The 144,179-nt window shown below is 49.9% G+C and overlaps 1 long non-coding RNA gene across 2 annotated transcripts in view; it reads left to right on the top strand.

Moving 5' to 3' along the window:
• Window positions 1-141,021: 141,021 nt before the first annotated feature.
• Window positions 141,022-144,179, top strand: part of LOC123097447 (uncharacterized) — a 4,243-nt gene continuing 1,085 nt past the window's right edge. Inside the window, exons 1-3 of one of the 2 annotated variants that reach the window (XR_006447210.1) lie at window positions 141,022-143,498; window positions 143,712-143,859; window positions 143,982-144,035. This is a non-coding gene — a long non-coding RNA (uncharacterized lncRNA). Of the gene's footprint in view, window positions 143,860-143,981; window positions 144,036-144,179 lie in introns of both variants that reach the window. The other variant, XR_006447209.1, reaches the window with a different exon arrangement.

Here is a 144,179-nt window from a genome sequence, read left to right on the forward strand (position 1 = left end):
GTACACATGGATGTGTAGGCCGACGGTTTCTTGCAGGGCGAGGCGCCTCGCGGCAAGCGCTACCTCCAGGTGGACATTCTTCGTGGCGTCGCCGGGCAGTCGCAGGGCCACCAGTGCTTCAAAGAGGTTCCGACCATTGTCGGGTGTTGGGTGCGACATATGCTAATGGATGGCTTATCATGGTGGGAGCGAGTAGAACGTCGCCGGTGCCAGGAAGCGGGATAAGGCGTAGACACGAACGCCTGCGCACTTTACACAGGTTCGGGGCTCTCCTAGGAGATAACACCCCTAGTCTTGCTCTGCGGGGTCTCCGCATGATCACTAAGGCACAAGTGAATACAATGGTGCTCCTCGAGCTGTATGCTAGAGGTAGGAGAAGGCAGGGCTAGCTCTCTCCTTTCTCTATTGGCTGGTCTAGTTCTAACAGGTTGGGAACCCTTTGCATGGGTGCCCTGGGGGGTTTATATAGGCCTACCCCCCAGGGGTACAATAGTAATCTGGCCAGGTGTAGGTCCCGGATGTCAGTCTCTCTAGTCGCCGGCTTCTCCGCCGACTGCTGGGGCCCGCCGCCTGGTCCGGTACGGGGCCGATCCGTCTCCGCCGCTCTCGGGTCTTGTCGGCTGCTGATCACTGTGGTTGTGATACTAATGACGCAGGCTTGGTCACGGGATCGTGGCTACAGCTCTGCCGCCTGGTGGGCGATTACTGTAGCCACACCGTGTCTCGTCTCGTTAATGGCGAGTGAGCCCCGAGGAAGGGGCGGGCCGACTGCTGGGTGCCGACCGCCCTCGGGTCCGACTGGTGGGGCTCTAGCCGTCTTCCGGGCTCTCGCTAATCGGTGGGGCCCGTCGTCCTTGGGCCGTACCGACAAGCCATCGTGCGAGCAGGGCTCTGCCTGCTTGTGGTGATGTCAGGGGTGGAGTGGCAACAGTGCCACGTGGGGTGGAGGTCCCCGCCTGTACGGTGCACTGTGGCCACGCCCATCCCTGGATTTGGGAGGGATGGGCTATACTGTAGCTACTCCCTGTCTTGTCTTTCTTGATGAGGGCGCAGGCTTCGTTGGCGCCACGGGCCGACTGCTAGGGGCCGGCTTCTCTAGAAACCACCAACTAGGAGTCGGCTTGTCTTGAAGTCGGTCTCTGTGACTCGGCCGTCTACGGGCAGCCGACTATTCCTCCAGCCGCCGACCAGAAGGCGGCGCTTCATCTTGGTGCCTTGAGGGGCGCAGCCAGTCCCGACGTCTTGAAAGGTTCTGGGCCTCGGGTTAGCCTACCCGTGGCTCATTACTCCGACAGTAGTCCCCGAAGCTGGTGAGGTGCCGCGGCTGATTAGCCGAGGAGCCTCAGCTGTTTCTTTCTCCGAGTGCTTGAGGTGGAGCTTTGTCCGGCTTCTCCCGGGCCGACTGGTAGGAGTCGGACTCGCCCAATCCGACTTATCCAAAATTCGAACGCATCGGCGGGAACCAAGTGGCGTGCTAGCTAAGCCTCCAGGCCGCAGCCCGTTATGGGCTTTTCAGGTGGCGACGAGCGGCCGGGCCAGTCTGCCAACCCACGCTCGCGATGGGACATGCCTGCTGGCGGGGCCCGCCACTACCACGCCTCGGCACGCGAGCGGATCCGCTGCGGCCGAGGTGGGCGGTTGAGTTTCCCGCGGAGTTACTACGCGCAGTAATTCGCGCGATAAACGTGGGGGCGTGTGGTCATGGGCGCAGTAAATCCCACGATCACCCCCTCGGCTTCGCAGCCCATAGGCCTATAAGTAGGGGGAGGAGGGGGAAGCGGCGGAGCACGCGCGTCTCTCCTCCCCACTCTTTCCTCCTTCTTCTTCCTCTCGTCGTTGCGCCTCCAAGCCACGCTGAGCGCTGCGGTGGTTCGTTCCCGATGAGCTCATCTTCCACCCCCACGCCCCCACGGCGCGCTCCGGAGCATGGGATGGCTCCGAAGTTCATGATGACCACGTTGATTTCCTCTGCCAGACGCGGTGGCTGCCAGGCAAGGATTACGTGAGGGTCCGCCTTGCGCCGAGGGGGGATATCTCGCTGGCGCCGGAGGAGGGCGAGCGGGTTGTCTTCCGCTCACACTGCCTGCGTGGCCTTGGCTTGCCGGCGAGCAGCTTCTTCCGGTCCTTCCTCGAGTTCTACGGTCTCCAGCCGCACCACCTCACCCCGAACACGGTGGTGCTGCTGTCCGCCTTCGTCACCTTGTGCGAAGGCTTCCTCGGCGTCCTCCCCACCATTGAGCTTTGGGGGGAGTTCTTCTACATCAAGCTCGGCACCCTCGTCGCAGGCGCCTGCCCAATGCGGCGCGTTCATCACAGTGCGGAGTTCGGCGGCCGACAATCCGTTTCCTCCCATCACGCCGATCAAGTCGGTGCAGATGTGCCAGCGGTCGTACTTCTACGTGAAGAGCGTCTTCGCGGAGGGAGACTGGGTCAACTTGCCGGCTTACAAAGCCGGCCCGCCTGCTAGGAGGCGGCCCAACTGGTCGTACCGGGCCAGGACGCTGTCGCCTTCTGGAGCCGCCGTCGTTGCGTGGCTCCGAGTGTTGACACAGACGGAGGGCCTGACCGGGCCTGACTTGCTGTCCGCCTTCGTGGCGCGCTGAGTGCTCCCGCTCCAGAGCCGCCCTCACATGATGTGCCAACTGAGCGGGCACCGGGACCCAAGCCGGTTGTGCACCAAGGAGATGCCTCACGCCGAGGTAGCTCTCATGGTGAACTATCTTGCGAACTGCGAGCTCACGGAGGAGTGGCGGTTCGGCAAGGAGCCGTATTCACGCGCCAAGCCCCCGCCTATGGTAAGTCATCTGTCTTTTTTCTCTGTCTCTTTGTTGCCAAGTTCGTCCTGCCCTAGCCTGACAAATCGGCCTTTGAACAGAGCCCCCTCCTCCAGCCAGCAGCCGGTGCCGCGGGGCCGGAGCGCCACTTCCTCCCCGACCGAGCGGAGAGCGACGTCAACGACCCGGACTTGGGGGCGGCGACCTTGGAGGACGACGCCGAGGGAGGAGGCGGCAACGCAGGTGGTTCGAGGCTTGGAGCCAGCCTCGAGGACTGGCCCGACGACGACGCGGGGGAAGTCGCCCCGCGCCACCAGCCAAGAGCAGGCCAGCCGGGCGCGAGCTCTTCTATCGCGCCGGATGCCCAAGGCGGCGCGAAGAAGCGCAGGGCCGCGTCGAGCATGTTCGGCAGCCGGCCGAAGAAGCCCAAGGGCTCGGCCACAGCGACCAAACGGGACGAGGCAGCCGCAAAGGCCATCCACTTCCGCAAGGAGGTGAAGAAGCCGCAGCTGGTTTCCGCGTAAGTTCGGCCTTTATCTCGCACCTTCATTTTTTCCTTGTTGATCTTGTCTGAGTTTCTTCACTTTGTTTCCCTTGATCTAGGGCTCCACTCTCTCTCGAGAAATCAGCCACCGCCTCCATCGTGGGGTCGGCGGAGACCTCCACCACCACACGGCGGATCGATCCGGCCGCTGACCACCGGGAGGCGAGGGAGCAGAATGCGCGGGAAGCGTGCGAGGAGGCGGAAGCCGCCCGCCTGGAGAAGGCGGAGGCCGCCGCCTTGAAGAAACTGGCGGAGGCCGATGCCGCCGACGCCGCGAAGAAGCAGGCTGCAGAAGCCGCGCACCGCCAGTCAGCAATTTTCATCACTCCCTTGAAGTCCGCGCCGCCACCTCCGGAGTTCGTTGCGCAGACTGGGGAGGCCGGCGACGAGCACCGGTCATGGAGAGGGAAGGCGGCGACGTCGCTATGCCGGACGTGATTGTGCCTCCACCGCCGCCGTCCGGGAGCGCGCAAGGCGAGCAGCCGGTGGACCCGCCGGTGCCGCCAACTGCAAATGAGGTGGCGACGGGCCTGACTCTTGAGGTCGGCACACCGAAGCGTCGCTGACTTGTGAAGGCGGCTTCGGCGCCACGCCCGCTGGAGACTGGCGCCGTGAGCTCCTCGATCCCGAACACCGAGGCGACCAGCGCCGTGGCCACTGGGTGGGTGCGGGTCGGCGGGAAGGGCCCTCTCAACAAGGCGATGCTGGATGTTCAAACCAAACTCCACGCCGAAGCCGACTCCATCAAGAATTGCAATAAAGCATATCTGGCGTCGCGAGAGGCCATCCGGGTATGTTTCTTGCTTCTTCATTTTTAACTCTTGTATTGCTTCGTGGGGGCGCGTCAGCGCACCCACTGGGTGTAGTCCCCGAGTTCCGGGCTGGCTGCTGAGCAGGCGGCGCGGAACTTTAACTAGTAGGCTCTGAGAGCTAATATCCTTGCTACAGGATTATCACAACCTTCGTGCTGCCGCCTTCAACTCCAAGATCCTGGAGTTGGATCAACGTGCTGTCGACTTGTCGGAGAGCCGGAGTAAGTCTTCTTCACATTCCGCGGGGGCGCGCTGGCGCACCCGTGGGCTATAGTCCCCGAGATTCGGGCCGACTGCTGAGCAGTCGGGCCGGATCTTCCCAGCGACTGTTCTTCTTTCTGTTGATTTTAATGACTCCTTTCTCCACGGGGGCACGCTGGCGCGCCCGCGGGCTGTAGTCCCCGAGATTCGGGCCGACTGCTGAGCAGTCGGGCCGGATCTCCCTGGCGATTGTTCTTCTTTGTTGGCAACTGACGCCTTCCTTTCTTCTTTTCTTCCGCGTGGGCCAACGCCACCTTGCAGCAGCTGGGCGAAGCCAACACTACGTTGCGCCCTAAGGAGGAGGAGCGCAGCAAGCTGGCTGAAGAACGCGACCGGCTTGTCGCGCAACTGGCGAAACAGGCGGAGCTTCTCATGAAGGCCTAGAAGGAAGCGGAGGACAAGGAGACCGACCTCCTTGCTGAGTTCGCGACCGAACGCTCCGCCTGGACCGACAGGGAGGCGATGCTGACTTTCGGCTTTTAAGAGATTGAGGACATAGTCGACGGTGAGCTTCCCTCTTTTTCCTTCTTTGAGCTGCCGGCTGTTGGTCGAGCTGGCTTCTCATCTCTAACTTTGGCTCTTTGCTTTCTGTCTTGGCAGACTTCTTCCCTGGTCACTCGGACGCCGCCAATCAGGCCATTGATGCCGATCGTGAAGGACAGAGGGCGGACGACGCACAGATCACCGCGGACGCCCCCCGAACCCTTAGCGAGCAGATCCTGAGTATCGAGGCCCGTCTTCGGCCGGCTCACCAGATGCTGCGCCGGCTTCAGCGTGTCGGCGCCCAGGCGATCGCCGCTCTGTGGCCGGACATGCCGGCACCGCGCACTCCCAGTCGGACTGCCGATTGGCTGGAGGTGGCGGCCAGCCATCTTAAGGCCTGGAAGGGCTCCTCGGCCTGGGCTGGAGCGCGCCGGGCCTTGGAATTCATCAAGGCATGGTACCCTGGGCTAAGTCTAGCCCAGCTAGCCACGTTCCGGCTGGAAGCTCGGGAGGAGTTGGCGGTCGTCGAAGATGACCAAGTCAAGCGTGCGGCGTCAATTGCCGAGTACACCGACACCAGCATCTTCGTCCCGGAGTGGGTTGAGAATGGCGCCGAGGCGCCACCAGAATGGTTCAGGCTGAACCCGGAAGACGGCGAGGACCCGGCGGAGATGATCGACTCCAGCGGCGAGGAAGAAGTCGAGGCGGTGGAGGAAGGCGAAGAGGATGCGCCAGAGGTCAGAGCGGACAGCCAGCCTCAGCTCGACCGCGCCTCCAGCAACGAGCCACGCCCAACCGAGCCGGCTACCACCGGAGGCGACCAAGCGGAGACTGACCAGTCGGCCGCTCCACCAACTGGCGCCGCCGACTCCTCCAATCCACCGAACCCGTCTGCCGCCCCCTAGGCCGCCAGTTTATCTTTTGCTTTACCTGTCTATCAGTCTCGATGAACTTGTTAATTTTTCACAATTCCACCCGCGGGGTGTATCTCAAACTTCTGTTGAATATTGGCCAAGGGACTTTGCTATGTAAAATATTTTGTCCGAGTTCTATCTTTTCTTGCTTGCTGCTCTTTGGCTTCTTTCCTTTGCAGCCTTTCCTTGGTTGCCGTCTTTCCAGCCGAACAGCCGCTCTGCGGACTGTGGCCGGGTCAAGTACTTAGCTACTTCCGGGAAGGCAAGTACTTAGCCGTTTTTAGAACATTTTAGCAAGTTAAGTAGAAGCCGGCCGGCCGGCTGCTCAACAGCCGGTCGTAGAAGGCGGGAAGCCGGCTTAAACTATGCACATGATTTGTGTCCTTAGCCATTTTTCATGTGGGCACCCTTTCTTCCTTGCTCCTGCCCACCAGACAGTTGCTCTGCGAGCTGCGGCTTCTGGTAGGAGACGGCTTAAGTGCCAACACATTACTTGTCCGGCTGCAGGAAGCATTTCATAGTACAAGGCGGCAAGTCCCCGGGCGGACTAGTCGGACCCGGTGCCAAGCGGCATAAAGAAAATGACATACTCATAGGCATAGTTCTTATCATATAGATAAAAGAGGGAAGTCCCCGAGCTCTTCTCGGGGGACCCGGAGTCTTCGTACTTTAATACAAAAGGTAGCGTGGTACATACTGCATCAACTGTAAAATCTTCGGAGGAGATTTGCATTCCATGGCCGCTCCGTCTCCTTGCCGGAGTCGTCCCTCTTGCGCGCTCGAGGCTTCTGAGCATCGATCAGGTAGTAGGAGTCATTGCCCAACACTTTGCTGATGATGAAGGGGCCTTCCCAAGGCGCTGAGAGCTTGTGCTGGCCGGCTGTTCGCTGGATCAGCCGGAGCACAAGGTCTCCCTCTTGGAAAGATCTCGGCTTGACCTTCCGATTGTAGTATCGGCGCAGGCTCTGTTGGTAGATGCTGGACCGGCTGAGTGCCAACAGCCGGCCCTCCTCCAGCAGATCGACGCCGTCTTGACGTGCTTCTTCTGCCTCCTCTTCGGTGTATATGGTGAGTCGAGGGGAGTCGAATTCTATGTCCGTTGGGATGACGGCTTCGGCACCGTAGACGAGGAAGAAAGGCGTGAAGCCGGTTGACTTGTTCGGAGTTGTGCGCAGGCTCCAGAGGACGGCTGGCAGCTCGTCGAGCCAGCAGCCGGCCGAACGCTCCAGAGGCTCGACCAGTCTAGGCTTGATGCCGGACAAGATGAGGCCGTTTGCTCGCTCTACTTGGCCGTTTGACTGCGGATGGGCAACGGACGCTAGGTCCAGTCGGATGCCCTGCGTCGCGCAGAAACGGGCCAAGGCGCCTTTGGCAAAGTTCGTGCCGTTGTCGGTGATGATGCTGTGTGGTATGCCATACCGGATGGTGATGTCGGAGATGAAAGTCACAGCAGTCGGACCATTCAGCTTCTTGATTGCTTTTGCTTCTATCCACTTGGTGAACTTGTCCACCGCGACAAGCAGATGAGTCATGCCACCTCGTGCTGTTTTGAATGGTCCCACCATGTCCAGGCCCCAGACAGCAAAGGGCCAGGCAATGGGGATAGTCTTGAGTGCAGAAGCCGGCTGATGTGGCTTGGAACGGAACTTCTGGCACCCTTTGCACTTCTGGACCAAGTCTGTGGCGTCTTCTAGAGCAGTCGGCCAGAAAAAACCATGGCAGAAAGCTTTGGCGACAAGTGCTCTTGAAGCCGCATGGTGGCCACATACGCCTTGATGGATGTCTTTGAGGATTGCTTGGCCTTGCTCCGGCTCCACGCAGCGCTGGTAGACACCAGTGACACTGCGCCTCACAAGCTCTCTGTTGACTATGGTGTATGCTACTGCCCGGCGTTGCACTTGCCGGGCCGAGATCTCATCAGTCGGCAGCTCTTTGTGCACCAGGAAGTTGAGGATGGGCTGGGCCCATGAAGGTGTTGTCATTCTTCGACTGCTAGGACTACTACTTGTACAAGGGTGGTTGGGCCGGGAGGCGGCAGGTTGGAGTCGGCTGCCGCTTGCTGGGTCGATGAAGTCCCCAGGCCGACTGCCGCAGTCCCCGGGCCGGGCTCTGAAGTCCCCGGGCTGGCTGCTACAGTCCCCGGGCCGGGTTCTGAAGTCCCCGGGCCGGGTGCGACTGCCGCGGCCCCCGGGCCACCTGCCGGAATTCCCGTGCCGGCTGCTGGAGCTCTCAAATCGGATCCGACTGCTTCAGGAGGAGTCGGCACGAAGATAGAATCTGACTCTAGCGATGGCTTGACAGATGGCTTGAGGAGGCGTTGTAGGGCGACGCCGGTCGGTATTGCTTGACGGGTTGAGCCGATTCATGCCAAGGCATCTGCTTGCTCATTGTCATTTCTTGGCACATGGAGAAACTCGCACCCTTCAAAATATCCACTGAGTTGCTGTACGAGGAAGCGGTAGCTCGCCATGTTTGCATCTTTGCCGTCCCAGTTGCCCGACGACTGCTGGACCACCAAGTCAGATTCGCCATAGCACAGGATCCGGAGAATGCCGAGCTCTTTGGCAAGCCGGAGCCCGTGAATGAGTGCCTCATATTCAGCGACGTTGTTGGAGGCGGCAAAATGGATTAGCAGCACATATCTGAGCTTGTCGCCTTCGGGAGAGGTGAGGACGATGCCGGCTCCCAAACTGGTGCGCATCTTGGAACCATCAAAATGCATCCGACAATGGGTGGAGTCGGGCGCTGGCGGCAGGTACTGAGTCTCGGCCCAATCGACGAGGAAGTCGGCCAGCGCTTGTAACTTGAGGGCGGTGTGAGGCTGGTAGTAGATGGTGTAGGGGGCCAAATCGATGGCCCATTTGGCCACTCGGCCTGAAGCATCCCGGCTTCCAATGATCTCGACAAGCGGAGCAGTGCAGACCACAGTGATTGGGTGCTCTTGAAATACGGCTTCAATTTCTTGGCGGCAAAGTGCACGCCGTAGCACATCTTCTGGTAGTGGGGGTAGTTTTGCTTGGAGGCTGACAGCACTTCACTCAGGTAATACACCGGTCTCTGCACTAGTAGTGCCTTTCCTTCCTCCTTCCGTTCTACCACTATGACTGTGCTGACCACTCGGCTGGTGGCGGCGATGTAGAGGAGCATGGGCTCCTTAGGAGTCGGAGCCGCCAGGACAGGTGGAGTAGTCAACATCTTCTTGAGCTAGAGAAAAGCTTCATCCGCATTGTCGTTCCACTCAAAAAAAGTGGTCTCCTTCATGAGCTGGTACAGGGGAAGAGCCTTCTTTCCCAGCCGACTGATGAAACGGCTGATGGACGCCAAACAGCCGGTGAATTTCTGCACAACCAGCAGTCAGGTGGGCACTTCCATCCTCTCGATGGCCTTGATCTTCACAGGGTTGCACTCTATGCCGCGCTCTGAGACCAGGAATCCAAGAAGCTGGCCGGCTGGTACTCCGAAGACGCATTTCTCCGGGTTGAGCTTGATTTGAAATCGGCGCAAGTTCTCAAAGGTCTCCTTGAGGTCTTCTAGCAGCGTTCCACGCTTCTCCGTCTTCACCACAACATCGTCCACATAAACGTGGGCGTTTCTGCCGAGTTGTTTGAGGAGGCACTTCTGCATGCAACGTTGAAACGTGGCGCCGGCATTCCTCAAGCCGAACATCATGGTCAAGTAGCAGAAGGCTCCAAATGGCGTGATGAAGGCGGTCTTCAGTCTGTCAGCTGGGTTCAGCTTGATCTGGTGATACCCTGAGTATGCATCCAAGAAACTCAAAAGCTCGCATCCGGCTGTGGAGTCTATCACTTGGTCAATTCTTGCAAAGCAAATGGGTCTTTGGGGCAGGCTTTGTTGAGGCTGGTGTAATCAATACACATGCGCCACTGCTTGTTTTTCTTCAGCACAAGGACTGGGTTGGCCAGCCACTCTGGAAAGAACACTTCCATGATGAAGCCGGCCGCCAGCAGCCGGGCTATCTCTTCTCCAATGACTCTTCTCTTCTCTTCTGATAGTCGGCGCAAGGGCTGCCTGACTGGCTTGGCATCAGACCGGACATGTAACTTGTGCTCGGCGAAATCCGTCGGAACACCCGGCATGTCTTTGGGTGACCATGCAAAGATGTCCCGATTCTCACGGAGGAAATCGACGAGCTCGCCTTCCTATTTGCTGTCAAGGTTTGCACCTATGACAGCGTACCTCTCCGGGTGCTCCGGGTCCAAGGGTATCTTCTTTGTCTCTTTGGCCGGCTTGAACGAGCCCTCGGCTTCCGACTCCTTGGGGTTGGGTGACATCTCCGGCTGCTTGCCTGCCATCGCCACAACTCGGTCAAGGAGCCGCTTCTCGGCCGCGATCACAAGGGACTCGGCCAGCCGGCTGCTATCTGCTGCGCAGGCGGACGACTTCTTGTAATCCCCTGCTATGGTCAGAATTCCCTTGGAACTCGGCATCTTCATCTTGAGGTAAGCATAGTGGGGGACCGCCATGAACTTGGCCAGAGCAGGCCGGCCAAGTAGTGCATGGTATGGGCTCTCGAGGTCCACCACCTCAAACCAGACTGGCTCTCGGCGGAAGTGATCCTTGTCTCCAAAGAGGACGTCTATCTGGATCTTGCCGATTGGTGAGCAGGAAAGGCCAGGAACTATGCCATGGAATACAGTCCGGCTGGACTGAAGCTGCCTTTGTTTGATTCCTAACTTCTCCATGGTATCTTTGTACAGGATGTTGATGCTGCTGCCGCCATCTTTCAGAACTCGGTAAAACCGAGCAGCTCGCCTATCAGTGGCAAAGGTGGCATCCAGAACTAGGGCGTAGGAGCCGGGATTGGGCATCACTTCCGGGTGGTCGGCTCTGCTCCAGCTAATGGGCTTCTCGGACCAATGCATGAACTCGGGGGTCTCTGATGCTACTGCATTTACTTCTTGCTGTCGTTGCCGTCTGCTGTGCTTATCGTCGGCCACGCTGGTGAACACGACATAAGCTCCGTGCTCTTCAGGGTACTCGTCTTGTATGGCTCCGACTGGTCGAACCGCCGGCTGCTGGGGGGAGGAGGAGGCGGCTGCCCAGCAGGCGGAGGAGGCAGAAGGCCGTCTCCCTTGGCGATCCTGGTGAGCCAATGGCATTTCCGAGTGGTATGGTTGGACGGCTTCGCACCACTATGGAACTTGCAGGGTGCGTCAAGAGTCTGCTCATACGAGAAAGCCGGCAGCCAATTGGGCTTGCCGCCCTTCTGGCGCTTGGATGGAGGCTGCCCTTCCGGCTGCTGGTCTTCGACTGTCGCCACCTGCCGGCTTGTGGAAGCCGGCTGCATGGCCTTGCGCTTGTTGTCGCTTGGTTGCTGGCGCCGACTGGTGTCGCCAGCCGGGGTTCGAGGAGCTTGAGGGGCCACTTTGCCAGACGCATCAACTTGGATATCTGCCTTCATGGAGGAGTCGGCCGTGGCGTATTTGTCTGCTATGATCAGTAGCTCATCAAGGGTCGTCGGCTCATCGCAGAGAAGTCGGTGCTTGAGGAGGGTGCCCTCTCGGCACCCAGCGGTGAAGTACTCGATGGCCTGCACCTCGTGCACGCCTTATCAAGAGTTGCGGAGCTCGGCCCAGCGCGTGAGGTAGTCGCGAGTCGACTCGTTGGGGCCTTGTACGCACAAGGAGAGCTGGCGGGGCTTGGGCGGCCACTTGTAAGTGCTAGTGAAGTTGCGGACGAAGGCTTCGGTGAAGTCAACCCAGCTGTTGATGCTGCGGGGGTTCAGGTTGTTCAGCCATGTCCAGGCCGTGCCCTGGAGCATGAGCGGAACGTACTTCACATCAATGCGCTTGTTGCCATTTGCTATGCTGACGGCTGTGGAGTAGTCGACCAGCCAGTCCTCCGGCTTCACGGAGCCGGTGTATTTGGGCGTGTCTCTCGGGAGCGTGAACCCTTTGGGGAAGGGCTCATCTCGAATGTGGGGGCCGAAACAAGGCGGACCCAACTCATCTTCCTCTTCTAGTGCGAGGGGTCGGTGGAGACGGTCGATCCGGTGGCGGGCATCGTTCTCTCCGACTCCTTCTCGGCGGCCAAGGCAGTCGTCGAGTGTCGGGTGTTCAATAGGCGGCGGGGTGACACGCCATTCCCGGCGAGGGGGAGGAGGCGGACAGTCATCCCGTCATTCTACTGCTCTCGGGCGGCCGTCTTGGTCGGGCTCAATGGTGATGCGAGTCCGGCTGCGGTTGGCAGCCGGCTCCTTGTCTCTTCTTCCACGGACGAAGCCAGTCGGCGTTCGGGATGTCGCGCCTTGATCTCGGCGAGGAGGCAAATCGTCATTTTGCCGGTGTGGCGCCTCAGTGCGGCAGCCGGCCTCGTGTCGCTCGGCAGCTGTGTCGAGGAGCCGCTGAACGTGCTCCGCCATCTGGCGACGTTCTTCGCCCTCGAACTTGTCCAGCTCTTCTGCTGCCGCCTGGGCAGCCCGAATATTTTTCGCGGGCGTGGCGTAGACGGGGCGATCTGCCCCGAACTGGTTGGCGATGGCCACGCCGCGCTGCTGAACCGTGCCAATGTGGATGGGCCCACCGGGAGCCGGCATGCCGCCCACAGCGCGGTTCATCTCGCGCTGGTAGGCCTCCGACAGGCGTCTCATGCTGGCCAGCTTCTTGGCACCCTCGACAAGCTGGATGCGGCGTGCTTCCAGCATCTCGGTGTCGGTGTCTTCTGGGATGGGCGCCGTCAGGTCTTGCAGTGCCGCGTCAAGCGGGTCATGAGCATCTCGACCGGAGTGCTCGCTGTGGCCAATGACAAGCACCTCCGTGACGGCGATTTTGCCGCTCTCCGCGCAAGGAGGCGGCTCGTCGTAGACCACCACGTTGGTGGGGAACGCGTCAAGCAACGCAATGTCGGAGTCGACAAGCATTGGGTCGGTGGAGCCAACGGATTCCAAGTCCGCAGCAGGCTCGCTGGTGACGTGGAGCTGATCGAGGAGGCTGACGAGGCGGCTCTCAGGGCCGTCGGTGCCCGCATCAGATGCAGGCTCGTCGGAGAGGCGAACCTCGCCGACAAGGTCGGCGAGGCAGCTTGCCGCGCAGGCGATCTCCGCGCCGTGCAGTGCGTCGGCGCAGACTCCGTCTGGCGTGCCGGGCTGGCTGCGCTTGCCAGGGAGGAAAAGGGTTCCCGTCCAGAACAGGGCTCCGGACGACGGTGCACCTCGCCCCACGGTGGGCGCCAAATGTCGGGGGTTGGGTGTGACATATGCCAATGGATGGCTTATCATGGTGGGAGCGAGTAGAACGTCGCCGGTGCCTGGAAGCGGGATGAGGCGTAGACACGAACGCCGGCGCACTTTACCCAGGTTCGGGGCTCTCCTAGGAGATAACACCCCTAGTCCTGCTTTGCGGGGTCTCCGCATGATCACTAAGGCACAAGTGAATACAATGGTGCTCCTCGAGCTGTATGCTAGAGGTAGGAGAAGGCAAGGCTAGCTCTCTCCTTTCTCTATGGGCTGGTCTAGTTCTAACAGGTTGGGAACCATTTGCATGGGTGCCCTGGGGGGTTTATATAGGCCTACCCCCCAGTGGTACAATAGTAATCTGGCTGGGTGTAGGTCCCGGCTGTCAGTTTCTCTGGTCGCCGGCTTCTTCGCCGACTGCTGGGGCCCGCCGACTGGTCCGGTACGGGGCCGACAGGCCGTCTCCGCCGCTCTCGGGTCTTGTCGGCTGCTGATCACTGTGGCCATGATACTAATGACGCAGGCTTGGTCAGGGGATCGTGGCTACAGCTCCGCCGCCTGGCGAGCGATTACTGTAGCCACACCGTGCCTCGTCTGGTTAATGGCGAGTGGGCCCCGAGGAAGGGGCGGGCCGACTGCTGGGGGCCGACCTCCCTCGGGTCCGACTGGTGGGGCTCTAGCCGTCTTCCGGGCTCTCGCTGATCGGTGGGGCCCGTCGTCCTTGGGCCTACCGACAGGCCATCGTGGGAGCAGGGCTCCGCCTGCTTGTGTGATGTCAGGGGTGGGTGCAACAGTGCCGCGCCGGCGGAGATCTCCGCCTGTACGGTGCACTGTGGCCATGCCCGTCCCTGGATGGGGGGGATGGGCTATACTGTAGCCACTCCCTGTCTTGTCTTTCTTGATGAGGGCGCAGGCTTCGTTGGCGCCACGGGCCGACTGCTAGGGGCCGGCTTCTCTAGAAGCTGCCAACTAGGAGTCGGCTTGTCTTGAAGTCGGTCTCTGGGGCTCGGCCGTCTACGGGCAGCCGACTATTCCTCTAGCCGGCCACCAGAAGGCGGCGCTTCATGTTGGTGCCTTGAGGGGCGCAGCCAGCCCCGATGTCATGAAAGGTTCTGGGCCTCGGGTTAGCCTACCCGTGGATCATTACTCCGACAACCATGGAGGCCGATTAGGGTGGCAGGCAATGAGGAGCCCGGGCGCGCAGGCTGGAGGAGTACGGCGATGTCATCGGCGAGCTTCTTGACGACGGTGATCCTGTTGGTGCTGCAAACGATCATCTGGTCCAACTAAGAGTCGTAGCTGGCATCAACGGCGGCCATCCACCAGCTGGTCGCCAACACTGTATGGAGACGATCCACGGTGCCATGGCGCAGGCCGATGTCGTGGACCATCTGGCACAGCCGCTGGCTGCACGCCCGCATCACCGCCATGGGTCTGGAGTGGGCACTTTTGCGCTTATTAGTGTAGGTGCTTAGGCAAATGCTTAAGTGCATACGATGTGGTAGATGCATTGGAATGGAGGGGCGCCTTTATATGAGTGCAGACTGCGTTGCATTCACATAGTGCTGCCTCTTTTCCGGGTCCTCCCATTACTCCCCTCATGCATTCACACGATGCTAATTGAAGGAGGATGCATCATTGGCCGTTCAACATTTTGGGAACCGCTACCCTCTCCATCGTCTACATTAAAGCCGTATCGGGAACTGCGCCGCCCGCTGTCACATCTAATAGTATTGCGCCGCCCTGCTAGTGATTGACACGGGTCATCCAAAAGAACTGTTTGTGTTCAAGAGATGCACAAATCCTGCTCTCACTTTGCATACGGGTGTTCTATCTGAAACCATCATGCTTGTTGTGAGAAGCTCTGGTTTGTGAGAAGCATATACCCAAACCTGCCCCAAATGGGACAAAAACTTTACCACAACATGTTGATGCCCCTCCATGCTAGCATGCCAAGTTTCATGAATTTCAGACGAGTTTTGGATTCACTAGAATTCAAAAACCAGGTATCTCAATGTTTGCGGCCGACTGACGGTGGTAGGGTGTTTGACATTCATTCCCATTTCTTGCATGGGACCTAAGCATGCACCCAAGGACAAATATTTGATTTTCAACATATATATATATGCATTGGAGCATGTCCATGTAGTTCAAATTTGAAATATGCACATAAATGCATTGAAAACTCACTTAATGCTTTAAAATGTCCAAACGAACCCCAAAAAATCACAAAAAATAACACAACACTCCTGTTGTTCTATGCTGACACGAGAAAAAAATTGAAAGCAATAAGAGGCAATGGATATCGTTTCGCCCCCAAAGTTGGGGCGTTCCCTACCGAAACCATCATGCTTGTTGTCAGAAGCTCTCGTTTGTGAGAAGCATATACCCAAACCTGCCCCAAATGGGACAAAAACTTTACAAAGGCATGTTGATGCCGCTCCATGATAGCATGCCAAGTTTCATGAATTTCAGACGAGTTTTGGATTTACTAGAATTTAAAAACAAGGTATCTCAATGTTTGTGGCCGAGTGACGGTGGCACGGTGCTTGACATTCATTCCCATTTCTTGCATCGAACCAAAGCATGCACCCAAGGACCAAAGATTTGATTTTCAACCAATTTATATGCACCGGAGCATGTGCATGTAGTTCAAATTTGAATTATGCACATAAATGCATTTAAAACTCACTTAATGCATAAAAATGTCCAAACGAACACCAAAAAATAAAAAAATAGCCAACACTGATGTTGTTGTATGTTGACACGAGAAAAAATTGAAAGAAATAAGAGGCAACGGATATCGTTTCGCCCCCAAAGTTGGGGCATTCCCTATCGAAACCATCATGCTTGTTGTGAGAAGCTCTGGTTTGTGAGAAACATATACCCAGACCTGTCCCAAACTGGGACAAAAAGTTTACCACGGCATATTGATGCCCCTCCATGATAGCATGCCAAGTTTCATGAATTTCAGACGAGTTTTGGATTTACTAGAATTTAAAAACCAGGTATCTCAATGTTTGCGGCCGAGTGACGGTGGCAGGGTGTTTGACATTCATTCCCATTTCTTGCATGGGACCTAAGCATGCACCCAAGGACAAAGATTTGATTTTTCAACCAATTTATATGCATTGGAGCATGTGCATGTAGTTCAAATTTTAATTATGCACATAAATGCTTTGAAAACTCACTTAATGCATAAAAATATCCAAACGAACCACGAAAAATCACAAAAAATAACACAACACTCTTGTTGTTCTATGTTGACACGAGAAAAACAATTGAAAGCAATAAGAGGCAATGGATATCGTTTCGCCCCCAAAGTTGGGGCGTTCCCTACCGAAACCATCATGCTTGTTGTGAGAAGCTCTGGTTTGTGAGAAGCATATACCCAAACCTGCCCCAAATGGGACAAAACTTTACCACGCCATGTTGATGCCGCTCCATGATAGCATGCCAAGTTTCATGAATTTCAGACGAGTTTTGGATTTACTAGAATTTAAAAACTAGGTATCTCAATGTTTGCGGCCGAGTGACGGTGGCAGGGTGCTTGACATTCATTCCCATTTCTTGCATGGGACCTAAGTATGCACCCAAGGACCAAAGATTTGATTTTCCAACCAATTTATATGCACCGGAGCATGTGCATGTAGTTCAAATTTAATTATGCACATAAATGCATTGAAAACTAACTTAATGCATAAAAATGTCCAAACAAACCCCGAAAAATCACAAAAAATAACACAACACTCTTGTTGTTCTATGATGACATGAGAAAAATTTGAAAGCAATTAGAGGCAATGGATATCGTTTCGTCCCCAAAGTTGGGGCGTACCCTACCGAAACCATCATGCTTGTTGTGAGAAGCTCTGGTTTGCGAGAAGCATATACCCAAACCTGCCCTAAATGGGACAAAAAATTTACCACGCCATGTTGATGCCGCTCCATGATAGCATGCCAAGTTTCATGAATTTCAGACAAGTTTTGGATTTACTAGAATTTAAAAACCAGGTATCTCAATGTTTGCGGCCGAGTGACGGTGGCAGGGTGTTTGACATTCATTCCCATTTCTAGCATGGGACCTAAGCATGCACCCAAGGACAAAGATTTGATTTTTCAACCAATTTATATGCATTGGAGCATGTGCATGTAGTTAGAACTTTAATTATGCACATAAATGCTTTGAAAACTCACTTAATGCATAAAAATATCCAAACGAACCCCGAATAATCACAAAAAATAACACAACACTCCTATTGTTCTATGTTGACAAGAGAAAAAAATTGAAAGCAATAAGAGGCAATGGATATTGTTTCGCCGCCAAAGTTGGGGCGTTCCCTACCGAAACCATCATGCTTGATGTGCGAAGCTCTGGTTTGTGAGAAGTATATACCCAAACCTGCCCCAAATGGGACAAAACTTTACCACGCCATGTTGATGCCGCTCCATTATAGAATGCCAAGTTTCATGAATTTCAGACGAGTTTTGGATTTACTAGAATTTAAAAACTAGGTATCTCAATGTTTGTGGCCGAGTGACGGTGGCAGGGTGCTTGACATTCTTTCCCATTTCTTGCGTGGGACCCAAGTATGCACCCAAGGACCAAAGATTTGATTTTTCAACCAATTTATATGCACCGGAGCATGTGCATGTAGTTCAAATTTTAATTATGCACATAAATGCATTGAAAACTCACTTAATGCATAAAAATGTCCAAACGAACCCCAAAAAATCAAAAAATAGCCAACACTGTTGTTGTTATATGTTGACACGAGAAAAAAATTGAAAGAAATAAGAGGCAATTGATATCGTTTCGCCCCCAAAGTTGGGGCATTCCCTACCGAAACCATCATGCTTGTTGTGAGAAGCTCTGGTTTGTGAGAAGCATATACCCAAACCTGCCCCAAATGGGACAAAACTTTACCACGCCATGTTGATGCCGCTCCATGATAGCATGCCAAGTTTCATGAATTTCAGACGAGTTTTGGATATACTAGAATTTAAATACCAGGTATCTCAATGTTTGCGACCGAGTGACGGTGGCACGGTGCTTGACATTCATTCCCATTTCTTGCATGGGACCTAAGCCTGCACCCGAGGACCAAAGATTTGATTTTCCAACCAATTTATATGCACCGGAGCATGTGCATGTAGTTCAAATTTTAATTATGCACATAAATGCATTGAAAACTAACTTAATGCATAAAAATGTCCAAACGAACCCCGAAAAATCAAAAAAAATAACACAACACTCTTGTTGTTCTATGATGACACGAGAAAAATTTGAAAGCAATTAGAGGCAATGGATATCGTTTCGTCCGTAAAGTTGGGGCGTACCCTACCGAAACCATCATGCTTGTTGTGAGAAGCTCTGGTTTGCGAGAAGCATATACCCAAACCTGCCCTAAATGGGTCAAAAAATTTACCACGCCATGTTGATGCCGCTCCATTATAGAATGCCAAGTTTCATGAATTTCAGACGAGTTTTGGATTTACTAGAATTTAAAAACCAGGTATCTCAATGTTTGCGGCCGAGTGACGGTGGCAGGGTGTTTGACATTCATTCCCATTTCTAGCATGGGACCTAAGCATGCACCCAAGGACAAAGATTTGATTTTTCAACCAATTTATATGCACGGGAGCATGTGCATGTAGTTCAAATTTGAATTATGCACATAAATGCATTGAAAACTAACTTAATGCATAAAAATGTCCAAACGAACCCCGAAAAATCACAAAAAATAACACAACACTCTTGTTGTTCTATGTTGACACGAGAAAATTTTGAAAGCAATTAGAGGCAATGGATATCGTTTCGTCCCCAAAGTTGGGGGGTACCCTACCGAAACCATCATGCTTGTTGTGAGAAGCTCTGGTTTGCGAGAAGCATATACCCAAACCTACCCTAAATGGGACAAAAAATTTACCACGCCATGTTGATGCCGCTCCATGATAGCATGCCAAGTTTCATGAATTACAGACGAGTTTTGGATTTACTAGAATTTAAAAACCAGGTATCTCAATGTTTGCGGCCGAGTGACGGTGGCAGGGTGTTTGACATTCATTCCCATTTCGAGCATGGGACCTAAGCATGCACCCAAGGACAAAGATTTTATTTTTCAAGCAATTTATATGCACCGAAGCATGTGCATGTAGTTCAAATTTTAATTATGCACATAAATGCATTGAAAACTCACTTAATGCATAAAAATGTCCAAACGAACCCCAAAAAATTAAAAAATAGCCAACACTGCTGTTGTTATATGTTGACACGAGAAAAAATTGAAAGAAATAAGAGGCAATGGATATCGTTTCGCCCCCAAAGTTGGGGCATTCCCTACCGAAACCATCATGCTTGTTGTGAGAAGCTCTGGTTTGTGAGAAGCATATACCCAAACCTGCCCCAAATGGGACAAAACTTTACCACGCCATGTTGATGCCGCTCCATGATAGCATGCCAAGTTTCATGAATTTCAAACGAGTTTTGGATTTACTAGAATTTAAAAACTAGGTATCTCAATGTTTGCGGCCGAGTGACAGTGGCAGGGTGCTTGACATTCATTCCCATTTCTTGCGTGGGACCTAAGTATGCACCCAAGGACCAAAGATTTGTTTTTTCAACCAATTTATATGCACCGGAGCATGTGCATGTAGTTCAAATTTGAATTATGCACATAAATGCATTGAAAACTAACTTAACACATAAAAATGTCCAAACGAACCCCGAAAAATCAGAAAAAATAACACAACACTCCTGTTGTTCTATGTTGACACGAGAAAATTTTGAAAGCAATTAGAGGCAATGGATATCGTTTCGTCCACAAAGTTGGGGTGTACCCTACCGAAACCATCATGCTTGTTGTGAGAAGCTCTGGTTTGCGAGAAGAATATACCCAAACCTGCCCTAAATGGGACAAAAAATTTACCACGCCATGTTGATGCCGCTCCATGATAGCATGCCAAGTTTCATGAATTACTGACGAGTTTTGGATTTACTAGAATTTAAAAACAAGGTATCTCAATGTTTGCGGCCGAGTGACGGTGGCAGGGTGTTTGACATTCATTCCCATTTCGAGCATGGGACGTAAGCATGCACCCAAGGACAAAGATTTGATTTTTCAACCAATTTATATCCACCGGAGCATGTGCATGTAGTTCAAATTTTAATTATGCACATAAATGCATTGAAAACTCACTTAATGCATAAAAATGTCCAAACGAACCCGAAAAATCACAAAAAATAACACAACACTCTTGTTGTTCTATGTTGACACGAGAAATTTTTGAAAGCAATTAGGGGCAATGGATATAATTTCGTCCCCAAAGTTGGGGCGTTCCCTACCGAAACCATCATGCTTGTTGTGAGAAGCTCTGGTTTGTGAGAATCATATACCCACGAAGATATCACGGCATGTTTGTCGGATTTCGAGTTCCGGCAAACCCTTGAGGTTCGAACACTGGGGTGCGCACGAACATATCTCTCTCCCTACATTGCTCTCACAACGGTCGCAAGGCCTAGCTCGACGAACCCAAAGAACGAGAGACACAAGAGTTTATACTGGTTCGGTCCACCGTTGTGGTGTAATACCCTACTCTAGTGTGGTGCGGTGGATTGCCTCTTCGGCTGAGGATGAACAGTTACAAGGGAAGAACAGCCTCCTGAGGAGAGGTGCTCTTGAGCTTGGTGAACTTGTGTGTGGCTATGGATGGAATGGCTCCGATCCAAGATGAGATGCCTCCTATGGTTATGGCTAGTTCTATTTTTGCGGCCCTGGTCCTCTCCCCAAATATTGAAAGCGAAGGGATCCAACAGCGGCCAAATTCGAAGGGAGACAACTAGTACAAGTTATCCTGACTAAAGGTGGTCTTCGCCTGCCAAAGGCTCTGGTGGTGACGCCGTCTTGGGATCCATGGTGATCTCCGTCCTGCCATCCTGCTAGTCTTGGTCTCGTAGCACCGATATGGAAACCTTTGCCTGAAGCCTCGGGACTCCTCGCCCGCGCTTGCCTCTTTAGCAGCAAAGAAGAAACGAGGACACTATGCGCTGGCGCCCGCCTGGCTCCAGTCGTCATGGCTTGCGTCACATGAACCTCGCGAGGTGCTCCTTGCCTTGAACTCTCTGCCCCTCGCGAGCCGGCCTGGCGAGGCCGCCCCCGAGGAGGTCTCGTGTGATCCGCCTCGCGAGGCTTGGCACCTCGCGAGGGTCTTGAGTGTTTTCTGGTGAAGATGGGTCGTACAGGGCCGCTGGTGGAGCCACGCCGTGGGCCGCAGGCAGGCAAGTCTGGGGACCCCCGTTCCCAGCACGCTGATAGTAGCCCCGGGCCAAAGGCGCGCTCGGACTTGGCTTTGAGGTGAAGCCAAAGGGCAAGTGCGAACCGCCGCGGGCCCCAACAGCCTGCGGCCCCGCTTGACGTGTGGCGATTGATTGGACGTGTGCGTCTCTGCTTCCTCATGCTGCCTTGGCAACTGCCTGACTTGACGAGTCCCTGCTGCATGCAGAGAAAAATCATCAATACATGTGATCGTGGGGATCGCCGGTTGGCCTTCTCCCGCTATAAATGAGGATGGGGCGGAGCCCCCGTCTCTCATCTCTTCCTGCTCCGCTCGCATCTTCTTCCTTGCTTCATTGCTTGTAGCGACTCCCATGGTGCCTACGAAGAGGTTCTCGGCTGCAGAGAAGGGGAAGGCCTGGCTATACGCCGCCCAAGTGGGGGCACGGCCATCCCCGCAAGCACACCGCGACCCCCGTCGCGGCCCCTCGCGGCCGCGACGGCGCCTCTTCGCATGGTGGGAGTCGCCCAGGTTGTGGCAGCCCCGTCGATGAAGGGAAGCACGCCATGGTCGCACGGCCTCCTCGGCTGTGTTTCCAATCGGCGGAGGTGCTGCCGGAGTTCGTGATGTGGTCGGAGAACCCGGCCGGCACCTGGCTTTAGCTCCCACGCTTCTTTGCCTGCGAGCTGCCGGCCACGGGTCCAGGCGGGCTCTGGCTACAGGTGGATGACTGCTGCAGCAAGGCTTCATGGGTCACGGTCGAGGTCTGTGTCGCGGGCAACGCGGCCCTGGCTCGCGGCTGGCAGACATTTGCCCGCTCGCGCGGCCTGGGTAGGCGGTGCACCCTCCACTTCAAGTACGACGGCAACGCGACCCTCTACGTGAGGATGTTCGGAGAAGACGGCCGCCGCGTCGGGTGCTGCCCCGAGGACAACGACGGCGGTGAGGTGCTTGGCCTTGGCGACGGTCGTGACGAGGGTGAGGATGGTCTTGCCTTCGGCGCTGGCCGCTGCTCGCCCAGCTACGGTGATTCTCCCTCCGGTGACAGCTCCATCAGCGGCGGCTACGACCAGCCGCCGCGCCCGCTTCGAGGGTGGCAGCGGGTCGTCTCGTCGTTGCGCCCCAGTGAAGCGCAAGGAGGGGTCCGGCTGAGCTCAGGACAGCGCCATGGGTCCACCCTCACAAGCTGCTATAGGGGCACGCACCACTTTTGTTTCGTTCTTTCTTTTCTTCCTCCATTAAGAGAGAGACAAGTATGGGGCCCCGTAGGGGCGTGCAACGAACCATGGTTTCCAAGTTGTTATGCTATGTTTATTGTTCTTGTGTTGCGTTGCAGCATCAACGGTTCATGTAGGCGCGTAGAAATAACTTAACTTGACACGCTCGAAGTAGTTTTCGCCTCGTGAGGCGCGCATTTCCCAGTACTTGGAGAGGCCTCCTTGGCCTGGGAGGCGTCTAGGAACTGCAAAAATTCGTTAGGAAACTCTTATTCTCCCGAGCCCTGGTCACAGGTACCGTTGGCCACAACCCAGCGCTTCGCATCGCGTACCCGAGGGGCACGGATTGAGAGATGTGCGCCAGCTTGCAAGCTCGAACGAGGGTGCCTCGCCAAAAATAGGGAAAACGCTCATGAGGGCACCTGTCCAGCCCACTCGCGAGGCATGCGAGAGAGAGTACAGGTCAAAACAAGGAACCGAAGGCAGAAACAGAGGGAAAAGGCGACGGAACCAAGCCGGCAAGGAACACCAGAAAGCAAATTTTCATTAAAGAGGGGCAAGCCAACTACGGAAAGCAAATGAAAAGCCGCGTCCGGCATCTAGTCTAGTCTTCTTGTCTTCTCACCAGTGCGGAGTTAAGTGCTTCCACTAGGACTTGGGAGGGAGCCCCCAAGGCCCGAGGGCGGCACTCCTGAGACTCCGGGGCGTGTACAGCCCCACTCATTATTACGTGAGAGTGTCACGAGCGGAGACCTTCATAGGCACTGGGCCGTGCTTCACAGGCGTCGGGCCTTTCTTCATGGGTAGAACTTCCGGAGGTGCTGGATGTTCTAGGCGTTCTGGATAGGGACCCCGTCCTGCGTCTCCAGGCGCACGGCGGCGGGCCTGGAGACGTGGGCGACCCTAAACGGGCCCTCCCACATGGGCGAGATCTTGTGCAGCCCTTCCCTGGAGAGCACCCGCCTTAGGACGAGGTCGCCCACTTCGAGCGTCCTAGAGCGGATGCTGCAACAGTGATACCGCCGCAGCGCCTGCTGGTATCTTGCCGCCCGGAGCGTGGCTTCACAGCGGCAATCCTCCCCTAGCATTAGGTCTGTCAGTGGAAATGACTCCTATGGGATCACTGGGATCCCTTCTACGGTTGGCGGACGCGGGGTTGTGCAAAGACCGGGTCTGACAGGAAGCACAAAGATCGTTTACCCAGGTTCGGGCCGCGAGGATGCGTAAAACCCTAGTCTTGCTTTGGTGTATGTATTCGAGTGTTCTTAAGTTCTTGAGCTAGCTACGGGGTGTGACTTGCCCAAAAGATCTGAATCCCTCTCCTGGTCGCCTCGGGCCTCCTTTTATAGGAAAAGGGGTTGCCACAGTGGCGCACGGGAGGTGGAAAGGTGTAAAGTGGATGAGTCTATCCTCTGGCACAGTCGGACAAACACATTTAATGCGCTGCCCACGTGCCCCTCTCGCTTTATCGGGGATGGCAAGGAAGCTTGTCCCAGCTGTTGTCGCCTCGCCTGGCTTCGACACGCGTCCGACCTGACGAGGCGTCATGGCGCCACGTTGGCTGGCTCCTGGGATGGCGCGATGATGGAGCCTTCACAAAGATCTGCATGTCACCACGCAGGTGCTTGCTAAGTCGGTCGTGGAGGCCGCTCGTCGCCACGCAGGTGCCTGCCCAGCTGGTTGAGCTGGCAGCTACATGGGGACGGCGGTGGAACCTTGGCAGACGCGGGCCCTGCTGCTGCCCCATAGGTGTCTCCGGCAAGGGTCTTGCCGCGGCATCGTGGTCTTCCCCGGCAAGCGTCTCGCCGGGGGTCTCGTGGATTTCCTCGGATAGGATCCCGTTGTGGATCGTCGTCTTCTGGTTCTCATCTGATCTCGTATGTTTGTGATCTTGACAAAGATCTGCATGCCACCACGGAGGTGCCTCCCGAGCCTTAGTTCCAATGTGGATGTTGGCGGCGTTGGAAACCTCAGGCTCATGGGTGGCCCGCTCTGCTGGTGTTGGACAAGCTGCCCTGGCAAGGCTCTTGCCGGGGCCGCGGAGGCCGCCCCGGCAAGTGTCTTGCCAGGGGAGTCCACCTTGCCTCTTTGCTCTTTTGTGTCTCTTGGTCTTGGCGTTGCCTTGATTGTCTTGTGCTCTGGCTTCCCTCCTCTGCCCTGCCAAGTGTGGCCGCGGGCGCGGCTCTGACTACCCGTGCACAAGTAAAGGGGTCAAAAGGAGAGCCCCTACTTTCATACACCGACAGGAGCCCCCGGGCCTGGGCCACACATAAGTGCGACGCGTTGTTGGGCCAGGCCCAGAACGGTGCGCGGGCAGGCGGGGCGGATTTTTACTGTAGTAACTTTTTTGTCCGCTGTGCTTCCCCACGACTCGCGTTGAACGCGTGACGTGGAGGGTCGTGCATGACGTGGGGGTCATGCGTGGGGTGGTTTCCGCACGCATGTGTCACATCGTAGTAAAGAGGCGGCTCGCGCCTTCCCCATAAAAAGAGGGAGGTGCGGCTCATTTACTGAGTGGACTCAGGTCATGGTCTTCAAGGCGTCCGCACCCCCACAGTCATGGGGTGGGGAACAGTCCCCTCGATTCTGCTTGCTCGCCACGTGTCCCCCATGCAGGTGGCAGGCGGTGGAGGCGGGAAACCGGGCCGTCGCTGATTAGGGCAGTGGGTCGGTTTTGATTCCCTGCACCCCCTATGGCCGGATTGGTCAAATGGAGCGGCCGAGCCCCGACCCCACCCCTTTATAAGAAGCAGGAGTGGGATGGCATCCCACACCCTTTCACCATCCGCCTCTATTCACTTCGGCTTCTTTCTTCATCTGCCATGGCGAGAGGAGGCGCCGGCCCTTCGATGGTGGCGGCAAGGGTCTCTGCTCGACAGCGCGTCCCTCCTTCCCAAGATATTGCAGCGGCGGAGCCGACCACAAGAGGAAGGGGGAGGGGGCGAGGCTGAGGTTGCCGCGGCGCTCCGGCAAGAGGGGGACGGGGCGGCGCACCGGCCTTGCCTCCACCGGCGATGCCTCCTCCAATGGAGGGCCACGTCGGGGACCAGCCCTGTGAGTTCTTCACCAGGCTGCGCCGGCCATCGCGTCGTCGTCTTCGTCTCCCTACTCCATTCGCTTGGGAGATGGAGCTCGACCCGCCGTAGACCTTCAGGCTGCACATGAGGGGCTGCGGGAATGGTGACACGCGGGTCGACGTCGACTTCCCCGCTCCTCACGTCATGTACCTCCATCGCGGATGGAAGACGTTCGCTCGGGTCCACAGCCTGACGGCGGGGCTCGTTCTCTACATCAAGTTAATGGAGAATGGCCTGCTCTCTGTCAAGATCTTTGGAGATCTTGGAACTCGCCTAAAGTGCTGCGTGGAGAGCCCTTCCGACGATGAAGATTCCTCCTCAAGTGGGAGTGACGAGGAGGACAGCGACAGTGACGATGAGGCGTCGAGCGGCGGGACGCTGACCTCGACTCCGACTGAATGCGTCGTCCCTCCCTCGGCCACGCGCCCTACCTAGGCCTTCCTCGTCAATCTCTCCATCGGCGCGTTCCCCGTCGCCTCCTTGGGCGGCTGGCGTAGGAGGGTCGAAGAAGGCGAAGAAGGCGGGTGGCGGCCGTCAAGTCAGAGTACACGGGCACCGACGCCTTCCTCGCGTATTGTCAGCCCGCTGCCTCATCTTCCAGCTCCCCTCCCGGCACCGGGATGTTCCCTTGGTGCCTTCTGCTCCTCGTACCTCGCATAGGTGCTCTTTTCGCCCTCCTTCTATCTTTTTCCACCTCCTGAAGAGAGGGATAAGAAAAGGATTACGGGCATCTTATCTCTTTTTAGTTTGTAAGCCTGCGGCAACTTGTTAATTTTAAGACTTGCAATCCCCTTGCTCATTTTTTATTCCGTATGAACTATACCCGTATGGGATGTTTTTAATGAAAAAGGGTGTTTGTCGGGTTCTTTGTGCACGGGCGAGACCCATGCCAAGGAGTGAATCCTTGTTATTTTCAGGATAAACATTGTCGCCCGGCAACAGGCCTTGCCGTCCCCTTACTTCTTTCGACCAGTCTCACACTCTTGGCGGAGGCAGGGCAAAGTAGAGTTAGGCCCTTCGTTTGTTTCATTGTCACCGCGACTACAAACCAGTTCCGACCCAGGAAATGGATCCTGGGCGCAGGAAGAAAGGGGGAGCAGGGTGGCCTAGGAATGAAACGAGGTTTCATATGTCCCAACTTCATACGGAAATGTACAATAGGGGATAAAAGACTTATCTGGATCTGCAGCCCCCGGTAGCTTCGGCTTGCCGTGGTTGGACTCTTGTGTCTACAGCCCCGGGCAACCTTGGCTTGCCGGGGCCGAGGCGCCAACTTGTTCTCTTTCCCCCAAACAGCTCAGCAGAAACATCCACATACCCTACGAACCAAAGAGGACGGAAAGGAACAGAGAGACGCACACTCGACGTCTATGCTAGGGGTTAGCCGCCGCTAAGCACTATCAACCCTAACCGAGGGAGGAACTTAACCTAGGATGCATGCTAAAACTTAGGGCACCGGTGCTTCATTTATTTATGCTCAGGGTCTGCGCCTGGCATTGTACAGAGGGTTACATGCCTTGTCGGCAAGGCTTGTACAAAAGGTGGTTTGCCGGGGGGCGGCAACCGCGCCTTATGTGTAAAACTTGCGAAGATGTTCAATGTTCCAGGAATTGCTCACTGGAATAGCATCTTCGGTCTCCAGGCGGAATGCGCCGGGCCTGGTGACTCGTATTACCCGATAAGGGCCTTCCCACTTTGGCGTAAACTTATTGGAATTCTTGGCCGATTGAACGCGCCGAAGAACAAGGTCACCTTCCTTAAAGCTTTGGGCATGAACCTTGCGGCTATGGTAGCGGTGCAAGGCTTGCTGGTAGGGCGCTGCTCTCACAGCCGCCCGAAGACGATCTTCCTCGAGGAGCGTTGCGTCATCTTGCCGCAATTGCTCTTGTTCAAGCTCGTCATAAGCGAGCACTCGAGGTGACCCGTATGTGAGTTCCATGGGGAGAACTTCTTCTGCCCCATATACCAGGGCAAAGGGTGTCTGGCCGGTGGCTCGATTCGGCGTCGTCCTGATCGACCAAATAACTGCCGGCAACTCATCAATCCAGCGCCTTCCGCTCTTGTGCAGCTTGTCAAAAGTCTTTGTTCTCAAGCCTCGCAGTACTTCAGCATTTTCCCTCTCTGCCTGGCCGTTGCTCCGTGGGTGTGCCATGGAAGCAAAACAGACCTTGCTGCCAAGGTCCTGGATGTACTGCATGAAGGTGTGGCTTGTGAACTGCGTGCCATTGTTAGTGATGACTCTGTTTGGCACACCAAAACGGCAGACTAGCCCCTTGAAGAACTTGATGGCTGACTGTGCTGTCACCTTCCTCACTACCTCCACCTCCGACCATTTTGTGAACTTGTCGATTGCAATGTACAAGTACTCAAAGCCCCCGACGGCGCGGGGGAAAGGGCCCGGTATGTCGAGCCCCCAGACCGAAAATGGCCAGGAGAGAGGAATTGTTTGAAGGGCTTGAGCTGGTTGATGAAGCTTCTTCGAATGGAAATGGCACACTTCACACTTGGTTACTAGTGACGTTGCACCCTGGAGGGCAGTGGGCCAGAAGAAACCTTGCCGGAATGCCTTGCCAGCAAGGGCCCTCCATGTATCTCTGCCAATAGCTCTAGTCCTTCCTCTCGGGGGATGCACTTCAATTTCACACCGTTCGGTCTTTTTCTGTACAGGACGTCGTCGACGAACAGATACATGGTAGACCGATGGGCTACTTTCTCCGCTTCTTCCTGCTCCTCAGGAAGTTCCCCTGTCTAGAGGAACCGGACGGTATGCTGCGCCCATGCTGGAGCCTGGGGCTCGACGGCAAGGACTAAAGGCATTTCCTCTACCATGGGAGCGGTTGTCTCTACGGCCACGGCTTGACGCCCTGCCGGAGTCGGTTGCCCCACGGCAGCATCCTTGCCGGCGGCTCCTGCAAGCTCGGCGGGAAAATACTTGTCGGGGACTGATTTCCTCCGCTTGTTCTGCTCTGTTGATGGTTCAACGGATGGTTGAGTTAACCGAAGCACAAAAGTACATGGTTCAATAGGTAGTTTGAAGGCAGTGTGCTTCGACAGGTAATCGGCGATGTCATTCTGCGCTCGGGGAACGTGCTCTGCTTGTATACCGTCAAAGCGCTCTTCCAGCTTCCTCACTTCATTTATGTAGGCCTCAATCAACGGGCTCTGATAATCTCTGTTGACTTGCCCGACGACAAGCTGTGAATCAACCCTGATGATGAGCTTCTTAACCCCGAGGTCTGCTGCGATCCTGAGACCGGCAAGCAACCCCTCGTATTCAGCAGTGTTGTTTGTGGACATCTCCCTAGGAAAGTGCATCTGGATTACATACTTGAGGTGCTCTCTGGTGGGTGCGACGAGCAGCACACCAGCACTGGCGCCTTGCGGCGAGAAATCCCCGTCAAAGTACATGATCCAGTTGCGACTTGCTTCCTTGCCGGGGAGAGTGGTCTCCTGGATTTCTTCGTCGGTCGTTGAGGTCCATTCCGCAATGAACTCCGCCAGGACCCTGCTATGGATCGTCGAAGTTCTTTCAAATTTCAAACAAAAGCTCGACAGCTCCAAGGCCCACTCCACAATCCTCCCAGTCGCGTCTGGGTTATGCAATATCCGTTGCAAAGGGAGGCGGGTGACTACGGTGATTTCGTGTGCTTGGAAGTAATGACGCAGCTTCCTCGAGGCCATAAGGAGGTCGAAGAGCAATTTCTGCACACCGAAGTACCTTGACCTAGCCCCCTGCGAAAGGGAGCTGACAAAATAAACCGGGTGCTGCATCATCTTCTTCTTTTGCATCACTTCTTTTGGTCGCGCAGGCCCTGTCCCGTCAACATCAAACTCTGCCGGGGGCCCCACCTTGCCGGCACCAGGCCCTGCCGGGGGAACCTCTGGCTCGCCATCTGCCAGTCCTGCCATTGCCACTGCCTCTTCGTCGACCTCCCTCTGCGCCACTAGCGCGGCGCTGACCACTTGATTCGTCGCCGCCAGATACAGCAGCAACGGCTCTTCTGGTTTAGGCGCAACCAGTATCAGTGTAGAGAAGAGGTATTTCTTCAAATCCTGTAGCGCTGTTTCGGCCTCTGGGGTCCACTCCATTGGGCCCGCCTTTTTCAAGATTTTAAAAAAGGGAAGGGCACTCTCAACAGACTTGGAGATGAATCGGCTCATGGCGGCAACGCAGCCGGTGAGCCGACGCACATCCTTGATCCGCTTGGGCGCCTCAATCTGCTCGATATCCTTGATCTTGTCTGGGTTCGCCTCGATCCCGCGCTGTGACACAAAGAACCCGAGAAGTTTGCTGGACGGAACACCGAAGACACACTTCTCAGGGTTGAACTTGAGGTTGATCTTGCGCAAATTCGCAAACGTCTCTTCCAGGTCTTGTACAAGTGTTGCCCTGTCCTTGGTTTTGACCACTATGTGATCCATATATGCTTCCATATTTCTATGTAGCTGGGGCTCAAAGCCAATTTGTACTGCTCTTGCAAACATTGATCCAGCACTCTTCAACCCGAAAGGCATCCGTAAAAAGCAATACGTACCACATGGGGTGATGAATGCTGTCTTTTCTTCATCTTCTCTTGTCATGGAGATCTAGTGGTATCCTAAGTAGGCGTCAAGGAATGATAACAGATCACACCCGGCCATGGAGTCAACAATCTGGTCGATGCGCGGCAACGGGAAAGGGTCCTTGGGACAAACCTTATTGATATCTGTGTATTCAATACACAGCCTCCACTTTCCATTTGCCTTGTGCACCACCACCGGATTGGCCAACCACGTTGGATGGAGTACTCCTCTCACCAGGCCTACCGCTTCCAACTTCCTGATCTCCTCTGTGATGAACTATTGTCTTTCCAAAGCTTGCTTCCTGACCTTCTGCTTGACGGGTCGTGCATGAGGACTGACAGCAAGATGGTGCTCAATCACCTCCCTGGGAACGCCGGGGATGTCGGATGCTTGCCATGCAAACACATCGACATTCTCCCGCATGAAGGTGACGAGCGCGCCTTCCTATTTGTTATTGAGGGTGGAGCTTATGGTGAAAGCCCCTCCCATGCCATCCTCCTTGACGGACACCTTCTTGGTCTCTGGCGGTGCAGCTCTGGATTTCTTACTCTTGGCGGTGGAGCTCTCTGGCACGTCCTCGATGGTAGCACAACACTCCAAAGAGGTGCGCTTGCCGGAGTGGGTGCGAGAGGTTTTGCCGGTCTTCTTCTTCCCTCTCGGAGCTTTAGCAACAGGAGCAAGTGCCTTGGCGACAGTCGCTGCAACTGCTTCTCGGTAGAGTTGGTCGGCGCAGTTCAGCGCATCCCTCTAGTCGCAGGGGATGGTGATGATGGTCATCAGCCCAGGCATCTTCAGTGTGTTGTAGGCGTAGTGCGACGCCGCCATGAACTTGGCTAGTGTCGGGTGGCCGAGGATCCTGTTGTAGGGCAAGGGGATCTCGGCTACATCAAAGGCAGTCCTCTCCGTCATGTAGTTCAACTCGCCTCCGAACGTCACGGGCAGCGTGACTTTTCACTTTGGCTGACTCCTTCCCGGGTTGACCCCTTGAAACGTGCCCTTCTCCTTGAGGTCTCCATCAGGGATCTGCAGCCTTTCGATCACAACGGGCGAGATCAAGTTCAGACCGGCCCTGCCGTCAACTAGTATCTTTGTCACCTTGAGGTTGCGTATCGTTGGTGAAACCAACAACGGCAAACACCCGACCGCAGTTGAGCGATCAGGGTGGTCCTCGGCGTCAAAGATGATAGGCATGCTGGACCACTTTAGTGGCCTTTGAGCATCTAGTGATGGTTCCGCTGTCGGGATCTCGCGCGCCCACTGCTTGAGCTGGCGGTGAGAAGTATGCAGCGAGGCGCCACCGTCGACGCACATGGCCTCCGTAGCTTTCTGAACTCATGCTCGTCGGACTCGTCGTCCTCGTCATGATCATCGTCTTCCTGCTTTTTGTCACGGCCCCGAGCGGGCCTCTCTTGCTGGTTATCATTGCCGCGGCGGCCTCCTTGGCCGCCATGCTTCTTGCTGGATCCTTCGGCACCATCCTGACCCTTCTCCTTGTCCCGCCTCTCATACTCGGCTTTTTGCTTTTCAGCAAGCAGCTCGACTTGTTTGCAGTTCTGAAGGTCGTGGCCCTTGGTGCGGTGGATTTTGCAATACTGCTTGTCGAAGCCCCCTGGCTTGTCGGCAGCCGCCAAGGCCCGGCAAGTGGCGAACCCGGCAATCTCCTAGCCGGGGTCGTCTGCCTTGGCCTTCTTGGCGGCGCCGGTGTCATCAGATCCCTCGACGGCAAGCACAGCCTTGCCCTTGCGCTTCGTGTTGCGGCGCCAGCCCTCTTTCGTCGGGGCGGCGGTGTCTTCGTCCATAGAGTCGGTTTCCGCGCCGGCGTCCTCGCTGGGGTACTTCCTTCCCTCTTCAGCCCGGGCGCATCTATCGGCCAGAACATAAAGTTCGGCCACATCTTTAACCTTGTTCATCGCCAGCTCTTCACGCATCTTGCGGTTGCGCACATTCTGATGGAACGCGCTGATCACAGCGGCGGGATGAACATCCAGGATGTTGTAATGCACCCGGCTGAACCTCTGTATGTACTTGCGCAGGATTTCACCTTCCTTCTAGGGAATGATATGCAAATCACTGGCCTGGCCATGAGCTTGGTGGTCTCTAGTGAAGGCACCAACCAACTGATGAAACAGATCCAACCAAGAAGAAATGAAATCCGCCGGCAAGTGCATCAACCAAGACATGACATTGGGTTTCAGTGCCAACGGGAAGTAATTGGCAGGCACCTTGTCGTCGTGAGCTCCAGCGGCCTGCATCGCGATGGTGTAGATGCTGAGGAACTCCGACGGGTGGGTCTTGTCGTTGTACTGCTCGCCGACATCGGGCTTGAACGTGCGGTGGGATGGCCACTGGAACTGCCGCAGCTCACGGGTAAAGGCCGGGCAACCCACCTCGTAGGGTAGGCCACTAGAGCCTCCCAGCGCCGGGTGGTCCATAGTGGGTCCTGGCCGCCTATCTGACTGGTGGCGCGCGTCACGCCGGCGCTCGATGGTGGTTTGAGCGTCTTCATGGGCTCGGTCCCGAAGAACTTGGCGCTGATGGCGGTGGGTCCGTGGGTCGGACGATGCTATGGAAATGTTATCACAAGCGTCATCACGACGGACTGGCACCCGCGGCAACTGGCGGGGAGGAGACTGCACCATGGCCGCAGCATCCGTGGTCCTTCCACCACTGGCGTGCGGTGGTTTGATGGAGCGCCGGCCTGAGGGCCCCGCTGGTCGTGGCTCATCTTTGTTGGCGACGCCGACGAGGCTTCAGATGGTGGCTCTCCACTCGTTGAGCTTTTCTGCAGTAGGAGGAAAATCGAGGAGCAGTTGCGCGCGTGCCAAAGCCTCCGCTGGCGTGGGCGGCGACGAAAGATGCGTCGACCATGACGTGCTCCAACTTCAAACCACGTTAGAAGGAGCTCTATCACGGCCTTGCGGCTGCGCGCCATTTTCGCCAGCACTTCGGCGCGCGGGCTAGCCTTCTTCGTTCCACGAATGATGCACGGGACTCTTCCCACGGCGACGCCCGGGGTCACCAGCGTGGCGATGCTGCTCGTCGCGCACAATCTGGGAAGAGCGCGTCGTGGGCGCCGGCGTAGGCGTCTTGGAGGTCGCTGCGCCGCCCGTAGGCGGCACGGCGCCGCCCCTGGAGGGCCCCGTGCCGCCCGCAGGGGGCCCAGCTCCGTCTTTGGAGGTGGTGACGTGCGGCCCGTCGTCTCGCGCACAAACGACGCCGCTCGCTAGGATTTGACTGCCAGAGCGATGTTGGTGTTCGCGGGCCGCGCCTCGGGTTCTGTCCGCGACCGCCCCACTGCTCGCCCGCGCCGGTACGGGTCGTCCGGCTCCGGATGAACTGATCACCGTGATCGTCTTCTTCTTGGGAGCCATGGCGATGAGGAACTGCTAGGCTAACTGCTAGACCGGATTTTCACAACTGCGCCCCCTACCTGGCACGCCAAAGATGTCGGTGGAAACGACACCTATGGGATCAGGTTCGGGCCGCGAGGATGCGTAAAACCCTAGTCCTGCTTTGGTGTATGTATTCAAGTGTTCTTGAGTTCGTGAGCTAGCTACGGGGTGTCACTTGCCCAAAAGATCTGAATCCCTCTCCTGGTCGCCTCGGGCCTCCTTTTATAGGAAAAGGGATCGCCACAGTGGCACACAGGAGGTGGAAAGGTTTACAGTGGATGAGTCTATCCTCTGGCACCATCGGACAAACGCATTTAATGCGCTGCCGACGTGCCCCTCTCGTGTCGTGGTGCCACGTTGTCTGGCTGCTGGGCTGGCGCGGTCGTGGATCCTTCACAAAGATCTGCATGCCACCATGCAGGTGCTTGCTGCGTCGGTCATGGAGGCCGCTCGTCACCACGCAGGTGCCTGCCCAGCTAGTTCAGCTGGCAGCTGCATGGGGACGGCGGTGGAGCCTTGGCAGATGCGGGCCCTGCTGCTGCCCGGTAGGTGTCTCCTGTAAGGGCCTTGACGAGGCTCCGGCAAGGGTCTTGCCGCGGCAACGTGGTCTTCCCCAGCAAACTTCTCGCCGGGGGTCTCGTGGATTTCCTCGGCTAGGATCCCGCCGAGGATCGTCGTCTTCTGGTTCTCATCTGATCTCGTATGTTTATGATCTTGACAGAGATCTGCATGCCACCATGGAGGTGCCTCCCGAGCCTTGGTTCCAATGTGGTTGTTGGCGGCGTTGGAACCCTCGGGCTCAAGGGTGGCCCGCTGTGCTGGTGTTGGACAAGCTGCCCTGGCAAGGCTCTTGCCGGGGCCGCGGAGGCCGCCCAGGCAAGGGTCTTGCCGGGGGAGTCCACCTTGCCTCTTTGCTCTTTTGTGTCTCTTGGTCTTGGCATTGACTTGACTGCCTTTTGCTCCGGCTTCCCTCCTCTGCCCTGCCAAGTGTGGTCGCGGGTGCGGCTCTGACTGCCCGTGCCCAAGTAAAGGGGTCAAAAGGAGAGCCCCTACTTTCGTACACCGACAAGGTCCATCACCCGCATGGCGTCCTGTTGCGCCTCATCAAACGCCAGGACCCGCGCGGAGCGATGCTTGACCTCGTGAGGGAGAACCGCTTATGCTGCATAGACGAGGAAGAACGGGGTCTCGCCTGTTGGCTTGGTGGCGGTGGTGCGGATGGACCACAGCACAGATTGGAGCTCATCGTGCCAGCCCCTGTGGCAGGCCTCGAGCTTCTTCTTGAAGGTCCTGGTATTGAGGCCTCTCAGGACCTCCACGGTGGCGCGTTCGGCCTGACCATTTCTCCTTGGGTGTGCCACCGAAGCATAGCAGATCCGCGTTCCAAGGTTAGCACAATATGTCCTCAAAAGATTGCTAGTGAACTGCGAGCCGTTGTCGATGATGATGTGGTTGGGGACCCCAAACAGGCTCACGAGACCCTTGATGAACTTGACCGCAGATCCGGCAGGATGATGCGAATGGCTTCTACCCCCGCCCACTTGGTGAACTTGTCGATGGCGACGTAGAGGTAGCGGTAGCCCCCAGGCGCTCGAGGGAACGGGCCCAACATATCCAGCCCCCAGACTGTGAATTGCCACAAGAGCGGAATGGTATGGAGGCCCTGAGCTGGCTGATGGATTTGCTTGGCATGGAATTGACAGGCCTCATAGGACTTCACGAGCTCAGTCGCGTCGTTGAGCACCGTAGGCCAGTAGAACCCGCTGCGGAATGCCTTGCCGACGAGGGTTCGTGATGACGAGTGGTGCCCGCAATCTCCGCCGTGTATGTCAGCTAGAAGCTCCATCCCCTGTTCCCTGGAGATACAACGCAGGGAAACGTCATTCGGTCGCTTCCTCTATACCTCACCGTCCTGGATGCAGTACGTCGTGGCCTGTCGGGCCACGCGCTCCGCGTCCTCCTCTTTCTCCGGCAACGTCCCTTGCGTCAGGTATTCCTTGAACTCCTTGGTCCAGCACCCCCCCCTAGGCTCGAGCGCCAAGAGTAGGCACGCTCCCGAGGTTGGGCCGCAAGTTGGGGATCCCGAGGCAGGTGGTTGGGGGAGCTCCTCCCAAAGCGGCGCCGGCCTTGAAAGTGGTGCTTTTGCCGACGGCTTGAAGAGCCGCTCCTCGAAGACTCCAGGCTCTTGGGTTAGTAGCTTGGATGCTCTCTTGGAGATGTCGTCGGCCTCCTTGTTGGTGCCACGGGGCACGTGCTGCAATTCTAGGCCCAAGAACTGATTTTCCATTTTGCGTACCTCTGCGAGGTATGCCTCCATGTGCTCGTCCCTCGGCTCATATACCTTGTTGGAGAAGTTGACGAGAAGCTGTGAATCACCCCTGATGGTGAGGCGCTTCACTCCCAGGGCCACCGCAGCCTTGAGGCCAGCTATGAGGCCTTCGTACTCCGCTATGTTGTTGGAGACCTTCTCGCCCTGCTGGAAGGAGAGCTGCATGGCGTAGTAGAGCTTGTCCTGAGTGGATGAGATGAGCACTGCTCCAGCCCCCGCGCCCGGGTGCGCGAATGCGCCATCGATATACATAACCCAGCTGTCTAGCGCTTGACTTCCAGGTGAGAGGGATCGATCCTCGCCTACCTCAAGCTCCGGGGCGTCTGTCCATTCTGCCATGAAGTCGGCGAGTGCGGCTCCCTTGATGACCTTGGTTGTGCTGAACTCCAGCTGGAATTCCTGCAGCTCGATATTCCACTCGGCGACTGTTCCAGCAGCGTTGGGGCTCCTGAGTACCCTCTCCAGTGGGTAGGCCGAGACGACCTTGATTGGGTGACCTTGAAAGTAGTGTCGTAGCTTACACGAGGCCACCAAAAGTGTGAGCAAGATCTTTGAGGCATGGGGTACCGTGCCTTGCATCCCGCAGTACCGTGCTGATGAAATATACTGGGTGCTCGACGAGGGTTGGCGCGTTGACAGGACCTGCGTCTGTCGGAGGTTGAGGCACCTCCTGAGGCGATAAAACTTCCGGAGCCTGGTCGCCAATTGGGGCCTCTGCAGGCCCAAGGGTGCCATCTTGCTGAGCCTGGTCATCCGTTGGCGTTGCTGCAGCCCCTGCGGTGCCCTTCGGGTCTTGCGTCGCCCCGGTCGGGGTCGTGGCTCAACGCGACGTATCCTTGGGCTGGCCCTCCTCCAGAACCACCACCAGAGCCGCACTAGCTGAGTAAGGAGTGGCGGCGAGGTAGAGCACCAGGGGCTTGAGAGGGCGGGGCGCCACCATCGCCGGAGGGCTAGTAGGGTATCTCTTGAGGTCTTGAAACGCTTGGTCGGCCTTCGGGGTCCACTCGAACGGTCCCTTCTTCTTCATCAGCTTGAAGAACGGTAGGGCGCGCTCTCCCAGCTTGGAGATGAAGCGTCCCAGCGAAGTCACGCAGCCGGCAAGCTTTTGCATCTCCTTGAGGGTTTGTGGTGGGCTCATGTCTTCAATCGCCTTGACCTTCTCTGGGTTGGCCTCGATTCCCCTGTGGGACAAGAGGAAGCCCAGCAGCTTGCCGGAGGGGACACCAAATATGCAATTTTCTGGGATGAGCCGCAAGTCCACCTGGCGCAGGCTCATGAAGGTCTTCTCTAGGTCCTGAATCAAAGTTCTCGTCTCCCGAGACTTCACCACAATGTCGTCGACGTAGGCTTCAGCGTTCCTCCCGAGCTGCTGGCCCAGGGCGATGTGCATCAGCCGTTGCAAGGTCGCGCCCGCGTTGTGCAGCCTGAACGGCATGCAAGTGTAGCAGTACACCCCGCAAGGGGTCAGGAAGGCCGTCTTCTCCACATCCTCTACTGCCATCTTCATCTGGTGATAGCTTGAAAATGCATCCAGGAAGCACAGCAGGTCGCACTCGGCGGTGGAGTCAACGATCTGGTCGATGCGTGGAAGCGGGAACGGGTCTTGAGGACAAGGTTTGTTGAGGTTGGTGATGTCGACACACATGCGCTCCTTCCCGCCTTTCTTTGGCACAACGATGGGGTTCGCCAGCCACTCGGGGTACCGAACCTCACGAATGACACCTGCTGCCTCCAGCTTGCGGGTTTCCTGGACGATGAAGGACTACTTCCCCGTGGACTGTCGCCGCTCCTTCTGCTTCATAGGGCACACATTGGGGCACACTCTTAAGTGATGCTCGATCAGCCCTCTTGGGAGCCCTACCAGCTGTTTGGGCTCCCAGGCGAATACTTCCTTGTTTGCACACAAGAACTTTACCAATGCCTCCTCTTGATCTGGGTCGAGGTTGACACCTATGGTGAAGGTGGCTCCAGAGCACCCATCTTCCTCAACCGGCACCTACTTGGTTTCTGCCCGATCTTGAGTGAACGACTACTTCTTCTTGGCCGACGCGGCCTCCTTAACTCCAGAGGTGGCCTCGTCGGCCGGTCGCACCGTCGTGGCGGCCTTGAGGGCAAGCTTAAGCGCCACCAGAGCCTCCTTGGTATCTCCAACTACGGTGAGGACGTCATTGCTCCCGGGCTTCTTCATGAGTGTAACGCCCATGATGCGGCTATATCTCCCACGTGAGATATAACAGCATCGTGGGCGTTACAAGTTGGTATCAGAGCAATCCCCGACTTAGGAGCCCCTGCTTGATCGAATCGCTAGCGTTGTTGAGTCTAGAACAAAAATGTTTTGAGTCTTAGGATTATATATATCGGAGAGTAGGATTCTTTTTACTCCTCAGTCCCTTCATCGCTCTGGTGAGGTCTCCTGACGTAGAAGTTTTGACTATTCTCTCCTCAAATTTCACTAAAAAAAATTTAGGATCACGCGGGTATCTTGGAATCGTTCCAATGATTTTGTGACGAGAACATTGTTCTTGGTGCCTCCTGTCATTTAGGGGTTGTGGCAGTGTCCCGGGGAATTGAGCTCCGAGGTGTTGTCGTCACAATTTTATCGTTGCAGTTCTAGAATACCTGAGTCTCGCCGACATCGAAATCTCTTTTATGCAATTGTTGGTGAGATCACCTCGACGCCACCCAGTACTGGGGCGGGAGTTCGGGAGTATTGCCATAACTTGTATAACGGATGTTTTTCGAAGGTTGAGGTAAACGATTTCCGAAGGTTTCTTGGTTATGTGTTGACGGATGGATACAGCTGGATCTAGGGATTGTTAGTTTGGGTGATATATTTTGTGTCCCCTGTATCCCCAACACCAGATTGCATAACCAGAAAGTTTCGGGAGTTTATAAGTGGGAATTCAAGTAGCCTTAGGATATCTTTCCGACAGACGCATGATATGAGATTGGGGTTCGACGTCTAGTGGTCCGCCTGTACACGGTTGGTTTTACAGTGGTCTCGTAGTGTCTTGAAGAGTCCTTGGCTATGCCGACTCGAGGACGCTTTGTATGTCATGTGCACAGCCTTGTACATGATGGTGTTGTACGATTGAGCCCGTGTGGGCCCCACCACTAAAACTTCGGACGAAATCTCTATCATATGTTTGTTCCGGCTTACTCTGCAAGCCAATACTTTGTGTTGTTTTGTATTGTGGTATTCGAGTTGCTTCGAAATCATATGTTGATTACATATCTTTTTCAAGTGGCTTCTCAACTTAATGGAAGTGTGATGATTTACTACGGAATTCATTCGTTCATCTTCGTTCGAATGTTTATTGTGAAGACTATATGTTGCAATTTCTATCCGTTGATTCTACTTATCTATTTGTCTATCAAGATGCTAACGGATGTCACCCTCTTCAGGATGGCTCCGCCAACGCGTCAGAATCCGGATCGCAATGAAGGGAGTCAGTCGAACCCTCTGCCACCACCTCCACCTCCGGAGGCATGGCAAGCTATCATGGCAGCCACCAACGCCAATGCTCAGATGATTCTGCAACTCTTGCAAGAACGTACCCAAGGGCAAGGCAATCAAGGCAATCAAGGTCAAGGCAACAATCAGCTTCACTTCGCTACACTCAACCAGTTTCTCGCAAATCAGCCCAAGTCTTTCAGCTACTGTGCCGAGGCCACGGATGCCGATGATTGGCTCGTGGACATCAACTAGCATTTCGAATGTAGCAATGTCAGGCCTGAGGACTATGTCAAGTTCGCTTCTTTCTAGCTCAAGGACCAAGCTGCTGATTGGTTTCAGCAATACAAAGATTCCAGAGGAGGTCGTGTGATCACTTGGACTGACTTCTGTCGGGATTTCAAAGCGCACCACATTCCACAAAGTGTTGTTGAGAGCAAGCGTGAGGAGTTCCGCAATCTCAAGCAAGGCAACATGTCTGTGTATCAATACAACATCCAGTTTCAGAAACTTGCTCGCTTCGCTAAACAAGACGTTCCTGATGAAAAGAGCATGATCTAACACTTCAGAGGTGGCCTTAAAGAGGATCTGCAGTTAGCTCTTGTTCTTGTTGAGCCTACTCAGTTTGATCAATTCTATAACATGGCACTGAAGCAAGAGGCTGCTCAGCTCAAGTGTGAGGCTTCTAAGAAGAGAGTCAGAGACGCAGTTCAGTCTTCTTCTTCCTCACTTGTGACAGCTAAGCAATAGAAGTTCTGGTTGCCTCCTCCTCCTCCGTTTCGTCAGCCTTACCAGTAGAAGAACAAAGGTCGCCATGGTTCTTCCAACTCTTCCAACTCTGGCTATCAGAACAAGTCTCAGAGTCAAGCTCCAAAGTCCAATGCTCCTTATCACCGTCCACTCTCAGAGGTGACTTGCAACAAATGTCAGCAGAAAGGTCACTATGCTAACAAGTGCTTCAACCAAAGGCGTCTTCCGCCTCCTCCTCCTGTCAAATCTTCCAGCAATGCAGTGGTCAAGCATAATCCAAAGTTTGCAAAGGTGAACATGATGAATGCAGCTCAAGCGGAGGAATCTACTGATGTGATAATGGGTAATCTTCCTGTTAATGATATTCCTGCAAAAGTTCTTTTTGATACTGGTGCATCGCTTTCTTTCATATCAAGACCATTTGCATCTAAGCATGAATTGCATTTCCAAGGATTGCCTAGACCGTTAGCAGTTGTCTCTCCGGGCAAATGCATGAATGCAAGTTCCATGGTTCCGGATGTTTCCATCAAGATGGGGGACTATAAATTTCTGTCTTCTCCAATTATTCTTGGTGACTCGGATATTGATCTAATTCTCGGGATGCACTGGCTTTCTAAGCACAAGGCTCAACTTGATTGTGCTGCCAGGGAAATTCAATTGACACACTCTTCTGAGGATGTGATTATTTTTGCCGCTCGTGATGAAACCATTCGGCTCTTTTCTCTCAATGAGAAGGGCGAATTGAATGCCATCTCTCAGATTCTAGTCGTTTGTGAGTATCAAGATGTCTTTCCAGAAGAGCTTCCGGGTATGCCTCCTCATCGTCCAGTTGAGTTCGTTATCGAACTAGAGCCTGACACTGAACCCGTTTGCAAGCGTCCATACAAGCTTGGACCCAACGAGCTGAAGGAATTGAAGAAATAGCACGATGGACAAGAGCGTCTGGGTTTGATCAGACCGAGTTCATCTCCATGGGGTTGTGGTGTTCTTTTTGTCAAGAAGAAGGATGGCACGGACCGACTTTGTGTCGACTACAGTCCATTGAACAAGAAGACAATCAAGAACAAGTATCCACTTCCCAACATCAATGAGTTATTTGAGCAACTCAAAGGTGCTAAAGTTTTCTCCAAGCTTGACCTTCGTATGGGTTATCATCAGATTCGCATTTGTGAAGAAGATATTCCCAAGACAGCATTCAGAACAAGCTTTGGTTCTTATGAATATACTGTCGTGTCTTTCGGCCTTGTCAATGCTCCTCCAGTATTCTCTCGGATGATGAATTTCATCTTCAACCCCTATACCAATGAATTCGTCCTGGTGTATCTCGATGATATCTTGGTCTTCTCCAGGAATAAGAAGGACCATGCCAAACATTTGCGATTGGTGCTCGACAAGCTCAGAGAGTATCAATTCTATGCCAAGTTCTCCAAATGTGAGTTTTGGCTCGATGAAGTTCTTTTCCTTGGTCACATCATCTCTGCCAACGGCATCGCTGTTAATCCTGAGAAGGTGTCCGCAATTGTGAATTGGGAACCTCCTCAGAATGTCAAGCAGCTCCGCAGTTTTCTTGGTCTTGCAAGCTATTGCCGAAGATTCGTTGAGAATTTCTCTAAGATTGCAAAGCCTTTTTCCCCCGGGTTTTCTAGAGCCCAAGGGTCATCTTTATTTTAAACCCCCAGGCCAGTGCTCCTCTAAGTATTGGTCCAACCTGTCAGTCGCCGGTGGCCACCAGGGGCAACTCTGGACTGGCCTATCGGAAGCTTGGACAATCCGGTGTGCCCTGGAACGAGATATGTGCAGCTCCTATCGGGATTTGTCGGCACATTCGGGCGGCTTTGCTGGTCTTGTTTTACCATTGTCAAAATGTCTTGTAAACCGGGATTCCGAGACTGATCGGGTCTTTCTGGGAGAAGGTTTATCCTTCGTTGACCGTGAGAGCTTATGATGGGCTAAGTTGGGACACCCCTGCAGGGTATTATCTTTCGAAAGTCGTGCCCGCGGTTATGAGGCAGATGGGAATTTGTTAATGTCCGGTTGTAGATAACTTGTCATTTGACCCAATTAAAACACATCAACTGCGTGTGTAGCCGTGATGGTCTCTTCTCGGCGGAGTCCGGGAAGTAAACACGGCCTGAGTTATGTATGACGTAAGTAGGAGTTCAGGATCACTTCTTGATCATTACTAGAAGACGACCGTTCCGTTGCTTCTCTTCTCGCTCTTTCTTGCGTATGTTAGCCACCATATATGCTTTTGCTGTTGCAGCTCCACCTCATTACACCACCCTTTCCTATAAGCTTAAATAGTCTTGATCTCGCGGGTGTGAGATTGCTGAGTCCTCGTGACTCACAGATTCTACCAAAACAGTTGCAGGTGCCGACGATGCCAGTGCAAATGATGGGGTCGATCTCAAGTGGGAGTTCGACGAGGAACGTGGTCGTTACTATGTGTCTTTTCCTGATGATCAGTAGTGGAGCCCAGTTGGGACGATCGGGGATCTAGCATTTGGGGTTGTCTTATTTTCATTTGGATCTTGACCGTAGTCGGTCTATGTTTGTATTTTGGTTGATGTATGAATTATATTTATGTATTGTGTGAAGTGGCGATTGTAAGCCAACTCTTTATCCCATTCTTGTTCATTACATGGGATTGTGTGAAGATGACCCTTCTTGCGACAAAACCACTATGCGGTTATGCCTCTAAGTCGTGCCTCGACACGTGGGAGATATAGCCGCATCGTGGGCGTTACAATGAGGTTGTAGGCTGGATGGGTCGCCGCCATAAACTGAGCCAGAGCAGGGTACCTGAGGATGGTGTTGTACGAAAGACAAATGCGGGCGATGTCGAAGTCGATCAGCTTCGTGCGGTAGTGGTCGCGGGTGCCAAAGGTCACAGGAAGACGGATCTACCCCAGGGGACAGGAGGAGCCGCCGCCGACCCCGGAGAAGGGCTTGCTAGGGCGGAGCCGCTCGAGCGGTACATGAAGGAGGCTAAAAGCCTCCACAGAGAGCACGTTGAGGCCAGCGCCGCCGTCGATGAGGGTCTTGGTGACGGCTACGCTGCAGATGGTGGGCGTGCAAAGCATTGGGAGCATGCCCGAGCCGACGGTGGTGACAGGGTGATCCCCCGCATCGAAGGTCAGGTCGGCCTTGGGCGCCGCCCAACCCGGGGGAGCCCCCTCATGCGCGGAGGCGGCGCCGATCTAGCGAAAGAATGACTTGGTGTGACGGTCCAAGGGCTGCGCTTGTGAGCCGCCGACGAGGGCCGCAACAGCGAGGGGCGCCAGTGCCGAGGAGCGCACGGCGAAGAGGCCGCGCAGCTCCTCCCAAGATGCCACCGTGGATTCTGGGAGGTTGAGCAACCAAGCACGCGGTGCACCAGCGGAAGCCATGGGGAGCTAGTTGGCTAGGACCTTGTCATCGCCCCCAGCCTTCAGAACGGCCTCTTCATACGCCAGCAGGAAGGCCGATGGGTCCGCCACGCCGTCGTAACATGGCGGCATCTCCGGCTTGAAATTGGTCAGCCACCGCACCCGCCGCAAGGTAGGGGCAAAGGCTCTGAGACCCCTGGCTCCGCCATGGGCATCCGCCATCGTAGCCGAAAGAGCAACACAGGCCATGGGAGCAAGGCGCTGTGGTGGTGGAGCGTGGATCGACGGAAGGAAAGCTTCGGCGCACCCCTGCCTGGCGCGCCAAATGTCGGATTTCGGGTTCCGGCAAACCCTTGAGGTTCGAACACTGGGGCGCGCACGAAGATCTCTCTCTCTCTCTCCCTAGATCGCTCTCGCAACGATCGCAAGGCCTAGCTCGACAAACCCAAAGAACGAGTGAAACAAGAGTTTATACTGGTTCGGGCCACCGATGTGGTGTAATACCCTACTGCAGTGTGGTGCGGTGGATTGCCTCTTGGGCTGAAGATGAACAGTTACAAGGGAAGAACAGCCTCCTGAGGAGAGGTGCTCTTGTGCTTGGTGAACTTGTGTGTTGCTATGGATGGAATGGCTCCGATCCAAGATGAGATGCCTCCTGTGGTGGTGGCTAGTCCTATTTATAGAGGCCCTGGTCCTCTCCACAAATATTGAGCGGGAAGGGATCCAACAATGGACAAATTCGAAGGAAGACAACTAGTACAAGTTATCCTGACTAACGGTGGTCTTCGCCTGCCAAAGGCTCTGGTGGTGATGTCGTCTTGGGCTCCACGGTGACCTCCGACCTGCAGTCCTGCTGGTCTTGGTCTCGTAGCACCGATATGGAAACCTTTGCCTGATGCCTCGGGACTCCTCGCCTGCGCTTGCCTCTTTAGCACCAAAGAGGAAACTAGGACACTGCGCACGCTGGCCCACGCCTGGCTCCAGTCGTCATGGCTTGCGTCACAGGAAACTCACGAGGTGCTCCTGACCTTGATCTCTCTGCCCCTCGCGAGCCGGCCTGGCGAGGCCACCCCCGAGGAGGTCTTGTGTTGTCCGCCTCGCGAGGGTCTTGAGTGTTTGCTGGTGAAGACGGGCCGTACAGGGCCGCTAGTGGAGCCACGCCATGGGTCGCAGGCAGGCAAGTCTGGGGACCCCCGTTCCCAGGACACCGACAATGTTGATGCCGCTCCATGATAGCATGCCACGTTTCATGAATTTCAGGCGAGTTTTGGATTTACTAGAATTTAAAAACCAGGTATCTCAATGTTTGTGGCCGAGTGACGGTGGCAGGGTGTTTGACATTCATTCCCATTTCTTGCGTGGGACCTAAGCATGCACCCAAGGACAAATATTTGATTTTTCAAGCAATTTATATGCACTGGAGCATGTGCATGTAGTTCAAATTTGAATTATGCACATAAATGCATTGAAAACTCACTTAATGCATAAAAATGTCCAAACGAACCCTGAATAATTCCAATTCTTTTATGATCACTGCAGATAAAAGGTCGGGCAATGCAAACACCGTCCATGGCCGCTCTGACCCCATTATGTAATTCAAATCAAGATGAAAAATCAAGTAGATCCCACACAGTTTATTATAACCAACCGTGTGAGATGCAGCACAAAATATCTTCGGACCGTGTGTGAATAAGGGACCATGTCTGATGACACTTTGCGCGCTACTTTTTTGGCTGAAGCGATTCTGTCGGATTTCGGGTTACGGCAAAACCCTCAAGGTTCGAACACTGGGGTGCGCACGAAGATCTCTCCCTCCCTCTAGCTCGCTCACTCACCAGGATCTCAAAGCTCAGCACGTCGAACCCGAATAACAAGGGACACAAGAGTTTATACTTGTTCAGGCCACCGATGTGGTGTAATACCCTACTCCAGTGTGGTGTGGTGGATTGCATTGTAGGCTGAGGATGAACTAGTACAAGGGAAGAACAGCCTCGTGAGGAGAGGTGTTCTTGAGCTCGGTGAGCTTGTGTGGTTAGGGATGATCTGAATGATCCCTCCCTTGCTAAGGTGGTGGCTAGTCCTACTTATAGAGGCCCGGGTCCTCTCCCCAAATATTAGGCGGGAAGGGATCCCACAACGGCCAATTTGAAGGGCGACAGCTAGTACAAGCTATCCTGACAAAAGGCGGTCTTTGCCTGCCAAAGGCTCTCGTGGTGATGCCGTCGTGGGCTCCGCAATGACTTCCGTCCTCCCGTCCTGCTGGTCTTGGTCTTGTTGCACCAATATGGAAACCTTTGCGTGATGCCTCGGGACTCCTAGCCCGTGCTTGCCCCTTTAGCACCAAAGAGGCCACGGGTACTCTGCGTCCGCTGGCGCCCGCCTGGCCTTGGTCGTCACGGCTCACGTCAGGGGAACCTCACGAGGTGCCCCTCGCCTTGATCTCTCCGCTCCTCGCGAGCCACCCTAGTGAGGCCGCCCCTGAGGAGGTCTTGTGTCATCCGCCTCCCGAGGCTTGGCCCCTCGCGAGGGTCTTGTGTGCTTGCTGGTGAAGGTGGGCCGTACCAGGCCGCTGCAGGAGCCACGCCATGGGCCGCACGCAGGCAAGTCTGGGGACCCCCTTTCCGAGAACGCCGACAGTAGCCCCCGGGCCCAAGGTGCGCTTGGACTTGGCTTCGCGGTGAAGCCAAAGGGAAAGTGCAGAGCGCTGCGGGCCCCAACCGCCTGCGGCCTTGATTGACGCGTGGTGACCGATGGGACGTGGGCGTCTCCGCTTCCCCATGCTGCCTCAGCAACTACCCGACTTGATGAGTCCCTGGTGCATGTAGAGAAAACCATCATTACCTGCGATCGTGGGGGTCGCCGATTGGCCTTCTCCTGCTATAAATGGGAAGGGGCGGAGCCCCCATTACCCATCTCTTCCTGTTCCGCTTGCTTCTTCTTCCTCGCTTCAGTGCTAGCAGCGACATCCATGGCGCCGGTGAAGAGGTTCTCGGCCGCAGAGAAAGGGAAGGCCCGCCAGGAGGGGCCCGGCTCGCCACCGCCCAAGAGGGAACGCGGTCGCCCACGCAAGCACATCCCAACCCCCACCGTGGCCACTCGCGGCCGCGGCGGCGCCTCTTCGCGCGGTGGGAGCCTCCCAGGTTGTGGCAGTCCTGTCGATGGAGGGAGGTGTGCGATGGTTGCGCGGCCTCCCCGGCCGCGCTTCCACTCGGCGGAGGTGCTGCCGGAGTTCGTCGTGTGGTCGGAGAACCCGACCGGCACCTGGCTTCAGCTCTCGCGCTCCTTCGCCGGCGAACTGCCGACCACGGGTCCAGGTGGTCTCTCGCTGCAGGCGGACGGCTGCTGCAGCAAGGCTTCGTGGGTCGCGGTGGAGGTCTCCGTCGCGGGCAACGCAGCCCTGGCACGCGGTTGGCAGACGTTTGCCCGCGCGCGCGGCCTGGGCAGGCGGTGTACTCTTCACTTCAAGTATGACGGTGACACGACCCTCTATGTGAGGGTGTTCAGGGAAGATGGTCGCCGCGTCGGATGCTGCCCTGACGACAACGACGGTGGTGAGGTGCTCGGCCTTGGCGACCGCCGTGACGAGGGTGAAGGTGAACTCTCCCTCGGTGCCGGCCGCGGCTCATCCATCTACGGCAGCTCCTCCTCCGGCGACAGCTCCAGCAGCGGCGGCTATGATCAGCCGCCACCCCGCCGCGCCCGCTTCGAGGGCGGTAGCGGGTCGTCTCATCGCCGCGCCCCAGTGAAGCGCGGGGAGGGGTTTGGCTGAGACCAGGAGGGTGCCGAGGGCCTACCCTCGCGAACCGCTGCGGGGGCGCGTGCTGCTTTTATTTTGCTCTTTCCTTTCTTCCTGCATTTCAAAAAGAAACAAGTATGGGGCCCTGCAAGGGCGTGTAACGAACCGTGATTTCCAAGTCATTATGTTATGTTTATTGTGCATGTGTCGTGTTGTGGCATTCGTGCTTCATGTAGGTGCAGGGGGATAACTTAGCTTGGTGAGCCCAGGGTAGTTTCACGTCTCGTGGTGCGCCTTCTGGGGCCTGCCGACACCTCCCAGCCGCTGGCTAAAGAGCTGTTGACCTCGGGAGTCGTCGTAAAGCTGCAAAATTTTCTAGGTCATCCGTTGGGTGCTTATCCTTCTCTTTGCGAGGCCCCAGCCATGGTCTAGCCACGGCCTGGTGCACGCCACATCACGGTACCCGTGGGGCATGGACTTAGGAGGAAGCGCCAAGCACGAGCTCAACTGAGGGCGCCTCACGAAGGTTAGGAGAGCCGGAGCTCTCGAGCGACAGAGCTTCGGCGAGGTGTGCGCACACACCTGCCGAGTGTAGCCCCCGCGCGAGGTGCGCGAGGGAGAGCGTCGGGCAACTGCCGCCCTCCCAGGCGTAAAACAAGGAACGAGCGAATAGGCAGCAAAAGGAAAGGGAAATCTAGCCGAGCAATCGATAGGGAACACCAGAACTCCAAATTCCATAAAAAAAGGGCAAACCAACTACAGAAAGCAAATGAACATCCGCGTCCGGCACCTAGTCTAGTCTTCTCACCAGCGCGGAGCTGAGTGCTGCCACTAGGACGTGGGAGGGAGCCCCCGAGTCCCGAGGGCGGCACTCCTGAGACTCCGGAGTGTGTACAACCCCACTCATTATTACGTGAGAGTGTCACGGGCGGAGACCTTCACAGGCACTGGGCCTTGCTTCATAGGCGCTAGGCCTTGCTTCATGGGTAGAACTTCCGGAGGTGCAGGATGTTCCAGGCGTTCTGGATGGGGACCCTGTCCCGCGTCTCTAGGCGCACGGCACCAGGCCTGGAGACATGGGCAACCCGAAATGGGCCCTCCCACATGGGCGAGAGCTTATGCAGCCCTTCCCTGGAGAGCACCCACCTTAGGACAAGGTTGCCCACCTCGAGCGTCCTGGAGCAGACGCTACGGCAGTGATACTGTCGCAACGCCTGCTGGTATCTTGCCGCTCGGAGCATGGCTTCATGGCGGCGTTCCTCCCCAGCACAAGATCTATCCCCCGCATGGCATCCTGATGCGTCTCATCAAACGCTAGGACCCGCGTGGAGCGATGCTTAACCTCGTGAGGGAGAACCGCTTTTGCTCCGTAGACGACGAAGAACGGGGTCTCGCCTTTTGGCTTGGTGGCGGTGGTGCGGATGGACCACATCACAGACTGGAGCTCGTTGTGCCTGCCCCTGCCGTGGGCCTCAAGCTTCTTCTTGAAGGTCCTGGTCTTGAGGCCTCTCAGGACTTCCGCGTTGGCGCGTTCGGCTTGGCCATGGCTCCTGGGGTGTGCCACCGAAGCATAGCAGATCTGTGTTCCAAGGTTAGCACAATATTTCTTGAAGAGATTGCTAGTGAACTGTGAGCCGTTGTCGGTGATGATGCGGTTGGGGACCCCGAACCGGCTCACAAGACCCTTGATGAACTTGACCGCCGATCCTACCGGGATGGTGCGGACATCTTCCACCTCCGCCCACTTGGTGAACTTGTCGATGGCGATGTAGAGGTAGCGGTAGCCCCCAGGCGCTCGAGGGAACGTGCCTAGGATATCCAGCCCCAGACCGCGAATGGCCACGAGAGCAGGATGGTCTGGAGGCCCTGAGCTGGTTGATGGATTTTCTTGGCATGGAATTGGCAGGACTCGCAGGACTTTAGCACCTCGGTTGCATCGTTGAGTGCCGTAGGCCAGTAGAACCCGCTGCGGAATGCCTTACCGACCAGTGTTCGTGACGACGAGTGGTGCCTACAGTCTCCATCGTGTATGTTAGCTAGCAACTCGTTCCCCTGCTCCCTGGGGATGCATCGCAAGGAAACATCATTTGGCCGCTTCCTGTATAGCTCACCGTCCTGGATGCAGTATGCCATAGCCTGTCGGGCCACGCGCTCCGCGTCCTCCTCTTTCTCCGGCAGCGTCCCTTGTGTCAGGTATTCCTTGAGCTCCTTGGTCCAGCACCCCTCCTGAGGCTCGAGCACTAGGGGCAGGCGCACTCCCGAGGTTGGGCCGCAGGCCGGGGCTCCCGAGGTGGGTGGCTGGGGGAGTTCCTCCCAAAGCGGCGCCGGCCCCGAAGGCGGAGGTGTTGCCGAAGGCTTGAAGAGTCGTTCCTCGAAGACACCAGGCTCTTGGGGTTGGCGCTTGGATGCCCTTTTGGCGATGTCGTCGGCCTCCTTGTTGGTGCCACGAGGCACGTGCTGCAACTCTAGGCCCAAGAACTGCTTTTCCATTTTGCGTACCTCTGCGAGGTATGCCTCCATGTGCTTGTCCCTCGGCTTATATACCTTGTTGGAGAAGTTGACGAGGAGCTATGAGTCGCCCCTGATGATGAGGCACTTCACCCCCAGGGCCACCACAGCCTTAAGGCTAGCGATGAGGCCTTCGTACTCCACGATGTTGTTGGAGACCTTCTCGCCCTGCTGGAAGCAGAGCTGCACGGCGTAGTAGAGCTTGTCCTGAGTGGGCGAGATGAGCACTGCTCCAGCCCCCGCGCCCTGGCGCGTGAACGCGCCATCGAAATACATGACCCAACCGTCTTGTGCTTCACTTCCTGGCGAGAGGGATCGGTCCTCGCCTGCTTCAAGCCCCGGGGTGTCACTCCATTCTGCCACAAAGTCGGCGAGCATGGCTCCCTTCATGACCCTAGTTGTGCTAAACTCCAACTGGAATGCTTGCAACTTGATGTTCCATTCAGCGACTCTTCCGGTGGCGTTGGGGCTCCGGAGTACCCTCTCCGGCATTGGGTGACCTTGGAAGTAGTGATGCAGTTTATGCGAGGCCACCAAGAGCGCCAGCAAGAACTTCTGAGGCATGGGGTACCCTGCCCTCGCATCCCGCAGTACCGTGTTGACGAAGTACACTGGGTGCTCGACGAAGGCGGGAGCGTCGATGGAGCTCGCGCCTCCCGAAGGTTGGGGCGTCTCCTGAGGTGATGGGACCCCAGGATCCTGGTCGCCCACTGGGGCCCCTGCAGGCCCAAGAACGTCGCCTTGCTGGGACTGCTCACTCGTTGGCATTGCTGCAGCCCTTGAGGCGTCCTCTTGGTGTCGTATCGCCACGGCTAGAGGTGCGGCACGGCGCGACTAACTCTTGGCCCGGCGCTCTTCCCGGACCGCCACCAGCGCCGTGCTAGCGAAGTAGGGAGTGGCGGCAAGGTAAAGCACCAGGGGCTCGAGGGGACGAGGTGCCACCATCATCGGAGGGCTGGTCAGGTATCTGTTGAGGTCTTGAAATGCCAGGTCGGCCTCCGGGGTCCACTCGAACGGGCCCTTCTTTATCATCAGCTTGAAGAATGGCAGGGCGCGCTCCCCCAGCTTGGAGATGAAGCACCCTAGTGAGGTCACGCAGCCCGCATGCTTCTGCATTTCCTTTAGAGTTTGTGGTGGGCTCATGTCTTCTATTGCCTTGACCTTCTCCGGGTTAGCCTCGATCCCCCTGTGGGACACGAGGAAGCCCAGCAGCTTGCCGGAGGGAACACCGAACATGCACTTCTCTGGGTTGAGCCGCAGGTCCACCTGGGGCAGGCTTGCGAAGGTCTCCTCCAGGTCCTAAATCAAGGTTCTCGCCTCCTGAGATTTTACCATGATTTCTTCGATGTGGGCTTCAGCGTTTCACCCGAGCTGCTGACCCAGGGCGATGTGCATCAGCCGTTGGAAGGTCGCACCTGCGTTGCGCAGCCCGAATGGCATGCAAGTGTAGCAGTACACCCCACATGGGGTCAGGAAGGCCGTCTTCTCCACATCCTCCACTGCCATCTTGATCTGGTGTTAGCCCAAGAACGCGTCCAGGAAGCACAGCAGGTCGCACTCGGTGGTGGAGTCGACAATCTGATCGATGCGCGGAAGCGGGAACGGGTCTTGGGGGCAGGCCTTGTTGAGGTTGATGAAGTCGACACAAATGCGCTCCTTCCCACCTTTCTTTGGAACGACGACAGGGTTCGCCAGCCACTCCGGGTACCGAACCTCACGAATGACACCTGCTGCCTCCAGCTTGCGGGTTTCCTAGATGATGAAGGACTGCTTCTCCATGGACTGTCGCCGCGCCTTCTGCTTCACAGGGCACACATTGGGGCACACCCTTAAGTGATGCTCGATCACCCCCCTCGGGACGACTACCAGCTGCTTGGGTTCCCAAGCGAATACATCCTTGTTCGCGACCGGGAACCTCACCAATGTCTCTTCTTGATCTGGGTCGAGGTTGGCGCCTATGGTGAAGGTGGCTCCTGAGGGCTCACCTTCCTCGACCGGTACTTGCTTGGTTTCGGCCCGGTCTTGAGTGAACATCTGCTTCTTCTTCGCCGGTGCGGCCTCCTTAGCTCTGGGGGTGGCCTCGTCGGCCGGCCAGGCCGCGGCGGCGGCTTTGAGGGCAAGCTTGAGCGCCGCCAGAGCCTCCTTATTGTCTCCAGCTACGGTGAGGACGCCCTTGCTCCCCGACATCTTCATGAGGTTGTAGGCCGGATGAGTCGCCGCCATAAATTGAGCCAAAGCCGGGTACCCGAGGATGGCATTGTACAAGAGGCCAATGCGGGCGATGTTGAAGTCGATCAACTCGGTGCGGTAGTTGTCGTGTGTGCCGAAGGTCACAGGAAGGCTGATCTGCCCCAGGGGGCTGGCGGAGCCGCCGCCGACCCCGGAGAAGGGCTTGGTGGGATGAAGCCGTTCATGTGGCACATGGAGCAAGCCGAAAGCTTCCACGGAGAGCATATTAAGGCCAGCCCCGCCATCGATGAGGGTCTTGGTGATGGCTACGTTGCAGATGGTGGGCGCGCAAAGCATTGGGAGCACGCCCGAGCTGGTGGTGGTGTAGGGGTGATCCCCCGAGTCGAAGGTGAGGTCGGCCTTGGGTGCTGCCCAACCCAGGGGAGCTCCTTGCTGCATGGAAGCGGCGCCAATCTGGCGGAAGAACTGCTTGGTGTGACGGTCCGAGGGCAGTGCTTGCGAGCCGCCGAGGAGGGCTGCGACGGCGATGGGCGCCAGCGCTGCGAAGTGCGCGACGAAGAGGCCACGCAGCTCCTCCCAAGATGCCACTGAGGATCTCGGTTGGGTAAACAGCCAGGCGTGCGGTGCACCAGCGAGGGCCATGGGCAACCAGCTGGCCATGACCTTGTCGTCGCCCCCGGCCTTCAGGACGACCTGCTCGTATGCCTGCAGGAAGGCCGACGGGTCCACCGCGCCGTCGAAACGCAGTGGCATCTCCGGCTTGAACTTGGGTGGCCACTGTACCCGCCGCAAGGGCGGGGGTAAAAGCTCTGAGCCTCCTGGCGCCGTCGTGGGTGTCCGCCGTCCCAGCCAAAGGAGCAACGCCGGCCATGGGGATGAAGCATGGAGGTGGTGGAGCATGGATCGACGAAAGGAAAGCTTCAGTGCACCCCTACCAGGCGCGCCAAATGTCGGATTTCGGGTTCCGGCAAAACCCTCAAGGTTCGAACACTGGGGTGCGCATGAAGATCTCTCCCTCCCTCTAGCTCGCTCACTCACCACGATCTCAAAGCTCACCACGTCAAACCCGAAGAACAAGGGACACAAGAGTTTATACTGGTTCGGGCCACCGATGTGGTGTCATACCCTACTCCAGTGTGGTGTGGTGGATTGCCTTGTAGGCTGAGGATGAACAAGTACAAGGGAAGAATAGCCTCCTGAGGAGAGGTGTTCTTGAGCTCGGTGAGCTTGTGTGGTTGAGGATGATCTGAATGATCCCTCCCTTGCTAAGGTGGTGGCTAGTCCTATTTATAGAGGCCCGGGTCCTCTCCCCAAATATTAGGCGGGAAGCGATCCCACAACGGCCAATTTTAAGGGGGGAAGCTAGTACAAGCTATCCTGACAAAAGGTGGTCTTCACCTGCCAAAGGCTCTGGTGGTGACGCCGTTGTGGGCTCTGCGATGACCTCCGTCCTGCTGGTCTTGGTCTTGTTGCACCAATATGGAAACCTTTGCCTGATGCCTCGGGACTCCTCGCCTGCGCTTGCCCCTTTAGCACCAAAGAGGCAACGGGTACTCTACGCCCGCCTGGCGCCTGTCTGGCCTTGGTCGTCACGGGAACCTCATGAGGTGCCCCTCGCCTTGCTCTCTCGGCTCCTCGCGAGCCAGCCTAGTGAGGCTGCCCCTGAGGAGGTCTTGTGTCGTCCGCCTCGCGAGGCTTGGCCCCTTGCGAGGGTCTTGAGTGCTTGCTGGTGAAGGTGGGTCGTACCAGGCCGCTGTAGGAGCCATGCCGTGGGCCACAGGCAGGCAAGTCTGGGGACCCCCGTTCCTAGAACGCCGACAGATTCCAAATTTTTGGCTTCCGCGGAAATATCTACCTCCCCGCCCCCTCCCCCTTACCAAAAGCCACATTTCTCCCCTTTCCGCCTTCCTATCCAAGTTGAAACCTTCACTCCTTGCTTGCAGCGCTGCCGCCTCCTTGCCGGCGACCCTCCTTCACGTTGCTCAGCCTCGCCTATCCATGCAGGTAATCCACACCCGACCCCCATCCTCCTCCTCCTTCCACATCCCACATTCCCCGACCACCGGCGCAAGCGCGACACCTTCCACCCAAATCACCGACCCCTCCACCAAATAAGCGCCAGCCTAAGCCATGGTGCACGCAGTATAGCCAGGACCTCAAGGAGCATTTGGCAGCGGAGAAGCAAATTGCGGCCGCACGCATGGATGAGGTCGCGATGGCTGCCATTCGTGCCAACCGCCAGATCTTGGAGGAGCACCTCGCCGTCGAGGCCATCGTTGACGCCTCGCGCACCGACGCCGCGACGCGGTTGGCTGCTTTAAACGACAGTTCATGGCCTTTTCTCGAGGCCACCGTTGGTGCCTTCGACGAAGACTACGAAGTGTTTTATCAGCGTGCACGTGCTTACCTCATCTCAAGAGCCAGCAGGTTGGTGCCCGGAGCGGCTCAGGCAACTCACCACTACAACGAGGCCACCCATGATGCGGAGGCCTCGCCCTCTTCCATGTCCAAGGAGCCAATCGTCATCGATATCTTCGACAATTAGGAGTTGCTTGTCTTATTAGCTCACTATAAGGACCCATGTTCAGTTTGCTAGCTACTGCCTTTCCTTAACAAATTCTAGTGAATTGTGCTATCTACTTTCACCATGGAATCTTTTGCTATAGTGTATATGTTCTATATGTCTTGCAATGTGGTGTTCAATTAACTGCTTGGTTCAATTCTGCAAATGTGATGTTCAATTCTTCAGGCTGCAATATTTCCAAGTTGTTAAGCATGCTTGGTTTGGTTAATTGTCTGATCTTCTATTAGGAGTATGTTATATTGTTCAATTGGTGTTTAGTTAACTGCTTGGTTCATTTGTTGTGGCTTGGTTCACTTGTTGTGGTGTTTAGTTAACTGCTTGGTTCAATTCTGCAATGCAATGATCAATTGTTGTGGCTGCATTCTCTTATTGTATACCATGTGAGGAATAAATAGAATTTGGCTGTACTAAATACATGAGAAACAAATACAATTGCTATATTTCCAAGTTGTTAAGCATGCTTGGTTTGGTTAAATGTCTGATCTTCAATTAGGAGTATGTTATATTGTGCAATGTGGTGCTCAGTTAACGTTTGGTTCATTTGTTGTGGTGTTTATTTAACTGCTTGGTTCAATTCTGCAATGCGATGTTCAATTGTTGTGGCAGCATTCTCTTATTGTATACCATCTAAGGAATAAATCGAATTTCGATGTACTAAATACATGAGAAACAAATACAATTGCTATATTTCCAAGTTGTTAAGCATGCTTGGTTTGGTTAAATGTCTGATCTTCTATTAGGAGTATGTTATATTGTGCAATGTGGTGCTCAGTTAATGTTTGGTTTATTTGTTGTGGTGTTTAGCTAACTGCTTGGTTCAATTCTGCAATGTGATGTTCAATTTTTGTGGATGCATTCTCTTATTGTATACCATGTGAGGAATAAATCGAATTTGGCTGCACTTAATACATGAGAAACATATACAAGTGCTATATTTCCTAGTTCTTAATCATGCTTGCTTTGGATAAATGGGTTTTCCATGTGGCTTGAATTAATCTGATGAATCTGCAATGTGCTTATTTTTCATCAACATATTTTACTGATAGCATGCGAACCCTTACTTAACCTAATGACTAACTACCTTATATGTGTTGCAAGGAAACAATGGGAAGCACTAAGGTTTACAAGATGGTACTAACTATTATACCTTGCCTTTTTTATTCCTTTGCCCCGTTTCCAATATAGAGAAGATATTTATGCACATCCTTGTTTTCAGAGTTCACTGATGATTACCTCTCAAACCACCTCTATGGTCAGGAGGCGAGGAAAGTTTTCATACAACACCCACGGTTCAATATTGAAGTGTTCCTGAAGAGGTCGAAGGATGGACGGTCAATCATCCACAGGCACTGGCCTAAAGTTGCAAAGACCTTCAACATGAATGAAGGCTCAATATTCGCCTTCCGCTTCAGAAGTTTTCCAGATGAGATGCATCTCTCTATGTACCATCTATGATGCTAATTTCGAAAGGTTCTAGATGTTGCATCTGAAACTTGCTGCTGGTGCAGTTGTGTAATGGGGTAGATGAGTGCTGAAGGTATATCATGTTGTACTCTGATGTATTTGAATTATCCTGCTTCCTTAATATGGAAATGGAATATATTATGTGCTTAATATGAATGTCAATTAGATTAGTAAATGGATTATTAATAATAGGGGAATTAGCCTGCTAATTGGGTTTTCTTATTGCAAACGGCTAATGAGAGAACACAGTGGGCGATGACCTAAGGCAACACACATAGTTTCTAGGAATAAACCGGGTTGGATCAATGAACAATCACACACGACATTCTCTTCAAAACTGTTTCCGTTATGCCACCTTGCGCAAACGTTTTCCTTGTAGTGACTGTGTGGGTTGTATATACGAACGGAAACATTCAGTGGTGACTGACTGTGTGGGATGTACTTACGACCAGAAATGATTTTGCCTCTATAATTGTATTTGTTAGATTTCTGTATTTGAGTGCTCGTCGGTCGCACACGACTTCATTTTGCGGAGCATGTGTGCCAGGAGGGCATATCCCCAACGGATTCTGTGTCTTGTGGGAAGGACCCCCTATCGCCCACACTCACTTGGCGACGGTTCGAAATACCGTCGCGGAAAGGGGTAAAAAATCGTTTGTTTAGTACCGACGCGCACCAGTGAGTGCTACCAATATACAAGTCTCATACGATGCCATTTCAATGATTGTACCACAAAAGCTCAAAATATTACAAGGTTCAAATTCCAAAGTTATATGGCTCAAATTCAAAGATTACAAGGTTCAAACTGATATTAGAAATGAAATTCAGCTCATCAGCTGCAAACACTCGCGCTGATCCGCTGAACATGGATATCAGGGAGGTTCAAACTAATATTACCACTTCTAAGTCTTGTTTCGAAACCTTGCAATTTTTGCAAAGGGGTCAGCCACTGAGAAGTCATGTATGGGGTTGACACGATGACTTCCGATTACTCTGTCATCTGAAGTTACAAAATGAAATTCAGCATTTTTGGAGCCTATTCCATTCTGCCACAGGCGCCGGTGCTGATCAACAAACCATTCATATTTGCAAAATAAATGTAGGTCAAACCTCATTTCCTTAAGCACCCTTTCTCTGAGAACAAAGAACCTGGCGAATATAATCTCCGGTAAGGTCCCTCGGTAGGAGTTCAAAGTACTTTCTAAGAGATGTTGATCTAGGCATTCGACGTGATTGTTATATTGTATCACATTATCCACCATTGGGCCTAATCTTATGTGCAAAAGAAGAAAACGTGTTTGTGCCTACATGCAGTTTTGAACATTACTACAGGCCTATTTGGTTTGTAGGATTTGTAAAATGCACTAACATGCCATCTTCTATCTGATATAATAAACATGGGCATTTTATTACATTCTATAAAAATGTAGCCTTCTTCACAAGAGGTTGGGGTTGGTGAAAAGTTCCCTAAGAAAACAAGTACAGATGAATCCAAAGGAGAAATGCTTATTGATTGTAACCATATGGATCAAGCAACCAATATGGGGGGTGTGGAACATGTATGTACTGAAATCCTCCAAAGAATCCTTCAGAAATTGTAGTACATTATCATTCTAAACTTGGAAAAAGGTGTCACAAATTGAACTCCCTTATGGTTAACATTTAACAGGAAAGGAACATCACCTCGACATATAGCTTCTCCAGGCACGGAAAGCATCTCGGGAAACTGACAACTTGCTCCAGGTTGGGGCCGATAGATTCTAGTGCCAAGACCTTCACTGTGCGCAGTTTCGGGGTCAACCTTGTTGGAATCATTTTCTGAATGACAGACGAACAAACATCGTCAAAATTAGAAATAATGTTAATTTGTTGGAGATGTAGAAGGAGGTTGTTGTACCTGAACGGGTGTGGATCCAATAACAAGTTCGGAGTATTTGTCAGACGAGTAGCCCACCACTGTCAATTTCGGCGCAAAAATGACATTGATCTTGTTGGACCTTCTTGATCAACTACAAGTAATCTCTCAAGTGTAGGTGTGTCCTCAATGACCACACCGTGGTACACATCTTGTGATGTCTTCCTGCCGCACCAGCAACACACATAAATAGTCCGGAGAGTCATGCAGGTGATATGGAAGGTACTCAGCCCATTGATCGCCTGAAAACGAAGGTACTCGAGTGTAGTACAGCCACGGAGCAGGCGCTCCATGTCACCGTTTGAGAGGCAGACGGCGACGAGCTCGAGGTGCTTCAGTCGTGGTAGAATAAGAGCAGGCGCATCATTAAGCGGGGATGGCGGTTCCTGAACTTGGTGACGCGCAGCGTGGGCGCGAGGTGGAGTGCGGACGACCGCATATGCCCATCATCAAAAGTGAGCTCCTCTAGCTAATCTAGGGCGGGGGACCGGAACCAGTCATCAAGCTTGGCTCGGTCCTTTCCATTGGAACGGAACTTGCCCATTCTAAGGCCTCTGGTTGGGCTAAGGTGACTGCCGAGGATCTTGGAGAACACATCCAAGCTTTTCAGATAACCATGGCAGAGCTCGTGGGTGTCAATGAGGTCGAGAGGGCTGGCCTTCCATTGGGGGCGCCACCGCCGGGAAAGGATGGTTGTCCGCGACCCATATTTGATTGGGAGGAGGGAGATGATGACTATTAACATATCATCGGGGAGGCTGCTCATGAAGTCTAGGCCTGCTGGAGTCACTTGCGGTTCTATCTCGCCCCGCCTCCGCTTGTTGGCAGCCCCGTTCTCCACCTCCGAGTCTCCATGTCAACGGTGCTTTCTGATAGAAATGGGAGTATAGGGAATATTTAGCTAAAACAGGGCAATAGAAAAGTGTATTGGTAACTAGAAGTTATTAGGTAGGAATATAGTAAGAAAAGGGAATAACAATTGGTTGCTTAAATACTGCACAATTCAGTTGACATTTCTGGGTAAGTCAACATGCAGATAGTTGAAAATAAAACTTACTTCAAACAAAGTTTGGATGGATGATTTTGTCGGGTAAGTTAGCATATATCTCATGACCAGACCCTTTTATGCGTAGTGCAATTTTAGTGCCAGCTTTCAGTACATAAAACTTACAAATTTCTTTCCTAAAGGCAGTGCCAAAATAGGAGTCACCACATTCATCAAGTCTTACATTAGCAACGATTGTAAATACATGGTTTGTGTGTAGTATGACATCTGTGCAGACTTGATCTATGTAAAGGGAAAGATTGGGCACTACATAATCTGTTGCATAGCAAGGGATGCGCTACAGAAAATGGTAGGATTGTTAAAGAAAATATGGTAACATACAAATATGGGCCCAAATTGAAAGAACTACATAGCAGTTGAAATCGAAGGACAAAAATCTATAATTAAACAAATAGGGTAAACATGATGTCATGGAAATATGAGAGTAATCGAAAGAACAATACATCATTAATTTGCCTAATATAGAAAGAAGAAGGGAAAATCCCCTTTGACGTATATGGTGCATGTGGCGCCTTTTATCCAAATGTAGCAATATTTAGAATATGTTCAGGAAAGTAAGCCATGCCAACCGATTTAGGGTGAGATTGAACATACTACGCGTGTCCTCAAGTGATCTAGTACGGTGAGATGGAATCTCTGGCGGAGGTCGCAAAGTCCTGATGTGTCGGTGCATTGTACATTCTATGAATGAAAGATAACCCTCAAATCAGCTCGAATAAAAATGAATTCACGATGATTTCCGCTGGGTGATTAAAGGAGGCAGATGAACTGGGATAAGAGATGACACAGTATCTCATTAAATTAGTTACTATGTCGTCCATGAGAAAGAACCCTCAGTAAGGTAGATTCCCCAACCGAGCGGAGCTACGTCGACCGCGAGCAGCGTCGAGAAAGTCGATGGCGATAGGCGGCGGCAAGCCGAAGTGGTGAAATGCGGTGGGCTTTGCTGGCAGCCTAGCGGCGACGGCAGGCGTCCAGCTAATTGTTTACCGCCACGATAGGCGGCGCCATGGCATAGACGCGGAGGAGCTTGTGCTGGTGTGAATGGGGACCAGAGGAGGTGGCAGGCGGGGTGATGGTTTTTGTGACATGGGGATGGTGAGGGTTTTCTTTTTCCTTTTTTGAATTGGGTGGTGATGGTTTCCTGTCCCACAAAGAATTTTGGAGGCGACAATTTGCTAGAGCGAACCGTGTGTGATTGACGCAACAAGCAAAATGAAAGTCATTGCAAATAGTTCCAATTTTGGAAACCATGTGTGATTGACGTACTACCCCCGTCCTGGTTTATTGGTCCCCCTTTGTAATTTTTACCAAATTTTGACCAAATATTTAACATACTTAGGCATAGATAATAAGCGTACACGTACATAAGCATAGTTCAACCATAAGTACATAGTTCAATCATCGTTAAGCATAATCAAGAGTACATAGTTAGATCCATCCCACATCTCATCTCATAGGCTGGCACAATCATGAATCTTCTCCAGGTACTCGGCGTACACGCCGTGTGCCACCCTGCGAGAATACTTCTGCTTGAAGGAGCCAACGGCCCGTCCTCTTGCATGCGCCAGAACACTTAGATACGCGTCATGAAGCTTGTGGTTGCAAAATGGGCATCGATAGCCACCGTTCCAGGTCTTAATACGCCTGTTATGCATTCCCGAATAAAGCTCCCTCAGGATTGTCCACTTGTACCTCCTCTGGCCATCTTCATCCTCGTTGTCCACATCGTCAGACAGCAACTATACAAATAGTAAAGCAAATTTGGCATCAAACAAATGATTACATGCCGTGAAGTAGGATTAGGAATTTATGGCTATTTATTTATAAATATCCAGAGATTATGATTCGATTTTTAAGCCAAGTCGTCTATGTACAGACCAATCTTGAAGAAAATAATGGCACAAACATATGTAGGTCATTCAAAATCAATTGTCAAGTCCTCGCTAGGAATTATTAGCACGAACACTAACCCTAGTCGGATTACTAGCAGAAATCATTTGCACAGATGAAACAACTAATAACTTATCACTTGTACCATTCAAACAATCAATACACTACATGGATCTAACGAAACTTACTCATATTTCATGGATTGGGAGAACATAACCATAGGATTTCTATTCCAAAAGGGGGGAGGCAGGAGTAACCAGAGAAACTCTATGATCTATTTGACACATAAATGGGTATAGATGACTAACCAGTTGTCCGTCATCGTCGGAGTCGTCGCCGGAGTGGTCGTCGGAGTCGTCGCCGGGGTCGTCACCAAAGTCGGTGTGGAACTCCGCCTCCGATTGTGGAAGCTCGACGCCGTCGATGATGTCAGGGTGCAGCGATAACTCTCCGGCGGTGACGGCAACCTCTGTCTCCATCTCCACGCCGTGCTCCGATGTTTTAGCAGCCCCGGCATTGCCACTCCCACCGATGGGGTGCTTCGGCGGCATCCTCATACACTGACGGCTTTTGAGGACTGAGAGCGGCGTCGAGGATGCAAACGCAGAGAGAGGATTGTGTGTGTGTGGCGAGAATGGGGGGTGCGGCCGCTCGGGCGCACCATTAATATGGAGTAGTGTGAGTTGTGGGAGAGAGGCGGGCGGCGGTCAAACCAGTGGCTCGCCTCCCTGTGAGCCTGCGCACCGGACTGTTGGCATGCCTACCAAAGTTTCACATAGCTACTCGCACGCCTCCCGATGACACTACACAGTGAGCATGCCTCCGTTAATTCACACGCCTGCACACATGCCTCCCCGTCTGCCTGCGCGGCGGACTGCTCGCATGCGTCCCATCAACTCACGCCAGCTCGCACGACACACGGGTCGCGCGGCGGCACATATATTGTTTTTCTATTTGGATGATTAATGCTGCCACTTTATTGCTTAACCGAAGCATGGCACGTATCCGTTGTTGGTCTAACGCTCACAGTTCGAATAAATAATCCGTTTGGGATATTGGTTCCCAATTATTAATAATCTCCCGTTTGTAATTAGATAAAGATTACATCAAAACTGGTCTCAAATTCGACAAAAAAAATTACAATGCCACTTTGTATTGGTGTCCATATGACAACACGATAAGTTTCATGAACTTCAAATAAGTTTTGGATGTACTAGAATTTAAAAATCAAGATTCTCAATGTTTGAAATTTGTTGCACGGGGAGTAAACATGCACCCAGTGAGACACATCTGTTTTTGCAATCCATTTAGGTGCACTATCACGTGTGCATGTAGCTCAAATTTGACTTTTGCACATTATACCTGTAGAAAATCAATCAATTACTGTAGTAAAACGTCTTAATGATCTCTGTGATTTTTTCGAAATTAAAATGTCCCTCCTTTGGTAACATATGTTCACCGCGGGATAATTAATTTAACATGCATCGTAGTTGCGGTGGATTCGCGGTGTGTGTGTGTGTGTGGGTGTGTGCTTTTGGGGGTGGCGGGTGGCTCGCAGTACACTACGAGTTGGGAGCCACCGTGTGGGTTGGCCATTTTGTTAGGCAGGCCGGTGCCACATCAGAGTCGTGAAACCGTTATTTAAAACATTACACAACCCTTTCATACATACATGTTTTGGCCACATGCAGTCGATGGTTGTCCTACACGACACTCGATACTTGCGTGTGACGCTTTCTGTGGGCCCGCGAGGTCGTCGTCCATCACTTTGACGAATAGCTGGCAGTGCGGTTAATTTGACCGGCAAGGTAGAATCTTTTTTGTTTGTGTTATGGTGGTATATAGTGCGCGTCGAAGAGGTGGGAGGGGACTAGCCTATATACTATACGTACGCGTCCGTGAACAAGTACACCTCACTCAGTGTCGGGACTTTTTTGTCTCCGAGGCACGTGCCACATCAAAATTGTGAAATTGGCTATTCAAACATCACACGACACCTTTTTGGGTCACATGCATGCACGCGATGGTTATCCTAGCTAGGACACTCACGTGTGACGCTTCCATCTGTGGGCCCACGAGGGCATCGTCGATGCATGCATGCATCACTTTGACCTACATCGGGAGAGGTTAATTAATTTCACCATCGATGAGGATTCTTTAGGGTTGTACATATTACGGCAGGAGCATATAGTATGTGCTGAAGAGGGGGGACGGGGACCATCATATGTAGTACGCTTCATGAACCTCACTCTGTGTGGGTGCATGGTTTACGGTTTTTGAGGCATGTGGCACATCAAAGTTGTGCATTTTGGGTATTCAACATATATATGTTTGGCCCACATGCAAAGCGGTGGTGGTTGTCCTCTCGCACCCACTTAAGCGGTTATCAGCGATATTGATGCTTTCCATCTGTGGGCCCGCTTGGCCCATCACTACTTTTTGCCTGACAACAACAGAGGTTAATTTGACTTAGGAGGGGATTATTCACTAGTACGCGTAGGTGCTATACAAACGGTTTTAAACCCCTTTTCGTGACGGCATTTGGAACCATCGCCTAGTGAGTGACGGCAATAGGGGGTCCTTCCCACACGACCCAGAAACCGTCGGGGATATGCCAGCCTGGCACACACGCTCGGCAAAATGAGGTCGTGTGCGACCGGCGAGCGCTTAAATACGGAAATACATACAGTGGAGCTAAAAAATACAATTATATAGGCAAAATTGTTTCCGGTCGCAAGTACATCCCACACAGTCAGTCCCCGCTAAATGTTTCCGTTTGTATGTACATCCCACAGAGTCGCTCCAAGGAAAACGTTTCCGTTCATAGGTACATCACACACAATTTTTCGCGTTAAATCGTTTGTGATAGCGCATTGCACACGATATTAACAATTTTATCGTTTGTGTTATTGAATGCATCACACACGGTGCATAGAAGAAACTGTGTGGATAAGGCTGTCCATCACACACAGTTTTTGTGTGGTAAACTTTTGCGCAAGGTGGCCTAACGCAAACAGTTTTCAAGAGGATGTCGTGTGTGCAGTGGAGATTGATCGTACACGTAGTGGATCCTGGAAACATTTCTGATTTCCACGTCTATCGCAGACGTTTCGCTTTCGCAAACCGTGTGCAGTGCCTAATTAATCCCTAATTTAAAAATCACATCTTTTGAATTTGAAAGTAGGCAACCACTTATTTCATATCCAACCATGTTTATTACAAATATACGTTCAACCACGAATGCATAATTCGATGCACAGGTACATATACGGAAGAACTACAGAAGCACCAAGTAAAGAATGATGAACCATAGTTGTACTAAAGATTGCGAAGATAGAGGCGAAAGACATTCTGGTTGCTCGAGAAGGTAAAGCGGAATGCCCATATTATGCCCTCCTCCATGCGTAATGCGCACACGACTCTAGGCAAACCCCTTGTGATGGCTGCCCGTCCATCCTTCACTGTCTTCATTACGAGTTCTCGATGCTCATTATAGTCTGGATGAAATACTTTAACCTTCATTGCTATCCACCAATCATGTACTTTACGAGGTAATCTTGAGTGAACTGCTTTGGGAACCACTGGGAATGAAAAAGATTCAGACATTGTTGTCTAACAACTCATTATGGGCAGTAAAAAGAGAAGGCCGCAGAGTTTGTAGTTACCATCCTACAGCTCACTGTTGTGTTGGATAGAGCATAAAAAAATAATTTGCTTGCCACCATTCGTATATTTTTGCTAATAATCCTTATCAGTTACCTCACTTGATGCTTGTTCATGAATATCGCATTGCCCCATACACAAAAAGGGTCGATGTGTGGATCCTTGGCAAGGGCATATGTACCTACAAGCAACAAGTCAATATTAGTAGCTAACAAGTGTCCAGGCCTAGATCTATATGCACTACATTATGGAACGACGGGGGGAGTACAAGCCGAGGGGTGAAGCTAACCTTGGCGGAAAATGGTGGCCACTCCCGTTGTTGTCCTCCGTAAGTAGTGGAAAGGCATGATAAGTACAGCAACCTTAACATCAAACAAATCTAGCAAAGGTAGACAACATCATCTCCAAACGATAGCTTGAATGTGTTGGTTTCAGCATGCTGTTAAAGTAGATATAAAATGGAAGGCAATGTTACCGACAGCAGGCTTAACAGCCATCAAATATTGCAATTCAAACTGGTATTGTTGAAAATGAATAGAACGTAGGTAATGCTTAAACATCACACTGGATAAATGTGTAAAACTGAAATAAAGGGCATGTGTTAACTACACCAGGAATAACTGGAACCAATTATAGCCGTTCAAACTGGTATTGATGTAGTCGAGCGGCGTAGTTCCGACTTACACATAATGAACAACACAATGTGAATGACTGGAACAAACAAGGCGTAAATGACCAGTATAACAACCAAATATAGCCATTGAAAACTGGACAGAGTCTCACTACAACCAACCTAACAAGCAAATACAAATAAACAGGGCGTATGCTTGAAAACTGGACAAATGCTCACTGCAACCAACCTAACAAACAGATAAAGATAAACAAGGCGTATGCTTGATAACTGGACAAATGCTAAAAAAAGCAACCTAACAACCAAATACAGATAAACAAGGCATCTGCTTGATAACTGGACAAATGCTAAAAAAGCAACCTAACAACCAAATACAGATAAACAAGGCATCTGCTTGATAACTGGACAAATGCTCACTACAACCAAACTAAGAACCAAATACATATAAACAAGGCATCTGCTTGATAACTAGAAAAATGCTCATTCCAACCAACCTAACAACCAAATACAGATAAACAAGGCATCTACTGACTATAAACAACCAAATATAGCCATTCGTGAAACTGAAGTGGACAATTCATACTTAAACATCACATAGCCCTATTGAACAATACTTTTTTGCATAACTGAAATAATTAAACACAGCACAGTTAAAGCACCGCATGGAAAATGCTACTACAACAAAGGGTACAGGTTGGCAAGCTAGAAAAGGTAAGATTTGCTGATAGAATGTTGCCTCACATTTCATGGATGGGATCCTTCCAGTTGGAAGAGAACAGACCCATGGTGAGCTCTCTGATGTCACAAATGGGCTGTTTCACCTTGGAAGAACCTTCGTGGGTGCTCTCCTCGTGGTCGTGGTCATGGTCAATGAGATCTGACTTGGCAATTGAGGATCCCAAGCCGCCGCCGTAGAATGTGTCCTTCAGAAATGACAAAATGGGCTCGATGGCGTATAAAGCTGGCAAATCCTTGACCACTTGGCAGAGGAGATCAACGGCAGGGCCGTCGAAGAGATCGATGGCGGTTGAACCAGAGGGGTTTGGGATGAACCACTTAACCTGTGACATGGCCCGCGTGAAGCCGTTGTTGTGGACGAGCTTGATGTCGTAGCCAGCTTTCCCGAGATACAGTAATATGCTAGGCTGTTGACATGAAGCCTTGGGCATGGCAACGTAGTCAACGTCTTCGCCGGCTTCTGCGACGACGTGTTGCTCAGGATCGACAGGTCAGGGCGAACGGCGGCCACCTCGCCAACGTCCGCTGAAGAGGCCATGATAAACCTCTTCTTGGTCGAACGCTCGTCGGGCTCCCCGGGATACGTGGTCGAGCTTAGGCTGCAACATTCTGGAGCAGGGGATGTGGATATGGCGGGGAGGGACACCGCAGGCCTCATCTAAAAACTCAAGGGAGTGGGCGACGGTATGGGAATCGCTGGGTAACCTGAACTTTATTATCTAAGCTAGGAGGAACGGGCAGACCGGCAGGGGTTGGCGGTGGCGCCGGCGGCACCGGCGGCGGCCGCGAGCTAGGGTTCGAGGGGGCCAGGGGGCAGGTGGGAGACTGCGGAGGGGGGTTGGTGTTTGAGGATACGCCGCGGCTACTGAAAATTTTAGTAATGGTGGGTGGAGATGGTGGTGGACGAGGGAGGGCGACGGTTCAAATGCCTCGGCTACTGCAATTTTACTATAAGGTCGGTGCTGGAGGAGTGTGGGCGACGATTGAAGTACGGTGGCTACTAAAATTTTGGTAAAGGAATTGATGCGGGGCGGGAGTGCCCAAGATCGCGCACGGTCCAATAACAATATGCATGTATGATAATAAGGAAAAGTGGCGTGGAACCGCCGATTTTTGCAATGCTCAAGGCGGGTAGTTTGTTTTTATATTTCTAGCTAGCTGGTCTATTACATACGGTTCGTCCTAACTTCCAAATAAACATACCCGCCTTCAGCTTGCACAGGTGGTGGTTTTACAGCGTACTTGCATCGCACACGGTTAAGCCAGTACCTCCACCTTTGCTCGCGCTTGCGCATGCGTGGTGATTCACAGCGCACTTGTATCGCACACGGTTAAGATATTATACCTGTGTCCGTTGAGCGTCATCAGAGTCTTTGCAGCAAAAAATGACGTTACAGATGGTCAGAAGACAGCCACACCAGCATGTGGCCCAAATATATATATATGAGTGAAAAAGGTGGTCTGTGATGTTCAAAATTCCAATGCAGAACTTTGACCTTGCGGGCCCACGGTTGGGCGCGTCATTGAAGATCGATGAGAGGGACTAGAAGTCAAGAACCACCTGGAAGTGGCCAAATATATGTAGGAATATTGGGGATGTTTAAAACTTTAAATACACAATGCATAACTTTGGTGGCACCTGCCTCGCAAACCCGAAATGACATAATGTCGTATCTAGCTTGGGTGCTTGGCCCACCACCTCCCACTTCATGTCAGCGGGGTGGATGCATGTAATGATCGATACTTTGGTCATACATGCATGTCGCCATGACCTACCATATATAAGACGGACCAATTAATCTATCGTTTCGTCAAACGACAGTTGTTGTTGTCGATAAACTGCTTGGGCCAATAGATTGAACTATCTTAAAAATGACACTAGAGGGACCACAAAACCAGCACCTCTTGCATGTGGCCCAAAATGATGTACGTTGGGAAGGTGTGATGTGTGTTTTGAATATAGAATAATGTACAATTTACATGTGGTGCCTACCTCTCGATACAGACAACAACTATGAAGGCAAGGTAGTTAAGGACGAGATACGCATGGTTTGATGTAGGTCGAACCCAGCAATCCGAGCATGTGGGTGGGAATCCTGACAACGCATGAGCTCGAGCTTTGGTTGAGCGACATGTGACGGTGACCGGACCTAACACGAAGTAGGAGGAATCCATTCATGGCCACAATACCGTCGACGATGTGGTGACCAGCCGGAACGTACAACAGAGGATGCAGATGGAAGTTGGCCATCGGAACAGAGCACTCCCGCTCCGTTGACGGTGAATGCAGAAGCGGCGGTGGCGTTGCAGGCGGAGGAGTCGAAGGTGTCTTGGGGCCGGGGTTGTCGACTAGAAATTTTTATTGGTGGAAGATTCCATGATATCTGCTCCAGCTTCGTCTTCATAATCATCATCACTACTATCGAGGTCGGAGCCGGTGACGTCGATGATGATGTAGTCTTCAGGTTGGTTGTCCACTCCAGGTGCGGGATCTCCCATGAATATTCCGAGCTTCTTCTTCGGGTCTTCATTCTTCTCCAGTAACACTACAATTTCCTCCTCATATCCATCACGTGTTGACTTGAGTTCCTCTTCAAGCTCCATGTTCCTGGTCATCACCTTCTTCAGGTATATCATGTTGGCGCACATCTGGTTCTCCTATCGACAAATGTGCTAGTTTAACTCCTGGATGTAGGCTGCAATGGACTTGTCACTCCTGGTGCGGATCATATCCCATTGCTCATCTCGGCGCCCACATATTTGGTAGATGGTATCCTTAAGATCCTTGTGGTAAACTTCGCTGATACGTCCCATGGCGATGTGAGCTGCCATGCTCCTTCCTAGACTCCAGGTTGGTGCATCAAAGGAAAACTCTATGGGCTTAGTAATTGGTGTGATTGTCCTTCCTGGAACATGAAATCGAATCATCCAACGCTCCTCTTCTGGTAAAGTGGCGGTGTACGTCCCGGTGAAGCATTGTATTCCTATGTTCAGGTACCGAGTGACTTCCTTCAAGTGTCGTCCAAAAGGTGTGTATTCATCCGGTTGAGCAAACTTGTTCCTTGGGTCCTCCATCTATAGAGTGGAAAATAGAGAGGAGTCAGATATGAGTAGATAAGAGTGAGCTATTGCTTATCTTAGTGGTCGCGTCCTACAGTCAGCGTGTGCTCTGATACCATCTTGTAGTGATCCGACCTCAAACGGTCAAATCTCTGTGCATAAGTGTCATCCCTAGATCGGTAATGCTGACACACACAATACTTGAAGGATTTATAACACGGTTCAATCACACACTTATTACATCTAATGTCTCAAAAGAGAACTTATTACAATAATATGGCTTAAGGCCAACTAAATACGATAACAGCGGAAGCTTCGAAGGTAAATGAGTCCATCAACTCCAATGGCATAGTTGAGTGCACGACAACGACCTAGCGCACCTTACTCTTCGTCTGAAAAGTCTGCAACATAACACGTTGCAGCCCGAAACGGGTCAGCACATGGAATATGCTGGCAAAATAACACTATAGAGCAATTAACATGTAACAGCTATAACTATGTGCATATTTGGCTGGTGGAGGCTCTATGGTTATCATTTTTGCGTAAAGCCAATTTTTCCCTACTGCAAAGGAATATATTTTATTTAACTACAAAGTTTGTTGAAAACATTGAGAATGGAAACCCCATCTCAAACCCAAAATTAATAATCAATAACCCAACAAATTAATTAAGTAAAGTGATGAGATCATCATAATAATTCAAGCACCAAATACTCAAGATGTCCATAACCGGGGACACGGCTAATCATGATTAGTTTGTACAGTCTGCAGAGGTTTGCACTTTTCCCCACAAGACTCGATCTCCTCCGTTCAATTTCTCGCACAAAATGGTGTTTGAGAAACGGATGACCGAGACACAGTCTTTCAGAAGCATTACCTCTTTCGACGGGTAAACCGTACCACCTACATCCCCTACATCCGCTAGTTTACCACTGAAAGAGGTCACACAACATACTCAACTATGCCAGAGCCCATAATGGCTTGTGGCTGCACACCGAAGTTTATAGCATGAATAATCTTATGATCCCTTTGAGCCTGCGTGGCGAACCATAGGATGATCACACGGATTCCCCGGGATATCCTTGGACAACACTGGATTCCCCAGGTGCCCACAAACAATCCACCCAGATGTGTGTTAAAGTAGGCACCTTAAATAAACCCTTAGTTCAAAGAACTCTCACATCTGTCATTGATCACTCAAACCAAACCACGTCTACGAGCATAGCATAGCAGTATAAGCATAACACAGAAGTAACTCCCAAGGTTTGCAATAAAGGACAATAGGTTCTACCTCATCATCTACTTCCCAAAACCCACATGTTAACAAATCCTAACCATGCAATGTTTGAGGGTTGAATCTAATGCATAAAAATTGGGTAATAAAGAGGTATGATCAAAGTGTTACTTGCCATGCTGATGATCTGGAAACCCTAGTGACTCATAGTAGCACGCTTCGCACTCCAGAAACTATATCGCAAACAAACAATAGCATACATAAGCACTCAAGCATAAGATGCAAGGGTAAAACTCAGGTGAGAAGAACCAAATCGAAAGCAGAATTGAAGAGCTTCGATTTGCAAAAAGAATCAATCAAATTGGAGCTACGAAACTCAAACTACGATCAAAAGAAGTTTGAAATCAAATCTGCTTGCAACCAAATTTTAAACTGTCAAAATCTTGTTCAAGTTGCTTAACTGGAAATAGGGGTTCAAGACGAAGATTTTGGCGTTGGTTTCACTGGATTTGGGTAAACGAGCAAAAAGTTGCGAGGGTTTGAAGATCAGGGGCTAATCTGCGACAAAAACAATCACGAATAGGTCCCTGGCCGAAAATAAAATAAAAAGAAAAACACTAACGAACGAACGTTCGCTATCAGGGACAAACGGGCAAATACGTTCGCTAACAGTGATGTTCGAGTGAACGTTCGCTAATTAGCGAACTCGAAAAAAAACTGATCTAAACCAAAAAACGTAAACCTAAAAAAACCGAACGGTTTTATACCGTTTAGCCGGGGTTGACCGATGGCAAGATCCGGCGGCGGCGGCGGGACTCCGGCGGGGCGGGGCGGCATGCGGCGGCCTGCGGCTGCGAGGTGGAGTGGTGGCTGCGAAGCGAGGCGGCGGTGGCTGCAGCAGCGGCGACGGCTGCGGGTAGCGGCGGCTCGGGACGGGGTGGAGAGGGGCCCTTGTTCGGCTTTTAAAGGCCGGGGGCGAGGCGGCACCCAACTTGGGGGAGGGGTCCGGCGGCGCGGGGCGGGGAGCGCTCGGACTCCTCCGGAGTCCAGCGACGGCACGGCGGCGCGGAGCGGGGAGGCGGTGACGCGGGGGGGCCGGCCGAGTCGGGCGGGAAGAAGTTTATTTTAATTCCACCCAAATAAAATCCTAATAAAATACAAAAAAAATTCTAAAAATGCCAAAAACAAATTTCACCGTTTAAATCTAATATTTAGAAAAAAGTGAACATTTTTCTGGCCTAAAAATGCATACTTTTCTAATTCAAATAAAATCAGAAATAAAATTTATATAAAATATTTATTTGATTTTAAAATTTCTCCTCCAATATTCCTCTTTTTTTAAGAAGTCATATTATCTTCTCTCGTTTTATTTTTAATATTGGAAATAATTGGAAAGAAAAATATTAAAACCAAATTGATCCTCTTTTCAAATTTGAGAAAATTCAAATATGAAAATAAATGAAATCCCCAACTCTCTCCTTGGGTCCTTGAGTTGCTTAAAATTTCTTGTATCACAGCCAAAATGCAAATAAAATATGATATGCATATGATGACCTATGTATAACATCCAAATTGAAAATTGGGATGTTACAAACCTACCCCCCTTAAGATGAATCTCGCCCTCGAGATTCGGGTTGGCTAGAAAATAGGTGCGGGTGATCTTTCCATAGATCTTCTTCTATTTAACAGGTGGCTTCATCCTCGGTATGGTGGCTCCACTGAACTTTGCAAAACTTGATAACCTTACTGCGTGTAACTCGGCTGGCAAACTCAAGAATCTTGACGGGTTTCACCTCGTAGGTTAGATCATTATCCAGCTGAATTGCTTCCAGGGGCATTGTATCTCTCAGAGGAATATCGGCCATCTCTGCATGGCACTTCTTCAACTGGGAAACGTGAAACACATCATGAACTCTCAACAAACCTTCGGGTAACTCCAACTTGTAGGCCACCTCTCCCATACGTTCCAAAATGCGGTATGGTCCTACAAATCTCGGGGCTAACTTTCCTTTCACTCCATATCGTTTAACTCCTCGCAGAGGTGACACACGAAGATATGCTCTGTCTCCGATTTCGTAGACTACCTCCTTGCGTTTAGTGTCTGCATAACTCTTCTGCCTGGACTGAGCTACCTTCAGTCTATCTCGAATCAACTTGACCTTCTCTTCAGACTCCTTAATTAGATCCAGTCCAAACAACTAACGTTCTCCAACTTCATCCCACATCAACGGTCTCCTGCACCTTCTTCCATACAAAGCTTCGAAAGGTGCCATCTTCAAACTAGCCTGATAACTATTGTTGTATGAGAACTCCACATAAGGTAATTATCATCCCAACTGGATCCATAATCTAGTGCACAGGCACTCAACATGTCCTCCAGAATCTGATTGACCCTTTTAGTCTGTCCATCTGTCTGCGGGTGAAAGGCTGTACTAAACTCTAGCCTGGTTCCCAAAGTCTGGTGCAGCTGATTCCAAAACTTCAAAGTAAACTGTGTTCCTCTATCTGATATGATGGTCCTCGGAACTCCATGCAGACATACGATCCTGGTCATATATATCTTGGCCAACTTCGCACTTGTATAGGTGGTTTTCACTGGGATAAAGTGAGCCACTTTGGTCAAACGATCAACTACTACCCAGATAGAATCATATCCCGATCGAGTCCTGGGTAATCCGGTAATGAAATCCATGCCAAGTTTATCCCACTTCCATTCGGGTATCGACATAGGCTGTAACAATCATGCAGGCTTCTGATGTTCTGCCTTCACTCTCTGATATACATCACATACGGCTACATACTCGACAAAATCCTTCTTCATACCTGTCCACCAGAAATGCTCCTTCAAATCCAAATACATCTTGGTGTTTCTGGGGTGTATTGAGTATGGCGAGTCATGTGCCTCCTGAAGTATTAACTTCCTGATCTCTGCATTATTGGGTACATATAAAAGATCCTCAAACCATAAAGTTTTGTGCTCATCCTCACGAAAACCCTTGGCTTTTCCTTTGCTCATCCTCTCCTTTATCTCAGCAATTTCCTTGCCATCCTTCTGGGTTTCTCGAATCTTTCCCAATAATGTAGACTGAACCTCCATTGTTGCAACAAAACCTCTTGGAACTATCTCCAAACGAAGTTCCTTGAGATCGTCGACTAACTCCTGCGGTAATCCTCTGCTTACGAGGGTATTGACATAACTCTTCCGGCTCAAAGCGCCTTCTACGACAGTGGCCTTTCCTGGATGATAATGCAAGTTCATATCATAATCTTTTATGAGCTCCAACCATCTTCTTTGCCTGAGATTCAGCTCCTTCTGAGTGAAATTGTAGTTCAAACTCTTGTGATCCGTGTACACATCACAACGGTTTCCAATAAGAAAATGTCTCCAGGTCGTGAGCGCATGTACTATGGCTGCTAACTCCAAATCATGTGTGGCATAATTCAGCTCATGAGGTCGAAGCTGACGGGAAGCATATGAGACAACTCTTCCATCCTGCATCAGTACACCTCCAAGTCCTAAGCAAGAAGCGTCGCAATACACTTGGAAATCCTTGCATATGTCCGGAAGAATCAGCACTGGGGTTGTAACCAAACATTTCTTCAACTCCTGAAAACTGGCCTCACAATCTTCGTCCACTTAAACTTGGTGTCCTTCTTCAATAACTCCATCATGGGCTTCGCAATCTTGGAAAAATTCTCAATGAATCTCCGGTAATATCCTGCGAGTCCAAGAAAACTGCGGATCTCTCCAACTGAGGTGGGTGCCAACCACTCAGTGACGGATTTAACCTTGGTAGGGTCTACTGCTATACCTTCTCCTGATATAACATGTCCAAGAAATCCCACTTCTTTCAACCAAAACTCACATTTGATGAACTTGGCATATAGCTGATGTTCCGTGAGCTTCTCAATAACTAAACGCAAATGCTCCTTGTGTTCCTCTTCATCCTTCGAGTATACCAATATATCGTCAATGAACACCACAACAAACTTATCCAGGAACTCCATGAACACCTTATTCATCATACTCATGAAATAGGCAGGGGCATTAGTCAATCCAAATGACATAACCGTGTACTCATATAGCCCGTACCTTGTGGTAAAAGCTGTCTTAGGTATATCCTGTTCTCGGATCTTCAGCTGATGGTATCCTTATCACAGATCGATCTTGGAGAAAACTTTAGCTCCTTGCAGCTGGTCAAACAAATAATTGATCATCGGTAGTGGGTACTTATTCTTGATCGTCACCTCATTCAATGCATGATAATCAACAACCATTCTCAAAGATCCATCCTTCTTCTCAACTAAGAGCATTGGGGCTCCCCACGGTGATGAACTTGGTCGGACATAACCTTTCTCCAAGAACTCCTTAATGTGCTTCTTAATTTCCTCCAGATCATTTGCGGGCATCCGGTATGGCCTCTTTGATATTGGTCCGGTGCCTGGCAACAACTCTATCAAAAACTCTATGTCTCGATCCGATGGCATGCCTGGTAATTCCTCTGGAAATACATCCGGGTAATCCTTCACAACAGGCACTTCCTCCTGAACAACTCCTGAGAGGGAATTCACTTGGGCCCTCCTTGGCGCATGCTTGGATACATACTTAATCCTTTTTCCCTCAGGGGTGATGAGAAGTATCGACTTACTAGCACAGTCATTGTTTCCTCCAAAATTATTAGGTCCGAGGGAAAAACATGGCTACCAATGGTTAAGGGTAACTGATCGCACCATCGGCTGACCATATACTCCGCTCCTGGAGAGCTTACTAACATGGGTGACCTAAGGGCTAGGGTTGGCAACTTAAACTTGTCCACAAATCCCCTTGATATGTATGAATGCGATGCACCACTATCAAAAAGAACAAGAGCAGTAAATGACTTAACCAAAAACTTACCAATCACTACGTCAGGGTGATCTTGAACCTCCTCCACTTTGATGTGATTCACCTGACCTCTGGTGAAGGGATTGGGCTTCTTCCCAGAGCTTCCATTTCCATTGCCATTCTTCAACTTAGAACAATCGTTGGCGTAGTGCCCAGTCTTCCCACACTTGTAGCAGGTGACATGACTCAGATCCTTCTTAGCGGGTGTTGCTGGGTTGGAACGGTTCTGGTTGCTGCTTGCTCCATTCCCATTTCCATTCTTGGGGCCACTGTGGTTATGCGAACTTCCTCCATTGTGAGTGTGGCCTCCATGGTTATGATGGGTGTGTCCTCCCGAGTTCGGGGTAAAAGGAGGCTTCTGCTGAGCTCCTGAATTGTACTTCCCTTGTCCATACTTCCTTTTGCGGCTCTCTATCTGTTGCTGCTTCTCGTTAATCATAAGAGCCCTGTCTACCAACTCCTGGTAGTTAGAAAATGTTGCTACCATCAACTGCATACTCAGCTCATCATTCAGCCCTTCCATAAACTTCTCCTGCTTCGCGGCATCTGTGGCCACATCGTCTGGGGCATAGCGAGCTAACTTACTGAACACATCCACGTACTGCCCCATAGTATGATTTCCCTGGCGTAAGTTGCGAAACTCACGCTTCTTCATGCTCATAGATCCAGTTGAGACATGTGCAGTACGGAAAGCTTGCTGAAACTGATCACAAGTGACATTTGCTATAGGGAAAGTGGCTGTGTAATCTTCCCACCATGAGGCTGTGGGTCCATCTAGTTGGTGTGCAGTGAAGCGCACCTTCTCAGCATCTGTGCAACCTGCGGTGGTCAGCTCCCTTCCAATCCTGCGGAGCCAGTTATCAGCAACAATCGGCTCGGTGCTACTGGAAAACACCGGCGGATTCAACCTCAGAAAAAGGGCTAAGTTCTCAACTGGAGGTGGTGGCGGTGGGTTGTTGTTGTTGTTGCCTTGGTTCTGGACTAGTAGCTGCATCAAGGCATTCTGCTGTTGGATCAACTGAGTGAGCTCCGGTAGGAAGATAAATCCGGGGTCACGTCTCGGAGGCATCTGATGGGTTTAGAGGGAAGAGATTATAATAGAATGAGGTCTAAGGAGAAAATCACTACCCATATGCACATGAGACAAACAAATTCATAACACACCACTCAATTCAAACAAGGGCATACAATTGATCTAAACTACCGTTACAAAATACTCGGACTACTACTATATACATGGGGGAAATTCTACTGATAATATGGTGGTCGACTAGAAATTTTTTTTTTACTATGAACTGTGGGGCAACCCCCCCACAGCATGGCAAAAACTTTATTAATAGAGAAAATTATAAGTTACAACAAGCTGATTACAAGAGGTAATCTAGGGTAGAAGCTAAAAAAAGAGGAAAAAGGGAGACCTTACAATACTAAGCCTTAAGGGGGTAGGTAAGAGATCCACTTGAGCAGGTCATCCTTGAAGGAAGATTTAATCCTATACTTCAAAAGAGTAATGTCATGCCTAAAAGCAGCTCTCCACTTATTAAAGCTGGCCCTCTCATTCCTGAAGACTTTTGCATTTCTAATGATCCAGATATTCCAACATGCAGTGAACACCACTTCCGTGAAAAAAGGCTTATCAAAACTTCTCCTAGCCTGTAAAACCAGATCAGACATTGAGTCTCCAGATGCCCAATCAATCTACAGGTAATTCCAAACTCTTACACTGAAGTTGCAGTTGAAGAAAAGATGATCCCAGGTTTCTCTAGCCTGCAATGGACATAGCCTACAGTGAACTCCATCATCCATGTGCCAATGCCTTCTTTCCACCATATCCTTTGTATTCAATCTGTCCATGATAAGAATCCAGGCAAAAACCTTAATCTTCATAGAGCAAGAAGACTTCCAAATCCAGCAGGTGAGAGGATTAAAGGATTCAGACACAAAAGTGTGGGAGTAAAACATCTTTGGCCTATACTACTTGGAAGAGGCTTGCCAGAACCACACATGTTTAGTGCTAGTTGTTCTGTTGTGAGAACCCATCAAAGATTGAACCAAGCTCAACTCCTCAAATGCCTGTGCAGACAGGGGAAGGTGAAAATGCTGCAGGATGTCCTGAGAACTAAAAATATCCTTGACTAAAATCCATGGGTCCTTAGCATATGAGAATAGCCTAGGAAATCTTGTCTGTAGAGAAGAAACCTCATGACCAAGATTCCAGTTGTCAGACTAGAAGAGTGCAGTGTCACCCTCATTTATCTAAACCCATGAGCACTCCCTGAAACTCTGCATGACCTTGCAAATGTCCCTCCACCAAAAGGATCCACAAACAGATGTTCCTTGAGGAACCCTTCCATGGTAATATGAGTCCCAAATTAAAGACACCCAAGGAATATCTTTCCTATTGAGGAAATTACTAGCATGCTTGAGGAGCAGAGCCACATTCTGCACCCCCAAGTTGAGAATACCAAGTCCTCCCCTGTTCTTTAGCCTGCAGATAAGCTCCCAAGCACCAAGTGAGGGGGCTGGCTCACCTCTATTTTTCCTCCAAAGACATTGCCTCTGGATTCTCTCCAACTGCTTGAGAATACCAGCAGGAACAGCCAAGCTAGACAGAAAGAAGATAGGCATGGAGGACAAAGCAGAGTTCAGAAATTGCAGTCTTTCACCTTGATTGAGGAATGATGAACTGGCAGTCATTCTCCTTTCCATGCAGTCAACAAGTGGCATAAAATCTACCATTTTTGGCCTTGTGGTTCCCACTGGCAATCCAAGATAAGTAAAGGGCATTTTCCCAATTTGGCAACCAAAACCAGTAGCTAGATCATTCATAATTGCAGAATCAACATTTATGGGGATGATGAAAGATTTATGGTAGTTGACATCCAGTCCAGTGGACTGGGAGAACACTGGGAGCATATCTTTCAAAGCAAGAAGCTGGGTCCTGTCAGCAGGCAAGATGATCAAGGTATCATCTACATACTGAATCACTGGGTAGTCCTGATCATGACAAGGGATAGGTAGCTGTAAAATTCCTCTTCTAAACATGTCATTAATCACAGTTTATAGAAGATCAGCAGCTATAACAAAAAAGAGAGGAGAGACTGGATCACCCTGCCTCACTCCCTTTTTGCAAACAAATTTCCTCCCAGGGACTCAATTAAGAAGGACCGATGAAGTACCAGTGCCCAGCAACTGTTTCATCCAGAGAATCCATTGGTCATTGAAACCTTTGTGCTTCAAGACTTGCATTATTGCTTCATGCTCCAAGGAATCAAAGGCCTTCTCAAAATCAAGTTTAAGAATTAGAATTGGCCTCTTAGACTGATGGCACTGGTGCAGGTATTCAAAAATCCAGCCAATACAGTCCTAAATTGTTCTGCTTTTAATAAATCCATATTGATTCTTGTGAATACACTGCAAAATCACCTCTTGGAATCTGTTTGCTGCCATTTTAGAGAGAAACGTTAGCCCCATTCCAGTAAGAGAAATAGGCCTATAATCACCCACTTCTTCAGGAGTGAGCTTTTTAGGTACCAGGGTGATGTATGACCCATTTATATTCTCCAAAAGAGCAAAGCCCTCATAAAAATCCTGGGCTAGTTCATAGAAAGCCTAAGAGATTATATTCCAGAACTTTTTGAAGAACAACCCATTAAACCCATCTGGACCTGGAGCTTTATCCACAGGCATGTGCTTGACTACATTATCCATCTCTTCCTTTTCAAATAGCTTGGTGAGAATGTCAAGGCCTTCCACAGGAGAAATAAGAGAGGAGAGATCAAATCTCATCCTAATGCCTCTAGAGGTGCCCATTCTGTTTTTAAAACAATTCCAGATAATGCCTTCCATATGAGAATGGTCAGATACCACAGTACCATCAGACAATTTAAGACTTGCAACGGAGTTTCTCCTGTGTCTCTCAGTGGCCATGGTATGAAAAAACTTAGTGTTTTCACCTCCCACCTTGATGTATCTAATGGTGCGCCTTTTTCCAATAAAGGAATTGCAAATGCAACAACTTTTCGAAGTGCAACTTGACAATCGTTCTGAAGTTTTGTTCCTATCTGTACAGAGGCCTCCACTCCTCCAAATCATCTAAGAGGAAAATAACATGATTACATTTACTAATCAGAAGCTTCGGTTTAGAAACATTCATTTTCCACCTCTTGAGACACATCCTCAATGATTTAAACTTATCTGCCATCCTAGTAGTTATGTGGCCCTTCTTGGATTGTTTTTTCCAAGATAATTCTACACAATCCATAAAGCCATCTAATTCCTTCCAATAATTCTCAAACCTAAAAATATTTGACTTTGGGATGGTTTTTTCAATAGACACGACACATGGAACATGGTCAGATGTAGTCCTGGCAAGAGGAAGCACCTCAGTCATGGGATAGTCTGAAATCGAGTCTACTAAAGTGAAAAACCAGTCTAACTGCTCAAGAAGAGGGGTGTATTGTATATTTGACAAAGTATAAACCCTGCCCTTGATGGGCAATTCAAGGAGGCCTAGGTGCCCAATTATCTCATTAAAGATAAACATATCATTGAGATCCCCACCAGGTAGATTCCTGTTATCTGTAGACCTCAGGAAATTGAAATCCCCTAACAGCAACTAGTTCTCTTCAACAGGTATATTCAGATTGTATAGCCAGGTAACAAATTATCCCTAGCTTGACCATGGCAAGGCCCATATACAACAACCAAAGTCCATTTGTCATTATTCTGCCTGGACACAAACTCAATAACCACAGCAAATTGCTAAACCTCAATTAAAGTCCCATGAAAAACAGAGGAGTTCCAGACCACAATGATTCCACCAGAGGCTCCCATGGAAGGAGAGCAAGCAAAACTATCAAACCTCTTAGGGCAGAAACTTTTGATTGATCTAGAGTCAAAAGAAGGGCATTTAGTTTCCTGCAGGCGGGCTATAAAACACTGGCTTTCATCAAATTTTTGCCTAACTGCTCTCTGCCTAGCTTCAGAGTTTAAACCTCTAACATTCCAACACATAACATTCCAGTTTATACATTGGCTGCTCATTATAACATAGCATAATAAGGTCCATAAACCACACAGCATACAATGCCATGTGTCCAAAAGAGCACATAAAAGTTTGACCCACCATTATTACATGGAAGTTTTCATAATAGAACATCCAACAAAAGGACAAATAAAAAGCATATTTAGGGGCTTGCCAGACCCATGGAGACAAAGTAACACTAATCATCAAATTTAGTGGCAGCAGCAGTTGGTGGGTCCACCATAAGTGCATCCATAGATAGAAGAGTAGCATCAATTTCCAGCTCCCTTCCAGTTTCTTGTAGGCGACTGACAGGTGTAGCTGGTGGGATTTCTTCATGTGCTGGATCATCTGGCATTTCAGCAGGGAAAGGCCTGGCTCTGGGCTTCTTCCTCTTGGGCTGCAAAGAGAGCTCCTGGAAGGTGGGCTTGAACCCATCCCGTTGGACAGAGCTCCTAGTACATCTACTAACAGAAGTGTCAACAATAGGAGTTGGCGCCAATGTTTTGCGAGGCCTCCGGGATTTTGAAATCACTTGTGCTGTCCCAGTAGTTTCTTCAGCCTCTGTAGAAAACAAGGCCCTGGCAACAGGCCTGACGGGCTCCTGGTCCTTCCATGTGAGCAAAGGTAGATCCATATCCCTGAAAGCAAAATCCCAAGTTCTCTTTGATAAAATCACAGGAGAGATGGGCTGCAGCACAACTGGCTTTGGGACATTAAAAACAATCAGAGCTTGCAGAAGATTTTGAAAAGTTCTTTTCCAAACCAATTCAGGCGGCAAAGCAGGCCCAAAAGGAACAGCAAGTGGTAACTCAACTACAGGCACAAACACGGGAGGCTGATAGACAACTATTGCCCAATTGTTGGCCACTTCTAAATCATGAGCATCATCTACAGGAGTGTATGGGGCTTCAGGCATGTCCTCAACGACCGCAATAACTGGGATAATAGGTACCTACTGAACAGCATCAGAACTTTGCTGAGCAGAAAGGTCTACCACCATGGACTCCTGATCTTGAGGTGCTGGCTGCACCACCAGCTCATTCCAATTGCCCCAGTTGTCATCCTCCTCCTCATTGATAGGAGGTTCCGGAGGAAGAGGGGGTACAGCATTCCACCCCAGAGCTAGAAACGGGGACAACAGAAATGGTGGCATCTCTGGAAAAGGAACCCCCGGAACTGGGTGCGGATTGCCATTGAGAGGCATCCAGTCTTCGTCCTGCGGCATCTGTTCCGCAAAATTTGCACCCAAAATATACAAAGGCGCAGTCCAAGACACCCGAGCACCACCCCAATCAGTATAATCCATAAAAACCACATCACGGGGCATAAGAACATCTTCAGGGAATGAAGCAAAAACCAGAGATCGAACCAAATATGGATCGTCACTAATCCAGTGATGAAACTTGCCAAATGTGTTTACTGCTGCTCTGAGACCATTTGTGTTACGAAGATCTAATGGGACACCCAGGAACGTAAGCAATCCTTGACGAAAACCTTGAACACCACGAAAGGACTCACCCTCATCATGTTTCATAAAGCGAACGAAGCGATCATTGCCCCAAGTTTGGGGTGGAAGTTGAAGCAGCCTGAACTTAACTGCAGCATCTCTGAGGTCAAAAAGCCGCGCCGAGCATATCCAATGCTGCGCAGACCTGACTAGCACCCCATGCGCTTGTAGGCATTGAACCATGCACTCTCTAGCGGCCCCAATCTGTTCAGGCGGAGGGATAGGCATTACCTCAGCAAGCATGAACTCCTCATGACGGCGCACAATTGGGGTATGTGGCATCACAAAAGTTCTCGGCAGCCGATCGTCCCCACCGTCGACGATGTGGTGACCAGCCGGAACGTACAACAGAGGATACAGCTGGAAATTGGCTATCGGAACAGAGCACTCCCGCTCCACCGACGGTGAATGCAGCGGCGGCGGTGGCGTTGCAGGCGGAGGAGTCGAAGGTGTCTTGGGGCCAGGGCTGTCGACTAGAAATTTTGATCGGTGGAAGATTCCATGATATCTGCTCCAGCTTTGTCTTCATAATCATCATCACTACTATCGAGGTCGGAGTCGGTGTCGTCGATGATGATGTAGTCTTCAGGTTGGTTGTCCTCTCCAGGTGTGGGATCTCCCATGAATATTCCTAGCTTCTTCTTCAGGTCTTCATTCTTCTCTAGTAACACTACAATTTCCTCCTCGTATCCATCGCGTGTCGACTTGAGTTCCTCTTCAAGCTCCATGTTCCTGGTCATCACCTTCTTCAGGTCTATCATGCTGGCGCACATCTAGTTCTCCTGTCGACAAATGTGCTGGTTTAACTCCTGGATGTAGGCTGCAATGGAATTGTCCCTCCTGGTGCTGATCATCTCCCATTGCTCATCTCGGCGACCACATATCTGGTAGATGGTGTCCTTAAGATCCTTGTCGTAAACTTCGCCGATACGTCCCATGGCGATGTGAGCTGCCATGCTCCTTCCTAGACTCCCGGTTGGTGCATCATAGGAAAACTCTATGGGCTTAGTAATTGGTGTGAATGTCCTTCCTGGAACATGAACTCGAATCATCCAGCACTCCTCTTCTGGTGAAGTGGCAGTGTACGTGCTGGTGAAGCTTGGTATTCCTATGTTCAGGTACCGAGTGACTTCCTTCAAGTGTCCTCCAAAAGGTGTGTCTTCGTCCGGTTGAGCAAACTTGTTCCTTGGGTCCACCATCTATAGAGTGGAAAATGGAGAGGAGTCAAATATGAGTAGATAAGAGTGACCTATGGCTTATCTTAGTGGTCGCGTCCTACAGTCAGGGTTTGCTCTAATACCATCTTGTAGCGATCCGACCTCAAACGGTCAAATCTCTGTGCATAAGTGTCATCCCTGGATCGGTAATGCTGACACACAGTACTTGAAGGATTTATAACAGAGTTCAATCACACACTTATTACATCGAAGGTCTCAAAAGAGAACTTATTACAATAATATGGCTTAAGGCCAACTAAATACGATGACAGCGGAAGCTTCAAAGGTAAATGAGTCCATCAACTCCAACGGCATAGCTGAGTGCACGACAACGACCTAGCGCACCTTACTCTTCGTCTGAAAAGTCTGCAACATAACACGTTGCAGCCCGAAATGGGTCAGCACATGGAATATGCTCGCAAAATAACACTATAGAGCAATTAACATGTAACAGCTATAACTATATGCATATTTGGCTGGTTGAGGCTCTATGGTTAACATTTTTGCGTAAAGCCAATTTTTCCCTACTGCAAAGGAATATATTTTATTTAACTACAAAGTTTGTTGAAAACATTGAGAATGGAAACCCCATCTCAATCCCAAAATTATAATCAATAACCCAATAAATTAATTAAGTAAAGTGATGAGATCATCATAATAATTCAAGCACCAGATACTCAAGATGTACAAAACTGGGGACACGGCTAATCATGATTAGTTTGTACACTCTGCAGAGGTTTGCGCACTTTTCCCCACAAGACTCGATCTCCTCCGTTCAATTCTCGCACTACATGGTGTTTGAGAAACGGATGACCGAGACACAGTCTTTCAGAAGCATTAACTCTTTCGACAGGTAAACCGTACCACCTACATCCCCTGCATCTGCTAGTTTACCACTGAAAGAGGTCACACAACATACTCAACTATGCCAGAGCCCATAATGTCTTGTGGTTGTACACGGAAGTTTCTAGCATGAATAATCTTATTATCCCTTTGAGCTTGGGTGGCGAACCATAGGATGATCACAGGGATTCCCCGGGATCTCCTTGGACAAGACTGGATTCCCCAGGTTCCCACAAACAATCCACCCAGATGTGTGTTAAAGTAGCCACCTTAAATAAACCCTTAGTTCAATGAACTCTCACATCTGTCATTGATCACTCAAACCAAACCACGTCTACGAGCATAGCATAGCAGTATAAGCATAACGCAGAAGTAACTCCCAAGGTTTGCAATAAAGGACAATAGGTTCTACCTCATCATCTACTTCCCAAAACCCACATGTTAACAAATCCTAACCATGCAATGTTTGAGGGTTGACTCTAATGCATAAAAACTGGGTAATAAAGATGTATGATCAAAGTGTTACTTGCCTTGCTGACGATCTGAAAACCCTAGTGACTCGTAGTAGCACGCTTCGCACTCCGGAAACTCTATCGCAAACAAACAATAGCATACATAAGCACTCAAGCGTAAGATGCAAGGGTAAAACTCAGATGAGAAGATCCAAATCGAAAGCACAACTGAAGAGCTTCGATTTGCAAAAAGAATCAATCAAACCGGAGCTACGAAACTCAAACTACGATCAAAAGAAGTTCGAAATCAAATCTGCTTACAACCAAATTTTAAATTGTCAAAATCTTTTTCAAGTTGATTAACTGGAAAAAGGGGTTTGAGATGAAGATTTTGGCATTGGTTTCACTGGATTTGGATAAACGACCAAAAAGTTGCGAGGGTCTGAAGATCAGGGACTAATCTACGATAAAAATAATCGCGAATAGGTCCCTGGCAGAAAAAAGAAAAAGAAAAACACTAATGAACGAACCTTCGCTATCAGGGACAAACGGGCGCATACGTTTGCTAACAGTGACGTTCGAGTGAACGTTCGCTAATTAGCGAACTCAAAAAAACGATCTAAACCGAAAACCAAAAAAAACCCGTAAACGTAAAAAAACGAACGGTTTTACACCGTTTAGCCGGGGTTGACCGACGGCGAGATCCGGCGGCGGCGGCGGGACTTCGGCGGGGCGGGGCGGCGTGCGGCGGCGCAGTGGAGTGGCGGCGGCGAAGGGAGGCGGCGACTTCAACAGCGGCGGCTGCGGGTTGCGGCGGCTCGGGACGGGGTGGAGAGGTGTCAGGGTTCGGCTTTTAAAGGCCGGGGGCGAGGCGGCGGCGGCGTCCGACCTGGGGGAGGGGTCAGGCAGCGCAGGGCGGGGTGCGCTCGGACTCCTCCGGAGTCCGGCGGCGGCACGGCGTGGGGAGGCGGTGGCGCGTGCGCGCCAGCCTGCTCGGCTGGGCCTTCGGCCTAGTCGGGCGGGAAGAAGTTTTTTTTTAAATTCCGCCCGAATAAAATCCTTATAAAATACAAAAAAATCTAAAAATGCCGAAAACAAATTTCACCGTCTAAATCTAATATTTAGAACAAAGTGAACATTTTTCTGGCTTAAAATGCAATATTCAAAAATGCATATTTTTCTAATTCAAATAAAATCGCAAGTGAAATTCAAATAAAATATTTATTTGATTTTAAAATTTCTCCTCCAATATTCCTCTCTTTTTGAAGAAGTCATATTATCTTCCCTCATTTTATTTTTAATATTGGAAATAATTGGAAAGAAAAATATTAAAACCAAATTGATCCTCTTTTTAAATTTGAGAAAATTCAAATATCAGAATAAATGAAATCCCCTACTCTCTCCTTGGGTCCTTGAGTTGCTTAAGATTTCTTGGATCACAACCAAAATGCAAATAAAATATGATATGCATATGATGACCTATGTATAACATCCAAATTGAAAATTGGGATGTTATATTATCGGTCAAAGGGATGATATATATACACTCGGGGAGCCCACAGATATGTGCGTCTTCACAAAAAACTGGAAAAGGGAGACGTGGTCGATCAGAAGACCCCGTATACACTGCATGCGGCCTGAAAATATGTATAGGTATGGTGGTGTGTGATGTGTTTAAATCCCAAATGCACAACTTCGATGGGCCACCAACAACATTACAAATCGAACACTGTACCTGACTCCAAGCCTGGTTTAATACGTATGATGTCAGTTTCCCAACTTCGAGGCGGCAGCGACGGGGGGTTGTCCCACGCATGAGCTCAAACTTTATTTTGTCTAGCATGGGACAAATCTATATATATATATATATCTATACATCTATACACCTATATAGTGTGCGAATAACTTTGAAAGTTGGTCGTTGGATGAAGCCAATCCGACGGTACAGAGATGGCAAATCCGAGCACCACTGGCCGTTGGATATCATATACATTCCTGGTTGAACTTAAGCATAATGCCACATGTATAATCTAGAAGACTCCATGGTTGAACTTAAGCATAATGCACAAACCTCAAAACACAAGCACTTCTCCTTTGTTCTCTAGAATTGTCCATATCTTAATTGCCCAAACTTTTTTTTCTAAATGAACTGCCACTTTTTGTTTTTACCTTTAAAATGCACAATTCTATGAATCTTAAAATAGATTTTTTTTTTATAAAACTAATTGATTTTGGATCAGATGAACTATAAGAATTAAATGAACATCTACATCATGCATATATGACTCAAAGCTTACATGCTATAGTGTGCTATTTATTCATAATTTGGTTACCAAATCTCATGCGTGCAATGCACGTGTACCTTACTAGTATCAATAGGAAACCATCATGGTCAAACCCTTCTTGTTGTTGGGTCAAAGGGATAGATTGTGTGGGGCCCCCTAATTGTCGGTTGAGGATAGTATATATACCTCGGGGAGCGCACAGATATGTGTCGCGTCTATAAGCCGCACAAGGGAGACATGCTCGAGAAGAACACCCTGCCCCCTATACCCTGCATGCAACCTGAAAAAGGTTTATATAATCACCATGACAGGTCAAGTCAATCATTCTTTAATTTTTTAGAGGAAAAATAACCCATAAAAACATAGTAGGTTTATATTATCGCCATGACAGGTCTAGTCAATCATTCTTTAATTTTTTAGAGAAAAAAATAACCCATAAAAACATAGTCTACAAATTAGCAAAACAAGGATCCCAAGGTTTATATAATTGCCATGATAGGTCACTATAGGGATATAATATATCTCTATAATGACCGTGTCATGGCATTTAAATGAAGCTTGAGATATGCAACTTGCGACCGGGTCACCCATCCTTGGACTACTCCAGCCCGAGGATGCTTAACTTATGTGTTCTATTCGACTAGGCTAGCGGATGGGAAGCTGGCCCTTGCTGATAAGAATGCCTCCTTTCCATTAAGGCGTTTCACGCTGGTCACCCTATGGGACCTACTCCCTCCTATCACACACATTTGTGCTTTTAGAAACTGTGTGGGATATTTTACATGGCCGGTGTGTCGCCGCTAGCCTTCCATGAGCACTGACACTGGTAGCAGGAAAACGATGGGAGAAGAGGCGGGAAACCGATGAGAGGAGTGGTGAGAAATAGTAGCCAGTTTTGAAAACCTAGTAGAGAAGGAAGCGTGAGCTAGCAAGACACATGCACACAGTGCTTATCTATGTATTGCATGTGCTGATAACAGGGCTCAGGGTTGCTGTTCGATCTGGGAGCATCCAACAGTGCACATGTACGATCCGTGGGGTTTGGGTTCTGGCTAATCAGAACGCACGACTCAGATCGCGCACGCAGGAGGGGGGAAGAATATCATACGAAAACCAACATTCGGTGGAAACCGGTGAAAACCATGAGAAAAAGATGTTTTGACGTTTCAAAAAAATTTGAAAAAAATGCGGGATGTTAAGGGGATGATGTTTTATTGCCACACAAAATTTCAAGTTAAAACACATTACGAGATGTGAGCTATGAAAAAGACAGAATTAGCGTTGAATAGTGCTGAATAGTATGTCAGTGTTTGGGGCTGAATTTGTCTTCTTCATAGCTCACATCTCGTAATGTTTTTCAACTTGAAATTTTGTGTCGCAATAAAACATCACCTTCTTAACATCCCACATTTTTTCAGTTTTTATGAAACTTTAAAATATGGTTTCCATGATGTTTTCATTGAATATCAGCTTTCGTGAGTGAACCTTGTGCTATTTGAAAACATTTCGTGAGAAGAATCTCGGTTTTTAAATCCCCGTAAATCCAAAACTAAGCCGAAAATCGTGAAACCTGGCATGGTTTCACGACATGGAACTTATATGTCGAGGAATTTTTTCTTCCATTGTGGCGCAAGTTTTATTACAAGCCTCTTACAAACTGGAGCTTCTCTCAGAGAAGCCTCGTTGTTCCGACAGGGAAGCATGTCCCCCTTGTGGGTGAAACGTAATCACTGCCTCTTTTTGCCTTGTATTTTTCTTCTACGGGCAAAATGGAACGACGGGATATCCGTGCTGAAATTTAAACTTATTCAGGGTTTGTTCGGCCTTTTTATACACTAATTGAGTTTCCTAGGCATTTAATGTCCATAATTCAAATCTAAACTTCAAATACAAGCTCCAGTTCAACAAAATGGCTAGAAAATCATACATGTGTCCTTGGGTGCATGTTTAGGTCCCATGCCAGGAATGGGAATGAATTACAACCATACCCACATCTTGGCTCGTCCTAAAACATTTGGAATCTTGGTTTTTAAATCCCCGTAAATCCTAAACTCACTAGAAAGTCATCAAAGGTGGCATGGTGTCATGTCATGGCACATATATGTCATGGTAAAAACATTTTCCAATTGGGCCAAGCTTTATTACAAACCTCTTACAAAAACCGGAGCTTCTCTCAAAGAAGCCTCGTGGTTCTGATAGGGAAACGTGTTCCCCTTGTGGGCGAAACGTAATCACTGCCTCTTTTCACCTTGTATTTTCTTCCACGGGCAACATGGAACGACATGATATCCTTGCTGAAATTTAAACTTATTCAGGGTTCGTTTGGCCTTTTTATACACTAATTGAGTTTCCTATGCATTTAATGTCCATAATTCAAATCTGAACTACAAATACATGCTCCAGTTCACCAAAATGGCTAGAAAAATTATACATATGTCCATGGGTGCATGTTTAGGTCCCATGCCAGGAATGGGAACGAATTACAACCGTACCGCTGTCCTGGCTCGTCCTCAAACATTTCGAATCTCAGTTTTTAAGTCCCCAGAAATCCAAAACTCACTAGAAAGTCATCAAAGGTGGCATAGTGTCACGTCATGGCACATATATGTCGTGGTAAAAACATTGCCAATTTGGGCCAAGCTTTATTACAAACCTCTTACAAACCGGAGCCCATCGCAAGAACCCTCGTGGTTTCGATAGGGAAACATGTCCCCTTGTGGGCCAAACGATAATCACTCCCTCTTCTAGCCTCATATTTTCTTCTACAGGCGACACGGAACAACGGGAGATTCGCGCTGAGCTTTGAAATTATTCAGGGTTTGTTTGACCTTTTTTATTCATTAATTGAGTTTTCTAGGCATTTAATGTCCATAATTCAAATCCGAACTACAAATACAAGCTCAAGTGCACCAAAATGGCTAGAAAAAACGTACATGTTTCCTTGGGGTGCATGTTTAGGTCCCATGGAACAAATGGGAACGAATTCAACCGTCTTGGCTTGGCCACAGACATTGCGAATCTCGGTTTTTAAATCTCCGTAAATCAAAAACTCACCAGGAAATCATGAAACTTGGCATGGTGTCACTACATGGTACATATAATTGTCCAATTTGGGTGAAGCTATATTACAAGCCTCTTACAAACCGGAGCCTGTCGCAACCCTCGTGGTTCCGGTAGGGAAACATGCCCCTCTTGTGGGCGAAAAGATAATCGCTGCCTCTTCTCGCCTTGAGCTTTGTTTTCTACATGCAACATAGAATAACAGGAGTGTCGGGCTAAAATTTGAAACTGTTTAGGGTTCGTTTGGGAATTGTATATATATTACTAATATCTAAGTTTTCTACGCATTTAATGTAGTCCATAATTCAAGTTTGAACTACAAGCACATGCTCCAGTGAAGCAAAATGAGTGGGAAATCGTACATGTGTCATTGGGTGCATGTTTAGGTCTCATTTAAGGAATGGGAATGAATTACAAACTTGTCATCATCCTGAAACATTGAGAATCTCGGTTTTTAAATCCCAGTAAATCAAAAACTCACCCAAAATCATGAAACTTGGCATGGTTTCATGATATGGCACATATATGCCGTGGTAAAAAAAATCGTCCAGTTGGAGAAGAGGCGCACACATTAGTAGCCAACGAGCTCCTTTTTGAAACAAAAAGCTGACACGTTAATATCGCAAACGGTTGTATTATATTAACCATGTCAAAATTTAGCCATACTCGATGGCGTGCGTGCAGCTGTTTGATTATACGGGATGAGCGCGAGAAGTCCGTTGTGCAGGCTCGATGGGACGCGTGCGAGCAGTCCGTCGTGCAGGCTCAATGGGATCCGTGCATCCTGTCCACCTCGCAGTCGCATGCTCGACGGGACACGTGCGAGCAGCAAGGCCGCCCATGCTCACCGGGAAGTGAGCTCTTTGACCTCCATGCACCAGCCGCCGCACGCCTTGCTCACAACTTATCCATTAATGGGTTATTAAAGCACCTGGACGGAGGGTGTTTGCTTGTGATCCCATGGAAAGATTTGCATTGTTCATGTTTTCAACTCGTATTCTGCCCTAATTTAAATTGCCACATAGGGCAACGGGTAACACGACCACAAATAAAATGGCAACGGATAATACGATGAGAAATTTACAATGGCGCAGATAATAATTGTCTTACATATTCCCAGATAATTTAAAATGCCACATGCGGCAAAGCCCGGAAGACACGGGGGCAAGAGAAGAAGAAAATTGCAGACAACGATCTGGGTCGCTACAGTCTCTACTCGTCGATGGATCGCCGGGCGACGAAATCCTCCAGCTCCTTCAATTCCTCACGACTTTGCTTGAAAGCAGCCACGGATTCCTCCACCTCCTGCTCGCGCTTGATCCGAAGTTTCCTCAAGCCACCCGTCAGTTCCTCGACGACTGCTTTCAGCTCATCTCCGAGGCGTTGCTCTGCTCATGCAGCATCTTCCAGTCGGCGGCCTCCTCCTCCTCCTTCTTGGCGACCAACTTGAGGAGCTTCGCATTGTCACCCATGAGTTGCTCGACGAGGCCGGTCGCCTTGTGAACCGAGGCATTGCTGATCTTGAGCAGCTTCATCAAGCCGTCGACCAGCTCCTGCTCCGTAGTGACGCCAAGAATGTCATCGTCGCCGGCGAAGGACTTCAGGAACGCCGGCTCGTCATGATGGCCGACGCCGCGAATGCGCTTGTGAGAGCCCTAACGAGCCCGTGAGAGCTCGTTCGAGGGCTCCGCGGCGCGCCGGGACATCTCTACTGCAGCTTCGCGGCGGGACCTCTCTAGTGCTTCCGCGGCCTTGGTCTTTGCTGCCTGGTTATATGTCCACCCTAAACACCTCCTATCGGTCATGGCGGGACGACTTGACAGGAAAGACCAGTTTTGTGGGTGATGAGGAGAGGAACTGTGAAGTAATTTTCGAGTGGGTAGTTTTTATAGCCCATTTCTAAGTGTGAACACATATTAGTTTGATAGGTGTGAACAGATTTGCAATTACTTATTGCGTTGTAATCTGCAATGTGACGAGAAACAAGGTCAACATTTATTGATGGCAGAAGGTTGACCACGTGGTTGCTCGCCGTTGAGTCCGCTCTTTGCCATGTATCACCCACATCTTGTTAAGTTGAACCGTTTCTGTTGTGTTCGCTAATGAAAAACAGTTCATCAGAGCGAACTGTATGCCATATATCGCACACACATTGATATGGCTGCCTGTTTCTGTTGTTCTGCCTCATCGCAAACAGTTCGAACGAGTTAACCATGTGCCCAGAATCGCACACGCAACTAAAATCTGAACCGTGTATGATGGCTCTGCCATCGCAAATGTTTTGCACCTTTTTTGACGGGTTTTTTTACATCCTCGTTTGTGATTAATGCATCACACATAGTTTCGTCAAAGGGTCTCTGATCGTAGTGTCGCGTTAGCAGCATCCTGCAGTAGTGATTATTTTTTCTTGTAATACGGTATATATATAGGTCATGCTCTGGGATGACATGCATGAAACAGTTTGAGCACACACACATGCATGTGTACGCATGAATCCCTCCCATCGAGTCGAAGTGGCTAGTACAACGTCACATCATGAACCGATCTCACTTTGTGTGGGAGCTAGTGTACGATTTTTGACGCATGCGCCACATCAATGTTGTGAAATGGTATTCAAACATGCATGCATGCATCACCTCACTACATATGCATGTAGTGGTTGCCTTCGAACGATACACTCCCTCGCTTGGTTATCGGCGACAAGCCTATATATTCATGGGCCCGCGTGAACATCCATGATCACCTTGACAAACAACAAGATAGGTTACCATGGCTGATTCTTCATTTGGTTCGTGTTATCACAGTATAGGTCATGGTGAGATTCAGACCTTAAGTTTGAGCGCATATACTATGCACGCATGCATGCATGAATCCCCGTCGTTGGCTTGAAGTGTGGTGTAACATACATATGCATCATCAACCTAACCCTCACTCAGTGTGGGGATTTCTAGTTTGAAATAACGGTGCCACATCAAAGTTGTTCCATTGTTACACAAAAACACACCTATCCATACATATGTTTGGGCCACACGCATGCAGTGGTTGTCTTCGGGGACTAGCTACTTGCATGATTATTGACGAGCTAGCCCATCTTCGGGGTCGCATGGACGGCCATCACTTTGACCAACAACAAGAGAGAGGTTGTACGACCAAGGTGGATTATTCTTATTCCGTTTTATGATCCATCTTGGTGAGATATGCCTCTCTGGCCCGCCGACTGAAAGTGTGTGTGTGGGGGGGGTTGCTACTTCGCACTTTGCTAGGTGAACCTCGGTTGGGGGCACGCATTCATAGCTTAGGATTCCCTTCGTGGTGACACGAGGAGGGGGTTGCTAGCTACTTCGCACTTTGCTAGGTGAACCTCGGTTAGGGGGGCATGCATTCATAGCTTAGGATTCCCTTCGTGCCGACACGAGGGAGAGGGGATGCTAGCTACTTTTCACTTTGCTAGGTGAACCTCGGTTGGGGGGCATCCATTCATAGCTTTGGATTCCCTACGTGCCGACACGAGGGAGGGGGCTGCTAGCTACTTTGCACTTTGCTAGGTGAACCTTGGTTGGGGGGGCATGCATTCATAGCTTAGGATTCCCTTCGTGCTGACACGAGGGGGGCTTCTACCTACTTTGCACTTTGCTAGGTGAACCTCGGTTGGGGGGGCATGCATTCATAGCTTAGGATTCCAGCGGCAAGGCCGACGCTGGTTTGGGCGGCTGGAGCAAGAAGACCAGAGGTTGAAGAAGCACGACGGTCGTTTGATGGCCATTGTACGATCACTGCAGTTAGAATCGTTTATATTGACTAAGTCGACAAAGCCCTTGGTAAGCGTCAACTTAGTAGGCCCACAGTTCAGCCTCCGAAACAGAGTGCCCCATATGTCAGGGGAGGAATCATTTTTTTGGGCGGCTGAAGCAAGAATATCCGAGATTGGAGAAGAAGCACGCATCCATTGGATGGACCTCCAATGGCCAATGCTGCTAGAACCGTGTGTTGACTATGAGTTGACAAAGCCTTGCATACGTGTCAACTTAGTTTTTTTCCTGAGGGGACGCGTCAACTTAGTAGGCCCACAAGTGTGGCAGAGAACATATAGCCCATTTGCGATTTGTAAGAATGTACAACCCATTTTGAATTCTAACGAAATTTACTATAGCCTATTTACAGTTTGTTAAAAGTACATCCCATTGTCTACCTAGGACAATGATTAATAATTTCAACCCACCGCTCAAAAAAGAATTCAATAAAATTTCCCACATTTTGATGGGATCCGAAATATTTTTATCCTGACATTTCTAGTCAGATTAAATATAATTTCAAAATAAATTTGTATTACATAAAAATACAATGAAATATTGCGCACGCAACAATAAATGAAATTAAAAATTTCTAAAATCCAAAAATAATATATTTTTTTAAAACTAATTACGTGTTTGGTGCATTTTTTTATAATTACTGCCAAGTTTTTATAATTACATCCCATTTATTATTTCTTAAAGCCCATTTTCTTGTTAAGCCTAATGCATCCCTCCTTGGAAAGTTTTGCAGCCCAGCGGGGCAGAGAATAACAAGTTGACCTTGCCTGGGTATTCCTCAAAAAAAGTATAGCTGGGCTAGCCATTTGCATCTTGAAAAAAATTAATATCTGGGTTGGATATCTGGCCTGGGCTAGACGGGCCACGGACCGCATAGTTAATACCCTCCTCTCCTCTGGACGACAACAAAAACATTGCTCAAGAAAAACTCGGAAGTGCTCACACCTCAAAAACACAAATACTGCTCGAGCTGCTTGGTCCCAGCTGTCGGCCGCTCCTTGTGCAATTCTGTCGTTTATTGACTACATTGGTTGACAGTGGTGTGGGACCGTGATGTCAGGAAACCAGGAGGAAGCAAAAAAAATTATAGTTGTATATAATGAGGCACTTGCGCACGTGCCCTGGTGGGTCCCCACTGTCATCATGTCCAAGTAAATGCATCTCCTCATTCCTCATGTCCGTTGACCATGTTGACAACGCGAGACGGTGGCGCCATGGCGAGCGCAACAACTCGAAGAACGACGGAGAGAGCCCCGCGGGTCTAATACAGCGCCCCCTGCTCATTCAGGAAGCCAGGATCATAGGGCCACATGTCCGCGGCGGCATTGTCGTTTGCTTGTTTGCCGGTGCTCATTGAGGAGACGGAGGTTGCAGCACAGGTCCTCCTGTGCTGGTAGCTCTTTCGCCATTATGGCGTCGAAGTGCGGCCGCACCTACTCTATGTTCAACACGACATGAACCGGCTTGGACAGTGGCGCCGGCTCCTGGCCGAAAGCTACCTCCATCGTCTGATTGTCGTCGCTCAGCTCGGCGAGCTCGCTGGCGAGCCAGCGTGTGCGGCTGCTGGACCGACCCGCTGCCAAGCACGAGTCTGACCGCCCTGGCGCACCCAGACCGCCTCCCTCGCCCGCGCGCTCTTTCCGCCCGAAACGGTTAGCGCCGCCCGCGCCGCTTCCCGATGCAGGCGATTGCTCCGTGTTCAAATGACACAGGTGTCATCCGTCCATCTGTCGCCCACATTACTGATACGCAGTTGCCGAGGCGGATATTGCGGCGCCACCCGTCCGTCCCTTCGCCGCCCAGCATTGCTATATAAACTATTGCGCCGGCCATAGCCACAGTCATCCGCCTTCGTTCCCTTTCTCCTGTCCACACCACTACTGCCCACCGTGGCTTCCTCACGCTCTAGCACTCTTCAGGACGGGCGGATGACGGACCATAAGGAGATGGCAGCCATTGCTGCGGACTAGCTGGCTGGCTGGCAGCCGGAGGACGACGACGTCCCAATGGAGAACATGGTAGTCGACGATCCGGCACGAACCCCCTTCTCCGCGCCATCCCTGACGGTAAATTGCACCATGACCATCGGTGAGGCCCGTGCCCAATACATGGACACGGTGAGGCAGAAGCGTCAGGAGCAGTTCTGGGAGGCGCAGGACGACGCCGCCTACAACCACCATCTCCTCCAGGAGTACCTACAGGCGGAGGAGCAGATCGACGCGGAGTGGGCGGAGCAGGAGGCCCTGCTCGACTCGTACCTCTCCGCCCGCGAGAGCCGCCTCGCGCGCTGGCTGTACCACATGCGGGTGGCGGAGGTTGTGGCCGCCTACAAAGAGGGCGATGAAGCGGGCGAGGCGCTGTTTGGTGAGACTGAGGACGAGGCGGAGGACAATGCCGGCTCCGCCAAGTCCCTGCTCCGCTGGCGTCGACGAGGCCCTGCTCCGCCGAGGCCCTGCCACGCCAACAAGGCAGAGGACACCGCCGGCTCCGCCGATGCCCCACCCCACCGGCACCGAGGGTGAGGATTTCCTCCGCTCCGCCAAGGCGCTGCCCCGCCGGCAAAGAGACAGAGGACATTGTCGGCTCCGTCGAGGCCCCACCCCGCTGCCAACGAGGCCGCGCCACACAGAAAACGAGGAAGAGTAAAACACGGTAGGTCGCCGCCGCTCGGGTCCAAGTAAGGCCACCGCTGCTACCCTCTAGTTGAAGCCAAGCTAGGCGGGCTGACCATTGATGGCCGGTTAGCTTCTTGGCAGCGACATGGAGTCGGAGAGCTGTGTTGGAGAAGGACGCTGCTTCAGTTACTTAACTGCAGGTGCAGTTGGGTCACTGACACGTGGGCCCAACAGGCATCTGGGCCAGATGTCAGTTACGCAACTGCACCTACAGTTAAGTCACTGAAGCTCAGTTTGCTAGAGAAGAAGCTTCTGTTCAGCTCAGCCGGACACGGGTGGGTAGCTTCAGTTAATTAATTATACCTCCAGCGCACCCCTTTTTAGTTGAAGAATGTATGAAATGTAATGAAATCCGGCATGTTTATATGAAATCCAACCGTGTATGAATGAATTTAGTTCGATTAGTTCAAATTCTTGTATCACTGGCATTGGATGAACATGCAAAACAATACGTACTAGCATTATTCCCAGGGCGATCACCTCATTTGCAGCAGTTTCACATGTATTCCCTCCGGTCCTTTTTAGTCTGCATATAGGTTTTGTCTGAAGTTAAAGTATCTCTACTTTGACCAATCTTATAGAAAAAGGTATGAACATTCACAATGTGAAATCAACTGACTTGAAAGAAATCCAATATGCGAAGTAAAAAGGAACAGAGGGAGTACAAAGAGTTTGAGCAGCTTTTTAGCGTTCCTGTACATTGCAATCAAACACACAGGCCTGGCAAATCATAGAGAACATTCAAAACAATCGATGATTATGCATCTCAGCGATTCACATGTCAGAGCCAATATTTACTTCACAACTAAAGACTAAAGAAAAATCGATCGATGCTGCTGAAAGCAAAGGGCGTCCCATTCGAAAATATCAAACCCATGTCTTCTTGCCTCAATGAGCAAAATTTGACAAGGTTGCCCCATTCCAAAATGTCAAATGTGTGTTGTTTTGCATACATCAATAAGCAAACTTTGACAAGGTTTTCCCATTCCAAAATATCAAATGCCTACGATTGTGGAATGGGCAGGGTTTGCCATCAGTTCGGACATTGACATGGCACCTCGTGCTAAATAAACCAGCTGTTCTTTTTGTGCAGTTCCACCAAAATCAACCAAATTCGCGCGTAGCTCGTATGATTTCGCCTTTATATGTTGCAACGCCTTGAACATATCGGCACCTCCTTTCTTGTGGTGGAAATGAATGATTCCCATTGAAATCAAGCTGAGCACCCCTACTTGCATAAAACAAAAAAAATGATAAGTAAAGCAAACTATATTATGAGTTTATAGTTTAAACAGGCACCTACATGGTCCATATAGAGCATACTTTTCAAAAAATGGAACTCACCGGACAGAATCCCTGAACAACATTGTACTTGCCCATCACAGCAAAAAAGATGGAATCTGTGAGTCCCTCTGAGCTGAAGTTAGTTTGGTCTTGTGGGGAGTAATGTAACCATCCTTCAGCTACTCCTTCCGATGAGAAGATAGACTGGGCTTCATCATCCTGGCAAATCAGAACTAGTCACTTCACGTACTCCATTTTCTTCTTCAGAGGAGGATGATCCCGTTGTGCAAAGACAAGAGAACAACTGATGCTAGCATCTGTTTGCTCAAACAAACGTAAAGGAAACACTTAAAACAACCACTACATCAACAAAGGGAGTAACTGATGAAATGTATAGTCACAAAGAGATGCATTTCCTAATTATCCTCATTGGAAATGATATGATACCAAACACAGCAACTCAACTTGAACTGTATTATTACTTAATTTTATCAGTGGCTATAACCGTGGAAAACTGGTGGATCAATTTATTAGCAACCTTAGATTAACATGCGAAACAATACCACTTTCTCATGAGAGTAGCTAAACAGTAGCTCAACACCAATAGAGATGACAAAGCTCAATCATATGGATGAAATCCGTCGGCCGGTACCAACCTTTGTTAGGAGGCATATTGTGTAGAGCTAGCAGATGAACTGATGAAGCACTTATCTGGAACCATCCGTTATTATCTACTTTGGTTGCCGAGCTTACTATAAACTCCTCAGTTTGTATAATGTTTCCAACATCTTCTTCTGCAGTTCCACTAAAATATATGTTATCTTCAAACAAGATCCCTGTTTGCACAACTAGAGATAATTACATATTACATTAGGATTGGTATCAAATCACAGTGGCAAAACAATAGCTCGTTCCAGCCATAGCAATAAATTAACATGCAAAACTATATCATTACTTGTGTCATCAAAGTTCTAGTGCTTCATTACAGCACCGGGAGTTGATTTTTGTTCTTCTTCCGCTTGTTCTTCCCCTTCATCACTTGGTTCAATAACAGACAAGCTTCGCCTTCAATTTAAGATTTGGCATGTCAATCAGGGAGCACAAGTATAGCACTAAACAACGACATTAGTTTTCTAATGAAAGTGGCAAAATACAGGCCAACAGTTGTGAAATATCCTTATCTTACCTCAGTGGGATATTACGGTGCACATACAGATTGTAAGTCTTGTCTCCATTTGTGCAGTTCACTAAAATCAAGCAACATTACTGTAAAAGTAGCACAACATATGAAAGCAAACTGCACAATCATGTGAAAGAAGGCTAGTACTAACCTCTCATGACGCGGAATTCAAACAACTCACAAGAAGAAGATTTGAAACAAATTTGCCAACACGGATAGGAAGTAAGATCTCCTCTTTTGCAGTTCCACTAAGATCAAGCAATCAAGCAACGTTGTCGGTGTGACATTTTGGTTGAACTGCACAACACAATCTTAAAACAAAAGTGTTTTGTGTAGTGCAACAAAAGGTCACAATAGCAACAAGGTGAAGTAGGTAACCCTGTTTACATAGAGGTGCAAAGGAAACAACTAGTGGTCAATAACGGTGGATGACAAGAAGCCAACAAAAAGAAGCATCTAACTTATCTAAATGGGAAAGAAAGTAAGACAGTAGCATTTCTCAAACAGTGGCATTGATTCATATTAACAGAGAGATTATATTAACAATAAAATTCGTTAAACATGTAATTTGCTTTTAACTGTGGAATTGCTTCAATTTTCCAGTGGCATTATTAGAGGGTGTTTGTTTACAGGGACTTTTTGGTGTAGGGACTAAAAAGGTCCCTTTTGGTCCCATCTAAACCAAGCAGAAGGGACTTTTAGGGACTAAAAGTGGGCATTTGGGACTAAAGAAAGAAGTCCCTGAGGGAGAGTCTTTTCATGACTTTTTCCAACAGTTGCCCCTCCCCCGCATCGCACCTTATCTCTATTAGTTCATTAATAGGGGTAACATGGTCTTTTAGCATGTCATTTAATAACCTCTAGTCCATGTTTAGTCCCTGGAACCAAGCAGGTAGAGACTAGGGGCTTTTTAGTTGGGACTAAAAAAAGTCCTAGGACTTTTTAACCAAACAGGGCCTTAGATTAACAACAGCTAAAGAGTTGCATGGGACAGTGGACGCACCGGCACCATGTGCATCTACCGATGTATAAAGGGGTTATGCACAGTCTGTTGCAATAAAGAACAAACAACCAAGGAGCATATTTGTGTTGGTCCCAGTTTTGTTATCTTTAGACACCTTTCCCTATGTGAGGGCAACAAATCGAGTCTTGCTCAAACTCTGCAGCCTTGTCCCCCAAAACAAAAAGATCAGTTTGTTACAGATGTGCGTACTGCGTCTGTCATTGTTTTCCCTTTTCGACCAACGTAGGTGCTAGACAGCCAGTCTGTACTACTTTCCCCCCTTCCTTTCCTCTTTGAGCCACGTCCTAGATTCATGCTAATCAACTTTCTCCACTACTTTCCCCCCTTCCTTTCCTCTTTGAACCACGTCCTAGATTCATGCTATACAACTTTCCCCACTACTTTCCTGTTTGATCCAACACCTAGATTCGAGTGCAGAAGCGGAAAAAGCCCACATGCAGCTAGAGCAATGCATGTGGAATAAGTAAATTATACCTTAAGGTTCTTGGGGTGTGGCTGAGTGGGCGGCGGGAGGCCGATCTGCCCAGCAAGTAAGAAAGGGTCGGAGGCCCTCCTACACTGCTGCTGGGTGAAAGAGAACAGCTGCGCCGGTTGTGGATTCCCTCCCTCGCCGACGACGACAGTGTTAAGCCTCCTTCCCTTCCCGGCGGACAGATCCTGCCGGCCCTTTGACCAGCAGTGAGGGGAGAGAGAGAGAGATAGGCCAATGAAGTCTTGTTTAGATCTGGAGAGGGTAAGAGAGTGTGAAGAGAACAACTACAAGCGCTGAGGCTCCAGCGTGTATATATATAGTGGAGAGAGAGTGTGAAGGGTGCAAACCCTAGAAAACAAGCGCCGAGGCTGCAGCATATATAGATGGAGTGGTTTTATTTTTCTCTCTATAAAAATCATTTAAAATCACGAAATGGAACTCTTTATTTAACGTAGTGAAAAAAATACTAGGGGCAATGCTAATATGTGAAGAAAATTTAACGCTCGAAGGAGTCAACTCGCAATTAACGCTGCACGCCTCCCGGTCGCACTTATTAACGTTCACGTGTGGTACACGACCCTCCGAAGTGAACAACAACTGAACCACACACGGTCAAAATATCGGAAAGGTGGGCTGTACCATCCTCCAATTTTAAATATTTTGGGCACTTGTATTCGGCCTAAGTCAGTGTGCCACCGTATGTACTAAGGGTTACAGCGGGTGCTAAGAAACTAGGGCGTATTGAGAGTAATTGCCATGGTGTTTATTTGTATAGTCACTTGCAAAATGTGAAACTCCATTCTCCTCTTATTTAGTGGATGAGGCAAATCTTTTGCCTGCGTCTCAGAAAAATAAACGAGAAATTCAATTTTAATTATTTAGTCTGTACACTTTGCTCTCTTCCAATAATTTTGGGCACTTGTATTCGACCTAAGTCAGTGTGCCACCGTTTCTCGTACTACTCCCTCTGTCTAGGTGTAAGTCACATTAGAAGGTATAGCAGGACCAAGGTGCAAGCAGATTGGAGGAGAAGGAGAAACTTGACCAGTCCTTCCTCCAATCAAAGCCCTGATTTATGTCTCTAAACGCAACAATTAATCACAACAATTAAGAGATGTCATTTTAGCTACCATGCAGGGCCACGTATTAACTCGCATGCAAGCCGACTTCGATTTCTTGACTGATCAACGCGTAGTTGTGCTCCATGCATTGGGTTTCCGGGGGAGATAACAAAGCACGCTCCATGCATTGGGTTTCCGGGGGAGATAACAAGGCACGCTCCATGCATTGGGTTTCCGGGGGAGATAACAAGGCAGAGTAAGTAATAACGCTCGCTAGCAACGAGGCTAGGAGGGGATTGAGATGTGAAGTTAATGGACGAAGCCTAAGCATTTTGGGAATATCTGATTTTCGTAAGATGACTTAACACCTAGACGGAGGGAGTACTACTCCTCAGTCCAGGTTTGATGGAACATTCATCACCTCTTCTCTTCTTGTACGTACTCCATTTGTATCTCACTTCCTGTGGCTTCGCACTCGCATGATATTCCTACTCTATGAACCTGTGTGTGCGTGTCTGTGTATGTGTGTGTGTTTAACAGCTTGTGTGTGTTAGAGAGAGCGACACATCGACATACTCCTACAGAGAGATGGTGTGTAGTGTATGATTTACCCGCGAGAGTCGGTGCATCCTCTCATTTTCGGGCGTCCGGTCGGGGCATCTGCCACGCCCGCTCCTGACTAGCCTGGCCCACCCAAAGCCCCTCCATCGTCCGCGCGCGCTTCCCACCTGAAATGGTCAGTGCCACTCCAGAGAATCGGTGCCACATTCATGCCCGGGGAGAGCGGAAGCGAAGTCTCACTGGCGCCTGCATTGAAGGGAGAAGCGGATTCTAGATTGATGGTTGCTTCGTCCGTCCAACATACTGCTGGGTCTATGTGATTTGACGGCTCATTGGTCATTATTACTGAGGTGGTACGACTGCTGGATGTCCCACGTCTCGGCCAAAGGAGGTCTAGATTACAATTTTCTCCATTCTTACAACGGAGGAGTTCTAAAGCAGTGAAAACACGCAGGCTCACTGATTACATATGGCCCTCCTCACACTATCACCATATTTTCTGGACACCGTGCGACACCTAACTCTTTACATAGTAGTATAGGACGTACTGTAATTTCTGAGTGAGATAAATTTGTACAATGCTATGAAGCTTCCAGCTTCTGTTTCATGTATCTTGCGTCCAAGGTTGCCCTGTTGCAACATTTCATCAAATACAGAGGAGACTAACATGCATGCTATTGCATCTGAATGATTGACAGGTCATAGCCAATATGTACTCCCTCCGTTCCAAAATAAGTGTCTCAACTTTATGCAAACTTTAGTACAAAGTTGTACTACTTTTAAAGTTGACACTTATTTTGGAACAGAGACAACTAAAGAAAAAAATGATCCATGCAGTCCCTAGCCCTTGAACCCTAAATCCTAACCAGGCTTTAATTTGCTGGCAACGTTGAAGCTTTCGAAGAAATGAAGTTTGCAACCCTTTGACCATCGGATCATTTTGTGCAGCTCCACTAAAATCGAGATGAGCATCCCCGTGGCAAAGAAATTGAAGAAGCATGATTAGAATAAGATTACTGGGACTAGTTGATGAGACATAAACTCATCAGAAATACAGTAGAAGCCAGTAGAGGTATGTGCGGGGCAAAGAAGTAGAGAAATATCCACATGGAGCGATGTGGGAAGCTGGGGCAGTGGTGCAAGCCGGCTGTAAGGAAGTTTTACCTGAGGGATGTCGGGACGTAGCTCAACCTAGAGGAGTGCGGCGGGAGGCGGCAACTACCAACGTCATGGCAGTGAGCAAGGGACGAAGGCAACCACACCGGCTTTGTGAGAGAGAACGGAGGGGACCCCTGATCGGGACGTGCCGACAGTGGGTTTTGGCGACGGCGACCGCATCTACACAAAGCATCCACCCCTTCCCCCGACGGATGTGATCCGCCCGGATGATAGAGATGTGGCCATAGTTGTTTTATGCGAGAGAGTGTGAAGAGAGCAACCCCGGCAAGCAACTGTGTAGGCTCGTCCTGGCTATGTATATAGTGGAGCGATTTCCTTTTCTCTCCATATGAACCTATTTATATTGTGTATGTGCCACTGAAGAAAAAAACTTTATTTATAAATGAAGTGACACTATTCATGCGTGGTTCCCGACCCTCTATTATTTACAAGTGAGTAACTAATACTAGACGCGTCCAATTATCACGTGGGCTGCATCATCTTACAGAAATGAACTCCACCGTGTCACGTGTGTGGTTGGGGAAGACGCAAAGAGGGCTACTAGTACTACGGGTGTGTTTGGTAGGGTGTATGAAGGGTGCATGAGAGCAAAAGTTCCCTTCTCGGCCCACTTTTGGGTATTTGGTAGAGTGTATGAAGGGCGCATGAGTCCACACTAGCTCAACACAAATACACTAGGAGCATGCATGAGGAGAGCATACATGAAGAGGGGTGGTGAGATGAGCATGCATGAAGAGGGAACAACTATGCTAGGACAAGAATGCAACCATGGGTGCGTGCACCTCTTCTCTTCGAGCATGGTTATTAAAAGTATAGCCCACTACTGTACCAGGCGGTTATTATATATGGGCAAAGAGTATAGGCAGTAATAATGACTAATAAGCCTTCAAATCACGAGCCCCACCTTTCTCTATGTTTGACCGAGGAAGAAGCCATCATTTCACTCCTCGCTGAATATCCATCCGCTGCTACTTCCGCAAATAAATAAAATCCTCTTCTACCTCTGTAGCATGGTTAATAATATTAGCCATGTCAATCACGACGTAGAAATATCATTCACTAATACAACAGGGCTGGATCTAAGGCTGGTGATTTTTTTACTTTGTCTCTTTCTCTTTTTGTCTCATTTACTCATTTTACATAGGAGCACGTGTAGAGGATGTCTATTCCTTTCGACGGGAATTCTTCATGGGGTTTAAGACTAAGCAGCTCCAAATTATGCCCGCTGCCCACCACTCTGAATCGTGCCATCTATGATAGGGAGTACTCCCATTGCAACAATGAGGTCCACTAGGTCTAGCACGTCCTGTATGAAGAGACTATCACGCAAAACATACATCTTGTTGCCTTCTTCCTCATACAGTACGTACCACTAGTACTACTACTCGTTCTCCTATAAACCTTGCACTTGGCATCTCCAAAATATTAAGCTTGCACATGGATCTTCACCTCTTCGAGAAGTTGAGCAATAATGGTACTGAAGTATATATGTCGAGCGAGGGGCGAGGGGAGAGGGAGAGTGTGTACTATTGCGTCTGTTTCAATATGGACTACATACGGAGCAAAATGAGTGAATCTACACTCTAAAATACGTCTATATACATTAGTGGTTGGAGTATGTACTAGTAGTTCATATTGAAATCTACTAAAAGACATATATTTCAAACAATATGATAATCTCTAACCAAGGTAGGGATGAGGAGTAAACGGAGGGAGTAGTAAAATTTTCTCCTCGTCCTACGAGCCACCGCGCGTGGGCGAGGGAGCGGGCGAAAGGCGTAGTAAGCAAGCTTCATCTCGTTCTGCGAGCCACCGCGCCCGTGGGCGGGGGAGACAGTGTACTAAGCAAACTTCTCCTCATTCTGCGAGTTGACGGGACACATCAAAAGTAATACGTACAGAGCATCTCTAGTGTATAGAGCCTTGCCTCTAAGGTAGGCCCCACATGGTCTGCCTCTTTTTTAACATAACGCGTCAAGTCGCAATTTGTTTGTTCACCCGTGGTACACGATCCACCATCAAGTGGATAACTAGTACACATGTCAAATTACCATGTGGGCTGCCTTTTCGTACAGAAATGAGCTCCACCATGTACCCGCGTGGGTGTGGTTGGGAAAGAGTCGAAAGTACATGCGTTGTGCCTGCACCTCTTCTCTTCGTGCACGTCCCCCACCTACTTGGGTGTGTGTGAGAGAGATACAAACCTAGACAGATGGCATGTGCGTTTGTGAGTATTTTTTGTGGGGGGGTGTGATTTTGTGAATGTATTTGTGGGAATATGTGTCGATGGTATCTCAAACAAAAATTTGACACATGCAATGTGTGTGAAATAGAGGCCTATCTATATCATATATAGAGGGGGCGATCCACGAGAATAGAGGGAGGGGTCATAGATATCGATAGAGTCAAAGAGAGGATCAAGTGGGTGGGTGCGAGATCGATGAAGAGAGCCGAAATTGTGTGTGTGCAAGTCAAAGATATAGGGCGACTGACCTACCGGAACATCAGAGGGCATAGGGCAATTTTATGTGTGGAAGGGAGACATGACTAGAGCGCTCAATGTATCGGTGTGTGTGGGGGGGAGGGGGGAGGCAGAGACCTAACTAGTGGGGTAGATCGACTCGTATATGTGTTGAGAAGGAGAGACCCAACTATGTCTTGAGGGAGATCGGTCGACATCCATACATAAGTGAAGGACAGGAAATAGGTTGGGACAGAGAGAGAGAGCGGGGGAGGGAGAGGGGTAGAGTGTTGGATGGGTGATGGAGTTGCTTCTCGAAGATGGCGGGAGAGACCTACTAGACAAACTGAGGGTAGAACTTCAATATTACCAATAAGAGTGGGGATGTGTTTCTGTGTGTGCGTGTGCATGATAGATGTGTCGGGACGCATGCATGGATGATGAAGGGGGACCATGTGTTTGGTAAGCAGACCTAACTAGATCAGTAGATCAATTGTTGTTTGTCCGAGGAAGGGAGAGACATAACTAATGAGGTAGATCGATCGACTCATGGGGAAAACGAGTTATAACGACCTAGCTAGCTATATGTCTAGCGGGAGATCGGTCCGTGTACATCAATTTGTTAGAGGCAAATAAGGCGACGGATAGACAGAGGGAATAGAGCTAGGAAGTGGTTCGAGAGGCCTACTTGCTAGATAGGAGGAGGAGTGTGCGATTGTGAGATCGATGGAAAGAGGGGCGAGAGTTTACACGTGTGTGGGACCGTATGAGAGACACGAGGCATGGACACAGAAAGGAGTATATGGAAGGTGCGTGTGTATGTTGTAGGCAGACATCACTGGAGAGGTTTATCGATCGGTGCGTGTCTGAAAGGAGTTGTGGAGACCGTGGGAGAACGACCTAAAGAAAAAAATGAATGTGCGCGATGGATAGAATGCTGAGGGAGGGGGAGAGCGAGGAGGGCATCTGCATGCACAAGAGAAAGTTAGTGCTAGCTACAAAGGTTAGAGGATTGTGTGGGTGTAAGAGACTAACAAAGATCATAATTCGATATGAAAGTGGATTCATATGTTTGAATAGGAGATCATAGTGTTATAAACATATGCATTCATGAATATAGAGGTGATACCCGTGGTGTGGTTTTGGACGTGCTATACCATAATGTGATAATGTGTGGTGTTTGCAACTCACAGCTAAATATCGAACAATCTAAATCATATTATACATCGAACAATCTCACATTTTATTTGAATTTGTGATAATGTGTGGCATTTGCAGCTCACAACTAAATATCGAACAACCTAAACCATACTATATATCGAACAATCTCACATTTTATTCGAATTTGTGGTAATGTGTGGCGTTTGCAACTCACATCTAAATACTTATAGGCATAGGGGGCGGGGCACCATACATTATGTGATAAACACATTATACATATGAGACATGGTTTAGATTATGAAGATCTAGCTAGAGCTTGAAATGTACTATGATTTCAAATCAACATAAAGTGGATTCAAAAAATCGAGTTCGAGTTCACATAGTACACATAGTTCATACCTAACTCGCTAGTAATCATGTGGTGTGCTGTGAAGATAATACACAAACAATGGTTTAACTTGACAATAATGATGATTGTAGGTCTTATTAAAATAGAGAAACAAATTCAAATTTAGTTCATATTAAAGCGGTAGTATATCCCTTTGGAATGCACTAACACATTCATTTGAGTAGCAGGTTGCGTGCATTGTACACGTAGCGAAATATTTTAATTGAACATAACATGAATTCAAAGTTTTGAATGGCATTTGTAGTGCGAATTGATTTGGTACAGTACACGGGACTAGACTCTCTTGTGTGGTGTGAATTGATTTCTTTTTGTTTTTTCATCGACAAAAGTGCGAATTGATTTGGTACAGTACACGTTAGGCTTGTCCGGAAATTTCAACCCGTGCCTTGTTACCCCAAAATATTTAAGATATGTATTTGTCTCGTTGTGCTCCGAAAACTCCCTCCATCTCAACCCGTGCCTTGCTATCCCAACATTACAACACGCGTGAAAACTGCCACCTCTTGCGAAATCCCGACACGCAAAATGCTCGTGATACCCCTGAACCGATAGAACCGCCTAGCTCAAATCAGTGGGGGTACTTTCATAACTTACCCCACATTTTAGACAAGCGCGTCCCTAAGCCATGGTTCCCCCCTCCCATCCCATCCTCCCAACCATTCATACACCGAGGCCACGAAAACCCGTGAAGCCCCACACCCTCCTCTATCCGCCACCTAGCTGGAGCCTCTTCCCCGACGACATCGTCCACAACAAAACCTCGACGTCCCTCATCCACCGCACCGGATGAGGATCCGTCGTCGATCTCGTTGTCCCGCCGGTTCAGCCACCACGTCCTCCACCTCCAAGGAGTTGCCCCGATGTTCCCCTCGTGTTTCAAATTACCTCCATTCCCACACCGCCGTTTTCACCTGCACCACCGGAAGAGCAGCATCATCATCGTTTCCTTGGACGAAGCTGAGGCCTAATCGGTGCCACCAAAGAGGTTCTACACTAATCGCCGCATTTTCTTCTTGATTTGATCTCACGGTGCTGCCGGCGCTCGGTCCCGAGCCGACATGGCGCGGCTCCATCCACGGCGGCGTCGCCGGCCACTTCCTCCATGGTGTCGGTCCCTCAGCGGCGACGTCTACATCAGTAGAACCTACTGGTGCTTTGGCTCTCGCTCACGTTGCTGCTCGGCTCTTTCTCTCGGTCCCCTGCCTGGTTTGCTCTTGCTCTTGCTCTTGCTCGCACTGCTACTTGCTCTTGCTTGCACTGCTGCCCTACTCTTACGCGCGCTGCTGCTGCTCTACTCTTGCGCGCGCTGCTGCTGCACGAGCAGCAGATCCTGCTCTCCCTCGAGCCCCTGCAGCTGCTACCCGAGATGCTGCGACACGACCAGCTGCCCCGGCTCTCGCACGCGCTGCTGCTCTGGGTGCTGTTGCTGATACTGCTTTTCTGCTACTAGTGCATTCAGTTTCGATAGTAAAATTCAGTTTCGACAGCAACAGTCTTGATAGTTAAATTCAGTTTCAGCAGTTAAATTCAGTTTCGATAGTTAAGTTCAGAGATGAGCGGCTGATGTATTTTAAATCTAGCACTTTGTGGTTATGTATTTTATGTCATCTATTGGACATGCTATTAGAATTCCACTCAGGTTAATGTTGTCTCTATTGTCCTGCTTCAGCCTCGCCGTCGTACAACTCACCGGAGCTGCTCTAACAACGAAACCCTCCATCACAGCGGAGCAGTACCCCAGGCTCCATCTCCAGATGCCTAAGATCTTCTTCCCCTCCTCTGAGAGCCAAAGCAGACGGAGCATCCTCACTGACCAACCTAATCACGCTGAGATCGACATGGCTTCGCCAAAGAGGTTATACACTTGTTGTGTCGCTTTTTTACGCTACATGTTATATATATTGTCCATTGAGCACACGTAGTAACGTGAAATACGATTAGTTTCTCCTACTATATGACAAGCAGTGAGGTACCAGGCAACTTAGCTATCCGTGATGAACTCTCTTGAATGCCATCATTATTTATCTCTGCGCGTTTGAGCTGTGCATTTGTAGATGGGCCTGGGAGTTGAGCTAGTAGGGTAGTAACCTAGGTCCAAAGTAGTATGTCGGTGTAGAAAAATAGGGGCACGCTTTTGTACCCCTTTACCTGTGCACGGGCAGTCGGAGCCGCGCCCACGACCACACCAAGCAGAACAGGGGAGGTGAGCCAAGGTAAGACCAAAGCCCAAGACAATCAAAGCAACGCCAAGACCAAGACCACAAAGAGCAGAGGGACGAAGCAGGTTCCCCCGGCAAGACCCTTGTCGGGCAGCCTCAGCGGCCCCGGCAAGACCCTTGCCGGGACAGCTCGCCCCACACCAACAGAGCGAGCCACCCTTGAGCCCACGGCCCCCAACGCCGTCATCAACATGGGGCCAGGGCTCGGGAAGGCACCTCTATGGTGGCATGCTGATCTTTGTTAAGACATATTCAAGATCAGATGAGGATTAGATGACGCCGATCCTCGGCAAGATCCTTGCCGAGGAAGGCTACCAGACCCCCGGCAAGACCCTTGCCGGGAACGACAACGCGCCATGGCAAGACCCTTGCCGGGCCACCCGACAAGGCCCTCGCCAAGGACGCCCCCGGGGCCACCGCCAGGCCCGCGCCAACCAAGCTTCCACCGTTCACATGCAGCTGTCAGCCCAACCAGCTGGGCGGGCACCTGCGTGGCAACATGCAGCTCCCAGGCCAACTCATCGAGCGCCTGCGTGGCGGCATGCAGATCTTCGTGAAGGCTCCGCCACCGCGCCACCTCAGCTGCCTGGCTGCCTACATGGCACCATGCACCTCACTGGCCAGGGCGCGTGTCAAGGCGAGGAGGAGCAGCGACGGACGGGACGGGCCTCGCCCCCGTCCCCAATAAAGCAAGGGGACACCTAAGCTATGCATTAAATGCGTCTTGTCCTGTAATACGAGCGATAAGCTCATAGCACTGTACGCCTTTTCACCTCCTGTGTGTCACTGTGGCAGCCCCTTCCAACTATAAAAGGAGACCCATGGCATACTGGAGAAGGATTCGGCTCTTTCGAACCACGCACTAACCACAGCTAGTTCGAGAGCTCAAGAACTCTCAGAAATACACCCACCAAAGCAGGACTAGGGTTATACGCATCCTCGCAGCCCGAACCTGGGTAAACGATCCTTGTGCTGTCTACTAGCCCTGCTCTCCTCGCAACCTTGCACCCCGGCAACTGTAGTAGGGATTCTTGTGATCCCATAGGTGTCGTTCCACACCGACATCTTTGGCGCGCCAGGTAGGGGGCGCAATTGTGAGAATCTAGTCTGGTAGTTAGCCAACAGTTCTTCGTCGCCATGGCAAGAAGACGGCCACGGCGATCGGCTCGTTGGGAGCCGAACGGCCAGTGCCGGTGCGGACGAGCAGCGGACCGGTCGCAGACAGGACCCGGACCGCAGCCCGCGAGCACTAGCATCGCCCAGGTAGTCGGAGCCTGGCGAGCGGCGTCGTTCGCGCGCCAAACGACCAGCTACACGTCGCCGGATCCAAAGACGGGGCTGGGCCCCCCGCAGGCGGCGGGGTCCTCCAGGAGTGTTGCGTGCCACCCCTGGGCGGCGCAGCGACCTCCAGGATGCCCACACCGGCGACCACCGCGCGCTCTTCCCATGGTGTGCACGCCGAGCAGCGTCACCACGTCGGTGATCCTGGGCACCGCCGTGGGAAGAGCCATGTGCGTCATCCGCAAGATGAAGGGGTTCAGCACGCTCGCCGAAGCGCTGGCAAAAATGGCACGCAACCGCTGGGTCGTAACGGAGCTCCTTCTAACGTAGTTAGAAGTCGAAGCGCGCTGCGATCCACGCAGCTGTCACTGCCGCCCACGCAAGCGGAAGCTTTGGCGCGCACGCAGCTGCTCCTCGACTTCCCTCCTGCTGCGGAGAAGCTCGACGAGTGGAGGGCCACCATCCGAAGCCTCGTCGCCGTCGCAAACAAAGATGATCCGCGACCGGCGGGGCCCTCGGGTCGGCGCTCCACCGAGCCACCACATCCTGGTGCTGGGAGGACCGGGGGAGCTGCGGCCACAGTGCACTCTCCTCCTCCTCACCAGCCGCCGCGGGCGTCGGCCCGTCGTGACGACGCTTGTGATAACATCTCCATAGCGTCGTCCGACCCGCGGACCCTCCGCGACCAGCGCCAGATCCTTCGGGAACGAGCTCACGAAGACGCTCAAACCACCGTCGAGCGCCGGTGCGAAACGCGGCGCCAGTTGGACATGCGGGCGGGACCCGCTATGGACCACCCGGCACCGGGAGGCTCCGGCGGCCTACCTTACGAGGTGGGCTGCCCGGCCTTTACCCGTGAGCTGCGGCAGTTCCAGTGGCCGTCCCACCGCACGTTCAAACCCGACGTGGGCGAGAAGTACACCGGCAAGACCCATCCGTCCGAGTTCCTCAGCATCTACACCATCGTGATGCAGGCTGCTAGAGCTCGTGATGACAAGGTGCTTGCCAACTATTTCCCGCTGGCGCTGAAGCCCAATGTGATGTCTTGGTTGTTGCACTTGCCGGCAGATTCCATTTCTTCCTGGTCGGATCTGTGCCATGAGTTCGTTGGCGCCTTCACGGGAGGCCACCAAGCTCATGGCCAGGCCAGTGATCTGCATATCATTCCCCAGAAGGAAGGGGAGACCCTGCACAAGTACATCCAGAGATTCAGCCGGGTGCAGTACAACATCCCCGACGTTCAACCCGCCGCTGTGATTAGCGCGTTCCACCAGAACATGCGCAATCGCAAGATGCGTGAAGAGCTGGCGATGACCAAAGTTAAGGATGTGGCCGAGCTCTACGTTCTGGCCGATAGGTGCGCCCGGGCTGAAGAGGGAAGAAAGTACCCCGGCGAAGACGCCGGCGCGGAAACCGACTCTACCGATGAAGACGCCGCTACCCCGACGAAGAAGGGCCGGCGTCGCAACAGGAAACGCAAAGACAAGGCCGTGCTTGCGTTCAGGGATCTGACGACACCGGTGCTGGCAAGAAGGTCAAAGTAGATGCCCCCGGCAAGGAGATTGCCGGGTGCGCCGCCTGCCGAGCCTTGGCGGCTACCGACAAGCCAGGAAGCTCCGGCAAGCAATACTGCAAGATCCACCGCACCAAGGGCCACGACCTCCAGAACTGCCGGCAAGTCGAGCTGCTTGCTGAGAAGCAAAAGGCTGAGTACGAGAGGTAGGACAAGGAGAAGGACCAGGACAGTGCGGAGGGGTCCGGCAAGAGGCGTGGCAGCCAAGGAGGCCGCCCCGGCAAGGACAACCAGCAAGAGAGGCCTGCCCGGGGCCGCGACAAGAAACAAGACAACGATGATCACGACGAGGATGACGAGTCTGGTGAGCAAGGGATCTAGAAGTCTACGGAGGCCATGTGCGTCGATGGCGGCGCCTCGCTGCATACCTCTCATCGCCAGCTCAAGCAGTGGGCGCGTGAGATTACAGCAGCAGAGCCGTCGTTCGATGCTCAGAAGCCGCTGAAGTGGTCCAGCACGCCCGTCATCTTTGACGCCGATGACCACCCTGACCGCACTACCGCGGTCGGGTATTTGCCATTGTTGGTCTCACCAACGATACGCAACCTCGGAGTGAACAAGATGTTGGTTGACGGCGGGGCCAGCCTGCACCTGATCTCGCCTGTCGTGATCAAAAAGTTGCAAATCCCTGATGGAGACCTCGAGGAAACGGGCACGTTTCAAGGGGTCAATCCGGGGAGGAGCCAGCCAAAGGGAAAGGTCACACAGCCCGTGATGTTTGGAGGAGAGTTGAACTACAGGACGGAGAGGATCGTCTTCGACGTAGCCGAGATCCCCTTGCCCTACAACGGGATCCTCGGCCGCCCGGCACTAGCCAAGTTCATGGCGGCGTCACACTACGCCTACAACATGCTAAAGATGCCCGGGCCGTTGACCATCATCTCCGTCCCCTCCAACAAGAAGGACGTGTTGATCTGCGCCAACCAGCTCTATCAGGAAGCAGTTGCAGCGGCTGCCGCCAAGGCACCTGCTCCTGCCGCTGAAGCCCCGGGAGGGAAGAAGAAGCCCGGCAAGACCTCTCGCACCCACTCCGGCAAGCGCACCTACTCGGAGTGTTGTGCTACCGTCGAGGACGTGCCAGAGAGCTCTACCGACAAGAGCAAGAGACCCAGGGCCGAGCCGCCACAGACGAAGAAGGTGCCCGTTAGGGAGGATGGCACGGGAGGGGCCTTCACCATAGGCTCCACCTTCGACAGCAAATAGGAAGGCGCTCCCGTCACCTTCCTACGGGCGAATGTCGACGTGTTTGCATGGCAAGCATCCGACATCCCCGGTGTTCCCAGGGAGGTGATTGAGCACCACCTAGCTGTCTGCCCTCACGCGCGGCCCGTCAAGCAGATGGTCAGAAAGCAGGCTCTGGAGAGGCAGGAGTTCATCACAGAGGAGATCAGGAAGTTGGAAGCGGCAGGTTTGGTGAGAGGAGTGCTCCACCCGACGTGGTTGGCCAATCCGGTAGTGGTGCGCAAGGCGAATGGGAAGTGGAGACTGTGTATTGATTACACAGATATCAATAAGGCTTGCCCTAAGGACCCCTTCCCGTTGCCGCGCATCGACCAGATTGTTGACTCCACAGCCGGGTGCGATCTGCTATCATTCCTTGACGCCTACTCACGCTACCACCAGATCTTCATGACGAAAGAGGATGAAGAGAAGACAGCATTCATCACCCCATGTGATACGTATTGCTTTTTACGGATGCCTTTCGGGTTGAAGAGTGCTGGCTCAACGTTCGCAAGAGCAGTCCAAATTGGTTTCGAACCTCAGCTCCATAGAAATATGGAGGCCTACATGGATGACATAGTGGTCAAAACCAAGCACGGGCCAACTCTTGTGCAAGATCTGGAAGAGACATTTGCTAACCTGCGCAAAATCAACCTCAAGCTGAACCCTGAAAAGTGTGTCTTCGGCGTTCCGTCCGGCAAGCTTCTCGGGTTCTTTGTGTCACAGCGCGGGATCGAGGCAAACCCGGACAAGATCAAGGCTATTGAGCAGATCGAGGCACCCAAGCGGATCAAGGATGTGCGTCGGCTCACCGGATGCGTTGCCGCCATGAGCCGATTCATCTCCAAGTCCGCCGAGCGCGCCCTTCCCTTCTTCAAAATCTTGAAGAAGGCAGGCCCAATAGAGTGGACCCCAGAAGCCGAGGCAGCACTGCAGGATCTGAAGAAATACCTTTCCTCCACGCCAATACTGGTTGCGCCAAGACCACAAGAGCCGTTGCTGCTGTATCTGGCGGCGACGAATCAAGTGGTCAGCGTCGCACTGGTGGCACAGAGGGAAGTCAACGAGGAGGCAGCAATGGCGGCAGAATCAGCGGATGGCAAGCCAAAGACTCCCCCGGCAGGGCCTGGTGCCGACAAGGCGCGGCCCCCGGCAGAGTCTGGTGCCACCAAGGCAGTGCCCGTGCAATCGAGTGAGGTGGTGCCGAAAAAGAAGATGATGCAACACCCGGTTTACTTCGTCTGCTCCCTCTTGCAGGGGGCTAGGTCGAGGTATTCCGGCGTGCAAAAATTGCTCTTCGGGCTCCTTATGGCCTCGAGGAAGCTGCATCACTACTTCCAAGCCCACGAGATCACTGTCGTCACCCGCCTCCCGTTGCAACGGATACTGCACAACCCAGACGCAACCGGAAGGATTGTGGAGTGGGCCTTGGAGCTGTCAAGCTTTGGTTTAAAGTTTGAAAGTACCTCGACAATTCAGAGCAGAGTCTTGGCGGAGTTCATCGCAGAATGGACCTCAACGCCTGACGAAGAAATCCAGGAGACCACTCTCCCCGGAAAGGAAGCAGACCGCGACTGGAGCATGTACTTTGATGGGGCTTTCTCGCTGCAAGGCGCCGGTGCCGGTGTGCTGCTCGTCGCACCCACCGGAGAACACCTCAAGTACGTGATCCAGATGCACTTCCCCAGGGAGATGTCCACCAACAACACTGCTGAGTACGAGGGATTGCTTGCCGGTCTCAGGATCATGGCAGACCTCGGGGTTAAGAAGCTCATCGTCAGGGGTGACTCGCAGCTCGTTGTCAGACAGGTCAACAAGGATTATCAGAGCCCATTGATGGAAGCTTACGTAGATGAGGTGAGGAAGCTGGAGGAACGCTTTGATGGTATCCAGGCGGAGCACGTCCCCCGAGCAGAGAACGACATTGCCGATTACCTGTCAAAGCGTGCCGCATTCAAGCTACCTGTGGAACCAGGTACCTTTTTGCTCTGGTTAACTCAACCATCCGTCGAACCATTAGCGAGGCAGAACAAGCGAAGGAAATCAGGTCCCGGCAAGTACTTTCCTACCAAGCCACCTGGGGCCGCCGGCAAGGGTGCTGCCGCGGACGCTGAGCCTGCCCAAGAGCAACTGGCTCCGACAGGGCGTCAAGCCCTGGCCGTAGAGACAGCCGCTCCCATGGTGGAAGAGATGCCTTTGGTCCTTGCCGTCGAGCCCCAGGCTCTGACATGGGTGCAGCTATAACGCCCCAAGACCGACGCTCCAGACGCCTTCCTTGTTTTTTTGTTATCATCGCGTGTATTTATTTGTTTGTTGCATTCATCATCGCATCATTCGCATTGCATCCGCATGTTTTCTTAAACTCGTGGTCCGTTCGTAGTTCCCGCTTCTCCCTGTTGCCTCCGTTGTCCCTTTCGAGACCAACCGTTCTTTTGTTGTCCGGCCGTTTGAGCCTCTCTGCAATGCACAAAACCCCTTCTCGCGCACGTCCGAAACCTGTCCTGACCCGACCCACTCAGTCATCACCGTTGGGTCTGGATCATCCCCAAACATCTATAAAACATCTCTGTTTTCTTTATTGGACTCCATGGCCTATTTTTCTCGACCGTTCAATTTTGATCGGAGGGTCCGTTTTGCCTTAAGCTAGTCCACCTAGCTATATAAACAGCCTAACCCTAGTTTTTAGGAGGCTTGTCCCATCCACCTATTCCCGAGCCGCCGCCACCCACCTCCCTTTTCTTCCTCGGGATCTCCTCATTCCCCCCCCCCCCCCGATCCAATCCACCAGCCTCTGCCTCTGCTCGATATCCACCGCAAGCCGCAGCCGCGCCTCCCGCTCCCTCCTCGATCTAGATCGAGAGGGGTTCGATCCCCTGCCTCTGCCCGAGCTCCTCCCGCAGCTCCCCATCACCCTCGACCCCGCCCGGTCGACACCGGCGACCGGAACATCGCCGGAGATGAGTGCCCCGACAGCCCCGCGACCTCTCCTCCCCCTCCTGTGTTTTCCCCCCTCTCTCTCTCACGGTGGCCATCTCTCTCTCCTTCACAGGAACGAGCAGGAGCTCGCCAAGCTCCATGGCGCCGCCTCCTATGCTTCGTCCCGCGCGCACGATCCCAACGGGAGAGGAGCTCCTCCATGCCGTGTCTGCCTCCCTCCGCCTCGCCAATTCCCTGAACCGCCAGGTCCGCAGGAGCCAAGCTCGTCGACTGCTTCCTCCAGGTCCGGCCAGACTCCTCCAACCGCGCCCCTCCCTGTCGCCAGGAGCTCGCGCCAAGTCCGTCGTCGTCGTTCTACTTCACGGAGACGAGTACGAGCACGAGCCCTTGCCTCCTGCCGCGTCCGCAGCCTGCCTCCTCTCCAGCGTCGCGCCCAAATCCCACGTCGCCGGCAGCCGTTCCCGCTGTCCGTCGCCATAAACCTGCTGCCGTCGCCTCTGTTCTTCAGTAACGAGCAGCTGCGCTCGTTCTCGAGAGCGTTGACCAGGCCCGCAGCCGCAACAGCGTGTGGCCCAGCTCCTCCTGCGCCAAGGCCCAATGTGAGGAAGCCCATCTTCTATTTGCCCCTGTGCACTGTTGGGCCAGTCAGTTTCGGCCCAGTGTTGTTTTTTTCTCTGTCTGCGATTTTGACTATTAATGCTGAGAAAAAAACAGATTTGCAGAAAAACCCTTGAACTTCATGCATATAAGAACTCATGAACCGTGCATCATATTAAAATGTTTTATATATGTAAAATGCTTAGATTTCTGTCTAGTTTCACATTATGCCACTTTCATCCATGTTTAAAATGTTTAACTTGCTGTTTGCATTAATTTGCATAAATGCCATGTTAAAATGTTTTATTTCATAACTAAATAACCGTAGCTCCATTTTAAATAAACTTTATATGTAAATGGGGTAGAAAAATGCCAAGTTTAATTTGGTGCACATTATTTTGCTATTTAACAACATTAAAATTGTGTTTATGGTAGAACAGTAGCAAATTCAAAATATGCATATGGGAATTTTCCAGAATTGTTGTTTATTGTTTCCGGCCTCTTTTAACTTGCTTAAATAGTTAGTTTACTTATGCTTCACCCCTTCCCATGTTTAATAACATTTAATATTGTTGGGTACATAAACAAGAGCGAACTAAATAACTTGAATGTGGTGTTTCGTCAATATGCAACTCGTTGCATATTGAGCTCCACTTAATTTGTAGTATTGTTTGTGCACTTTGCCATGCCATGCCTCATTAAATCGGACATGCATCATACTTGATTGTGCATCATGCCATGTTTATGTGATGATTGTTTACTGTGTTGTTTGCTTCTTTCCAGTTTGCTTCTCTTGTTAGCTTCGGTTTCGTTCCGGAGTTGTGAGGATTCGTTCGACTCCGTCTATTTGTCTTCTTCATGGATTCGATCTTCTACCTAGCGGGATCTCAGGCAAGATGACCATACCCTCGAAATCACTTCTATCTTTGCTTGCTAGTTGTTCACTCTATTGCTATGCTGCGCTACCTACCACTTGCTATATCATGCCTCCCTTATTGCCATGTCAGCCTCTAACCTAACCCACCTTTCCTAGCAGAAATGTCTTGTAAACCGGGATTCCGAGACTGATCGGGTCTTCCCGGGAGAAGGTTTATCCTTCGTTGACCGTGAGAGCTTATAATGGGCTAAGTTGGGACACCCCTGCAGGGTATAAACTTTCGAGAGCCGTGCCCGCGGTTATGTGGCAGATGGGAATTTGTTAATATCCGGTTGTAGAGAACTTGACACTTGATTTTATTAAAATACATCAACCGCGTGTGTAGCCGTGATGGTCTCTTTTCGGCGGAGTCTGAGAAGAGAACACGGCTGTCACATCCTAGTTAGTTCATGCATTAGAGTGTTGCATCATGTCTACATTTCACAGAAACCTGAAATGGGGATGCCAGAAACCCCCAGCACCCCCCTGGAACAACTAGGGTTTATAAAATTCTTTCAATGAACCTGAAATGCCCTCCATAAATGTTCACCACCTTTGGTCTTGGCTAAAACCTCTGCCAAAAATGGTTTCATATTTTTGGAGGCCATCTTGGATTTTTGCACAAGCCATAAGTATTTGCATTTGGGCATTTTAAATGCTATAAATATTTTTAAATGCCCAAATAATCTTGAAGGTATTTTTAGGCTGTTGGGAATAATCTCAAAGGTGCCTCAGAATATTTTCAGGATTTTTCCAAATGAAATAGTATTTTTACTATTTCAAAACACAGTACAGAAATAAATAAAAAGAGAAAAGAACAGAAGGCAGAAGACTTACCTGGCAGCCCACCTGGCGGCCCAGCACTGTGCTGGCCCGCGCCAGTCAGCTGCCTGCTCTCGCCAGAGCAGGCAGAGAGGTGACGCCGGCGAGCGTGAGCTCGCCACGGCGCCAGCAGCTTGCCGCCCCCGCCGCGGATGAGCTGGCCGACCTCTCTCGACGCGCCCCGAGCCCCCGGACATCGCCATTCTCCCCCATCGCCTCTCCCTCGCCTTCTCCCCACCATGGCCGACGCCGCCGCAGACACCTCACCGGAGTAACCGCGGCCACCGTCGACCTTGCGCCGTACTACCGTGTCCTACAGCACCGCCGTCGCCCACTCCTTCGAGCAAGCCGAGCCCCGAGCGCTCGTTTGCCCCGAAGCTCCGTCACCGACCTCGCCTTCGCCGCTCACCGTCGGAGATCCCCTCCGCCGTCGCCACTGCTACAGCTCGTCTCCGACCTCGCCGCCTGCTCCGTCGCAACCGCCGTGAGCATGGCCACCTTCCCATCCTCTCCTCTCTCTCTCTCGAGCTCTGTAGCCACCGCACGAAGCTCACCCGTACGCGCCGCCGCACGAGCTCGTCGCCGACGAGGCTCCGGCCATCCAACGGCCACACCACCGTAGCCATTAGCTTCACCGCAACGCCAGGAACCCGTAGCACCCTCGCACATTCCTCGCCGCGCTCTCTAGCTACGGTTTCGACTACGTCCGTACCCGGCAGCCGCCCGGCTCGTCGCCGGCGTCGATTCCGGCGACCCCGAGCTCCTCCACCACCACCAGTCGACGCGGTTCGCCCCCAGCTACACATAGGTACTCTCCGCCGTCCTTTTGGTCGCCGGAGGGGGATCCCGCACTCCACCGCCGCGTCTGGACGTCGCCGGCGGCTAAACGCCGGCGAGTCAACGTGGTTTGACCACAGGTCAACCCCCCAGGGTCACTGACGAGTGGGGCCCGCCTGCTAACTAATCTGAGTTAGAATTAAAACTAATCCTAATTAACTAATTACCTAACAGTGTCACTGACACAGGGGACCCACACGTCAGGTTTGACCTGGACGACCCCGTTGACCTGCTGACGTCACACTGACGTCAGGCTGACGCAGTAAAGCTTTTACTGGAATTATTCTTATATTGGAAATTCCAGAAATTATCACAAACTTCAAAAAATCATAGAAAATAATCTATAGCTCAGAATGAAAAGATTTATATATGAAAAATGATCAGAAAAATCCATTCTATCCATCTGCACTGGTTTCATGCATGATTAAGCAAGTTAACCTACTGTTTTATACAGAACAAGATAAAGCACTAACATGGGCCATTTATGAACTTGGAATTTGAATCTTTGATTCAAATTAGTCCAAACCCATCTGGTCTTAGTTGCATTAGCCCAATACATCCATTTTGCCATGTCCCATGCATGCATCATATTGTTGCACTTGCTTGGTGTTGATTGTGCTTCGATGTGTTCATTGTGGTAGGTCCTGCCTCCGAGGATATTCACGAGTATCCAACTGAAGGGCAGAATCCCACCACCACTTTGTCAGGCAAGCAACCCATTGATCATTTCGATACAAACCCATCTTCTCGCTTCTGCTCTCGTTTACTGCATTAAGACAACGCGATTCAAACTGCTGTGTGTTGCGGTAGTTGAACCCACTTTCCTTTGCATGACCTGTCATTGCCACAGTAACTAGATGAAACCCACTAGCATGTGTAGGAGTTGATTGAGCCTTGTTGTGTTCCTACAATGCTATGCTTGCTATGCTTAGAGTTGTGTCAGGTCTGGCTCATCAGGGTGATGAACTAGAGTGAAAGTGTGTGTGTCGGTAAAGAGAGTAAAGTGTTGAATACGATTTGGTAAAGGTATCGATGGGAGGCCATGTAGGAGTACATGGTGGGTTGTTTCATTGAGACCGTCCCTAAGAACTGAGATCTGTATGCGTGATTTAAGATTCAGCTACTACCACACATTGGGCCCGAAACCAATGGACCCCCTCGGCTTCTTATTCACCCTTGTCCTCTGTCCAGGAGTTGCACGTAGTTTCTGGTGTTTGTAGTAAGCTGGAGGCCGTGGACAGCGCTGACCAAGGGGTGGGCTGTGATGCGGTAGGCTCGTGGCCCGGTGTACCGAGTCGCCCGTTTGGTGACCGGGAACCCTGCACACATCGTTCGGGGCCGTATGTGGAAACCTCGGCCGGACTCCCTGCGGATGGAACCTGAATAGGCGATAAACCTGGACTAGAGACTCGAGTGTTTAGGTAGGCTGTGGCCGACACCCACGTTGGGCTTCCGCTTGAAGGTTGCCGAGTACACGTCGTGTAGCGACGATAAGTGGTGAGAGCGTGTGTGACGAAGTACACCCCTGCAGGGTATGAAACTATTCGAATAGCCGCGTCCGCGGTAAAGGACTACTTGGTCGCTTATGCAGTTCATAGACAAGTAAATGGATACTACTAAAAGCCTCAAGATAAGTGTGAGTACCGCGGATGGCCCTCTCGTTGGATGACGAGGGAGGATCCACGGTGGAGTATTGAGATGGTGATTAGTGGACTCGTGTGCGAAAACTATTTCACAAGTGGTGTACCGTAGGATAGCTTAGCCAAGAGTCAAAGCTGGCTTGCTGCAATAACCCCACTACCTTCTTGAGAATGAGCATGTATAGTAGGATCTGTTGTAAGACTTGCTGAGTACCTTTGTACTCATGTTGCCTAATTACTGTTTTCAGACGACAACACCGCCCCTTCTGACGGGTTCTACGTAGAACTCGACGACGACGAGTGACGCGCCACCCAGGTGGTGATCTAGGCTTGTGAAGGGCCTATGTAGATAGACAGGCTTCGTCAAGCCTTCTTTCTTTCTAGTGTCTGTACCCAGACAGTTTGCTTCCGCATGTGCTTGTATGATTGTATGACTTGAGTGTCGGGTCATGTGACCCCTATCTGTATGAACAAGTTATGTAAGGCTCTCCGGAGCCCTTTAAATAAAGTACTTGAGTTGTAGAGTTTTGTTGTGATGCCATGTTGTATTTGCACATATCGAGCATATTGTGTGTATGTTTGAAATGCTTGGTATGTGTGGGATCCGACAATCTAGTTGTTTATCTTTAGCAGCCTCTCTTATGGGGAAATGTAGTCTAGTGCCTCCTTGAGCCATAGTAGTCCGCTACAGCCCGGTTCACCGGAGTCCTGCTAGCCCAGCACTACTGCTCTGGACACTTGACTGGCCGGCATGTGAGTCATATCGTTCCTGTGTCTGTCCCTTCAGGGAAATGTCACGCGGTGACATCCGGAGTCCTGCCTAGCCTGCTACAGCCCGGGTTCCCGGAGTCCTGTTAGCCCAGTGCTACAGCCCGGATTCACACGCTGCTGACCGACACGTTCGATGTTGATTCATGTATGCCTGTCCCCATACGTTAGTGCCGCTTTGGGTTCACGACTAGCCATGTCGGCCCGGGTTCTCTGTCATATGGATGCTAGCGACATTATCATATACGTGAGCCAAAAGGCGCAAACGGTCCCGGGCCATGGTAAGGCGACACCCGTGGGAGTACCGTGCGTGAGGCCGCAATGTTATATGAGGTGTTACAGGCTAGATCGGTGTGACTTGGAATCGGGGTCCTGACAGCGTTGGCATCAGAGCCGGACTGCCTGTAGGTGCGATAAGCCAAACTGGTCGATGTCGAGTCTAGAAATGCTTTAGTTATATGTAGGGGAATTGATTGTGGGAGGGAACGTAAGGTGCTTTTACTCCTTTACCTCATGCCCTCTGATCTGAGTCATACTCTTCTCATTCTACGCGGGTTAAGGACTAGGCTCTCTCCTCTCTATCAGGTTCACGTGTTACTAATCCGTAGTAACTTATAGGATTGTTGGTTCCATGCTTCGGTTCAGTTTCTATTACCCTAGTATGTTGTCGGTTGAACCAGAACCTTGACATGATGTTGTTGAGTGGTATTGCAAACTGTTGCGAATGTCTCAAATCCTTTTTTCGAGCATTTACAACCGTTATGCTGTCCAAATTCTCCTAGAAATACTAATGCCTTGCATTATTTCGTGCTTTCAGATGGCCACCCGTTCCCAGAACCAAGTGGTTCGTCTGACCCGGTGCATCGGCGTACCTGGTCACACGGCCATGTTGGTCCGAGTGATGGTTGAGACAGGCTATCGTTGGTATCCCGAGTATACCGTCGAGGAGCAGTTCCGAGACTTTAATCAAAGTCAGTATCTTTGCACAGTCAGGATCTACCCATCCTATCCTGGAGCCACTGAACCCCTCCATTGCTCTTATGGACTTGGGGTTACTATCGAGATGTCTGTGCAGGACGCAGCTTACTCAATGATGACTATCATGCGAGCCAGAACTGCCTTGCTTCAGAACACCGACTTCTGCTATATGCCAGCAGCACTCCCTGGGGCACAGGGGTACTATCAGGCCACTTACTGTGATTCTACCCATGAGGACTCACTACTCCGTACCACCACCGAGATGCTTGAGGACAAGGACCGTGAGAATCGTGCCTTGCGAATGGAGCTCTTTAATGCTCGTGCTGATCACTGGGCCACTCTGACACGGTTTGCACCTGCCGTGCAAGCTGGGTTCATGGACATGAGGGACATATACCCCGTGCGATCTGGCCTGCCAGAATGTATGGAATGGCGTGATGTAGGAGGCATCACCCCTCCTCGTGGACCTCGTCTGCCACCGTTTGTTGGACCAAGGCCACACCCGAGTCCCTATGGACCGCAAGCTCCACAGGACCGACTGTTTCCAGATGATCATGTTCAGCTTCCAGGACATGGTTCATGCCCGAAGCTTTGAGGAAGGCGACCTTGTTCTTCGGCGCGTTCAGTCGGCCAAGAATTCCAACAAGTTGACGCCGAAGTGGGAAGGCCCTTATCGGGTAATACGAGTCACCAGGCCTGGTGCAGTCCGCCTGGAGACCGAGGATGCCGTCCCAGTAAGCAACTCCTGGAACATTGAGCATCTTCGCAAGTTTTACCCGTAAGGCGCAGCTTGCCGGGCCTCCCGGCAAGCCAACCTTTTGTACAAGCTTTGCCGGCAAGGCATGTGACCCTTTGTACAGAGCCAGGCGCAGACCCTGAGCATAAATAAATGAAGCGCTAGCGCCCTAAGTCATAGCACGCATGCTAGGTCGAGTCTCTTGCTTGGTTAGGGTTGATAGTGCTCAGCAGCGACTAACCCCTAGCTTAGAGGTCGAGTGCGCGTCTATCTGTTTCTCTTCTGTCCTCTTTTGGTTCACAGGGCACATGAGCACTTCTGCTGAGCTACTTGGAAGAAAGAAAACGGACCGGTGTCCCGACCTCGGCGAACCAGAGTTGCCGGGGGCTGCAAGCACGGGGATCCAACCGCGGCAAGACAAGGTTGCCGGGGGCTGCAGATCCATTTAAGTCTTTTATCCTCTGTCATGCATTTCGGAACGGGACTGCGGCATGTGAAACCTCATTTTTATCTCTAGGCTGTCGTGCTCCCCTTTTTCCTATACCTAAGGATTATTTCCTGGGTCTGGATTTGGTTGTAGCCGCGGTGGCAAGGAGGTAGAGTGAGGGGCCTAAAGCCCACTTCATCCCTGCCTCCGCCAAGAGCGCGAGAACGGTCGAGTGGAGTGGGGGGACGGCAAGGCCTATTGCCGGGCGAAAAACGTTTATCTAAAACAATAACAAGGATTCGCTCCTTGTCGCGGGACTTACCCACGAACGAAAAACCAGGCAAGCATCCCTTTTTCATTAAAAACATCCCATACAGGTACAGTTCGTACGAAATGAAAAACATGAGCAAGGGGATTACAAGTTTTAAATTTAACAAAGGCCCGCAGGCTTACAGATTAAAAAGGAGATAAGGTGCCCGTGATCCCTTTCTTGTCCCTCTCCTCAGGAGGCAGGTCAAGGAGGCGAGAGGGCAAAAGGAGCGCCTAGGCGAGGTACGAGCAACAGAAGGCACCAAGAGAACATCCCGGTGACCACCCCGACGAGAGGCTGGTGATGATGATGACGGGGAAAGAGCTGGAAGACGAGGCGGCAGGACCGGCAATACGCGATGAAGGCGTCGATGCCCACGTACTCTGAGTTGACGGCCTTGCTGCCCGCCATCTTCCTCTTCGGCAGCCTCCCGACGGCAGCCGCCCAAGGAGATGGCCCCGAGAAGTTCAAGGAGCTGGCCCCACCCCCGGCAAAACCCTGCAGGAGGAGCGGCCAGGTGCAGATGCTGCTGCTACCGCACCCGCCCAGGCGCGGGGCGTCCGACGCCTAGTCGGACTCATCCCCGCTGTCCTCCTCGTCACTTTCGCTCGAGGAAGAGCTTCCATCGTCGGAATCACCATTAGAGGAGCTCTCCACGCAGCATTTCAGGCGAGTTCCAAAATCTCCGAAGACCTTGATGGAGAGCAGGCCGTCCTCCATTAATTTGAAGTAGAGGACGAGCCCCGGCATCAGGTTGTGGATGCGGGCGAACGTCTTCCATCCATGGCGGAGGTACATAACTCGAGGAGCCGGGAAGTCGACGTCGACCCGCGTGCCCCCGTTCCCATAGCCCCTCATGTGCAACCTGAGGGTCTGGGGCGGGTCACGCTCCATCACCCGAGCAAACGGGGCAGGGAGACGAAGACGAAGACGCGGAGGCCGGCGCAGCCTGATGAAGAACTCGCAAGGCTGGTCTTCAATGTGGCCCTCCATCGGGAAGGGCATCATTGGCGGGGGCAAGGCCGGCGTGCCGCCCCGTCCTCCTCTTCCCCGAGCGCTACGGCCTCTGCCCCGGCCTCGCCCCCTCCCCGTTCCCCTCGCGGCCGGTTCCACCACCACAGGCTCAGGAGGAGGAGGGACGCGCTGTCGAGCGGCGACCCTCGCCGCCACCGTCGAGGGACCAGGATTCCCCTTCTCCATGGCGGGTGAGAGGAAGAAGTAGAAGCAGAAGGAGATAGAAGATGGAAGAATGCGGGATGCCATCCCCCCTTCCCCCTCTTTATAAAGGAACGGGGTTGAGGCTCGGCCGCCCCGCTCGGCCAATCCAGACACCGGAGGCGCAGGGAATCAGGACCGACCCGCTGCCCCAACCAGCGACGGCCCGGTTTCCCGCCTCCACCGTTTGCCACCCCAAGCGCATGAAAGCCACGTGGCAGACGTGCAGAACTGAGGGGACGGGTGAGGCGACCTCTCCCCACCCCATGATCATGGGGAGTGGACGCCTTGAAGACCATGCCCTGCCCCCGCTCAGTAAATGAGCTGCGCCTCCACGCCTCCCTCTTTTTTCGGGGAGGGCGCGAGCCGCCTCTTTACTGCGATATGACGCATGCGTGTCGAAACTGTCCCACGCATGCCGCCCACGTCACGCACGGCCCTCCCCGCCGCGCCGCGCGCGCGGGTCGTGGGAAGCGGAGCGCGTGAAGAGTCCTACCACGATAAAAACTGCCCCACCTGCCCGCGCACCGTTTTGGGCCTGGCCCAACAACGTGTCGCGCTTATGTGTGGACCATGCCCGGGGGCTCTTGTTGGTGTACAAAAATAGGGGCACACTTTTGTACCCCTTTACCTGTGCACGGGCAGTCGGAGCCGCGCCCACGACCACACCAAGCAGAACAGGGGAGGTGAGCCAAGGTAAGACCGAAGCCCAAGACAATCAAAGCAACGCCAAGACCTAGACCACAAAGAGCAGAGGGACGAAGCAGGTTCCCCCGGCAAGACCCTTGCCGGGCGGCCTCAGCGGCCCCGACAAGACCCTTGCCGGGACAGCTCGCCCCACACCAACAGAGCGAGCCACCCTTGAGCCCACAGCCCCCAACGCCGTCATCAACATGGGGCCAGGGCTCGGGAAGGCACCTCTGAGGTGGCATGCAGATCTTTGTGAAGACATATTCAAGATCAAATGAGGATTAGAAGACGCTGATCCTCGGCAAGATCCTTGCCGAGGAAGGCTACCAGACCCCCGGCAAGACCCTTGCCGGGGACGACAATGCGCCACAGCAAGACCCTTGCCGGGCCACCCGGCAAGGCCCTCGCCAAGGATGCCACCGGGGCCACCGCCAGGCCCGCACCAACCAAGCTTCCACCGTTCACATGCAGCTGCCAGCCCAACCAGCTGGGCGGGCACCTGCGTGGCAACATGCAGCTCCCAGGCCAACACATCGAGCGTCTGCGTGGCGGCATGCAGATCTTCGTGAAGGCTCCGCCACCGCGCCACCTCAGCTGCCTGGCTGCCTACATGGCACCACGCACCTCACTGGCCAGGGCACGTGTCAAGGCGAGGAGGAGCGGCGACGGACGGGACGGGCCTCGCCCCCGTCCCCAATAAAGCAAGGGGACACCTAAGCTATGCATTAAATGTGTCTTGTCCTGTAATACGAGCGATAAGCTCAGAGCACTGTACGCCTTTTCACCTCCTGTGTGTCACTGTGTCAGCCCCTTCCAACTATAAAAGGAGGACCATGGCATACTGGAGAAGGATTCGGCTCTTTCGAACCACGCACTAACCACAGCTAGTTCGAGAGCTCAAGAACTCTCAAAAATACACCCACCAAAGCAGGACTAGGGTTTTACGCATCCTCGCGGCCCGAACCTGGGTAAACGATCCTTGTGTTGTCTACTAGCCCTGCTCTCCTCGCAACCCTGCGCCCCGGCAACCGTAGTAGGGATTCTTGTGATCCCATAGGTGTCGTTCCACACCGACATAGTAGAAGTAGTACAAAAACATTTTTTGAGTCGCCAGTGCTTGAAAGGAAAACTGAAGGAAAAACATAGGAATTGGAAAGTTTCCAATGGTACTACTATTCATGCATTTGGTCAAAGGAATGGAGCAAAGGAAAACAATAGGATTTGTTCCTTTAGTGTCTCCTTGAAAGAAAAACCATAGGAATTTTAATATCCACTTGTCCTCCTTTTCAAATTCATATTCATGAAGCACAAGACTAAGAGATAGTAGCATAATAGCAATATAACCGTGCATTTTCTTGTGGTTTGACTTAATCTCACCATGCTTGTTTGCATCCTATGATCTTCCAATTCTTGTGAACCAAACACCCAGATTGGCAGAAATCCTGTGTTTTTAAATTCTCTGTTTTGCATGTGCATTCCTATCCTATTACTGTGTATTTCCTATCCCTGTGTTGTTAGAATCCTCCAATTCAAACGAGCCCTTAAAGAATTACTTCTCTTACATATAGTTGTCAAACAAAACCCTGTGTGGTTTGTCCTGCTCCTGCTGCGTCGTCGTCCACCCCAGCTCAGCTGCTCCAACGACAGAAGGGTCCAGCACAGCAGGGATCCGGCCTCTAGACTGTCTTTCGCCGCCTCAGATCTTCTTTTCGGCCGCCGGCAGCCACGACAACTGCATTACCATCATCAACCAAGCAGATGACCTCGAGGACTACACGGGTCCGCAAGAGAGGTCGCACTCTTTCGTTTCTGCTTACGTTATGCATCGCTTAATATTACATGCTACTTTATCGTCCTGTTCACTGATTAGACTCTGAGTCAGCTCCAAACTAATGGTCAAACTTGAGTTTTTAAATGGTTGTGTGGTACATATCGGGGCCGCAATCAATAGTATCTATCTACTATCTGGTTAATCTCTAGTGTCTACTATGAGTTTCATGTTGGGTGGGAAACAAACAGTAAAGAAGCCATTATCTGTATTTTTTAACTAAATCCATTATCTGCCTGCTATCATTGGTTTTGGGTCTATCCACAGGTTGCTACCATCACTCTGGATTTCTGCATGCACTCCTTATAGAATCTCACTATGTTTTATTCCTATGCATGTCAGTTATTGTACACAATGGATCTGAACATGTAGAGGAAAAGAGACGAGCCTTGCGTGGCAATAAAATTTCATGCAGACGTCTCTCCATGGTAGGCGCAAAGGCAGCCCCCCCTCCGCCCATTTCGGATTGTAATCAAGAGGAAGATAACTGTTCTGAGGGGGATTAAGAAGGAGAAGACCACCCCTATTTACCCACTAAGGTCTTCGCTCTAACTTGGCATGATGATGTTGGTAATATCATGCATATGGTGCCTTGCATTGCTTACTTTATACATCAAATATGTCATCTACTTGGTTTAGACATGCTTTGTGTGAATGCCATTTGTTTAGTTTCTTCATCGTATATGTCAATTATGCAACACCATCTTGTTTAGTCAGGCATCATATATGTGAATTTTGCAATGCCATCCTGCTTAGCCAGTCATCTTATATGTGAATTATATCATGCCATCCTTTTTTATTACGTATTACATTTGTCAACAATGTTAGTACACTCAACTACTCTTCGTGTGCATCCGCCATTTGACACGGTGATGAAAAATTCTGGAGTGAAAACAAGGTCTTCATAGCATACTATGCTATCTGACGAAGCGCATATCTCGCTGGTTACGGATAGCTCCTCAGAGGAGGATTCAAAGACATATGACCAGTCCTATTCCCCCCCCCAGGTGTATGCTCTAACTTGGCAGGGTTATGTTGCTCATATGGTGCATATGGTGCCTTGCATTGCTATGTCATTTGATTAGTTGAGACATGCTTTGTGTGAATGCCACCTGTTTAGTGTCTAATTACCATATATATGTGAATTATGAAATGCCATCTTGTTGCAAGACATTATATATGTGAATTATGCAATGCTATCTTGTTGTAAGGCATTATATATGTGAATTATGCAATGCCATGTTGTTTAGCCAATCATCATATATGTGAATTATATCATGCTATCCTTTTTTGTATCACGTGTTCCATTTGTCGACAACGTTTGTATATTCAACTAATCTTACTGTGCATCAGCCATTTGAAGCGGCGATGGAAGTATCTGGAGTGAAAACAAGGTATTCATAGTAGACAATGCTACCTGCTGAAGCAGACATCTTGCTGGTTATAGATAGCTCCTCAGAGGAGGATTCAGAGACTGATGACCAGTCCTATTTCCCACCTCAGGTCTATGCTCTAACTTGGCAGGGTTATATTACTCATGGCATGCATGTTGTCTTGCATTGCTTAGTTTTAACATCATATATGCGATTGCCATCTGCTTACTTGCTTACTATATAAATCATATATTTGAATTATATCATGCCTTCATGTTTACATAGACAGGATCTATCTAAATTATGGCATGCCAACCCATTTAATAAAGACATCATATAGTTATGTCATCTCATCCTGTTTAGTGTTTACAGTCATCATATGTTGAATTATGTCATTCTTTCCGTGAATTATATCATGATATCATGTTTCCACAGGCGGCATATATGTGAATTATGGCATGCCAACCTATTTAATAAACACATTATATAGTTATATCATGTCATCCTGTTTACATAGTCATCATATTTTGAACTATGTCTTTCCATCTTTTTTAGTTAGCCATCATATATGTGAAATTGTGTCATGCTATCCTATTTAGTTAGCCATCATATATGTGAAATTGTGTCATGCTATCCTGTTTGGTTAGACAACATAAATGTGAATTATTTCATGCCCTCTTTTATTCCCCACTATCCATTGCACATGTCTATCATACAATGTCTGTACATTCAATTACTTTTCTTGTTTATCAGCCATTTGAATTGGAGAGGGTGATGGCAGTATCTAGGGGAGTAACAACACGGTCTTCAGAAAAGATAGTGCTACCAATTGATGTAGATAGAACCACGGTTGTACTTGCCAAAGAACCAGCCCCACCACACATAACCCAGACTCTCACAGATTATACCCCTACCTAGTTGGACAGAGAACCAGCTACACCCCTTCTAACCCCAACCCCAGCAGATAGTAACCCAGTTCCAGTTGACACAGCACTGTGTCCACCACAAAGCACCCAAACACGAGCAGTTAGTAAGGGAACTACAGTGCCCAAAGCACGAGGACCACCACTCCGAATCCCAACTCAACGCTTAAAGCAGAAGAAGAATTGTTCTCAGGTTAGGTTCTGTAGCTATGGTTCGTACTCCTTTGCTCTTGCATCACTGTATTTACTCATACCAACTATTTTCAAATTTAAAGGATGGAATTGAAACTCCAATGGTGCAACAGGTATGTTTTAAACATGTTTCTTTAACTGGTTTGCTGTTGTAACTTTCTCTAATTGATTTCAGTTTCAATTGAATAAACAGCTATGTTCTCATGTCATGCACATTACAAGTGTTGTTATTGCTCTGTAGTTTCCCACACATATATTCTGTCTATTCTGCTTTGTCTGGAACAAATATTATTTGAACTATGTCTCTATCTTGATTTGGCAATAAAAACTAGAATGATATAGACCATAAAGTGACCATGGTACACACATATATATATATATGTTTGTTTCATCCTGTTATCCTATCCACTTTACTACTGAACTGATTTACCAAAATGAGTTTCATATACAACATGGTAAACCTGTGATGTGTTTGCTTGTTCCTCTTTTAGAATGCGGACAAAATATTGGAGAATAGTACCCCGTTATGCAATGGTAAAGGAATTAATGCAGATAAGGTTCAAGATAGTGAGACATCCCTGTTGGCCTCCAAGAAGGCGGATAAAAACTATCTTGACAACAATGAGACAACCCAAAAGTCCTGTATTGATGTAGTGTTCGAGTTACTCGCCACTACTTCTGGCACAAGCTCTTCGAACTCACTTCCTGAATCAGTTCGTCTTCTTGAGTCTCAACTTCAAGTTGAAAGGCATCGATCAGATGTGCTGCGACACAAAGCCGAAGGACTGAGGAAGTCCCTGCAGAATTCAGATGCATACTTTCCGTTGCAACAACATGCGCTGGAGGATTTAAGCGCCAAACAAGAGAAAGTTAATAAGCTTGCTAAGCATCTTGCCAGCATTATGGGTACCCAGGATATTGTTTCTTGAGCTCTTCTGAAGTGGTTTCAGATCTAGACTTGTTTTGCTGCGGCATTTATTTGCACTGGTCGCCAACTTTGACAACCGGTGTATGTGATATGCTGCTTTGTTCCCTATATTTGGACTGGTGGAGAACTTTGATGCCCAGTGGATGTAATATGTGTAATAGCCGTGGTAGCCTAGCGTAAGTTGATTGCTTATTTATTTTCGTGTTGTCTTGTTTATTTGTTTGCTTGTAGTCAATGCAGTTCTTTTTCCGCGGTTTGCTAGTGGCCGCAATAACCTATTTTTTAAAACTAGGCAACAATAACCATTGGCTACATATTTACTCTAGTTACCATGGGCTTCCTACGGGCCTTAGAAACAATGGCCCTTCCAAGGGTCGTAGAAACAATGGGCCTTCTACGGGCCGTAGAATCAATGGGCCTTCCACGGGCCGTAGCATCAATGGGCCTTCTACAGGTTGTATGATCGATCGGCCAATAACAGACCGCATTATGGGCTGTAAACGGGCTAGAGTTGGAATCTTCCGTTCATGGGCCGACCATAATGGGTCGTCGTTAATCGGCTGTATTTGATGACGCTATGAAAACGGCGCAACGGATTAACGGGCCGCAAACGGGCCGATTGTAACCATGGGCTGAATTTGGTCCAAAAGCAGAAAAGGCTAGTAACGGGCCGTAAGTAAGCAAATGCTAGAAATGAGCCCAAGAATAAATGGGCCCTGAGAAGGCTGAAAGATAACACGGGTTGGAAACAGCCCAATGGAATAATGGGACATTAATGGGTATAAAGCGGTACACCGTTCTTTACAGGCCAGATTCACCACGGGCCGTTAATGGGCCCAGAGTTACAAAGGGCCTCATATGGGCCAAAAGACATCATGGGCCATACAAGGGCCGGAAGCTACAACGGGCTGGAATCATATTGGATGGCCCAGATGAAGCTACTGGGCTTAATTCCGATAGGCTGTAATGGGTCGTGAGTTAGCGGGCTGTAAATGGGCTATATACGAACAGGCCGTTAATAGGCTTTCCACGGGCCGGCCCGTTACCTTTTGACCAAGTCAAATGGGCCGACCTTTTCACCGGAATGGGCCTCTGTTGGCCCGTGCCATGTGTCGACGTATCATAGGCGCCTCCTGTCCAATGAGTGGATGACATCCCTCCGCCCAATGAGAATTTGACACGTGAAAAATCCCCATTGGTCCGGGCTGTTAACGGGTTATCGGGTCCAAAACCGGACCCGATAGCTTAACGGCGACCCGTTACGGTGGATGCCACGTGTTGGTCACCTTGACGAAAGCACTTCTATGACGGGCGATTTATCGTCATGGAAGTGGACACTTCCGTGATGATAATTTTGGTAATGTCATAGAACACTTCTACGACAACACAGGTATGACTATCTTGATTCTGTCATAAAATCGTCATGGATGTACATGCATGACAGAAAACGTGACCTACTATGACAAACACGTATCATCACGGAAGTGTATTTTTTTTGTAGTGATAATTACTCACCAACATGACTCACATATCAGTATCATCATATCACAAAACTATTACAAAGTATCATGTTTATTTTGTCCAATGATCTCCATGGAAGTTTTTATTATATCCCTCTTGAATATCTATCACTTTGGGACTAATTTCATATGTTGCTTTTGAAAACTCAAACAAATTTAAGTGAAGAATATGAGCATAAAAATTTTCATCTCTCAAAATAATATAAGTGAAGCATGAGAGAATTTCTTCAAAAATAATAAAGCACACCATGCTCAAAAAGATATAAGTGAAGCATTAGAGCAATTCCATAGCTCAAAAAATTTAGGTGAAGCATGAAGAGCAATTCTAACAAATCTTAGCATAATTTTGGCTCTTTCAAATAGGTGTGTCCAACAAGGATATGACACAAACTAAAAAGAAAAACAAACAAAGACTCATATAATACAAGACGCTCCAAGCACAACTCATGATATGTGACGAATAAAAATATAGCTCCAAGTAAAATACCGATGGTCATTAGAAGAAAGAGGAAGGCATCCCCAAGCTTAGTTTCTTGTTTCTCTTTGAATAATAATTTGGGGTGCCATGGAGCACCCCCAAGCTTAGGCTCTTTTCACTCCTTATTCCTTCATCCATCGTGATCTCACCCAAAACATGAAAACATCAATCACACAAAACTCAACAAAACCTTCATGATATCCGTTAGTATAAGAAAACAAATCACTACTCTAAATATTGTTGCAAACCCATTCGTATTTTATTTTTGCATTACACCTACTGTATTTCAACTTTACCACGACTTATAGCCCCGATACAATCCATAGATTCATCAAAATAAGCACACAACGCAAAGAAAACATAATCTGTCAAAAATAGAACAGTCTATAGTAATCTGAAAAGTTCGTATACTTCTATAAATCCAAAAATTCTGAAAAATTAGGACACCATGGGCAATTTTTATACCAATCTTGTGTAAAAAAATTCAGAATTTTTCATTGCTTCTGTGATTTTTTAAAATTCTGCTAGTAGACGCAAAACTTTCTGCTTTTCAACAAGATCAAATCAACTATCACCCAACATGATCCCAAAGGCTTTAGTTGGCACAAACACTAATTAAAACATAAAAAACACAATCATAACAGAGGCGAAGACAAGGCATATACTATTCTCAGTCTTATAACGAAGAGGTTGCCTAGTTTGAACCGAACACTGTACTTGATCTCTCGTCCTATCACAAACAAGTCTCTTCCCCCGAGTCCTAGTAGACTAGTCCAAGTAGTCCGGGACAATAGCGTCCCGTCTCTGCATAATTGTGTAAACACTCACTAACAGAAATAAAAAAGTGAAAAATAAATTTTATTCATTTGGTTGCCTCCCAACAAGCGCTGTCGTTTTATGCCCCTAGTTAGGCATAATGCATAGATTCAAGTATTGTCATCTTTAGTTTTAGATCCATAGGATGCCCTCATGATTGATTCATATGGTGGCCTAATTCTTGTTCTAGGAAAGTGTTCCATACCCTTCCTTAGTGGAAATTGAAATTTAATATTGCCTTCTTTCGTATCAATCACGGCACCAATAGTATGTAAAAACGGTCTACCAAGTATAATTGGACAAGAGGATTGCAATCAATATCAACAACAATAAAATATATTGGCAAATAATTCCAATTTGCAAGAATAAGATCATCACTAATTCTTCCCAAAGGCTTTTTAATAGTAGAATTCGCCAAGTGCAAATTAAGAGCACATTCTTCGATATCATAAAGACCAAGCACATCACATAAAGATTTTGGAATTGTAGAAACACTTGCACCCAAATCACATAAAGAAAAACACTCATAACTTTTAATCTTGACTTTGATAGTAGGTTCCCATTCATCATGTAATTTTCTAGGAATTGAAATCTCTAATTCCAACTTTTCTTCTAAAGCTTTCATCATGGCATCCATGATATGTTTAGTAAAAGCTTTATTTTGTTCATAAGCATGGGGTGAATTTATCATGGATTGCAACAAAGAAAATCAATCAAAGAGCAATTATCATATTTAAAGTCTTTGTAATCCAAAAGAGTGGGCACATCACTAGTTAAAGTTTTGACCTATATCCAAATCCACTTTTATCAATTTTCTCATCAAGATTTTCACCCTCGAATTATCGAGACGCCTTCTAGCTAAAGTTGACTCTTCCTCAGTCCCTTTATCATCATTTTTAATTTTACTAAACAAGGAATCAATATAAGAAACACCAATCATTTTAAGATTTTCTTCACTTTTATGAAAGCAATCAGTAGAAAACGCTCTTTCTAAAAATTCTCTTTTAGCTCTAAGCATAGCGGTTCTTTTCTTACTTTCATCCATAGAAACATATAAAGCTTTAGTTGATTCATCTACCTTGGGTACAAAAAATTTCAACTTGAGATTTTCTACGTCATGAGAAATTCTATCAATGCTTCTAGACATATCATCAATCATATTCAACTTTTCTTCAATCATAGTATTGAAAGATTTTTGGGCATTGATAAATTCTTTAATATTATTCTCAAGATCAGAGGTGTTCCTATTATTATTGTAAGAAGGATTACTATAAAAATTACCATAATTATTAGAGGGATTTCCAGGAAAAGGGCTAGGATTAAAATTACCTCTATAAGCATTGTTATTAAAATTGTTTCGCGAGACAAAATTCACATCTACAGGATCACCATTTTTCTCAATCAAAGTAGACAAAGGCACATCATTAAGATCAATAGGAGCACTTTTGTTAGCAACCAATTTCATAAGAGCATCAACCTTTTCACTCAAAGTAGAAATTTCTTCAACTTTATTAACTTTTTTACTAGTAGGCGCTCTTTCGATATGCCATTGTGAATAATTTGCCATAATATTGTCTCGGAATTTAGTAGCTGCAACCAAAGTAATTTCCATAAAGGTACCACCCGCGGCGGAATCTAAAAGATCTCTAGAAACAAAATTCAATCCCGCATAAAAAAATTGTATAATCATCCAAAGATTTAAACCATGAGTAGGAAAATTTCTTAAATTTCATTCTTTCCCAAGATTTTGCAACATGTTCATGCTCAAGTTGCTTAAAATTCATGATTTGAGTTCTAAGGGAAATAATTTTCGCGGGCGGAAACTACTTAGTAATAAAAGCATCTTTGCACTTATCCCAAGAATCGACACTATTGCGAGGCAAAGAAGAAAACCAATTTTTTGCATGATCCCTCAAAGAGAACTGAAATAATATCAACTTCACAATATCATTGTCCAATTCTTTTTTCTTTTGCGTATCACATAGTTCTACGAATGTGTTTAGATGGGACGCGGCATCCTCATTAGGAGAACAAGAAAATTGCTCTTTCATAACAAGATTCAACAAAGCGGCATTAATATCAAAAGATTCCGCACTAGTAGCGGGAGGAGCAATCGGAGTGCTAATAAAATCATTATTATTGGTATTGGAAAAATCACACAATTTGTTAATTTCTTGAGACATCGTAACTACGCAAGCAAGATTGCAAACAAAAATAGATGTGACGAGAAAACGACGAACGAAAAAGAGGGTGAATAAAACGGTAATTTTTTGTGAAGTGGGATATGAAAACGAGTGGCAAATAATGTAAATCGTAAGGAGATGAGATGTTTGATTAGGAACCTGATAGATGTTGATGATGTCTCCCCGGCAACGGCGCCAGAAATTGGTAATTGACGGGAGACTATCTTGACTTGATCCTCCCCGGCAACGGCGCCAGAAATTCCTTTCGATGTAGCTTGAAGCTACATCGGCATTTTCCCAAAGAGGAAGGGATGATGCGGCACAACAATGGTATGTATTTCCCTCAGTTATGAAACCAAGGTATCAATCCAGTAGGAGAACCAAGCAACACTATATAAATGGTACCTGCACACTAAGAACAAATACTTGCAACCCGACGCATATAAGGGGTTGTCAATCCCTTTTTGGGTGAAATTGTCAAGTTGACGGGAGAAAATTTGTGTAGATTGGATAATATAGATCTCGATAAAATGAAAAATAAAATATGCAAATAAAAAGTGCAGCAAGGTAGTTTTGGATTTTTGGACTAATACATTTGAAAGTAAAAGTGGCAAACAATAGATCAGAAAGCAAATATGATAAAGAATAGACCCGGGGGCCGTAGATTTCACTAGCGGCTTCTCTCAAGAAATGGCACACAGTGGGTAAACAAATTACTGTTGGGAAATTGATAGAAGATCGAATAATTATAATGATATCCAAGGCATTGATCAATATATAGGCATCACGTCCAAAATTAGTAGACCGACTCCTGCCTGCATCTACTACTATTACTCCACACATCGACCACTATCCAGCATGCATCTAGTGTATTAAGTTCATGGAGAAATGGAGTAATGCAATAAGAATGATGACATGATGTAGACGAGATCTATTCATGTAGGAATAGCCCCCCTCGTGTTATCCTTAATAGCAACGATACTTGTGTGTCTTGTTGCCCCTTCTGTCACTGGGAAAGAACACTACACGATCGAACCCATCAGAAAGCACCTCTTCCCATGGCAAGAAAAATCGATCTAGTTGGCCTAACTAGACCAAAGATTCAAAGAAGAAATACGAGGCTATAAATAATCATGCATATAAGAGATCAAAAGAAGACTCAAATAATATTCATGGATATAGATCTGATCATAAACTCAAAGTTCATCGGATCCCAACAAACACACCGTAAAAAAGATTTACATGAAATAGATAAGCAACAGACGATTGTATTGAGGATCAAAAGAGAGAGAGAGAGGAAGCCATCTAGCTACTACCTACGGACCTGTAGGTCTATGACGAACTACTCACGCATCATCGGAGAGGCACCAATGAGGATGATGAACCCCTCCGTGATGGTGCTTAGATAGGATCTTCTGGTTCTGGAACTTGCGGCGGCTGGAATTGTGTTTCGTCGACTCCCCTAGGGCTGCTGGCATATTTGAGGATTTATAGGGCGAAGAGGCGGTGTGGGAGGCCACCGAGGTGGGCAAGACCCACCTGGGTGCGCCTAGGTCTCCTGGCGCGCCCTGGTGGGTTGTGCTCCCCTCAGAGCCCCCCCCCCCCCCCCCCGTGGTACTTCTTTGGCCCATCAGGTGTCTTCTGGTCTAGAAAAATTCTCCAAAAAGTTTTGCTGCATTTGGACTGCGTTTGCTACTAATATTCTATGAAGTAAAAAACAAGCAAAAATACAGCAACTGGGACTAGGCACTATGTCAATAGGTTAGTCCCAAAAAATGATATAAATTGCTATAAAATGATTGTAAAACATCCAAGAATGATATAACATCATGGAACACGCAAAAATTATAGATACTTGGAAACGTATCAGTTTGCACTTTTTTCTATGCGGCCATCAAAGACCCCTGGTGAAGATGCTTTTAATGGGGGTTTCTTTTAGTGCCACTGGTCGGAGATTAAGGATGATGTCAACAAGGCATTGTTAGGATTGTTGCATGGTGGTCATATGCCAAATCTAGTTAAATAAATAGTAATTGTTTTGATCCCAAAATAAAAATACGAGGAATATTGCACAGTATAGGACCATTTCACTTTGTAACATTCTATGCAAAATTTTCTCTAAAGTTTTAGCTAACCCCCTTCGCGAGATTCTCGATGAGATTAGTACATAGGAACATAGTGCGTTTGTCCCAGGTAGATTGATCTTGGATAATGTGATAATGGCATACGAGTGTATCTACTTGATGCGGAGGAAGAAAGGAAAGCAAGGGTGGTGCATTGTTAAAGTGGCTATGATGAAAGCATATGACTGTGCGGAATGGGCCTACTTGCAAGGTATTATGAAGAGACTGGCTTTCTGAAATAGTGGGTCTCTTTGATCATGCGGTGTGTATCATCAGTTAGCGTCCATGTTAAGGTAAATGGAGAGCTATTGCCATCTTTCCGACCCTCTCGGGGGAAACATATTGTTGTGTGTTGAAAGCCTTCCATGTTGTGTGTAGAAAGGACTATGATGTAGGATGGGTGGACTGAGGAATCCGTGTGGGAGTAAGGGCACTATGGATCTTCCATTTGCTCCTTGCAGATTATTGTGATGGGAGAAGTGCCACTCTACTTAATGAGATCATGCAAGCTTATAGTCATGGCTCGGAATAGTGTGTTAGTAAGCAAAAAAGCTCAGTGTTTTTCAGTCCAAATACCGGAGCTTCTATGATGAGATGGGTCAGAAATGTGTTGCAAATTCATAGAGAGGCCCTTTCAGAGAAATATATTGGCCTTCCAATGGCTGTAAGTAGGATCGCGGTTCAACTTTTTTAGTATATACTTGAGAAGTCGACATTGGGGGTGCAAGGATGGTGTGAAAAGAAGATGTCGTGTAAAGCAAAAGAGGTACTTCTAAAGTCTACAATCCAAGCCTTACCGACCTACTCTATGAGTTGCTTCAACACAAAGGGGTGATGCGTCTTCAACGTATCTATATTTTTTGAAGTATTCATGCTATATTTACATCATTTATTAGTAGTTCTGGTGCACTTATATATATATCCTACCACCTAGTGGTAGTTACCCCACATGTATCATATATTATCATGTACTAGTATATATACTACTTTATCATTCTAAATATGTTCAGATACTATATCTAAGATATTTCAAAGCAAGTTACATGAAAAAACACATATGAGCCCATATTTTTTGCTATATTTGTGAAGTACGTAAATATTTGTACGTAGAAAAGAGTATACTCAAAATATAGTACATATTATCTAAAAAGTAATATATGTACTACTTAAACATTGTTATATACTACATACTACATGTACATACTTTCAGTTTTGATAGATTCTACATACAACACACAAAACGCAAGTGATGCTAACTAGCACAGGCGATAGGAAACATTTGTCTCACACACACACACACATATATAGTAATACTATTCATCACCCAGGATGCAGAATACGTTATTTTTTTCACCCGAGGTAATCTTACGATCGCTTCATAAACAAATTACCTTTGGAATACAAATAGTTACATTCATATTGATTCACTACGTAAAATTTGGTATAAAAAACAAAAAAAATTAGTTATAAGACCAGAAATATCGCATTTTATGTATGTTTTACACTATGTTTTTACATTTGTAATTTTACGTAACATAAAATATTTTTTATGGCGAGTATATATTTTCTTACGTTTTCTTTTTACGTATGAAATAAGGCAAAATTTACGAAACCTTAAAATACGATGCATTGTTGTCAAAATAGAGAGGGGGTGAAAAATAACTATTCCTCACCCAGGGTTACGAATAGCGCGATGTAACGCTAAACTAAGCATGAGTGTATAATAGCTTATTCTACACCCCTAATAATGCTCTATACAAAATATAGTAATGTAGCACACAAAATATAGTAATTTTTTTGACCATCGAGGAAATTAAAAGCTTGGATAGTAAAAAAATTCAGAATTACTATATTTTATACATTGTTTTACTATATTTTGTACATAGTGTTACTAGTGCTATATATATAGGCTTGCTAAAGTATGCGTACGCGCATTGTGGCATATCGTACGCTCCGGCCACTTCGAGCCAACCAGCGCGCTAACCAGGTGCAAGGGCGCGCACGCGATCATGAGGAAATAATCGAGCATAACCACGTTACGACCAAAACTGCTCCAACCCACTTTGGGGTGCCTAGTAAAGACTCTAGGTTCATTACCATCCGTACTTAATATATTACTGCCAACGGTAAAAATCTTAGATCCATTATTATCTATACATATTCTATTACTGGCAATGTTTAGGGATGAAATCTTCGATATGTCAGTGCCTAGTAAAAAAACATAGGTTCATTACCATCCATACTTAATATATTACTGGAAATGGTAAAAAACCTAGGTCCATTACTATCTATACTTATTCTATTACTGGCAATGTTTAGGGATCAAACCTTCGATATGTCAGTGCCTAGTAAAAAACCTAGGTTCATTACCATACATAGTTAATATATTACTGCCCACGGTAAAAAAACCTAGGTCTATTGCTATTTATACTTATTCTATTACTGTCAATGTATAGGGACGAAACCTTCGATACGTCAATGCATAGTAAAAAACCAAGATTCATTACCATTCACACTTAAGGACGTAGCGGATGAACACATCGTAATAGAATTAAAGGTGTTACTTTTCCTTCCACGTGCTGTTACCCTCAAACAACCTGGCTTCTCCGCAGAACACATCGTAATAGAATTAAATGTGTTACTTTTCCTTCCACGTGCTGTTACCCTCAAACAACCTGGCTTCTCCGCACACGCTGGTGCAACCCGGGCCTGATTAGGAGCGGCCGGCGCGTAGCTTAAATAAAAATGCGCGCACGCACACAATAACATAGTGGTATATATATATATATAGGGCTGGACTATTTATTACTAGTAACAGAATATTATTTTGTTACCATCGGTCCTATAAGAGCGCGATGCGCAGACCACTGTAGAAACTCCCGACCCGTCCCCAACCTAACCCGCCTCCTATCGCCGGAGGCAGCCGTCCCGAGCGAGCGACGGCACCAGCCGGAGCGAGGGAGCCCGCGGCGCCGTGATGGGTCGCTCCTCCGACCCACGCGCTGCCGCCGGCCGCCCTCCGCCTCCAACCTTCGGCCCCGCGCTGCGCCCCCCCCGCCTCCCACATCCGGCGACCCGCCGCGCCCCCCGCTCGACTCCCTCCTCGGCGACGGGCCACCGCCCGGCCTCCTCCCCGGCGCGCCACCGCCCGGCTCCCTCCCCGGTGACGCGCCTCCAGACTCCTTTCCCCGCCAATGTACACTGCGTGACCCAAGCGCCCGGCTGCCTCAGGGCATGTCCAACGCGGGCGCTTAGGGACGAGCGCCAGGATTAGATTCCCGGCCAATTAGCGGTTAATCTGTTGAATCCTGATGTTATGCGCTGCATCGACGCAAGATGATGCGCCGGCCGCTTGCCCGTTTTTGTGCATGCTCTGACCGCTTGACTACTTAATTTACTCCGTGGAATTAGCGCCTGCCGTTGTAAGCCTGGGCGCTTAGGCGTTTTTTCTATTTTACAATCTTTATTTTATTTTTGGTTAGCGCCTCCATAAGCGGCTCTCATTGTAGATGCCCTCATACGAGGTTGCACGCCGCCGCCGGCCCAACCGTCCCCGTCAGGATCCCCCGCCTCCCACCGTGGCTCCTCGCCGCCACCATGGGATCCCAGCCGGCAGGCTCCCACGAGCGCCCCGTGCCCAGCCGTCTCGCTTCCATCATCGGTAATCGCCCCTCCACCATGCCTCCTCCCACAACCCCGATCCAGATACAGAGACCTCCACCAGGATGCACGTCGGTCTCACCGTGGTCACATCAGAAGTCCAACTGGTCGCTCCATGGCCGGTCGCTCAAAGTGCTGCGTATAGGCCACCCCGTGCTCTACCCCTAGGCCTGGCTCAACTTTCTCCCTCCCATCCTATCTCTCATCTGCCTACTTGTCCTGCTCTGTTTCCATCTCCTGAACTATTTATCATGCATCAACTCTCTCGCTATGTGGTTTTCTTGCTCCCTCTCTCGTAGCTACAACATGGTCACAGACTAGCTGATGGATCCAAAAAATGATTATGGATAATTGTTGTTCTGATCTCTAGTTTCTATTAACTGATGGGTAAGATTCTCTCTCTGATGCTCCCTCATCCTTTGTAGTTTGTGTGAACTGATAGTTTAGACTCGATGAAATCCGTTGTTTGTAGTTTGTGTGTACTGATAGTTGAGACTATGAATTCCATGCTTTGTAGTTTGTATGAACTGATAGTTAAGACTCGATGAGCTCCATGCTTTGTAGTTTGTGTGAACTGATAGTTGAGACCTCGAAGAGTTGTCCATCTCGACTTGGTGAACTCATAGATGATAGTTTTGTGAAGTGAAAATTCTTTTTCAAGTTCTTGTGGTATTTAATACTTTGTGAGCTGATAGCTGATACTTTGAGATGGACGTATAATCAGGCATGAAAATAATGTCAAATACGTGCAGTTTAATGGATGAGTGTTATCTAGATCCTTTTAATCTGAAGGTAGTTGCACCACTAAGGAAATTAAAAAAACAATATTTTCTATTGACAAGAAATGGAAATTTGGCTTAGTAATCGTCCATTACTAGAGGTATTGTCACTTGACCGTTTTCCAGAACTAGTTTCAGTTCTTGGACTACCGGCACTTCCAAAATCAAAGACGCCATATCAAAGTGCTCAAAGTTGAAGCAAAGGAGATGAGATGCTAAAAAAAGGTACACATGCTAACAGAAGTTTTACCTTCCAGCCTTTACTCCGCTCTTGTCTGAAGTTTCTGAAAGCAAATCATTAACTTGAAACTCCCCACCTCTTCAACGGGTCTAGCTATAGCTGCAGGCAGTAGAGGATAAAAAATGCATGGATTAATTGGAACTAATCACACATAGGCTATGGGCTACGGATCACATACACATATTAGAAAAATGTGCTATAGATTAGATTGATTGATACCTCCTAGTGTAGTATTTCTGTAAGTGTATTTGGTCTGCACTTATAGGATTTAGGGAAGTACTACAAAAATGTCTTGCATAAATTATGTGCTAAATTTGATGCTCTATAATTGCTTGTCAAAATGCCCCTACGAGAACCAAAATATTTGGATAAAATTTGATGTTGTTGTTCCTATATTCTAGATGAATTTCAATCATACTATTTTGCTACAACAGGCATGTACTTGCTCTGTTTGCAAAATAGTTCTCTTGCAGTTTTCTGTGTTGTAATTTTCCTCTGTCAATCCAACAAAAGCAGCAGTTCTCTTCGCAGTACACAGCACAAATTGGTGTCAAGTCAGCGGAAAAATAATAATTGCATCAGTTCAGATTCGAGATGGTGTAAGTGCAGAAGAAAAAATGGTAGCAGTAAAGGTTCAAGATTGAAAAAGTTGTAAGTTCAACGCGACGTCCCAGATAAGTTCGTGAAAATATAAAAAAATGAAACCCCAATAGGAATTCGAATGGTAAAAGTTCAAGTCACAAATTCCTACTTGGCCTGGATAGCTCATATACACTTTAATCTTGTAATTTAAAAGTTCAAGTGACAACTTTGGAGATGATTGTTTGCAAGTAGTTTACTTTGATGATTCTGTAATTGCATCAGGCCATTACAAAAAATTGCTCTGGAAGTTCAATATTTATTTCAATTCATGAAATAAATACAGTGCCCCGCCCCGCCCCTGCTGCTTGCTAGCTGTCGGTGGTGTGTGCGCGCTGGTCGCTACTGCTGTTTGTTGCTGCTGCAGGGTAAGGTGAGTGAGAAAGAGATTACTGAGAGGGATTTGTTGTTGTTCCTTGTATTGATATGCTCTCAAATTTTTTTGACAATTTTTTCTTGGAATATTGGCCTTGACATTGCCCTTTCTATTAGCAGATAATACAGAGATTAAATACAACTTTGCTACACGGGCCAGCCCCTAGCACTCCGGTACGTTCAAGTTCGCCTCCATGCTCTAGCCAACCCCATTGCTGTGTTTGGGGACTTTAAGTTTGATTTTTTTAAGAAAGGGAGTTGTGTGTTTACTCACTGCCTATAACAATGCATTTTTGTAGTGCTGGTAGTTGTCATTTT

The sequence above is a fragment of the Triticum aestivum genome, chromosome 4D, assembly GCF_018294505.1.
Source record: "Triticum aestivum cultivar Chinese Spring chromosome 4D, IWGSC CS RefSeq v2.1, whole genome shotgun sequence".
Lineage (NCBI taxonomy): Eukaryota > Viridiplantae > Streptophyta > Magnoliopsida > Poales > Poaceae > Triticum > Triticum aestivum.